At 41.5% G+C, this 124,358-nt stretch overlaps 9 protein-coding genes across 12 annotated transcripts in view; 4 read left to right on the top strand and 5 right to left on the bottom strand.

The window, feature by feature from the left end:
- The first annotated feature begins 9,735 nt into the window (after positions 1-9,735).
- atoh1b (atonal bHLH transcription factor 1b) lies at positions 9,736-11,088 on the top strand. The gene has a single exon (XM_008281345.1). The coding sequence runs from the start codon at positions 10,185-10,187 to the stop codon at positions 10,962-10,964; it is 780 nt and encodes a 259-aa protein (XP_008279567.1). The 5' UTR covers positions 9,736-10,184; the 3' UTR covers positions 10,965-11,088.
- Positions 11,089-11,550: 462 nt separating this feature from the next.
- dok3 (docking protein 3) lies at positions 11,551-17,638 on the bottom strand. The gene is made up of 5 exons (XM_008281344.1): positions 17,309-17,638; positions 14,508-14,810; positions 14,145-14,235; positions 13,030-13,217; positions 11,551-12,703 (listed from the first exon to the last, which is right to left on the bottom strand). Exons 1-5 carry the CDS (start codon positions 17,378-17,380, stop codon positions 11,867-11,869), a joined length of 1,491 nt encoding a protein of 496 aa, XP_008279566.1. The 5' UTR covers positions 17,381-17,638; the 3' UTR covers positions 11,551-11,866.
- Positions 17,639-17,716: 78 nt separating this feature from the next.
- Positions 17,717-26,474, bottom strand: ddx41 (DEAD (Asp-Glu-Ala-Asp) box polypeptide 41). Its single transcript, XM_008281343.1, has 17 exons — positions 26,310-26,474; positions 24,271-24,366; positions 23,737-23,887; positions 23,576-23,650; positions 23,391-23,451; positions 23,167-23,303; positions 22,976-23,048; positions 22,716-22,869; positions 22,079-22,215; positions 21,654-21,816; positions 20,444-20,575; positions 20,257-20,328; positions 20,074-20,170; positions 19,608-19,757; positions 19,419-19,490; positions 18,225-18,335; positions 17,717-18,112 (listed from the first exon to the last, which is right to left on the bottom strand). Exons 1-17 carry the CDS (start codon positions 26,334-26,336, stop codon positions 17,976-17,978), a joined length of 1,845 nt encoding a protein of 614 aa, XP_008279565.1. The 5' UTR covers positions 26,337-26,474; the 3' UTR covers positions 17,717-17,975.
- Positions 26,475-26,589: 115 nt separating this feature from the next.
- On the bottom strand, positions 26,590-38,405 carry fam193b (family with sequence similarity 193 member B). Its single transcript, XM_008281342.1, has 10 exons — positions 38,136-38,405; positions 36,282-36,560; positions 35,549-35,735; positions 31,991-32,209; positions 31,102-31,513; positions 30,792-30,975; positions 30,426-30,659; positions 28,663-29,722; positions 28,474-28,549; positions 26,590-28,345 (listed from the first exon to the last, which is right to left on the bottom strand). Exons 1-10 carry the CDS (start codon positions 38,292-38,294, stop codon positions 28,249-28,251), a joined length of 2,907 nt encoding a protein of 968 aa, XP_008279564.1. The 5' UTR covers positions 38,295-38,405; the 3' UTR covers positions 26,590-28,248.
- Positions 38,406-39,945: 1,540 nt separating this feature from the next.
- On the top strand, positions 39,946-44,968 carry mxd3 (MAX dimerization protein 3). The gene is made up of 6 exons (XM_008281341.1): positions 39,946-40,110; positions 40,771-40,870; positions 41,038-41,067; positions 41,163-41,277; positions 41,455-41,620; positions 43,655-44,968. Exons 1-6 carry the CDS (start codon positions 40,041-40,043, stop codon positions 43,771-43,773), a joined length of 600 nt encoding a protein of 199 aa, XP_008279563.1. The 5' UTR covers positions 39,946-40,040; the 3' UTR covers positions 43,774-44,968.
- Positions 44,969-45,167: 199 nt separating this feature from the next.
- On the bottom strand, positions 45,168-51,338 carry prelid1a (PRELI domain containing 1a). 2 transcript variants are annotated; one of them, XM_008281338.1, is made up of 6 exons: positions 51,238-51,338; positions 50,603-50,722; positions 48,291-48,516; positions 48,087-48,200; positions 47,686-47,764; positions 45,168-46,140 (listed from the first exon to the last, which is right to left on the bottom strand). In XM_008281338.1, exons 2-6 carry the CDS (start codon positions 50,692-50,694, stop codon positions 46,019-46,021), a joined length of 633 nt encoding a protein of 210 aa, XP_008279560.1. In that variant the 5' UTR covers positions 50,695-50,722; positions 51,238-51,338; the 3' UTR covers positions 45,168-46,018. The 2 variants fall into 2 exon arrangements, with proteins under 2 accessions (XP_008279560.1, XP_008279562.1); XM_008281340.1 differs by lacking the exon at positions 51,238-51,338 and adding an exon at positions 50,860-51,186.
- A 2,419-nt stretch (positions 51,339-53,757) lies between these two features.
- Positions 53,758-54,873, bottom strand: npy7r (neuropeptide Y receptor Y7). Its single transcript, XM_008281337.1, has one exon. It carries the CDS (start codon positions 54,871-54,873, stop codon positions 53,758-53,760), a length of 1,116 nt encoding a protein of 371 aa, XP_008279559.1.
- Positions 54,874-61,692: 6,819 nt separating this feature from the next.
- trim105 (tripartite motif containing 105) lies at positions 61,693-67,607 on the top strand. Of its 3 annotated transcripts, none has more exons than XM_008281335.1 (7): positions 61,693-61,778; positions 62,151-62,562; positions 64,225-64,320; positions 65,000-65,233; positions 65,775-65,788; positions 65,928-66,043; positions 66,282-67,607. In XM_008281335.1, the coding sequence occupies exons 2-7, from the start codon at positions 62,272-62,274 to the stop codon at positions 66,839-66,841; spliced, it is 1,311 nt and encodes a 436-aa protein (XP_008279557.1). In that variant the 5' UTR covers positions 61,693-61,778; positions 62,151-62,271; the 3' UTR covers positions 66,842-67,607. The 3 variants fall into 3 exon arrangements, with proteins under 3 accessions (XP_008279557.1, XP_008279556.1, XP_008279558.1); XM_008281334.1 differs by having other exon boundaries at positions 62,141-62,562; XM_008281336.1 differs by having other exon boundaries at positions 61,695-61,778; positions 62,154-62,562.
- A 5,885-nt stretch (positions 67,608-73,492) lies between these two features.
- flt4 (fms related receptor tyrosine kinase 4) overlaps positions 73,493-124,358 on the top strand; it is a 58,240-nt gene continuing 7,374 nt past the window's right edge. Inside the window, exons 1-27 of the mRNA XM_008281333.1 lie at positions 73,493-73,761; positions 95,480-95,576; positions 98,019-98,293; positions 100,140-100,270; positions 100,370-100,535; positions 101,489-101,628; positions 101,709-101,880; positions 103,946-104,063; positions 104,157-104,341; positions 106,637-106,802; positions 109,788-109,923; positions 110,532-110,640; positions 112,284-112,643; positions 113,205-113,351; positions 114,578-114,709; positions 115,223-115,329; positions 117,890-118,025; positions 118,526-118,630; positions 118,860-118,973; positions 119,641-119,729; positions 119,918-120,077; positions 120,206-120,300; positions 122,775-122,897; positions 123,096-123,207; positions 123,415-123,514; positions 123,756-123,861; positions 123,936-124,060. Coding sequence (XP_008279555.1) covers positions 73,704-73,761; positions 95,480-95,576; positions 98,019-98,293; positions 100,140-100,270; positions 100,370-100,535; positions 101,489-101,628; positions 101,709-101,880; positions 103,946-104,063; positions 104,157-104,341; positions 106,637-106,802; positions 109,788-109,923; positions 110,532-110,640; positions 112,284-112,643; positions 113,205-113,351; positions 114,578-114,709; positions 115,223-115,329; positions 117,890-118,025; positions 118,526-118,630; positions 118,860-118,973; positions 119,641-119,729; positions 119,918-120,077; positions 120,206-120,300; positions 122,775-122,897; positions 123,096-123,207; positions 123,415-123,514; positions 123,756-123,861; positions 123,936-124,060 — 3,764 coding nt within the window. The 5' untranslated portion in view covers positions 73,493-73,703. The remainder of the gene's footprint in view (positions 73,762-95,479; positions 95,577-98,018; positions 98,294-100,139; positions 100,271-100,369; positions 100,536-101,488; positions 101,629-101,708; positions 101,881-103,945; positions 104,064-104,156; positions 104,342-106,636; positions 106,803-109,787; positions 109,924-110,531; positions 110,641-112,283; positions 112,644-113,204; positions 113,352-114,577; positions 114,710-115,222; positions 115,330-117,889; positions 118,026-118,525; positions 118,631-118,859; positions 118,974-119,640; positions 119,730-119,917; positions 120,078-120,205; positions 120,301-122,774; positions 122,898-123,095; positions 123,208-123,414; positions 123,515-123,755; positions 123,862-123,935; positions 124,061-124,358) is intronic.

Here is a 124,358-nt window from a genome sequence, read left to right as displayed (position 1 = left end):
GGCTTAGTCCTGCAAGCTTTGCTCCGTCCAACAGTAATAATATTCCACCTACAAGTACCGTAAAGGATCACTAATGAGCAAGTTATATAAAACAGGCTTTCCAAAATGTCAAACTATTGAGCTAAAGCACTTGTCAGAAGTAGCCAATTTTACACTTTTCTTCAAATGTGTCTCGCAGAAGAAGAAGAAGAAGAAGAAGAAACCTAACAGTCGGCGTCATCAGAGAAACAGCATGCATGTACATCCGCTGCATTTTCAACATCCTCGTTTTGAGCTGTGCCAGAGAGAAAATACAGGAAATCAAATTCTGTCTCTGTTAGAAAGTTCAGTCGGCACAGAGACGCGTTAGTCAGCACTTAACACCAGCGTTGCCTGTCTGTCAGTTTACCTTCTATCTCCAGCTGAGTTAATCATACCCACTAAATTCGGTTTGTTATCTACCACAAAAATGTGAATGCAGCTGGACTCTGACTCAGAGATTCCCTTTTAAAGATGATTCAGAAAAAGAAATAAATAAACACAACTTTGCGGTCTCTCTGACAGCAAACCCACTCTAGAAAATGATCTGATTCACAGCTGATAAACGCTGTGGAGTGGGGGGGGGAGTTCGTGCTTGCAAATTATTGAGCTATCACGAGAATAACACATCCTTTAAAGCTCTCACCCTATACAACAGCTTGTACCTCCTCCCAGCTTCAACAAGTCTCCCCCTATTCCTCTCTAACTCACCCCTCTCACCTTTGCCTTGCCAGTCTCATCCATCTCCGCTCGCTGCTTTTCTGCAGCCCAGACACTCACCTATACGGCACTTTCCCCCCTGGTGCCTTCACCAGCACTTTGCAGACTGAGGATCACAACTGAAGGACAAGGTGCTAATGATTTCCATTCAGTTTAGCCTCTGGGGCTCAGGAATACACGTACCCGGATAAATCCCCAGATTTACGACACCAACATTTTATCTTCTTTTAAGTGCGGGACGTTCACGAAGAGGGGGCATTGGGGATGGACAGGGAGTGCCATGCAGGAACCATGACCACCTTCACTAATCCTCTGGCACCCCCACCAGCTCACATTACAGATGGAAATCACTGAAGGATTATAACAGAAAATCAGCTCTGCTCGCTTCACGCTCCAACCCTTTCTTTACCTCCCCACATTCCTTTTCATTCCCACCCCCCAACCCCCCCCTCTCCTGCCATCTCACTGAAGGTCGTGCTTTTAAAGGAGAGATCACACCAATCTGGAGTGTCAGCATGGGAACAATTAGTAGGCAAGTGCAGAAAATTGCTCTTTTCTTAATGAAGGTTATTTATACATGCCCCCTCGTAGAGCTTGGACGGACACGCCGCTTCATTGTTACCTAGGCTCAAGGTTCAAGGCTCCTTCGCTCACCACCTCTCGCTCCATTCATTCCCTTTTGCCTTTTTGCACACATCCACGGATAAACGCTGGCAGACAACCGTGATTCAAAGCCGCAAATGCAAACATAAAGGCTGTCGCTGCGAAATCTGACAACCGCTCAGATGTCAATTCAGACTGAGACATCAGTGATTTTCAATCCAATTACATTAATCGACCATAGAAAATCCATACTGAAGGTTGATGAACAATCTTTACTGCCAAATTACAGGGATCGCATGATTATAATTGAAGTCGGTTGTGGCTGTCAGTATTTGTCTAATGAAATAATCTTGTTGAACTAACCCCTCTGACCGTGATCATGACAGACATAATTATCAATTTTTTTTTTTTTCCACCCAAACATCGAGGCTAACTCCTCACATCGTCCCACTCTCTTGTCAGCACGGAGGCTGTCAGTAAAATATGAGAGTCTCACTTTGTTTCCCAACACTTCCGCCTATAATAGACAAAAGAGGAGGAGATCCGAGTCAAAGTGGGCGACGGGGAAGACGTGAGCAGCGCGCCGCCAGACGTTAAAGACACTGAAGGTCGTGCACTTTGAAAGGATCACTAATTGAAAACAGCCTGGCATGATGTGGCGATGTCCACATGACTTCATAACAGCGCTCACTTTGTGCAGCAAGTTTAATTCAGTCTGCAAGGTCAAAGAGGTGAGTGGACAAAGTGTTGCTCATTTTAACTGACTAGCAGCCACATGCTGCTCGGCTGGGCCCTGAACGCAGAGCGCTACTGCTCTCTACTGACAGCCGCGTGTCACATCCTCATCGAGAGTCCCTAATAATTAGAAAGGACAAGAAAACATGGTGATTCCTTTTTTATTTTTTTTGCACGCTGGAGAAAGTTTTGGAGGATCTTTTTTTCTTTTTTGATACTCCCCTCCCCATGAGATTAGCATCTGGTGTGCTGGGGATATGATCACATTTTGTCATGGCTCGTATCATGACGGATGTAATCCCCAGTGAACTGTGCAGGGCCTTATTATTGTAGGATACACATCTTTATCCTCACAGTAAATAGCTTTCTGATTGCTGACCGTGGCTGAAGCCTCCAGAGATATCCCCCCCCTCCTCAGACTACTGTCTGTCTCCTGCAGGATTTATGTCTGCTGGTGAATCTGCAGTGAAAAAAAAAAATCAGTCAGCCCTTTTGAGTATTTTATGGCTTTTAAATAGTAATCATGTTTGTTTCTCTGACTAAAGAATGAACCTCCCTTATTTGATTTTCTAATGACTGATGGTGGCAAATTGTATAGTGTTGTCTCCATCTGGTGGTATCTGGTGATGTTACACTATTTTTTAAAAGCCGCCTTTTTAAAATCAATCCAGGCACTCGGAGATTCTTCATATTGATATTGCCTGGTGATGTTTACTCCTGCTGTACTCTACACCTAAAGTTAAAGCCTTCTGTTCGTGTTTGCAACCAGAACTCAGCGAGACATATTCAGGATGATTCAAATCCCATAAAATAAATAAAGCAAGCAGGGGAGACATCTGCGACCACAACGGTTATTCTTTTTTATTTTTATTTTTTTAAAAACCGCAGCATTATGTGATACATATTTCAACCGTTTCCTAGAAATGTGCAATGAAAAATTCAAGTTCCCGAGTGAGCGGAAAAACAAAAACATTTGAGTGATGTAATGTGATGCAACGCAAGAGCCCCACGGTAAATAACAGCCTCCCTAAAAATCTAAAGTTTCTACTAAAACTATTGATTAACTAGTGTCTGTGTTGTCTGGTAACTTTATAAGCTGTATTTTTTTTGTTGTTGTTGTTGAGATGGTATCATATTGGATGTGGAATTTCTAATAATTTCTAACACTTGAAGGCAGAGACATTTTGGAAACACCTTCGAGTGTCATCTTTTCCACGAGCAGCTTCAAAAATCACCAGGTGGCATCATCACAAACTAGAAATAAGTTCTACAAAAGTGCTGTGTTATATTCTAGCTGCACAGTTTATATATCATTTTATCTACAGCATGCTGTAAAATGTAAAATCTCCAGCCCAAGTTTTTGTAACTGCTTGATAGAAATGGATCGGGACTGTAGATGTTTTAGTTTACTCGTGTTCTTGTCTGTGCATCAAAACCCCATATAGCCTAATGGTGTTATTACAAGCACAATAGCCTGAGCATCCATTACACACTGTAAGTGTCTATCCACCGCTGACAGCTCTAAGAGTCCCTGATGCTCAAGTGTCTGGAAGCCTTTCTTCTTCTTTTGATGGACTGGGTCTTTACAGCCTACTCCACGCCTGCCTATCTGCCATATGGTGCGCTGCTACATAAAAAGACTCAAAACTGCCTTTTTCGCCTGTCGTACATGAAGTAAAACCTATGGATGGTCCATTAAAACACCACATTTTATTTGATTTTTTTTTTTGCAAAGATTGATTAAGCACTCTGGAAGTTTACTAGATGGCTACACCGCTGATGAGCTGTGAACTTGTTTTACCCCAAGGAGACAAAAACAGAAAAACATGTTTTTGCAGAAGGACACTACAGCCTGAATGCACTCCTGTAAGAAGGATTCAGATCATAAGTATAAATATCACAGTGTAAATGGACACGGTTTCCAGTAAAAGCCTTGAATTCACAAGTGTTATCGGTGTAATGCATTATCTATTACGGCATTAATCGATTATTATTACGGTTGCTTGAGGTGTAAACAGTGTTTTTTTTAATGTTCCTACTTTATATATCATGGGGCAGTTTAGCAAATAATTATATTTTAGAGGCAAATAGTATAAACTGTAAATAAATATAGTGCAGTAAAAAGTATAATGTTTGCATTAGAAATGTAGTGAAGCAGAAATATAGATCTGTGAGTAACTACAGGCACCTTTAAAATGGTTCAAGCGTCCATATGCTGGAAGACACATAATGAGCAAAATAAGCACATATATTGCTCTGTTAGTCCGGCATTACAGCGTGTCATCGGGTGAGACAGTGAAGTTTAACTGTGTTTGAGCAGAGCTGGAGGTGAGCTAACGTCCTCAAGCTGCAGGGAGTTTGTGCAGAGGCTCGAGGAAGCAACAGTGGAGAGCTGCAAGGCTGAGGTAGAAACATGTGGATTATCATGCAGTATGGTTTTTGTAAGTGTAATGGAGTACTATGTGCATTGAAGTTAGTTTAGAGTAATCACACTACATTTTCTCACACTGTGCCGGTTCGCGTCCCGGTGGGGGCACCGGAATCTTATCTGTGTGGAGTCTCCATGTTCTCCCCGTGCAGCGTGGGTTCTCTCCGGGTTCTCCAACTTCTTCCCACAAGTCCAAAAACATGTTGAGGTTAACTGGTGATTCTAAATTGTCCGTAGGTGTGAATGTGAGTGTGCTTGGTTGTCTGTCTCTAAGTGTAGGCTGTGATAGACTGGTGACCTGTCCAGGGTGTACCCTGCCTTCGCCCAAAGTCAGCTGCTATTTAGAAAGGCAGTTTTATGTAGAGTTTTTAAATGATCACTGTTCTTCTTGTGAGTTTACCAATTATTGTCTGTAATTTACCAAGACATGCATAAAACAAACAAAACTATTATAAAAAAATATTTATCTTTTTCAGTCTTTGTTTTTTTCTTTCAAATTACAGCAAATATATGTAAAACAATATTTTCTGAAAATGTTAATAAAGGAAAAATTTCAATTAATATTTACATGTATATATATTTTTGTAACTTCAATAATTATCTATAATTTAGAAAAACAGAGAAAACAGTGACAGAAAAAATATGTTTAAAAACCGTGTAACACTGTAAAGTTCACAAACCGTAAAGAAAAAGCTGTAAATAATGTAAATTTCTTTACTAAATGTACATGTTTTTCTTTCAAATACAGCAAATATTTGTAAAATATACAGCAAGGGTGCCAGAAAAAATTATATTGTAATATTTAAAGACTGTAAAATGTTTACAGTTTTTTACTTTATTTTTTTTGTTGTTGTTGTTGGGGTTTTTTTTGTTTTTGTTTTGTTTTTGTTTTTTTAGGGGGGGGGGGATTGTTTAAAGTTTTCCTGTTTTTATTTCTTTGGTTGTTTTTAAGGTTTTTTAAGGTTAATGTGTAAATAAATACTTTTTTTTCTCTGCAAATACTGTAACGTTAAAAAAAAAAGTAAAAATAACAACAACAACAACAACAACAACAACAATAATAATAATTATAATAATAATAATAACAAATACTGCAAATGCTGGTAAAATAATGAGAGTATGACAGCTGTTCTTGCTCTTTCTGGGGTTGTTGTGTCTTTTTTTCTGTATACTTAACATCCCTCCTTGAGGCGCGTGTCTCAGAGCTGTGAGGGGACACTGTGATCTGACCTGTGATCAGTGGAGCAGCGTGGACTCTGAAACCTGCTTTGTTGTCCTCTGGATGCTGCTGAGTAAACCGCAGACACAGTCCGTGACTTCAGACCCTGCGGGCTCCGTCTATCCCCTGCATCGCTGCTTCAAACGACCCCCTGCAGAGAGCTTCTGTCAGGGCATCGCGATATTTCCTCAACGGCTCCGGTATTCTCGCGATGACTGCGGCGTCCGGCGCAGAGCAAATTAACTGGTTTGCAAATTCAGCATAAAGTCCACTGCGGGGAGAAAAAGTCATCTTCTCTTATCAGCGTCCTTCTCGGAGTTCATCAATTAGCCTTTTTGCCACAGACAACATTGACTTAATGAAGCGTTTCTTTAACTAGAATATTACTTCCCTTCTCCCAAATTAATGAGGCCGCTAATTGTCCTAATTTGCGCCTGAAACCCGGCCATTGAGATTTGTCTCTTTGCTCACTAGAAGCACCTCCGTAGCTCCGGGTGTGAGGAGGATAATTAGAGACTAGACTGCTCCCAACATCAAGAGCTTCAGTGTTCCTGGTGCAGGACTGTGTGGAAAAAACAAAACATGGAAAGCCTCTATTGTTAGGAAATTAAAGAGTCTTTAATTAAAACTCAAGGCTCACTGTATAAAAACCCTGGACCAGGCTGTGAGGAAGGAAAAAGTGTGTTTAAGAAGAGTTTACTCAAGTTTGCATTTAACAAACCTGATAAACAATAGAGTAATTTATGGTGGAAGTGCAGGAGGTGGACGCTGCATGCATTAGAAAAGCTATAAAGTGAAGCTTATGTTACTTTCTGAAATCTGATTTAGCTATTTATTCATATATTAAGACTGTATAGAGTCTGTTAAGGCTTTACAGGTCCATCATTTCAGAAATAATTCTAGAGAAAAACCCATGTAATATAGATTATTAGTTATTTCTAAAGTAAACAAGAGGGTCAGCAGGTCAGGTGAACTTTGACTTCCCTGTAAATTGTGCATGGTTCAGTTCTATTCGTCCAATTTTCCCATAATTAGCACCAAATTACTCATTTCTTTCCAGAGAACTTCCATCAAAATGATTACAAAACTGGTCACCTGTAAAATAGGCAGTAAAATCTGAAGCTGGATTAGTCTGGATGTATTTGTTATGTGGTGTTTTAAAGGAAACACAACAGAAACCCAACGCTTTGAACCTAAATCTCATCATGGAGCTGAATTCATTATAGATTATTTGGGGCCACGGTTCCCCAGAGACAGCTGGAGAGGTTAGAAGGAGAATTCATTTCACTATCAGGACCGACTGATGTTCTAGAAATCACACAATCATACGATGTATTATTATTGGAATTACACTCAGTATCTCCATAATCAGCCCACGGGTCACACAAACAAAAAAAAAGCCCCTCAGTGTTCACAGTCAAGGATCAGGATGAAGCGCTGGACCGACGCCAGCTTCCATCACCAAACTCTGGAGGCAGCTGCAGTCGTCTCTGCTTCTCTGGCTGCCAAGTGAGTGACACGTTGTGAAACCATCGGCTGGAGTTGAGAAGCTGCTGAGGCAATTTATGCAAACTGGTATCAAGATCTCTTATTGTGTTGCAATAATGTTGAATGAATGTACCTGCTTGGAGTAAATTTGCTGTTATTAGTGGGGCTGGGTGTCTTTTACAAGCAGTGGGGGTATAATTGCTTTTCCACTGGGAAAATTAAATTTAAATCTTTTTTTTAATTATGCAGGTTGTTTTTAACAGATGTTTTTTTTCCCCTGTATTTTAAAATTACACAAAATATAAATGCAGATTTAAAAAAAGAAAAAAAAGACTTTTCTTTTCTAAATAACTGCAAATAATCTTTTTTTTTTTTTTTTTTTTTAAGGAAATTGAAATAAATATCCTAACTGAAAATTCTCCAAATGTCTTGTAATTTCACAAATATTTCCTCTTTTTTATAACTGTAACTAAAGTTAGATACAATTAGTGAGAATTTTCAGAAGAGAACATGTTTGATTTGTAATTTTACATGGATTTGTTTGTTAAATGTGACATTTGTTGGATATTTACAAAAGTTTTCACGACAACAACATTGAATGAATGCATTTCCATAATCTATCAAAACACTGTTTTTTAATAATTAGATATCAAGAAGCACCTCATCCTATTGTCTTTACACATTAATATCCTTCATTAAACATTAAAAAGTAAAACCAAAAAATTGCTCACATGTAACATTAAGGCTAGAAAGTGTCCTTTAACTTGGGACAAGTTTGTTATCTGTTACTTTACAGTTTCTTTTCAGCCAGAAAAGGTGTGGTTTTTTTTACACAGCTGATGAGTTATCAGGAAGCATTTTGAGTTTTTGGCCTTTAATTGTACACCATAGCTGTGATGAATGACCTCCATCCCTCATCCTAACCTGAACCATTTCACGAGTGACTTAAATGTTGTAAAAAATGACCGAAAAAGTGGAGAAATGATGAATGAAATGTGCCAGAAGAAGATACAACTCCATGATGTTGTGTTAATCTCATTGGTGCTACAGCTACCAGATTATTAGTATAAAGGGGTTTATTTGCCTTGTAGGTGAAATGATGAAGCAAAACTGGAGATAAGACAGGAGGTGGGAGGTTAATGTGTGAAATGTGCAAATCAACTGTGACATATTTGAAGTTGTTGCTTTTTGTTGGCTGCAGTTTCTTTGGCTCCATTTTGCAGCTTCATTAGAAAAAAATAAAAGTCTAGTGACTGCAGCTGAAGTCCATCAGCAGAGCTTCCTGGGATGCTGTTGCTCACTGCATCACTTTTGTACAACTTCAGGTAGGCTACACTTACTCCAGCATCACACTATAAAGGATAAACTAAGCCTTCCTCTGCGCCTTTTGCAGAAGGTCAGCTCAAGTTGACCTCAGAAATGTTCCTCACACCTCCTCGGCCTCCTCCTCCTCCTCCTCCTCCAGCTCCTCCCGCACCAGATGGGAAGTGTAGCCGCATTTTTTAAAGCCTGAACGCAGGGTTACAGGCTGTTGCGCTGGCAGTGGGGCTGAAGGAATGAAATATTCATGTAGCCCAAAAAAAAAAAAGAAAGAAAGGAAAAAATGAATGGACACCCCGGGACGAAGAACGTGCCGATTTATTCAACTAAGACCAGGCCTCATTAAACTGCTGGCGGCGAGGCAGGTCACGGTGATTTTCTTTACCAGCGCTCGACCCCGACTGTCACACCAACACAGAAAGAGAGGAGAGAGAGAGGAGCAAGGAGGGGAGAGAGGGGCTGCAAAATTTGTCCAAGTTACCATCACTGGGCTCTGACATGTCAGATCTCCCGGCGGACGCGTCCGAAGCTGCTCCTGCGCAGTAATTGATGGTCTAATGAGTGATTAGCTCCCGTGTCAGAGTCAGGGAGTGTCGGTGTGGAAGCTCCGGGCCCAGCAGCATATGGGAGATGGGTGACACTGCCTGTAACTGAGGTGGTGTGGAGCTGCTGCGTGGTGCCAAGGGACACCAGCTGATACGCACGGGGCAGGAGCCACATAACTGGAACCAAGAGAAAAAAAAAAGGAAAAAAAAGCCTAATTTATCTTCCTTCATTTGGTCTCAATTAGAAAACAAAATTATCTTGTAAAGGAAAACAAAAGGTGCAACAGTAAGAATAATAAATAACGAGGACGGCGTTTTGCGCACACTGCATGTTGTCATCCTCGCTAAATGATTCATAAATCGCCTTGAGACAACTTATCGGTTATCATGTCTGCGCTATAGACAGGTGTGTCTCCAGCCTTGTCTCCCACCTGTTCGTTTTATTATTCCTCGGCAAATAATGCAGCAAAGATTGGCCATCTTTTTACAGTTTGTTTGAGAACAAACTTGTTTGTTGCCAGATCTCTCAGGAACCAATCAAGGAGTCAGTTACTTTGCTCGTGATAAAGATTGGGAGCAGTGATGATGATGATGGTGATGATGATGATGATGATGGTGATCTAGGCTTGAATGTTTGCTTTTTACGCACAACAATCCATAAATTACAATTGCAAATAAGTCAATTTAAGGAAAGAGAATCTCTCTCAGTCCACAAGTTGCCACAAAATGAGAACTGTTTTGACACGTCCGCTTGTTAAGCAAGGTCTACTTTATTTATTTATGGTATTTTTTATCAATAAGTAATAATGCAGCCCACAGCTTCAGATCATTAGATCATTTACACCTTCTTCTCTCCTCTTCTAAAACGCCTTTCACACACTGCACGCTCCTAAATGATTAATACTTCAGGCTCCCCTCTATGTGAGGATAACAACAAGGTCGTGATTGAGTTACAATGCACAATAGGAGAAAAAAAAAGTCGAGCTTTGTCTAATTGTTCTTTGACAGGGTCAGAGGGGACTGTGCGATTGGCTGCTGCCTCCTGAGGCTGCAGGCCTGTCAGAGCTGCAGGGAGTGACACCAAGGTGACTGAGGGGAGGCTGTATAAATGCTTGGCGCAGTGCAAACCACTCCAGAGAGGAGAAGTCTTCTTATGCGACCTTCCCCCTGCCGTGCCACACGACCACAGGCCACCACAGTGATGGCCGCAAAAGCAGAGCTCTCAAACTGGCCAGAATACCCGGAGGATTTCTCCCTGCTGCAGCAGCGCAATTTGGCGCACATCAGCTCCAAAACGTGGATTTCTTCAAACTCAATCCGTGCGTTCTCGAGGAGGGACGCAGCCGCAGACGCAGGCATCTCGCTGGAGAAACTTGTGCCAATGAGTAAACTCCCTGACTGCGTGTCTGCAGCAGGCATGGCAGACGCAGACGCCGGCCAGGCGGCGGATGGAGGCAAGGCGACCCACTTCGGCCCTCAGAGACACAGACGCGTCGCAGCCAACGCCAGGGAGAGGAGGAGAATGCACGGCCTCAACAAAGCGTTTGACGAGCTGAGGAGCGTCATCCCCTCCCTGGAAAACGAGAAGAAGTTATCCAAGTATGACACCCTTCAAATGGCGCAGATTTACATCACGGAGCTGTCTGAGCTGCTGGCCGGCGTGGTTCATCCGGAGTGCAGGAGTCCGCGTCAGGGCGCAGCGGACAAGACCTCCATGAGGAGCCTGATCCACTCCATCCGGCCGACAGCCAGTGCGCAGACCCCGAACCCGCTGACCGGAGAGCAACGAGACCCCTCTATCGGGCACCTGTTTATACTGGGACCTTCATCTGACTTGGAGTCCTGCAAATCAGGAACTACATCCAACAGCAGTGAGGATGAATGTTAGACTGTCACGGAGGAAGATCAGGGTTGGAGACAGTAACAGGGAACCGCTGACTTTTGACTGTTATCCAGACGTTTGTGTGGCAGTAAAGGACCGTAGACATGATGACCATATGAGACAGTACTCCTGCTTATCATCATTCATAGCTTAGATGTTGCACTGCCTAATTAAAAAACCACAGGAAAAACTCTAAAACATCCACTGAGATGGCCACGACGGACTCCAACAGGGCCTTTTTTATGCACTTTATATGTCCTGAACCACTGATATTTCCAGTTTGTCTAATTGAGAACAAGTATTTTTCTATTTATGTACAGCTAAGGGGTATTTTATGAGGGCTGTTTTGCTACAATAAAGATTTAATAAGATATGTCTGTGCATGTTAAGTTATTTCTGTATGCATCACTGTCAGCAGTACATGCAGCGCTCATACCAACAAACAATGTGGGTTTTTGCTCTTTCATTTATGCTGCAATCTGTTGATAACACAAGAAACTAATTCCAAAGATCCAGTGTGCCCTCACTGAACAAGGAGACATCCTTTTTTTTTCCTCTCCAAAGCTTTTCCATAATAAAAACAATCAGCCACTTGCATGTTCGTCCAGCTTATCAGCCAGCATCACATTTAAGATATTGTAGCACATCTGATACAAACAAAACAAAATAAATCTTCTTTTTTTTTTGCAATTACAATCCACACGGGGGAAAAACAAATAAAAAATCATTCCAGATGCATTTTTCATACAACAAGCTACTAGAAAAACATACAAACATCTGCCAGCCAAAGTGCCTAACTGCGTGTTCCCAGTGGAAGGGGTTTTATAGAAGTAAAGGAACTAATTAAGCTTTATGACGATTTATCATGATTAAAATTGCTCCTTCTAGTCTGTCTGTTAACTAATAGCCTACTGAGAAAATGTGGGGCTGGTTGCTCCGTAGGGAAGAGGTGGCTGGAACTTTGCCAGGTCCTTAGAAATGATTTCTGCCAGCCTGTGTTTAAAACTGCCGGGGGCCTCTGTGGGGGCAACGTGGGCAGAGGAGCTGATGGCCTCCTCCGTCTCCTTCATGTCATCCACCTCCTGTGTACCGCAGCCTGTCTGGGTGTAGTTACTCACAGGGGGGAGATGCTGGCTGCGGGGCTTGGGTGGGGCATAGGGAGAGGATTTGGCGAGGGAGTAGGCAGTTATGGGAGAGGAGGGAGGCTGAGGCTGGAGATTTGAAGGAGGTTTTCTCACATCCGAGTAGATGCACTCTGGATCGTATCCTTCAGCTTTTCGAACCAGAGGAGGCGTGGCTCTCCTCAGGTTGTAATAAATGCTCTCCTCCACGGTGTTATCCAGGTTTAGCGAATCCAGGGAGCGACACCGTTCTTCCTTGTCCTCCTCTCCCACAGCCTCCCTGCTGCTTGGTTTTGCAAGCTGTTTTACATTCTCTACGTGAGCGTTATTAATGGTGGAGTAGTGGCTGTCAGGCTCGTCCTCTGTGTCAGCAGAAACATCTGCAGGATGGCAGAGAGGGAGAGGAGGAGGAGGAGGAGGCGGAGGAGGAGGCGGAGGTTGGGAGGCAAGAGACACGTCAGAAAGTGATCTTCTGTGGACACTGAGAGGTTGGACCCACGACTGCTTCTCCATGGCACACTGCTGGGATATAGACTGGAAGATCTGTGGACCGTACTGGGTCAGGAAGGTGAACACTCCTTGTCCTGAGTCACAGCGGCGGCCCGCCTCAATGCTGAATCCTCCCTGCAATCACATCCAATAATCTTTGACATTTGGTACAATACGCTCACTTACACTTGAGCTGTGGCGCAGAATAAACAAATGAGTTAATTAGCGAGCTTCAGACGCGCTGGGAAGCAGATTTTGTCGCCTTTGGACAATGCCAGACTTGCTGTTTTTCTGTGTTTCCAGGCCAACCGGCTGCTGTCTGTTGCTTCACATTTGAACATTAGAGTGGTTTTAATTTTCTCTCATAACTCTTGGCAAGCAAAGGAATGGGTGCATTTCCAAAACTAGTCCTTTAAGAAACTGTGAATAATCTGAGCAGAATGTCAGCTTTTTTTTTTTACCTCAACCTGTCCAAACTTGCGCAGGAGCCTGTACGGCCAGCGGTAGATGATATGACCACTGCTGACGTCCAGCAGAATCACAGCCTCTCTGTCTGGAGACACCAGGTACTCCCCAGATAACCGGCACCGCTTGGACGCCTCTGTGCTCTGGACAGTCACTTTGTAGTGGTTGGGAGGAAGAGTCAGATCTAAACACGAGGAAACATCACAGCGCACTGAGGTCAACGCAGGCAAACTCCACATGAAAGGCTTCGTTTCTCTATAAGAGGCCTGAGCAGCAATGTGTCAGCAAAGGAAATAAAATTACACCAAATACATTTTCATATTGAAAAAGGGGCTGATTTAAAAAATGCTTGCATTCCACTAATCCCTCCATGTGACCGGGCTGCCTGGATTGTTCAGAAGTGTAATCCATTAGGAAATAAAAAGAAATGCATTTGTATAAGCCACAGCTTGCTGACGCTAATACATTCTGGCTTTCATGTGTGAATAAATTAGCGGCTGTAGCTGCAGCTCACATACGCTGAAAGTTTCTGCTGATGTCTTGAATTTATGCTGCAATGACATCTCTTCCTTTTTCATATAATATATTCACCAATTTATTCTTAGTAATGAGTAATTTATAGTCGATAACAATAATAATAGCTCTAATGTTTCATTTTTCATGCGTTCCTTTGACCTTTTTCCTGACTGAAAACCAACCTGCCTCACATTTAAAACGGCACAGCTTTTTAAATTGTGTATCCCACTTTAAAGTTTTATGCGATAACTGAAATTCTCATGTGTGCCACCACAGATTAATAAAACCGATCCAAGTGCACATTTTTTGGCCCAGGGGGAAAGGCAGTTTTCTCCTTGATTGAACTATTTAAAACTTTTAAGCACATTGCAAATGAAGGCTGAAATTAAATAGTCAAAGAAAATAGCTAAGTGGAAAATAAAAATCAGTTAAGAACCACTGCTCTGTGACTAATTCAGCCACTTAGCAATGGCTCAGCAGCTACCTTTATGTTATGGGACAGAAGTGACAAACAATAGAAACAAAAACAACATTTTAAAAGTTATTTATTTGTGATTGACTGAACAGTGGCTGTCTGCAGATGAACACGCATTACCTCTTTTCCAGGATGAGTAAAGGTCATTGTCTTCCATGGTCAGACCGTTTCCTCCCTCGAAATCCCCTTTGTCTGGTCCTCCAGGATCCCTCTGTGAACACAGTGGCATTGTAAACATTACCTGAAGTGTACACCTCCCCTCTTATCACCGCTTTATGACTTCAAAGGTAAGATGCAAGAAGCAACACGGCTTGTGCAAGCACAAGAATTAGAGAAGTGAAGTGGCAGAAGTTACAGATACCGCATCAACTTCCTCATTGTGCTATCTGGCTTTGAGTATGGTTAAGGTTTGTTTTCACCTTTCCCAAATTTAAACACTGATATGAAAGCAAAGAGGGATGTGTGTGTGTGTGTGTGTGGTACCTGGAAGGCCAGGAGACAGAGGGCGCTCAGCCAGTCCTGGCTGGTGGTGGAGGCTAAAGTGTAGGTGCACTGTGTGGTCGTGAGGTAAAAGGCCGAGCACCCAGCGGGGCAGGACTCCTTCGGCGCATCGGTGACACTGAGGCAGTCGCTCAGACGCACAACTTTTCTCTCTGCTGTTTTCTGCCGACCAGCCTTCTTCTGGTCAGTGACAGAGCTGCTGTCAGCTACAGCGTGGAGCTCCAGCCGACCAACCCCTGTGGAGCTGGCTTTAAAAAGCACCGACCATATTTTCCGCCACGTTCTCTGTCGGAGGGAGAGTGAAACAAGGGACTGTTAATAAGCGGGTTCTTTCCTTCTTATAAAACAAAAGACAACTTTGATGTGATAATAGCGTGCCCAAGCGATCAGTGTTTGACCCCATTCTCTTCTGTCTGTGCTGATAATTAGCGAGTATAGAACCTGTTTCTGTTGTCACTCACATGCAGCTCTGTATTTATGCTTTCAATAATCATCTACATCCTGTTGACAGTGCTGAATTGAACAATTATGACTCAGAATTTTCTAAGTAACTCAAAGTTCAAGAAAGAGAGAACTTCATTGTATATCTCACCGCCTGTTCTCTACACTGCATCACTGGCTGGGCCAATTTCAGATGGTGAATTTAATTTAAAGTGCACATTCAAAGCATCACTGTGCCCTGCACCATTTAATGAGCGTCCAAGGTCAAACCACTTCTCTCACAGGTGACAAATTAAAGGAAAAGCCAACATAAAGTGCCGGAATATCTTCAGTGTGCTTTGGCGTGAGTTGACAGAAGTGCAGTTCGTGCTATCAGATAGGCAGCAATTTTGTGCAAACATCAAGACAGGATGCAACTTGTGAAATCAAGCAGTAAACCAAAATAATAAAAAAAAAAAGAAAGCGTCAGATACTAAAACAGGCCAACGAGGACGGCACCTTGTAAGGACAATTTCTAAGATAAAAAATAAAGATGAAATATTAAGAGTATTAAGAGGAGCTAGAAGCCATTAAAAACATGTCCATCATGTACATGCTCCCTCATGTGGTGTTTCACTGTCTCACATGTCAGAACGAAATCAGCCAGAGTTGTTCAAATGCACTGAGATCTGGTGACTGTTAAGGATCTGCATCATTTTCATATTCGTCTAACCATTCAGTGACCCCTTGAGCTCTATAGTTGAGGGCAGTGTCGTCTTGGAAGAGATCACTCCCACGAAGACGGAAATGTTTCATCACAATATAACGCTGATCACTCAGAACAACAGTCATGACTCTAGAATGACAAGAGGACCGAAATCATGCCTGTAAAATCCCCCATATGGAACAAAGTCGTCCTAATTTTAGTGTTGTTTGTACTTTGTTAATTTGTCATTTGTTTTCATGTGAAAATCATATTAAAGGTTAAAGACTAATTTATCATCAGCGTACATGAAAATACAGTGAAATTCTGTTGCAATCTCTTACAGTAGCAGTGTGAGTCGTAGTGGTCATTGTTGGTAAATGTAATAGTATAAAGTAACACACACACACACAGACACATATATATATACACACACACACATACATAAATAAAATCTCGTACTGAAGCAGTCATCATGTTGCTAAAATCTCCCAACTGTCTTTAAATTATTTTTTTGTTCGCACCTGTTTACTGTTGATTTCACATTTTGCATTAAGCTCATCTTTATTTATAATACACGCCATTTACAAAACTATTTATTTGAATAGGTTGGTATTCTATCTTTGTCTGTCAAAGCACTTTGTAACCCCCCTCTTTTTTTCTCTCTTTTTTTAAATGCGATACAAATGAAGCTATTATCAGTTTGTTCTCTGACAACAAATAGTCCACTGGGTAAATATGGACCTCTGTGCAACTGAATCATACTGTTAGTTTATGCAAAAGATGTTTCTGTGAAAGAGCGTTTGAGGTCAGATTGTCTTCCCACTACGTGAAAAACTGGCCTGCATCAAGCCACAGTTCAATTTGAAGTTTATGACGTGGCAGAAAAACGCCCCTTTAGAGGCTCTGTGCAAACCACAACCTGTAAACCTGAAATAGCCACCCAGTTCCAGTGACACTGACAAACACATGTATGATCGACCCTAGTTACTACAATTATGGGCAAGTCATTGTCAGATTTTTAACTGTACATTCATGTATGTATGTGTGACGGTTAGGGGCTTATTCTGGGTTGCTCCCTGATATAAACTGGTGTGAAAGATGAATCATTTTCAGGTCAGTTCTCCTGTATGACGAGGCATCGAGAAGCATTTACAAACATAATACAGTTCAATTCAATAAGGCCACTGTCTTGTCTACTCTATGTCTTGAGTAATAAAACTTCATAAGTCCTGCAAACCTTAAGAAAAAAACTATAACTAATCACAAACACATAGTGAAGTGGGTTAAATTGTAGGAATTTTAAACTTTCTGTAAGAAAGAAGAAAGAAAATTAGAATTATGTTGACTCAATGTTTAGCGGATACTGTTTCAGAAGCATCATTCAGCTCAACATGTACATTAGATTGCAGACAGTCTTGTTATCACACATTTGAACTGCGCTGCAAAACAAGCGGGTGTAAAGTGAACAATGTAAAAGTTATTATCGGTCTTCGCATGCAGTGACTGAATACAAGCTGAACTGCAGCTTGAGACTTTTAACCTCCGATAAACAACGAAGCACTTCATGAAGCAAAAAGAACATTTTTGACCGGCTTCTGTACCTAAAAACCAAACAAGTTATTAATTTAACAACCCGCTAAATGAGCATGAAACTTACTTTTCCAAACTTGACAGCCTGAAGGTACAACATCCCCTCCTTGAAGATGACATCCATTCTCGTGAGCTCCATCTGAAAATCTTTTACTCTAATGCAGTGTTGAGCAGTTGTTGCTCTGTGGTCGGCATGCAAATACCGAAGAAGTCAAAATTAGGCTTCCTATACCTCCACAGTTACTGTTTCCATTACGTCAGCAGCAGCTTCAATGTGTTGTCTGTGTCTAACAGCACCTAAAGTCAACATATCTCTGATCTGAAACCTAACTGTTGCAAAAGAAAGGGCACACAAGTTGTGTGTTGCTGTTTTCTTGTGTCAAACTTCCCTTGGTTTAGCAACTTCCTCACCAGACAAAAATTATGCCACACCTTTCCTTTTTTTTTTCTTTTCCAGAGGATAACAACACAAAGCTATAACAAATATACTGGTTTTATTTACAACTAGAGCTTCAAAAATGTATGTTACAAAGACATCATAACAAGTACGAAGAAAAACTAGGGGAAAAGATGTAAGCAACAAATCATTTCACCTAACGGATCTGAAAACTGTGAGGTGATGATAAAATACACTTCCTCAGTGCAGTGACATGACATTAAGCTGTGCAGTTTCCACAGAAAAGTTTCTTAGTTCCTTTAAACATGTGAGAATCGTCCCCTCTGATGGCAAGTTCTTAGAAGTCCATCGAGCTATGAGCCAGGTAGTCTTTGCGCCCGATGTTGGTGACCTGCTTGGTCTGCATGGCCTCCAACTTGGGACAGTCTGTAATACGATGGCCAAGACCACCGCAGAAGGTGCAGCCCCTCTCTCCTGTGAAAACACAAGAATCAGACGTGTTAGAAACAGTCAACGCTGTAGTTCTGAGACAAGAACATAGGCCCTGAAAGCAGATACAAAGAGGAATCAGTATGAAATAGCTCACCTCCGATGTCCAGCATGGTCTCGTCTCCTGTCTGGAGCACCTGGAGGACTGGTGGAACCTTCTGCTTGGCTTCAACGAGCAGAGCTTTCAGATCCATCAATACGGACTCATCTGTGGGTAAAGACATACATTTAGTTATTTTACAGTCAAGCTAACTCGTACATTGCAAAGAAATAGCCAGAGATTCTCAACATAAAAGATGGATGCAGCCTCTAGGTACGAACAGTAAAGTAAGTGGCTTAAAACTAGCATTACTTCTAACAGCCAGCAGGGGGCGACTCTAAGTTTAATTGTCCAAAAGTGTATGAGAAGAAAAAAAAACGGTACTTCTCACTTAATTTATTATCTCAGTAAACATTTTCCCCACAAGTTTATGGTCTCAATCACTATTTTCAGGTCTTCTTTAACAAAGCATGGTGTCCATTTTGTAAATGATGGACACTTTTCGAGTAAAACAGACGATAAAGCAGGGTATGTTTACGGGCATGACGACCTGGGATTGAATACGTCAAATTCCAAAGTCGAGGCTTCAAAATGAAAACCCATAAATCAACGGGTAATGTCACTGTGGCTACGTCCATCTTTTATATAAAGTCTATGGATGTAGCACAAACATTCGGTCCCCTAACCCATTTAATGCATCCATTGTCAGCATGAATAAGTTAAATAAGCTGCAAACTGACACATCAGTAGCGGCGTTTTAAAGACATTTAAGAAAGTTGGAACAATCTTGGTATACCACAGGCCTCTCAACACACTATAACTACTCAGGCTGGACAATTTGGGGAAAATATCCAAATGTTATTTTTCTGACGAATGTTGCAATTTAATTTGCAACATAATTTTTCAAAGTCAAGTTCAACAAACACTGTAACAGATTTATAGCATGTGATGGAGTATTACCACGTGGGTTATCATCAAAAGAAGAACACACAAGAAGAAACGGAATTTGTATAACTACTGACAACAAATGAAACCCTGGGTCAAGGTGTGACTACTGAATAATGAGTCTGAGCTTATGCTAGTCAAAGTATATGTGATGAGCCACGCTGTCACTGGGCAACATAAACAACCTCTGAAAGTTTCAGTCTGCTTGAGTTAAACACTGAATTCCAGCATTCCACCCAATGCCTTGCACTGTTAGTGCTCGGACCCTACTGACTCAGATTTCTGTCTTGACTTCTGTTTTCTTACCACAGCCTTTATTGATGAACGTTGTGGCAATACCAGTCTTGCCTGATCGTCCAGTTCTTCCAATTCTATGGACTGAAAACAGAACATTTGAACAAATCAGCTTGAGGACTTAAAAACAACTGATGAATAAATAATGCAACGATTTTCAGACGACAAAGCCATACAACAATTATATATTCATCCTCTTACCATAGTTTTCTATCTCTTCAGGCATGTCATAGTTCACCACATGCTGAATAGCTGGGAAATCCAGACCCTTGGAGGCGACATCTGTGGCAACTAAGACGTCTTTCTTTCCTTCTTTGAATGCTTCTATGGCTTTTGTTCTTTCCTCCTGATCTGAAAAAACAATCAATAAATATCACTGAAGCAAAACTGTACTTTCCTTCAAATTACAAGCTTCTGCCTCACAACAGAAATTCATCAGAAACTACGAGGCAGAAACTGTGACATCTGCCAGCAGGATGGCATCTGGTGGTAATGATGAGCAACTGCAAGAAATCTGAAGAGTTAAGCTGTGCACATATACAGTAAGTACTGAGCTGAGCATGAAGCTGGATTGGACATTTCTCCAAATACAGTAATCCTCTGCATGTGCTATTACTGTATACCGACTGCTTTAACCATTTACTGAATAGAATAGAGCTGTGCATACCTTTTCCACCATGTATGGCCACTGCCTCTACTCCTTTCAGCAGCAGGTACTCATGGATGGCATCGACATCAGCCTTCTTCTCAGCAAATATCAGCACCTGTCAAAATGAAGGATGACTTGTGTGACATGTTTCACTGAATGTATTATCGGTATGTCAGTGTCATAAGATGTGGAAGTACTGACTGGAGGTGGTGTTTTCTGGAGACACTCTAGAAGGTACACCATCTTGGCCTCCTCTTTGACGTATTCCACTTCCTGCACACATGCAAAAATATTTAGTTCATGAAATTTTGTGATTTGAATATAATTTATACTTCTGACTGAGACAACAACAACAACAAAAAACACATTTTCAGTAAAAATAACATACCTGGATGACATCCAAGCTGGCAGCTCCAGCTCTGCCCACATTAATAGTGACCGGTTTGACCAGGGCACTCTTTGCAAAGTTCTGGATCTTCTTGGGCATAGTGGCACTGAAAAGCAGTGTTTGTCTTTGTCCCTAGATAAGAAAACCAAAAAAAAGTTAAGGTCATTGTTTTTGTAAGATTTTGGTCTGGGGAAAAAAATCCAGTATCAATTGAGTGAGCGCCACAGCTAAAAGATTTCTCGGCCAACTATAGGTAGTTACGCAAGTGAGGGGAAATTTGGTATTTGTTAAACCATTAGGACACTGTAAAAACCCAATGCCTCTAAATACACTGGAACATTAAGAGTGAAAAATCGAAAGAAAAGGCAACAAAAGTCCAGTAAGGTGTGAAAATGTCAAACCAGATAGAGAAAGAATTTAAATTGTTTGAGTGTAACAAAAGACTGTAAATCATCCGGTGTGCATCCTACTCGAATTGTTGGCTTATATTGTCCTGCTTGGCCTTTGTAAAGCTACTTGTCTGGTCAGGACTGTATCAGTAAACCACAAAACAACGGATGGCAAAAACTGCTGCAATGGTGATATGATTACCAGGGTTCCAGACTAACTTTTTCACTGGCAGCACTGGTGTGACCAACTTTCTTATTTGATTGCACCTCCCACCTTGTCACAGGCAAAACACATCACTTGATGAACATCTGCTTATTGGTAGACGTGACAGTTTAGCAAACACCCCACACTGCAGGCTGCTGTAGATGCTGCTCGGTATCTGTGGTGTGCTCAGAAAGGTGTGCGACCGAAAAATACTTTGAAAAGAGTAAACCAGGGCGTTCTAACATCAGATTTGTCCCAGACAAAACCGAGCGATTTTTTTTCTACAATGCAAAGCGCATCTACACGCGCTGTTCCGCTTATAGAAAACAGCGAATGCAGGTGCACTCTGCATTTCACGAGTAGACCACATTTAAAAGTATAAATACCACAGTCTACCCAGGTTATAAAAGTGCTACTTCCACCACTGTGGTTACCACTGTAGCTGTCTGCACCGGTTGCAGAGATGCTATTACAGCCTAATGACCATGCACTCACACCAATGCGACCACTTGAAATTTCAACTCGCCCACTCAAAAAATAGTTGCATGTGCGACCAAAACAGTCGTAGTCTGGAGCTCTGATTACTGAAAGTTAATCCCACAAATGAGGGTCTGACCTTGAAATAGGAGAAGATGGTCCTGATGTCCTCTTCAAAACCCATGTCAATCATCCTGTCAGCTTCATCCAGGGCCAGGTAGCGGCATATGTCAAGACTCACCATCTTCTTCTGCAGCAAGTCCATCAATCTTCCAGGGGTGGCAACCATCATGTGGACGCCACTGTAACCAAGAAAACCAAAAACATGACTTACCTTGGGATTTGTAACATACAGTATTATTACCTTGGTCCTCTGGTAATAATGTAGATTTTTTACTGTTATGGATGATATGTGTAAAGCATTATGACAGGAACTTTTTTCATCTTTGCCCATTTTGTTCCTTTCTGAAGGATGTAGCTGAATCAGGCAGTTTTTGCTTAACACTGATATACAATTCTGGATGAAATCCAGGTTTTGTCACTCACCCCATCAATCTTACTTACTGTTTTACTACCTCCATCTGCTCCTTGACAGACATGCCTCCAATGCAGAGGGCAGAGCGCAGCTGAGGAGCTCCTTCCTCCTCCAGTAGCTTGCAGTAATACTCTATGATGCCATGTGTCTGCCTCGCCAACTCTCGCTGGAATAAAAGAGGTGGTAATGAAATCACATGGACTTAGGGAGTCATGAAAATACACTTCTCACACATAACGTCCTCATGTCTGAAGGGCAATATGTGAGGAACTTAATTCCATGTCTTTAATGAGCCTCCTCAGGTTTAAACGTGACTTGATAATTCTGCAGGGAGTTACATTAAGTCAAAACCTAAAAGGTCACTTTTGATGACATTTTATACTCTATCAACTCATACAGGTATTATTTGCTTATATTTACACAGATTTTGAGGTGCCCACCTCTGTGATGCCACCCTTAACCTCAGTACAATGCAGGTGTTTGGGTTTTTGTTGTTAGATTTTAAAAATTGAGTTCATATTACTGTAGTGTAAAACATTTTCCTACAAAAACACGTACACCTACAGCAGACTTTGCGACTGGATAGTTGCCAGACACTAAAGTCACACTTTGTAATGCAATCCAAGCTGTGCAGTCAATGAAACAGGTTGTTCTTGTATTTCTTACTGAAGGGCAGATGATAAGTCCATATGGTCCCTCTCTCTTAAAGAAAGGCAGCCTTTTCTCCTGCTCCAGGGAGAACATGATGATGGGCAAAGTGAAGACCAAAGTCTTTCCAGATCCAGTGAAGGCGATGCCAATCATGTCTCTACCAGACAGACTAAAGACAAACGGTGTCAGTTTATCAACAGTGTACATGTACTTTTCTGAAAAACAAATTACATCCTATTTATTACAGTGTTTGTATTCTAGTCCCATATACTTACACTGTAGGGATTCCTTGAATTTGAATTGGTGTTGGGTGCACGATTCCCTTCTTTTTCAAGCCTTTCAGAATTGCTGCAAACATGACAAACAGAGGTTTGTTGCCGGTTGTTAATCACGTGCTACCACTACAGACTTCAAACAAAAAAGATAAAGCTGTGTTTTTCATGTGTGAGACAGAGTGTAGCGTCACCTGGTGGAAACTTCATCTCCCTGAAGCTTTTGATTGGAGCAGGAATGCCATCTCCATCGACCAGGATGTGAAATTTCTTCCTGACGCGTTCATGTCTGGTGTCTGGCATATTCAGGATGTAGCGTGGTGCCTTCCAGCTAGAAAAAAAAAATTCAGGTTAACTTAACTTTAAAAAAACAGATCCACATATAAAATTTTACTAAATTCATTGATCAAGGGCTCACCTTGTTTTGATAGGATCATCATATATGATACCTTTGGCCATTTCCTTCACAGACATCAGAGCTGAAAGAAAGTCAGCAGAATTAGTTTTGCAAATTTAAACATTTTGGCCAAATTGTTTTGATGTCTCACAGTTTATGTAACTTGAACGTAGCTTCACAAGAATGTGGCAGCATTATTATTTTACCTCTGCCCTCTGCCACACTCTCAAGAATCTTCTCTTCCTCCTTCAGCTGCTTCTCCTTGGCCGACTCCTTACGGGCTGCAGACACATTCACATAAAGCAGGTGAGGGAGTGTGAACAGAATTAAACAGGTAACTAAAGCAGGTGTAGTTTGAACTGGATACCTTCGGCTTTTTCCTTGAGGTGCTGATGCTGGTCCAGGAGACTAACATTGGAGCGTGGACCAAGACCCTCGTCCTCATCCCTTTGCTCCTCCCCACTGTCCTTCTGCTCCTCATCCACTGCCTTCCCTCGCAGCCGTAACATCTTCTGTAGCTGTGAGGTGAAAGTATTCAGTTTTGATATTTGCTAACAGGATGTAATGCTAATATACTTTAGAATATCATAGGTTTACCTTATTACACAGTATACACCTAATTAGGGATGCACCAATCACATATTTTCTCCACTGATATCTCCACTTAGGGTTTCTGCTGATAAAGATTTCTAGTCCATTGTCAGTGCTATTTAGTTCCTAGATTTAAAAGTAGTATGACATTAGTGTAGAAACGCTTTTTCATTTGAATTGCCCACATTTAGCTAATACTTCTGATCTGCCTAATAAGGTCAGTAATAGCCACACATCTAAACAGATGGATTGGATTTTCGATGCCTTCCCCTTTCTAAAGTGTAACACAGAACAATGCACAATATCTTACCATTTGTTGCTTTCTGATCTTGACCGGAACATAAGGAACATAATCGTCATCCTCCGATCCTTCTGAGCCAGACCTCTCATCCTCCCCATGGGCTCTCTGTACAAACACATGATCAGTAGTATTACTTCCTCAGAGTGTCTTTTGTTTGTTTTCTCTCCATAGAGAGATTAGAGCTCAGCATTCAGCCAAAATGGCCTCCAGATAAAACCAGATCTTTGAAGGAAATTTGACCACACAGCATACTATGCAGCAAAACAGAGCTGCTACAAAAGAAAATTCTATCGCATTGGTTTTCAGGCGTTTACATGCAGATCATATATTAAATAAATAACGACTATAGGGAAACTGAGATTTTACACGTATATGTTACAGATTCACACAAAACACTTTTTAGCTCGACTGATATATTGGTTTAGCTGATATTAACTGCCTGATATTGGCATGTACATTGTCCGATATGCACTTATGTGAAGTGTGTTTTAACAGAAAAAGATGCTTATATTAATTTAGAAATGGGTCCATCACATAGTTTGTCCAGCAGAGCAGCTCCAACTTCATTGCTTACAGTACTTTCAGGTCTGTCTGCAGCACATGTAGCAGAGTGCTAGCTGAGCAGATGGTGGTGATGAGTAAAGCCGTAATTTTATGTTGAGCTGCTAAGTGGTTTATGTAATAAATTGCTTAAAAATGAATAACCAATGACCTCATTATTTCCATTTTCAACTCCTTCAACTATAACTGCAGTCTCACATAATCAGACATCGTTCTGTGTAGAATGATGTGACTGCACCTAATAATCATTCTGCTATAGAGAGAAAAAGATTGCATCTGCTTCTTTAAACCAATTGCAACTGTCTTGAGCAGCGCTACGAACAGGATGCTGCCACAGTACTCACTCAAAATAATGTCAGTGACAGTGTTCTGGCGAAACATTTGCACGCAGTGAGTCGATCACTGCAATTAAAATGAATGAATCCCCTTGAAAAACAGCAGGGCTGCTTTATTGCACAACCCAAACTTTCAGCAAAACTTGAAATTGTGAGCATGTAAGTTGCTGCCTGAAGGTTGTTGCTGCTACTTCCTGAAGTAAGGGGAATTTCCAAAACATTAACATGTAGACAACAGAAAAATATATAGATACATATATATAAGAAGAATATTGGTCGGTACATAGATACAGGTCTAATTGTTACTCTCTAAACAATCCAGTATCACTCGGGGTCTAGTTTTAGCTAATCACAACATCATATGTGTTTATGTCATAAACATTTCTGTAAGAGGCTGTTGAATTATAAACGTCTCAGTGAGCTGAAAGGACTGCACTATATGGCACCTTTACATGGGTTAGCTGTCATTATAGGCTTGCTTTTAACACAGTTTTGGAAATGGGTATATCTCTTAACTTTTAAACCTCCTGTAATTAACTATTAGCTTAATCATTATTACAGGTGGTAATAGTAGCTTTTCTTGCCCATACCTGTTCCTGCCTGTCTGTTCTTTAAAAAAAACAAGATCCCTGTAAACAGTCGCTTTAAATGACTCCATTAACTTTACCTTTATTACAAAAAGCATTAGCTCCATAATGACATTACAGACAACTGAAAAGCAAACGTGCCCTTTCCAGATTTTTGCCTTCACATAAGCACATTAGTCATGAACTGCAAACTCATTCCTGAACTCTTATGCGACTCTATTGACTCTAAAACAAAAGCTGGCCATGATATTCAGATGTGTAATAACTTGTGTTTCTATAAACGTCACAATCGCGTATTTAGCATTGATGCTGTAGCACTGCAAAATGGCTAACGGTAATCCTAAAGGTTTACCAAACACCTTTCACACTTATATACAGTATTAAACTGAACCTCCCTTTTATTCAAATACTTTGTTTCAAGGTTGTCCATCGGCCCGTGCTTTTAAACATGTAATACATTAGACCTTGTAAGCTGGATGGACACTAGCTGAAGCTTTAGCAGCTAGCTAACGTTAGCTAGCAATAGCTAGCCTATAGCAGGAACGATAACATGTGCTAAACTTACCTTTTTGAGCCGATTTTCTATCTCCATTTTATCTGTGAGTACACTAAACCTCTGTGTACGTTATCAACGAGTTCTTCACCAAACACTTGCCACACAATTAAACGAGTTAAACACGCCGCATATTTACTTTCCAGAGGAAGCTGTGGTCGTGTACGGAACGCCGGAAGGGTCAAACCTCATCGAGCCGCTGCGTCCAAACATTTCAAAATCTGACGTTGTGGGTTGTGCAGATGCAGTATCTTAAATACCAAACTAAAAAGATAAAAAACACCACACCTTATTTTTTGTCAAAACTGTATTGTTTTTAATCTTTCCGAACGAAAGATTTTTTCACAGTATCAAAAGTGAATTAAAAAAAAGAAACAAGCCAACATACACTTGGCTATTATTGGTATAGTATAAATCTACATTCGAAACATTAAGATAATCTTCTCTAACTGAATATAACCTGGAAAGCATCAGAGATGTTATATTAAAACAAAATCTCAGCACAGATTCAGGAAAAAAAATCATCCATTTCAATGAAAGCCATCAGCTAAAACATTGATACTGGTGTAAAAAACCCAAGGCCCGTGTCCCAAAGGTCTCTTCTGGGATATTTGTCATCAAAAGACAATCAAGACTTAGGCTTCAGATAAGTTAGCTGAGGTGGGGGGTGCCACCAAGGTCACAGTACAGGGAAAAGGAGTAGTATGGTTGAAAATGTACCTCACACACACACACGCAACCCTCAGAAACGCATGACAAAGGCTCAAAAGGGCCAAAAATATTCACTCAGTATGTACAAGCATTGAAAGTAACTGCGTCAAAACAAGGTGTCATCGTTCCAACGACAAAATGAACATTGCACACTGGTGTAACTGTCACTGCTGGGACGTACGGATTAAAATAAGAGCTAAAGAGTGAGAAAATTGTGGTAAAGGACTTTCTTCTACAGATGGCAAGAGTGTATACTGGGTATCACTATAAGAGATAATTGCTCAAGACTAACACCAAAGGAGGTTCGACACTGAAGAAACAGACACATTTCCCAATATAGTAAGGGGACAGTGTTTAGATTTTCTGACCCACACATCATGCATGGGGACATCTTTGCAGGGGATACTTGATTGTTTTTTAAGATGCATCCTGTGGGGAAAAGTGCTCTATTACTGTGTGTTATCAGCGTATAATGTACTGTCAAACATTCACGTTTTGTTTTTTTAAAAATATAAGTCCACAACATACAGCAGATAGGTGAAGCCATTTCTTCTTTCCTTTTCTTTTTTAAAAAAAACTCATAGATTCCTAAATAATTTGTTGATCACCATGGAATTTGAGACAAATATTCCAATTCAAAACCATGAACCACCACCAGCTGCACTACGGGCCACTTGGGAGTAAAATCAATGTAATCGTTGTCACCATTGCTCCCTGCAGAAGAGGACTCGCATGTTTTTTCTTTAAATAGGTCAAAATATTGTCTTGTGCTCGTTCAGTGCATACAGTGGAAGTCTCAGCAGCGTCTAGTGAGACCGGTTTGGTGGGTCAGAAAGAATATAAGAGATGATGAGCACCAAATTGAATTGATTGGAATTCAACGTTAAATGTCTCAGATTTGTGATAAAAACATTTATTTCATGTAAGGTAATTGTTTACATACTACATACGTAAGCACATGGCTGCAGTTGATTCAACAGACTGTTTTCCATTTTTGCATCTCTCATTTAGTGAACATTGCAATAATAGCAAAGGGTAGAGTTGGCCTTGAGAATGATCCCTGGCTTGTTAGCCACAAGTTATGTTTCAGTCTTCTGAATGGAGAGTATGTTTTGAACCAGGGTCCCTTGGCTTAGTAAGGAAGAGAAGAAAACTGGGAATGAGAGAAGGCCTCAGGCCAAATGGGGCTCTACTGAAAGAGTTTGTGGTGTGAAGTTTTTTTCTCTGGCACTCGTCCAAGTTATTGAGCTGCATTGGAAGGAACCTTTTTGAGGCTGAAGTTGGACCAATTCACTGCTACCTTCTGGCGCGTTTGTTTCGCAGAATCGAGGCAAAACCTACAGGGAACAGAGACAGACAAAAGGAAAAAAGGAGAGTAAACAGATGCCAGTTTCAGTGAAGCAGTTAATGGAAATCTAACAGTTCGGCACAAAGTGTGTTGAAAACACTGCAGTGTTGAGCTTACCTTTTGAAGTATTCCACTTCCCGATCAATCTCATCCATTTCTGTTGGATCCACGTCTTTAGGGAGAAATACATCATCTAAAGAATGAAAATAAAGATTAGAATGCAGATGAACCGATCAAAAATGTAGAAATAATAAGTATGGAGTGTGAGTGCTAATGAGTGCTGTAAATACAGATTTTCTCTCATACCAAGAGCACTGCTGGATTTTTCACCCTTGTTCTTGTTCTTCTTGTTTTTCCCCTTGGATTGCTGCTGTTGCTGCCCGTTTGCTGGAATGGTGGGGTGAGCTTTGCTTTCTGATTCCTGCTCCGACCGACCTCCTCGTGTGTCACAGTCACCTTTCCCCCTTTGTGCACTTAAGGGGCCACCATTTGCTCCATTTGTTGCATGTTTGGATGATCTGCTCTCCTCAGCTTTCTTAGGCCCATTTCGCTGGCTGTCCACAGAGTGCTGAGGGGGTTTGTTTCCAGACTTTGAGCCGTTAGCTGCCATTTCTTTAGGCTCGCTGACTTTCTGTGCTTCATTCCCAGAGGCAGCTTTGGTTGTTTTGTTGGAATTCTGCTCCGACACAGACTGCTCCTGTTTTTGCTGCTGCTTTTTATTCTTTTTTGACTTTGCACCGCCGTTCCCGACTGTCGCGTTCTTGGGATCGGGGGTGTCCTCTTTCGATTTAGCCGTTGCTTGGGCTGGCACCTGTGGCAAATGGTCAGACCCGGCGGAAGTGCATCTTTCTGGGGAACGAACTCTTATAAGCTTTGAGAGACTGGGGGTAGTGTGCAACCGCTGGATGTCCTTTGAAGCAGCACTTACTGCTGACGCAGTGGTGGTGGTGTTTGGAGACGAGACGACGGTCGTATCTTCCCATCCGTTAACCAGGTCCAGGTGGCTTTTAAAGGTTCCCAGTGAAAGAGGAGAGAGGTCAAGGTCTATCTGCTGCAAGTCAGAGGAACCGTTGAGATGGGACAGTAAATGATTTCCCTCCAACGTGGCTGCCTTCTTTGGGAAGTCATTGACATCCAGATTGAGGTCGTACATGCTAAATGAGGCCCGGATTGAGTCTTTGATGGTGTTTTTAATCTCTTCTAGCCGACTTGTGAGAAAACTGTTCACGCGTTCGAGTTCCAGCTGAGGCCAGTCCAGCAACCGACTGGCTTCTGAACCGTCTTGGATGGGCTCGTCCACAGGCTCAGATGAGCTGGAGTGGGGGTCACTGCCTGCAGCGCCCAAGGTGCCCTGTTGAGCTTTTTCCTACAACAGACATGGTACAGATATGAAAGCAAAATAGGTGACACACAAAAAAGATAAATAAAAAGATTTTTTTAGATATTAAATCTGTAATTCTATACATTAAACTATATATAAAGTTTTGTTCTATATTGTGAAAACATTTTAGATAGTGACCAAAACATGTCTGTAGCCCTGAGTATCAAAAAGTACCAAAAGTTTAGTTCTTGATTTTAACTTGTACTCCTAAAAACATAAAAATCAAACCTTGTATAACAGGCATTTCTTAGTAACAGGCATTCAATAAATTTACATTTTTGTTTTACCACTTATAATGCTGTTGTTATTTGGGACAGAGTCTACCAGTCCTCCCACACAGAATTCAAAATGCCTCCCAACCCACGAGGGATTCACAGAAATCGATGCTTGCATCTAATCCATCTAATCTGATTTCCTCCTGCTGCTGCTTTTGACTGAACTTGACCACCATGTTTAGTTATTGTTGAGCTGCTCGCAACGTCGAGCTTTAGCTAATGACAACTTCTTTAGTAAAGTGAAAAATGCAAAACTAAGAAGGGTGTTGACAAAACTATACTCGTGTTTCTCCATAAAATATTAAACAAAATCTCCAAGACCTAATGCATTGTGTAATAAATATAAAAACAAACAAACAAAAGACAAAACAAACGGAAACAACACACACACATGCTTTATACAGTTACCACACCTTCTTCTTCTGTTTGTGTCGAGCCCTTTTGGCAGCCTTGGCACTGTTGACAGGTTTGGGCTCAGAACTGTTTATGAAGTCTAGCAGCTCGTCCACGTCCCGGTTGTCAATGGCACCGGCCACTGTCAGTTCTGAATCCTGACGCTGAGGCAGCTCTTCTTTACGCCGGGTCAGGCGCGAGCGAAGTTTCTCTCGGATCTCAGCGTAGTTTCGGCTAGTCGGTGCAGCTGGAGGCTGTGACCAAATAAAATACAGCAATATTGGGATCTTTTCACCACAGCAGCTTTTAGAAAATGATTTACAAGTGTGTAATAGGAAATGGCACTTCTACTTCAAAAGACTCGACAACAAAAAGTTTCAAAGTACCGCATTGTGTCCAAAGAACTCGCAGTAGCAGCAATCGCAGTACTTCCCATCCTTCTGGTTGGTGGAAGAGGAGGCACAGGAGCTCCTCTCAGAGCTGCTGTCCTCATCCTCTCCCTCCTCCAGCTCAGACGAAGGGTGGCACAATGTCCCATTCGTCACTTTGTGCCCCTTACACGCTTGATCCCTGCAAAAAAAGAAAGAATTGATATGAACCTCTCAGAATGCATTGGTATTACAATTTGTATTTGCCATAGAAGTGATTTCTCAGTTTCACATTTTCAAAAAGCAAAGTTGAGACGTCAACACTAACCTGCAGGCCCCAGCTGTTAAGTGGCCTACATTGGAGTTGGCCACTGTTCCCGGACTGTGTCCATTACACGAGTGGTTACAGCCCATTATAGATGTGCCCAGTTTGCTGTGTTGTGTGTTCACAGCGGGAATGTGGGAGTTTTTGCATGGACTGGGCTTGTGGACAGATGTTGGGCTATCTGGACTGGGAGAATTGAGTTTGGCTGTAGGGCCGTGGAGGTTTGGTACCAGCGGGGAGAAGGGAGCGTGGGCGGCCACACCAGTGCCACAGGAGGAGGTTACATGGCCATGCTGCCCAGAGTTCGGCTTTGGAGGGAGGAGAGAGGAATGCTGGGACGACAGGCCGGTGGGACTGTTAGGGGGTACCGACAAGTCTGTGTGTTGATGGTGGTCACTGGGATGGAAGGCTTCACCTGGACAATGGAAAACATCAATACAAGTCACTCATAGGTCACACACTGAATCATTTCTTGACAAAGTGCATCACCACATATTCAGTTCAGCAGTTTGAATCATGACAGTTTTTATTCTTTGTGTCTGTACAGATTACTGTTGTTCCAAAGTCCAATTACTGCTAATATAATTATTACTAATGTCTTAACTGTTTGCTAAAAGGATCCATTTATCTACAGATTAACAAAGGTTTTGCTGGTTTCTTATTTATTTTGGGACGTTTGTGCTCAAGTAAAAGGACACTTTTACAAAAATTATACATTAAAATAACTGAAAATCAGGTTGAACACAACTCGATAGTGTTCATTAAAATGTGTCAGATACATATTGATTTCTTATTCCTTATATAGATTTTAAAGAAGAAAAATGAAGCATTCAGATTTATTGTCACATCACACAATACTACTGAGTCTGAAGAGATGAAAATAAATAATTACCTGGCGGCGTTGGTCGACGGCACACGGTCTTGAAGTGCTTGGGAGTGGTCTTACAAAGGTCTGCTGAGGTAGACAGAGGGTTCCCAGCAGAAGATCCACTGGAATTCTGGGATGACGGGTGACTGTAGGGACACACTTTGGTCCCTGACGTTTTAGCAGATTTCCCAGGCGCTTCATGAAGTCCTCTTTTCTCATGACAGACTGATCCTGCTGTTACACCTGCAGATGAAAAACACTTTTAAAAAGGAATGTACTGCGGATTTAAAGCAACATGACAATTGCAACAAGAAAGGGAACGACTTCTTTAGATGGCAGTCTTAACTTTCGTTGACTGACTGTCCTACTAACTGTAGTTACTGTTGTATTTGTGGGCACCTAATGGTTAAAATGTTATAGTTACAGATTTTTAGGGTCCTCACCCTGAGGGAAAGGACCCTTTCTAGCTGAAGCAAGAAGGGGTCCTTGCCCCTATTGTTCCTGTATCGTTTCTTTTTCTTATTATTATTTGCCGAGCGAACGTGAAAACCTTAATTAGACCCCTAAACACGCTCAAAAACTCACCAAAATTGGCACGCACCTCTGACACGCCCCAAAATTTGATAAAACGAAAAAAAATAACCCCCAGCAGTCCAAAATGGGCTCTCTAGTGCCCCCTAAGCACACAAAAAACACACTAAAACGGCCCGAGCAGCCAGTAGGAATGTCATAGAGAGATCAAACTAACACCAAAACGTTTGTCTCAATATCTCCCATAAATCTCGTGCTGACACCCCTAACCTATCTTAAACAGGAAGTCCACAATTGGCTTTTCAAAACAAAAAAAGGACAAAATCATCCTATGAACTTAAAGCTACATATCTCTAAAATGGTAGCAGATAGCAACACTATGAAAATTGCCTATTAGTAGGTCAAAGTCTAGTGAAGGGGAATAAATTGTCAAAATGGAGGTCAGACGGGCATGAGGTTGCAATACAGAGCGAGGACCCGACCAATGCTGCTTGCAGCATTATTATTTTTTGAGTCCATATCACAAAATAAGTCCCTTGTCTCGGGGAGTTTGACAGCTTTCGATCAATGCTCTTTACTAAAACAATTTCCAGATGCTGAGACTTTGGTTACTACACACTCACTTTTTGGATTGTCTATGTTTTGTGAAAGTTTTTTTTGGAGGCATGTTTAGGCGTGTCCTGCTCACGGACAGTGATCTTTCCTCTGCCAAGGCATGAGTATGTAATCAGTGCCATTTGTTTCTCTTGTTTGCCTTGAAGATTACGCAAAAACTACAGAGCTGAAGCTTATGAAACTTAATAGAGAGATCAAGCAAGGATACAGGATAAGCCAATAAAATGTTGGTATGGATGCAAACATTTTGGGTAAAACTGCAGGATGCACGCTCCAAGTGGCTTTCTAGTTTATTACTGTTATAAGAAAAACAGCAGCATTGGATTGTATTTATTGACTGTGAAGGATAAAATCCATTTCTGCTAATTAAAATAAAGACAATGAGGGAGAACTACAACACTTGAATTATTTACCATGCTGTTTCCTGTTGGGCAAAAGTAACTGTACCTCTTACCGGCTATCACACACTCTTGTCAGCAGAAGTTGATGCAAGTCACTGTAACTTAATGCCCACTTAAACATTTGCTGTGGTAATGAAGTACCCCAAGATGCTCTGTTCCGTCCACCTGAAGACCAACATTTGTTTGATGTCACTTCAAGCATAATCACCTGCCCCTTTTTTTGTTTTTGCTTTTTTTGTCTTGGTAAATTAAATTAAGCAAAACATGCCACTTTAAATGTGACTTTGCCTCCTGAAGATGGGCATGAACGCCTTCACAGTGCACACATGCATCACTTGACTACTTTCACTTACGCTTGTTTAAATACAATTTGGCACCGTGACCCATTTTGAATATTTGCAAAACTAAAAACAAAACCTGAGCTAGGCGTCGGGTAAACTCGGCAATGTGGTTTGCTGAGAGCCAAGAAACGGGGAGAAAACAGACAAAGGCAGAGTCATCATAGATGTCTGCTTCGCTTCACATCGGTAAACACCTGCCTTCTGGAGGTAGAAGACAAACATGTCTCACTTTCACATTCATTTCTTCTCTAATGGCACATCCGTAAGTTGTTATGGTTAGAAAATGTTCGAGCTACGTGGTGCGCCTGACTTACTTTGTGTTACTGTACTACTACACAACAGATTACGGAGGCAGACTTTAAACAATTTTCTGTTTGTCTTATCTGTAATGTTGTAGGAGTAGAAAAACGTGGTGCTGATACATCCCAAGTTCTTCAAATTCGAAAGAAAGTCATGAAATTAGCTTCTGTTTTCATTTATCAACCGTAATATATATCTAATTTAGCCAAATGTGACCATGATCCTATGTTGAGAAGGACATGAGTGATGTTTTTTATCTTTTCTGGAGTGTATAGAAGCTGCGACACTTGTGCTGCGTCCTGTGATTTTGCATGTTAGTTGTCCTTACATAAATATATTTGGCTCTGCCTGACAGAGCTTGTACACTGCAGAGCTGAGATTCATCTCCACTACTTTTCGCACCTTATTTATATTAAGTGTGTGGGTAACTGTTAATTCGAGAAAGCAAAAGAGAGTTGAGGGGAGGAAAAAAAAAAGTCTTTTGTTCTCCAAATACAGTAACTTCTATGTTTACATCACACATGGCACATTTGTTACTCACATGGTACAGTCCAGTTCACAGCATTAAACTGCTTGTCCATTGTTAGTTGTTCTTTTACATCTTTAACACTGCAGTAAGATTATTTGTGCTGTGCAGTTGTGAGGGTAAACAGGTACAACAAAAAACACAAATCTACAATTCTATCTGGAAAAAAAGCATTAATAAAAAAACAGTTCAAGAATTACAATGCATGCTCTCACTCTGCATCACACCTATGAATATATTAAGTGAGTTTAATGCATGTAATAAATGCTTAGTTCTGTAGTTTCCTGTGGCTCTGAATAATTTGGTGTAATTGATTGAAATGATGGGCTGCAAGGTGGATCGGTGGTTAGCACCGCTGCCTCGCAGCAAGAGGGTCACTGGTTCGGGTCCCGGTGAGGACACCCGGGATCTTTCTGTGTGGAGTTTGCATGTTCTCCCTGTGCAGCGTGGGTTCTCTCCGGGTTCTCCGGCTTCCTCCCACAAGGTCTAAAAACATGCTGAGGTTAACTGGTGAGTCTAAATTGTCCGTAGGTGTGACTGTGGGTGTGCTTGGTTGTCTGTCACTTACTTTTCTTGTTAATACGATATAAATGGGGATCATCATTGAAATTTCTTAAAAATAGTTTCTTCAAAACTTTATTCCACCTTCCATATTACTGAGCTCAGAAAGAAAGGCACCATTGGTTCTAACTTGTTCGTACATTTATTGCTAATAAGAAAGCTAACAAGCGCTGATTCTAACAAAAATGCTGTGTCTATTAAAGAACACTGAAACTCGCAACACAGCGTAAAATTTAGGTTTGTGATGTTTTCAGCGATTACCGTCAGAGTCATTTAAAATATCTGGTTTTACAGCGTGTTGACAGACCTTGTTGTGAGTGCGACGAAGTGTTGTGGTTGCAGTGTTCCCCTCCGTTGGTGTGGGCCGAGTTCCAGAGACCTGACAGTTTGTGGGCTGACAGGAAGGAACTCGGGTCCCAATCCACAGTACTTTGCTCCGGGTAACCGTTCCCACAGCTCTGAGACTTACAGGAGGAAGAGTGTGACAATGGCACCTGAATTTCAAGAGGGGAAAAAAAAAAGCAAAAAAACCCAGCACCCAATTAGTTAATCATCCGGCTGTCTGCACAGGCTTACATTCTGGCAGTCGTGGCACCAAACTAGAGTGTTACGCGACGAGGGAAAACATTTTAAAGATGCATTAATATATCTTAAATGTGGCACTCTGCACTGTTCAGCAATTCTACCCTCTTCAGTCTGTTTAATATTTTTAACATTTGAGCCAAATATCAACAAAACATCTTAAACACCATGTTTGCCTGCAGTCTACTTTAAGTGTGATGATACAGCAAGTCTTCAAAATTCATGCAAAGTAATTATGTAAAAACAACTAAGAAAGTAAAAGTAAGGGATGACTCTGCTTGGCAAAAAGCAGAATATATAGAGACGGATTTATTTAGTAATGCAAATGAAACGCTCGACACGATGACTAAAGCTGACAGAGTCTCAGCGGCCGACGCAAACATAGTTCAACTAAATAGTAAACAGAAGTTGTGAAAAGCATCCAGACATCTGACCCAAATCAGTCCCTCTTTATTTACCGGTGTTGGCTGCTCCTGTGTGCTCCGCCTCTCCTCCTCTTCCACACTCTTGCAGCAGCTCTGACAGATCCACAGAGGCACCTCTCCCAGCAGGGACTGAGACAGCGAGGGCACCGCGTCAGCAAGCTTACGCCCTGGCGCCTCCCGCAATAAGGCCTGGGAGAGCGCAGGCACGGCGTCGGCCAGCTTCGTCCCATGGCCCCCAGGAAGTCCGTTCACAGAGCTTGCTCCCCAGTCCTTAAATTCACGATGGCACAGAAGGCAGCATGTGTGCATGGGCTAAGTAGAAAGAGAGAGAGCATAAAGGGGTTCAGCGTGAGACTGTAATTACCATTTAAACTGGGATCTGTAGCACATAATTTTGTTGGGTAATTAGCACCACGATAGAAAGCGAGGGTCTAAGTGGTTAACTGTCTTAGAATATTTCCTTCAGTGATTAAAAATGCCAACTGCGTATGGCAGGCAATCAAACAGGTGATTTTTGATACAAGTCAAAGCTATATTCACAGAGCTCATTAGCACATATTTGCATTAAAAATCTCAGCAATATGTCGCATATGACACCCTCTGTCCTACAACAGCTGATCCAGGTGGAAATAAAAAAAGAGTTTAACAAGACAACACAAGGGAAAAACTTGAGGAAGATCAAATGGGGATGAATTCCCCTTCAGACATGCAAAAGATGCTGCATACACAAAGGAACAACATAGCATAATAACAACAGAGACACGTGAAATAGGGAACATAAACATCTGATGAATGTAATCCAAAAGTCATCAGGCCACTTCCAGGTGTCATCTAACAACAGCTAATCATTGCATGCGTGCATATAAACAGTTTATAAGGTTTACTTTGCTAAATCTAATACAAAAGTGATGCAAAACAATGTGCAATTCAAAAAGGTCTATTTAAAAGGATGAATGAACACATCTGCACTACAGTTTAAATAAAAATGGAACACTGCAGCGTTCACAGGAGTAAGATTTCGTGCAGGGCTGTGACAAAAACAGACAGATATGTAATGCAATCAATTCGTCCAAGCAACTGTCAGTCAGGTTGTAAGTGGTGGCTGAGAGGTCAAGTGCAGCGTCGTGGTTACCCTCAACTTAGACAGCCAACGTTACTGTCCGTTACTGTCTCCGATTTAGCTAGACATCATTAGCTGACAAGTTAACAGCTTGCACGCAAACTTTTTGACATCAGCTCCTGCTATTCTGCTACAGCAGAGTATAGTGCGGCTGAAAATGTCAGTAATGTGACACAGTGGAATAATACAAACCACGTCTGAGAGTTAGCCCCCCTAATTATTACCCCGTTATCCCTTCTAGCTAACTAACTAGCTGATTAGCTAGTAGCAGGTTAGCCGCTGCTGCCTGAGTGGTTCCTATGGATGCGATCAAGTGTAGGCAGCAAGCACGTTTGCAGCACGCTAGCTGAAGATGATAGCCCGGCTAGCATGCTGGCTAACGCTAGCTGGGCGGATGAAGAGTTGTAAACGCTGGAAATGGGACGACCTGTCCGAGGCACAATGTCACCTGTCCGGTGGGAGAGATGGACTGCAACGCTAGCCTCACTGCCTGAAAGCCGCCTGTTGGGGGGACGATTCTGCTCGCTAAGTTGAGCTCATTATTTATTTAATTACACATCAAACGACGTAAAGCTCTACATTCACGACTTCTACATTAAAACTACAATCGCTTCCCACCAACCAGCGGATGCACACAACTTCACCTCTGCAGGGTTTCGCCACAAGAAATAAAAGCACAATGGAGGATGCTTAGATTAGCAGAGTGGTGCTAGCACAGCGGCTAGCTAGTCTGTTTTAAAGGCAGCGATTGGCTTGCTGCTAGCTACCTGATTCGCCCTGGTGGCGGCCAGCCTATCCAGCCCAGCATCTCCGCCGCCACCGCCAGCTGCATCGCCGGGAGAGACTGGGCTCTTCGGTACGGTCTGCTGTCCAGGCACAAGCTCCTTCTGGGCGATCCCCTGCTGCTTGCTTTTCTTCCTTGCCATCACGACGGTGTTTATAATACGCTTTGGCCAAGTTTGCACCAGTTTCGATGATTTTAAGAGCACACTTTCGTTTCTTCTCGGACCTCAAAATGTTCTCTATCTCCTCCAGTCAAGACAACAGTCAATATGGCGGAGGACTGGCACACTCAGGAGTTCAAAGGTTAAAGATACTGCTGGCAAAGAGGCTTCACTGCCATACGGAGAACACAGCTGTAACCGTATCCTGGCGGTGAAGCCACGCGCCGCCATATTCAGTGAGGGCAGGCCTCCCCTCCCACTTTCTCCGGTATGTGAAAAAACGATTTGAACTGGTCCTCACGTTAACACCAGCTACTCAAACAACTGCTAGTGAGTTTGGACATATTTGTTGAGCATATTATTATATATTATATTATCATATTCTGCTTCCCATATTTAATGATGTGAGAGAATAGATAGACATATAGAGAGAAAATTAGGTGTTGTGAAGGCTTGGGTTGAGGTAAAGATGCAGGTTTTTCAGACGTCGAGGATGGCAAGAGTAAGAATTACCACATTTAAGGTTAACAATGACACATGCAATATGTAACAATACAACCTTGTAAAAATTACCAGCTCATGTACAGTGTTAATATTACTATTAACACATAATAATAATAATAATAATAATAATAATAATAATAATTAGGGTGCATGAGGGAGAGGTTGAGGCTTTACAATGACGTTTCCGTTGTCTCTGACGCCTTCACTTGCTTTTGGAAATATTAAAATTGGAGCGTTAATACTGGACTGAAAGCAAAACAAACATTTTTGAAACAGTGTTTACATTAGTGAAGTAGTAGTCATTTCTTAACGTGCCTTTAATATAGTATATGCATTTTTTTTTACACAAAATAGTAGGTTCTGTGAGGTAGTTGAACTGTCTAAATTGTAGGAAGAATAAATGATTTATTTCTTTTTTTAACCACCCAACAGATGCATAAATGTAATTAACATGATGTACCATGATGTAACATGATTGACGGCAATGTATGCGATGGAATGCTGTTTTATTCCATGTAACAAAAAAAATGTAATAATAATGATAAAATATAATAATAATAATAATAATAATAATAATAATAATAATAATAATAATAATAATAATGACAATAATAATAATAATAATAGCAATAATAATATGTCCATAGAACCTTTCAAAGCTGGAGATACAGAGTGTTGTAAAAAAAAATAAAAAAATAAAATCAAAATACACAAAACATTAGACAAAATATTAGAACAAAAAAACATCGGTGCAACTTTTCAAAGGACAATTACAGAGCATCAGGGAAATAATATGAATAAATATATTCCTGTGAAACAAATTGAATGAATCCTAAAATAAGTAAATGAGGCAAGAGATATACAAATAAATGTATTGATTCAATAAATAGGTTTATGTTCGACAACTTGTATTTCTTCAATATGCCTCCCTTATTTATTTCAGAATTTAGTTCAAAGCAATATTTATGAATTTAATAGGAAAATGTATTTATCTATGTATTTTTTTTTGGCACTACGCCTGTTAAAAAGTAATTTCCATGAAGTGAACTGGGATTTCCGAGCTTCCACTGGGCCCTTGAATGCAGCACCGGTGTTGAGGTCTGTGGATTGAGGACGTAGCACAGACTCAGCTCCATCCACTTCTGGCTGCCGACGCTTCTACCACAGTAGCTTTTCCCCCTTTTTAATCTGCGGTCGTTTCATTTTAACCAAAAATTAATCACAATGGAAGGAAACGTTTGCAACATTCAGGTGCTGCTGCGGGCTGCAGAGTTTCTGGAGAGAAGAGAAAGAGGTGAGTGTTTAATGACAACTGTCAGCCTGGAGGGGAGTTGGTAGGTTGGTTATTGTTGAAACAACAAAATGCACCAGAAAGCCACGATTACTGTGCATGCAGAGGATAATGCGCAGACACGGGACTGTGCCGCGGTTTGACATCCCATCGAGATTCTCGGTAGACGGTTATTTTAGGCGATCTGTGCCATTTGACTCAGTGACCTACATATCGGTCGCATCATTGTACTCAAAGGCGCCAATCTGGGCTCGTTTAAAAAATGAATCCGGGCGGTGCTGAGCGGATCTAACAGTGAAGGAAAGTGAGGCTGCAAACAAACACAAATACTGCAAGTTTCATTCAGCGATCGAGCACCACAGACACGGTGTTGGCTGTTTTTACCCGAGAGGCTGCAAAACCGGTTTCATAATAGCGGAGAGCCGGTAGCTTGATGGCGCCAAAACCAAAAAACAAAACGTCCAGCTGATGACAGCAGGACAGCTTGTGTCCCAGTCTTTTCACTGCAACGCTGATCTCATCTCACAGCTTAGGGATTCACACAGCGATGCATTTACAGCACAGGGATTCACACTTTGCACAATTAGAGAACTTTGTCTTTACCAACTGCTGCCTTTGTGCACAGCCCTTCACTCTTTTGTCTGCTGTGTGTTTCCTGCACAGAGGCAGAACATGGATATGCTTCGGTCCTGCCTCTCAGCCCAGGTCAGTTGGATAAGAGAAGCAAACAGAAGAACAAGAAGATATCTGGTGGTGGCAATAGGTGAGTATTTTTACATAACAGGCAACTGACAGGAGGGTGTGGCTGTCAGTCTGAGTTTCAGTTTTGACAGAGCACCCTGCTAGACTTGAACACCGAACACTCACACAGTCACTGCAAAGAATTGTCACATACAACTCTAACTGAATTATCTTTTTCTGTAACTGCAGGTCAGTTCACAATGAGCTGGAAAAAAACAGGTGATTCTTATTTTCCTGCAAAATCAGCAAAAATGAAAAGCAAATGGCTGTTTTTCAGTTTTCTAAAGTTGTTGCATATTTTTTGTGTTTCCTAGACGAGCCCAGCTGAAGCACTGCCTGGAGCAGCTCAAGAAGCAGGTTCCCCTGTCGTCAGACTCCATGAGGAACACCACGCTCAACCTGCTGAGACGAGCCCAGCTCCACATAAAGGTACCACCTCAAAATCCTGCAAGCTCAGAGCAAAAAGAACACAGCCTTTACCAGACTCCAGAGCCCTGTGATTTTTTGCTTCTCTCAGCCTTCGGTCTCTGCTGTGTCTGAGCTTTGGTCTGCTGCTGCTGCTGCTGCTGCTCACTTTGATTTTGCCTCTCTGTCGATTCATTTCAGAAGCTGCAGGAGCAGGACGAGCGTGCAGAGCAGGTGAAGGGACGCCTGCGCTGGGAGCAGAGGGAGCTGAGGGTCCGGCTGGAGCAGCTGCAGAGAGGAGGCGAGAGGTCGAGGAACGACAGCCAGGGGTCCACCATGTCCTCAGAGAGGTCGGACTCCGACAGAGGTGGGTTACGTCTCTGTGTTTGTTCTTTTATTTTATATACTTTCAATTTACTAGCAGTGTTTCCTCAAGTATGTTCTTTTACTCAGCAGTGCTTTAGTGTGTGAGTTGCTATTTTGTTGGTTCTGGTTCTGTTAGTTAACATTTCTGGGTCTTTTATCCAACTCAGTCCATTGTGATATTTTTAAGTGTGCATCTGTTTTGTTATATTTTTGATCAGTTAAAGCTGCTTCTTTATCTGATTTGAAATTTTAAAATGTTTATCTGGATGGTATCTATATTTTCCCATCATAAATTTAGAGCATTTCTTTTATTTGAGCTGATTTATTATTGTCTCTTTTTGTGGGGATTTTATGGTTTATGCAGTTATAGATTCACAAATAGGATGTTTGCTATATTACATTGGCTTGCAATCACGTTTTGCAGAGTGGAAAACAGTACAATCTGAGTTAAATTGGTACTTTAAAACTATTTCAGCCATTAAAAAACAACTGGATTGGCTATAATGTGTGCTAAGGAATGCTGTTATATCCAGTGTTAAAATAATAACAATAATTAACTTAATTTTTATAGCACCTTACAAAGTGTTTTATAAAACATTACAATATCCTTAAACAGTGCAAACTTAAAAAGAGCAATGGCAGAACATCAGTGAAACAATATAAATCCATAAATAAGTAAATATTCCTGTGAAGTAAATAATTGGATATGAAATGAATCCTGAAATAAGTAAAGAAGACGTACAGTTGGAACCAGAAGTTTACATATGCTGTATAAAAAGACACAAAACCTTTTTTTTCTCACTGTCTGACATGAAATGTAACTAAACCTTTCCTGTCAGTGAGGATTAACAAAATTATTTCTATTTGCTAAATGCCATGATAATGAGAGAGAGAATTTTTTCGTAATGTGCGTAACAACCCCAGAACAAAAGCAAAAGACTTTGTGAAGATGCTGTTGAAGCTGCTAAGAGAGTCATTATCCACAGTGGAACCAGTCCTGTACCGACATGGACTGAAAGGCTGCTCAGAGAGGAAGAAGACATTACTACATAGCAACATAAAACATTGTTTCATTTGGAGGAAAAAGGGGGAAGCTTGCAAGCCTGAGAATAGCATCCCAACTGTGAAGCACGGGGGTGGCAGCATCATGTTGTGGGGGTGTTTAGCTGCAGGAGGGACTGATGCACTTCACAAAATAGATGGCATCATGAGGGAAGAACATTCTGTGGAAATATCAAAGCAACAACTCAAGACATCAGCCAGGAAGTAAAAGCTTGGGTGCAGACCACTAAATTAGTTACAAAGTGGCTTCAGGACAACAAAGTCAGTGTTCTGAAGTGGCCATCACAAAGCCCTGATGTCAATCCTGTAGAAAATTTGAGGGCAGAGCTTAAAAGGTGTGTTACAAACCTGACTCAGTTCCACCAGTTCTGCCAGGAGGAACGGACCAGAATTATATCAAACTATTGTGAGAAGCTAGTGGAAGGAAACCTAAAACGTTTGATCCATGTCATACAGTTTAAAGGCAAAGCTACCAAATACTAAGGAAATGTATGTAAAGTTCTGACTTTGAAGAAAGCAAGAAAAAAAAATCAAAAATATTTTCTCTCATTATTCTGGCGTTTAGCAAATAGAAATAATTTTGGTAATTCTAACTGACCTGAAACAGGAAAAACGTAGTCACATTTAATGTCAGACAGTGAGAAAAAAAGATTATATGTCTTTTTATATGTTAAGTCGCTGTGAAGGCTGTAAGAAAACTTCATCCTAACAGCTCTCCATGTGTCCTGATTTGTAGTTGACACATTTTTCTTGCTAACTTGTGATGCTCTCTCATCATTTGAGGAAATTAGTTATTTACACCTCGGTGAAGTCTTGCGTATCTGCCGTAATTAATAATATTGTTACACAGTTACCTGCATTGAACATTAATTTGTTTTTTTTCATTTTTATGACCCAGCCCTAGTTTGTAAGTCCTATGCCAGATGTGAATTTTCTCATATTTCCTTCTGCTAATGGATGTGATCTGTTGCAGAGGACGTGGAGGTTGACGTGGAAAGCATCGTGTTTGACTGCGTGGACTCTGACGGACTGAGCATTGCACACACCGGTGCAGATCACTGTTACTCCAGCATGGACAAGGCCTGGCTATGACAGCAGTCAAACCTACGGTAACTTGTTTATTGTCACCTGGTGGACGGACGAAGGAGAAAACATTCCAAAAAAAAAACAACAAAGGAGGAAGAAAAAAGGAGGAAAATGTTACTTTTTTTTTTTATGTCACAGAAGGACTACCATTTGTCGGACTACAAGCTAAACTTTGGTTATGAGTGAGACGTGTCCATTTGCACTGAATAGCAGTTAAAATCACTGGGCTGGGATGGACGCTACATTACGCATATACTGTATATTTTCCGACAACAAACATTAGAGTGGCATTTTTTTTTCTTTATAAGCCATGATGTGTCGAGCAGTCATTCTTCTTTATCGGCTTTGTAAACTCAAAATAAGGGCTTTTTTTTTTTTTTTTAATTCCAAACTTTACTACAGTATGTCTGTACTGAATTCTGCCTTAAATCTGATTCAGTCTTGTATTCTATACAGCTTTTCCTTAGCACTAAGTTCATATTTCAGTAATGTCATGTTTAGCATGCACTTCAACATTAATTATGTGCTATGTTTTGTCCTTTTATATAAGTTCAGTCATTTATTTCGCTCTTCTTATTCTGTTGCACATAACGTCCACACGTTGCACTTGTTGTGTCTCAAAAAGATTTTTCGGGTGTATCAAAACGACAATAACTAACCGGTCATATTTGCACAAAGATATCTGGCCGTTAAGTAACACTGCCGAATATCAATTTGATGTACTGGTGCGCAATTCAGCGTGTAATTTACGTGCAAGGATTTCGATGCCTGTGTTTAAGAGAAATTGAAAGCATTAAGGGGCTCCTTGCGCAGGTCTAATGACAGTCAGTTTTGTTCACTGCTAATATATTAACTGATGTGTTTCTTAGAGGTGTCCGCCGTCAGAGCTGTACACTTCATCGCTTGTGCATTTGTCAGTTACGATGCTAATTACAGCAAATTCACCAGTCAGACAGGCAATGTCCACTTGTAATGATTATGCAATTTATGCTGTATTACAAGTATCATATTCATTTCTATATATTTAAAAAAAAAACTGAAGGTGCTTTTTTCCTTCACTTTTGTATATGCAAGATGCCTTATTACTTTTTTTTTTCTATTTTTTTAATTTGTCTCTCCGCCCAGTAATATTATGTAGCATTTTTGTACTGGTGTAAGCTTTTTTTTTTTTTTTTAATGAATAAATATTTTCTATATTTAAGTGCCGTTTGCAGTCTTTTCTATTTGTTCCCAAATGAGAGGGATTTATGTTCCTTGGTGTATTTTTAAGGGGGGGGGGATTATGTTATTATTCATGCTAATTATTCAGCAACCCCCCAGATTTGCCCTGTTGTTCCCATCTTAATGAATCAGGACTAGTGAACAAAAACACAGTTCATGTCAAAGACACCACAGCATTATGATTAGAAAGAAAATGTCCATTTATTGACAATTCTATTGATGGAATGAGAATACATTGCTGCATCACCAGGCCTAAGCTCAATGTACAATGCAAGCATTCTTTATGCCTTTTTAATCACTTTCAGTTGAGATAAAAACTCTTATCCACTGCAGCCTGCTCTTACCGCTGTAACAAGAGAAGCCAAGTGAATATTTTTAATAAGGCTATGACTGCCAATAAAATAAACTCTTTCCCTGTCTATGTGCTTCTACTCGAAGCAATGAGATGATCAGTCTTAGTTGAAGGTTTAAGGTACCATTGAGTGAACAAACAAAGACAACGTGATTGTATGCGAGATTAACACAACTGAAACAAATCACAAACAAGAAAGCGCTAATCAGAAATTCTGTAGAAGTGCTGACAAGACAAGAAGCTGTAAAGAATCACAAAATGCCGAGGCGAACTCAAAGGAACAGAGTAGAAAGCAGACATTGGTGATGGGCACAGAGGTTGAGTAAAGGTCTGAAGAACAGTTTCAGAGTTGGCCATCATCATCATTTTATGGCACTCGAAGCCACGCTCAGCCATTCCCTTCTAAGATCTCTATCTCTGGTGAACACTGAAATGATGCAGATGTATAGTATACTCAGAGTGACATGAACAGGGAGGCTGGAACAGGCTCTTGAACCCAGCTCAGGCCTTTTATGGTCCACCCACCACTTTCAGTTGGGACGTGTCCTCACAGAGGTGTCCAACCGTGACTGGGACCAATTAGTCTTACCCCAGTGCTTGACTGAACAATGAGAGAGGGGGTAAATATAAATCTGTCCCAGTGTCAGCGGCTGCAGAAGCAGTGGTTCGTGTAGCTCGTCACACATATTGTTTCTTCTGAGCATGTGAGGCGAGGTCTTTGGCTTTCTCTTTAGCTGCCAGTGCTGTTTCTCTTGCCCGCTCTGTGGCAGTTTCTGCTAAGGTTCTGGATGGAGTCTCGCCTACAAAAGAACAAAATTCAGACCATAATTGAGTGTTTATGTAGTTCAGGAAACCCAGTGATGTTCCATAACAGATGTGAACTGTCACTGGCACTTGCAATCATCAGTATAATCTGCACTGGCTTTCAGCTTATCTGTTTCCCAGCAACATTAAAAGAAGAAAAAAAAATCATTACAGAGCTTTTAGCCTCAGTCAGCAGGGTTTCAACAGGATACAGGTGGAGGTGGATGCTCTCAAAATACCAAACAAGTAGATTTTACGCATATAATTAACACCTTTGCTTTGTTTAGATTCAGCTATCACAACAGTGGCTGAAAACTGACAACACATTTTACATTGTTAGACTTTAACACACATTAAACTGTCCTATTAAAAGATGATTGTACCTTGGATGGTAAGTATAGTCGAATAAGCCGGGTTGTTACAGACAAAAGACTAAACCTCTTTTGTGAAATTGATAATGAACGTCTCATTATTGAGCAATTACTATAGAAGTAATTACTAGTTGTAGCTTTCACTGCGATTAAACAGTTGACAGGCAAACTTTATAGCAGATTAATTAGTGCTGAGCTAAATCTTAATTTTCTTGTCAGCCTCAGTGAACCTCTTCTTCTTTATCTTTCCTTTATCATAGCGCAAACTTTGACTTTTCATAATTGCAGATATTACAAATAAGATAAACTATGCATTCATTCCAGCAATTAATGTAATCCAGTGCACTAACAACTACCAGGGAAGTTTTTTATGCCTCTGATCCATTTGAAGTACTGTAGTATTTAGTGTCTGCCAATACGGAGTCTCATTCCAATACCATTTTCCTAGATGCAAACACTTCAAGTACATTAGAGTTATTAAAATGAAGTTGATCTATACAACTGAAGAGCTCTGCAATGCAATGAGTTAAAATGGTGTTTTTCCATCCAAGCTGTCATGAACCTTGCTGTAAAGCTCCTGTAGGTCCCTGACTGAAATGTATTGTCAATAAGGTAGGGGATCCAGTGGCTCCAAAAGACCCATATTCTCTGCAGGTCAGAAAATGTACCGCAGATTAACTGTATTAAATGGCTGTGCCAGCAGGTGGAGCCTCTTACTGTTTGATACTGTACCAGCCAGAGGAGGCGGTCACTTAGTCTAGACAGTGTCCCAGTAACAAATATAACAGAGCAGCTTTTGCCGACCATACTACATGTCTGTTGAATAAATATATATTAGCCCAGAACAAATGTCCTCCGTGCTCCATTTGTGTTATCAATAAATTCATTATGGATTGACATGGCTGGAGATTACTGCTTTAAAAACCAGTTTAAATGTGCATCCTACCACAAGTTGTGGTCTCCCTTTATGATATGGGACAGCAGACGTAAGCAAAGAATTAGGCTTAGGATCATGTTGACACCAATTAGCTAAAAAAAAAAGCCTTCATCTGTCCTCATTCTGATCGTTGAGATAACAACAGGACATCCCCAATTACTGATGGTATCACACACTGTTAATTAAATATAAACACAGTTGCACACATAATGATTAATTTAATGAGGACCTACCTTGCATTTTGGCGAGAACATATTCAAAGCTCTTCATGGTCTTTGTAACACTTGTCTTGAACCGTGCAAGTCCAAATTCCTAGAAAGAGAAGAGACAATGTCACCCAAGACAGAAAAAGATTGTTGGAATATATAATGACATATAACTCATGTCGTCACATGTTCACTGTTGATCCGGAGCTTGGCAACAATACAGGAACTCTCTGATTCACTGTCACAAATCATTCAGTAATTCACACCTTGGCAGACAGTTTGAACTGCTCAGCTGTTCTATCTTAACACTGTGTATTATGTTACTAATTACAGAATGAAGGATAGGTGGGTGAGCCTGCCTCTTGGCTGCCCCACACCACTTTCCCCGGGCTGTTACATAGTGTGGCGCTCCACTTTACTCTACTGACCTGAATTGCTCTTGAGAGCCCATAGACATTGGAAGAGATCCAAGCTTCCCTTTTAATCTCAGTCCAGCTGCCATTCTCGTGGTTAATTCCGTATTCACATCGCTCCTCCACGGACTGGGACAAACAGCAAAAAACACACCAACATGAGACCACGTTATAGTTCTGCACAAGGTTGAGTGCTTATAGAGGCAAACATTGAAGTACCATGAGGCGAGCGTGGCTGATGTTCCATGTTAGTGTGGTCATGGTTCTTTTCTGAGGGTCCACAATGGAGTCCTCGATGATGTACGCCGAGCTGGCCATGTGCTTGGGAAGATACCGCTCCATCCATCGGGGCGCACGGCTAGTTTTGGTCAACAGACGTCTGGAAATGAGGCAGTTGGTTGGAGTGACCTCTCGGAAAATGATATCCTCAGTCAAGACATGGTTACTAGAAAAGAAGGAAAAGGTACAGATTAAAACGATACAAAATGTCTGTGAAGGGCTACAGCTAATGATTATGTTTATTATAAATACTTCTGTATGTTATCTGCTTCAATTAAAACGATCTGATGCACATTTTATCAACTGCACTGAGAAAGCACAGATCAAAAAAAGCAGAATTTGGTTGCATGAACAAACCCCAAGCATGCTCTCTCCCTGGCTCATGAACAGCCCATCATATCCTTTAATGATGGGCTCCTTTTGCTTGTCCACAGCTACCTGGACCTCTCATCACTGGGACCAGTTGTTGCCTTTAAAAGATGGGCTTTGCACTATAAAAACACCAATATTTTAAATTACCCTGCCCCCCACCACTTGCACCTAAGCGACACATTCCCCGCTCTGAGGGCTGACGGACTTGACGTCAGGGTGCACATGGAGGCCGGTGTAGGGTTCCCGTCCAGTGACACTCAGTCCTAGCCAGCCTCGCCTTGGTTACCCTCCATACGCCTCTGGGTTTTACTTTCTCTCCGTAATTAATGCGTATCAAAGTGAGACTACTAATTTTTCTTATTTATGTGTGTGAATGTGTTTTTCACATTGTTATCAACATTATTAATGGTGCACCTTGAGAAATAGTCTGAAGTGGTTGAATTCAAAACAATTAAAAAGAAGCCTTTTTTCCTGCCAGTCCTCACTACAAATACATTATAAAACGTGATCAATAGTTATCGACACAGACTGAAATGCAAAGTGTTATTGTGATAAACTTTTCAGCTTAATCGCCCAGCCCTATTGTTCAGTCGATTGAGGAAAAAAAATGTTTTGTGCAGCCAACAGTTGATATAAAACAACACATACTCACATGTGAGAAACAGTAAGTAGCACTTAGAAGTAATTGTTTTGCATTTTAGCTTGATAAGACTTTGGAATAAATAAAAGAAAATAATAATTAACCAACCTATCAATTTGATCATTTTAGTTAAAGCTCTAAGAAACTCTAAAAGCTCTAGAAAAACACTTGCACAGAATGTCTTCTATGTGAAGGATGACATCATTAGATGAGGGTGGTTCACATGTTTTAATGTTTGGTATGTGGTTAATGTGTTTGAATAATTCTGCAAGGGATGAGTCATGTCAATGACCAAATAAAACCTTTATTTATTAACTAACCTGCAATACCCCAAAATATATTGGAAGAAAGAATCATCAGATTTTTAACTACGTGCCGATCCTTGAATTAATTACTTACGTGTTATTTAAGTGCAAATCCACTGGGAAAATTAACCAAATCTAGCTTAAAGTTGTGATACTTGATTTAAACCACTATCTCCACATACCTCATTCAAAAAAATTGCAAAAAACAAATTGTTTGCATTCACCATATCCTGTAAAAATCAAGAAGTCAATAGTGACTAAGCTTTGACCAACAGTCACGTCACAACAATTCAAGGATTTTCAACTGAACTGGATTGAACTGCATGCTGTGTTTGCACAAAGCAGATAAGAGACAAGGACACCGATTCAAAATCTACATAAGAAAACATATATAGGACAAAGAGGTAGTATTTTTTTCTCAGTATCTGTTTTTCTATTTATTGTGTTACCAAAAAAATGGCAGAAATTAAACTTTAGATTTTCTTTTGTGATGATTAAAGGCATTACAACTTAATCAGAGGACATTTTTAGGTTCTCTATACTTCTGCCCATGGTTGTGCTGTTTCCATAGAGGTGCAAGACTTTATATTGCAGTGAAAATGAGCCCACAGTGAGTGGAAATGTGACAGAAGCAAGGAAATGTTAGAAACTGTTGGGAGTTCAGAGGGTTAAATCAGTAGTTAAATGCTTAAAGGTTTGGACAGTAAAATGACAAAAAGGTAAGGAACAGCAGACTTATTCAGATTATTTGTTTAGGCTGACTAACAGTCCAGAATCATGTAATAGTAACACTAGTACCAGTATGTCAGTACTGTTTACTGCTTGAGAAAAAGTCACTTCCACCACTGTTTAACCCTCTCAGTAAACACATGTTAATGCATAATCCAAACTTGTCCCAAAGGTCTGCAAACGGGGTAAAGAAGTCGTAGTTTTACCTGTAAGGGTTGGGATATCGTTGCCAGAAAGCAACACAAACTTGGTCCCAGGTGTTTTTTAGCAAATCTGCGCAGCAGAAGTATTTCACCATTGTTCCCTTCGTTTACTTTGACGCAACCCTGAAACGGAACAAACAACAACGTGTCAGTTTGCCTGGTTTGTGCGAGAAGCTTTAAACAGACAGAGTTGGATGAAATGTCGAGAAGTGTGTCAATAATCAAGTAATTTACAAAAATGACCGTATATTCTGACATACACTATGACCGTTAGCACAGACAGCTTTTCCTGATCTTTCTGGCTAACGGTACTTGACAGCTGTCAGTCAAACACACGTAAAACACGCTCACAGCTTCACTAATATCACACTAAGTCTCTTGCTGTGACTGACAACAAACTATTCATCTGTTATTACGACTACAAGCTAATAAATTCTTCGACAGTGAGGGGCTACCATGAGATAAAACAGTCACATTCGTCACGTCCGCACTCCCTTAGCTTCCTCGTTAGCATGAGCTAGCCTAGCATGAGGCTACCCGCATGAATGAATGACTCACTGCGAGCTGCGGGGAAATTTCTCCCACACGCGTCAAACACGGTACATTTGCGAGGTTATTTCAGAGACAGAGACGTTTACCTGTTCGGCGACAGCGTTTAAAGGCTCAGAATTTGCATTTCCAGACTCCAGCGGAGATGAAGTTCATCGTGCAGCCACCGACAAATCATGTGAAGCGGAGTTGGGGGAAGGTCAAACATCCACGACACATCCGGGCTGCTGCAGGCTGCGGTGCCTGGTCGGAACACTAGGGGGCAGCAGAGGATCGCAAAATCCCCCACTGCTTCCTCTGAAAGCTTTTTTTTTTTGTTTTTTGTTTTTTTAAATAAAATTTAGGGTCAAATGCCTGATAAAATTGTCAAAACAGCTAAGACAGGTTCTTTAAAACATAATGCAGTAATTTATCTTCTGATTAGTTTTGTGAATCTGACCTTGGCATGCAATTTTTATTCTGTTTTTACACAACCACTCTAATGCCTACTGGGTCTCATGCCATGGATCCAAGATTAATGTGGTCCTGATAAAGGCACAGCGCTTCTATAATAACCTACAGCGCATGGAGGAATATAGAGAACAGTGGTGTGGGTGTCAAGAGCCACACATGGGTATTTTCTCTGCTGTAAAATGAATCACACTACGTAGGCCACATTTGTCTTCTTGATAATTACACGCTTTTTGGATTAACTTCGACCCACTTTTTTTTTTTTTTCAAAATTAAAAGTGTATGTCTACTTTGATAAAGCTCTGATTTATTTAATTCTATTCCTCTTTTTTTTTCTTTTTAATGCTCAGATGGATTTTCCAGCCGTCACATTCAGACAGTTAAAACGTATGTTTGCTGTACAGTGTAAGTACACAGTGTATGTGTGTGGTGTTCGACACATTTTCACATTATGCCAATATTTTCAGTTTTGCAATGCACTCAGAAGGATCTAACAGGCATTTATTCTTCTTTCATCGTACCTAAAGATGTACTGGACAAGAATACAAATGCAGCATGTAATATTTTATTAAATTCTACTTTTCATTCTTCTTAAATTAGAGGATTGTGGATTTGTGGTTCCAACACAAGGCATCTCTATGACAGAATGGATGTCATGAAGCGACAGAGCGCGCTACTATATTGGAGATGATGATGGAAAGATGGAGAATGGGGTCATAGACTAAAAAGTCAATAACAAGTCACACATCTGCGATGCATGGAGTTAATGAAGATGTCGATGCTGATTTTTGCAGAATGACGCCCCGCTATGTGTGAAGGGCTTAATAAAGCTGGCAGACATGATCACGTTGTCAGACACATCCATCCAGAGCTGTCTGAAGCAATTTTTTAGCTCACAAATGATGGAGTTGCTGACATTCAAGTGTCTGTTTACGGTCCTAACTGGCATCCAAGCATGTCAACAGCCCGTTCTCATCTTTGTTGCCATCTGTGGCATCGAGTCATTTGAATAAAGCTGCATTTTAAGTTGGCCTTTTGTAGTCACTGGTCACACTATCTGATCATTGTCCTTAAAAGCCACACCTGACCGGAGTATTGATTAACTCACCGGTTGAGAATCTGTCACCATTTGAAGAGCTCGATTTTTTCCGCACCGTTGCCTAAATTTAACGAAAGAAATTTGATTTTTGAACTTTTTTCCAAAGTCAGAAGAGAAACCCTTTTGCATGCTGCGTCTATATCTTTAGTTCCATTTACCTATCCAAGCCAAGGTCTCTTTTTTTTGACATGGAGGCATAAAAGCATCAAATCTCTACTGATGGTCTAAATCAGACCTTGGATTTGTGTTCCCAGAGGCCCTGCGATTGATTAATGTTCCTGTGTTCATTTAAAACCCATCAACAGAGGACACTTAAGCAGCAGGGTGATGAATGTAGAACTGCACATCCAATGCCCTCCATTTCACATGTCCCTAAAAGCAGCTGCCCCCGTTCTGCGACGACAATATCAATAACTTGTTGCTCTCTCTTCACACAGGTCACTGGTTTTCAGTGTGATTCTTCAGGAGTCCTGCTGCTCCATTAAATCAGGAACATCTGGTTGCCAGGTGAACACAATTAAATTCCTGTCTGGGCAGAAAATTAGCGATTCCCCTTGTTTTGAATCTCTTGGACGAAGACTGAATGCAAATGTGCGAGAACACTGCAATTAATCCAAAACACACCATTTGGATTAATTAGCTGAAAATCATCCAAATATTTTGAAAAGCAAGTGTGAAAAATTTAAAAACTCTCACAGTCACCAATAATCATAATCACCATGTTCCCTTCAGTAAGTATAATAAATTAGACATAACTTACCAACAAGAGCTTCTGCATTTACAGGAAAACACATTACACACTGAAGCAAGTTAAATAACATCTACATAAACATCGTAAACACATTTTGAAATAGGTTTGACAAATGTATATCACTAGAACCATTCACAAAGGAAAGAAGAGCCTACAGAAAGCGATTTGCATGCAAAGCTTTGGGCCCTCTCCAGTGACAAAGATACTCAGGATCAGACCGTTCAAGTCAAATTCTGAATCACGAGCACCATGAAGCAGAGGTGCGCATTATGTGTTCATATTCTACAGGCATTTGAAATTGTCTACACCTCATACAGCGGTGGGAGGCTGTCCACCATTACGACCATTAAGAGTCAGCCGTCTTAAGGAGCGTGTCCTGAACGAGCCCTCTGGGTGGAAAGATTCCGGCTTATCCTCGCAACGGAAAACCATGAGGAAGCCATTTCTGTAGTTCTTATTCATCCACCCGTACAGGAGAGGATTGGCAAAAGTGGAACACATAGCCACGATATGGAACACAGTGTATATCAGTTTATACTCCTTGAACCGGAGCACCAAGTCCAGGTCGCTGGCCAACTGAAACACATGAAACGGCAGCCAGCAGATCGCAAACACCACCACCACCAGTGCCAGCATCTTTGTGGTTTTTTTGCGGCGATTGATGCTGTCGTTGCGGTTTGATGGGCTGACGTGATTCTTCAGTTTGACCCAGATGCAAATGTAAGCGTAGCTGATGATGGCTAAAGGAATAATGTACTGTAGGAGCAGCATTGAGAGGCTGTAGATGACTCCGTCCCTGTTGGTCCCGTGAGGCCATTTCTCAGAGCACACGGCTATACGCAGGTTGATGGAGGGGATCTCTTCGTTGCGGTACTCTCTGAAGATGGCAAGGGGAGCCGCCAGGATGGCAGACACTGTCCAGGTGAACGCCATGATGAGGAAGCTGGAGTGCCACGTGAGGCGTCGACCGAGGTGGAAGACGATGCAGCGGTAGCGTTCCAGAGCGATAACAGTCAGAGTCAGGATGGACACGTGCACACTCAGGGCCTGGGCAAAGGGCACCATGTGGCACAGCACGGCCCCAAACTTCCACTCGTCCAGCAGAGTGTAAACCAGAGTGAAAGGCAAGCAGAGGGTGTTCACGAGAAGGTCTGCCAGGGCCAGGTTAGCTATGAAGAAGTTGGTCACCGTTCGCATGTTTCTGTAGCGAATGATCATGTAGATGACGAGAGCGTTCCCCAGCAGGCCCAGCAGGATGATCAGGGAATAGGCTGTGATCAGGGTGATCTGGACCCCGAGGTGCTTGGTGATGTCGGTGTGAAAACCCGGCGGGCGTAAACCCATGCTGTCGTTGAGCAGAGCCGAGGGATCGGTGTCACCAGCCTCCCCTTCTCCTGTGCTGTTGGACATGTCTGGAGGGCTCATTTTAGCAGGAGATGCTCAAAGGATGTGCCAACACCTGAGCAGAGGAAGAATAAAATGAAAACAGCTCTTCGAGACAAGTCGGAGAGAAGACGATTTCCAACAAATGACAGTGATTTAGTCAAAGTGTTTATTTATTTATTTAGCACTTTTCTCTCCAATTTGCACCGCTGATTTGCTTTTCTAGTCACTTGAGCGATGCAACACGGATCAGTCTTCCTGTCCTTTTCTAAACACCGTGATAAAACAGTGAAATTAATCGTGCTGTTAAGGGGGCACGATCCCTCACTGGCTTCCCATTGTCAAATATTACCAGTTGTGCTGGAAATCTGATCTCTTTGGACGTGGGTCAGTGCTTGAACCACTTTTATTACACCCTTTAACCCTTTTGCGCCCCTTTCATGGACCACAAATTACCCTCCATCATAGACATGAGCTGTAGATGTTCCCACCAGCATGTTAAGATAGACAACTTAGCAGCATTACTGTTTCGATTATTATGTACAGGAAACCATGTCATATATTTTCAGGGTCATTGCCTCATCAGCAAAACTGCAAGAGCTCTGACTAAAATTTCAACTTTGTAATGGACTTGAACAGAAAAGAGCTGATACACAAGAGTTTCATTAATCACTTTACACCACCCTGACTGAGTAGCTTGCATGCAAATGTTACACTGATATTAAAACTGTCAAGTATTTAGCTAGAAAAGCAATGAAACATTGCAATTTAGAAGATAAGAGAGTTCTCTCATGCATGCAGCCTAATTATCTGAACAACTGTCCACGATTGCATTGAGGAGGTGGATGTTCTGAAAAGGTCAAGAAAATGAAATTTCATCATCAGTAACAGATGATGATCAATAGAAAATCAGCTCTCTTTTCACAGATTTGTTCCAACCTCTATTTAAAAACTTCTTTATCCATGATCTACAGGTAGCATTCTTGGTTGTTTTTGCACCTTTTCCAAGAGATGTGATCACCTGTGTCATTATACTGGTGAAAGGAAAATGACGGTGGAAGCGATGCGACCAGGAGGAGTCAGCAAGTTCATTCTACATCATTAGAGCTGCAGAGTGTTGGTATGCACAGTCTGGATCTCATAAAGGGGACATTGTGTCATATGCTTTGTATGAAACAACACTATTTCAATGTGAAAAGAAATTTGGTGGTTCATTCCATTGTAGTTTTTGCCTATTTGTCAATGGAACACTGAGAGCTCCCGCCGAACCGAGAAAGTACGTTTGGTCATGGCATGGATAACAACCACTGCCACTGTTTGACTCTTGAATAATGGCAAAGTCTCTGCATTCTTGTTAAGCAGCTGAATTCTAATTGCATCGAGCGCCATTAAACCCAGCGAGATGCTTTCAGCATATCCACGGCATTGTGATTTTAAGGGATTTACTTTTTCGTAATAAAAACTGGACACTTGTGGCTTCCTCACTGGCTTGAACTGACAGTGCACATTTTTGTGACTTTGCACTTTTTCTTTATGGGATCACTGAGACAAACCAGGACACCGTTAAGTGAGAGGTCATCTCTTTGGTGACAGACACTCTTTGGTTGCTCTGGGGATCCAGCCCATTTCTTGACAAACCACTGGAAAGACTATAGCTTGCTGGCGTCATTGCTTTTCAAGGATCTTGCTCAGATTGAACTTGTGGAGTGCAGCAGAATGTGCAGTGATGTTATAATTAAACTGCATAGGCACTGGATCGCAGCAAAAGCAGATCTCCTGCTGACCTAGAGCCAGAACAACAAGTGTGCAAATGTGTGTGTGTGGCCTCTAAGTTACTGCGCAATCCCCTGAACATAAAAAAAAAAAAAAAAACACTTTGGGTAGAGGATGAAAAATATCAGGTGTGAGGCCTAAAAGAGAGGAAAGAATGAAGGACACTGAACACACTGTGTGCCAAGAGGATTATTATAATCTATAGGGACCACAGAAAATGTGTTCATGACAGCTAAAGTGTAGCAGTGCCAATAACACAAAAAGCATGTACACTCTCTCTGGAGCCTCTGTCACCAGATCACACAGCTGCACAGGAGCACGCAGCGTGGATTCATCAGGCAGGCTGCAGGCGACATTTGTACTTTACAAAACATCAGCAATTTGTCAGGGCACCTTTTTTCTTTTGATCAGCGATCGCAGGCTGATCAATTTGCACCATACACCTCCAAGAAAAAATAATTAAATCCACAATTAATCCGGATTCTAGCGAGCGAGAGAGAGAGTGAGAAAAAAAACGCACTGCCATCAGATTATGATGAGACAACTCACTGCTAATCAACTATGCATTGATGCGTAATTTGTGCCCATTTGTTCAACTTACTCAGCATTCAAATATCTCCAAATGCGCTTTCACAGCTTCCTCAACCGACCAGACAGGTGCAAAAATCGTTTGTCTCCATCATAAATATCCCCCTGTAATTTGGACACTTCTTCGCCCTGGTTCTTTACAGGTTTTTTCCAAATTACGCACCTATAACACTTATAATAACTACAGGTTACGCTCTCCACTAAAGAACAGATCATTTCTTCTTCTGCACCTCAGGGATACATTTTATTTTTTTGTCATTAAAAAAAATAAAAAAACACCCTCGCAATATTGATTTAAAGTACAAATGAGCGCTAATGGACTTACCTTTTCCCCGTATCTCTTTCTGCAAACCAGTCTTCACCCGAGAGTGGCATGAAACAAGTGGGAAAAATCCCGAAGCTCCTCCCAGCCTGTAGCGCCTAGTGCGCATCTTGTGGCTCGACTGTGCGTTCAGGTTTACAGGATTCAGTGCGAGCGTCCACATCTGTGCCAGGGACCGTCACTGGAGATGTGCGCAGGGACTCCGCTTTGAAGATCACTTTTTTTTTTTTTTTTTTTTAAAGTGGGGCATCTGTGTTTTTTCATTTCAACTGCGTTACACAGTGAAGAGATGTAGCTGGGTATCACAGAATGTCCTTTCAAAGTGCCACGGCAGACTGAGTTGATTGCATTTTGCAGTTTGATTTGCATTTATGGTTCACCTTCTCTCAAGGAAAGCATTGCACATTCTTCCTCTGAGTTGTTTTTTCCCCTCAACTTATTTACGTGTACAAATTGAAATGGACTTTGGAACGATGCAGGGCTGTAAAGCAAATCCTTATATTGCTTTATTCGATTCTCCACATCCCTATCGCTAATTTCTGCTCTCAAATGAACAACAAAAGTGCCCTGTGACATATACAATTTCATTATGGAGCAAGCCAGTGTTTGTTAAACTGCATGAAATCGCATTTAGTTGATTTCCCCGGAAAACAATAAAGACACAAACCTCTGATAATCTCATCTGTGTGAGCTCCCATGACTTGTTTAGACAGATGAAAGCTGTTATTGAATGTTATTTTTAGCTGAAAACTGCGCCCATGCAGGCACAAGTGTGAGATGTATTGAATTGTACTACATTTGAATAGTTTGGTGAGGAATTTCAATCAATATTTTAGTATTCAGAGTGTGTCGTTCACCTGAATAAATTCAATTCTTGTGTGGTTCGAATGAACGGGGTCATATTGTTGTGTGCCTGCAGCCATTTCTCTTTCATGTAATGTAACAATGCTAGAAGGGGTTTCTGAAAAGAATGCTGGATGTCATGAAATTTCTCAGGGCTGATTCTACTATGTTGTTAACAATATGCACTTTGCATTAAAGACGACCTCCGAGGAAAGTGAAGTAAATTTACCTTGGAGGAAATGCGATTCACAGCCTTGAAATATATTGAACTAATAGAAGAACTTGCAGCACTTGACTGTTTGAAATGAGGCAGCCTGACCAGATGCAATGACATTTAACAAAGCAGCCTATAAGTCAAGTTGAAGACCTTTTCCATCCACCAGGAGAGTGTCATGTACGTCTTCCCTTGTGACTTATTTCTGTATTTCCTCGGGAGCTGCTGAGAGTTGCTTTCAGACCAAATTTAGTGTCCAGGCAGCAGCAGCACTGTACGAGATCCTTGAATCTTTTCAGCGGGACTTTATTTGATCATGGAATAATTGGTGCCTTGATTGCCTCAGAAACAGAGATTAGCCTTATTGATTTGAGGCAAGCTACCTCTCCGCCTCAATTTATTCTTTCAATTATGAGAGCCGTCCCCCGGCCTCCACATGCACTGGGTCGCTCTGCAGTCAAGGTTGACAATTCTCTCGGTGAGCCTGACTTGTTTGCATCACTAATGACAAACTCTCTAATCTCTAACAGCTTACAGAAAAGTGGGGAGGAAGTTTCGCAGTGTGGTTGAGCAGCAAATTCTCATTTAGCTTCACTGTGTACCTCCTTGTTTCATGAGTGTCTTTGCTGCTGCTGCGTCTTTAACCTACCTGGACTCGTGTCAATCTTCATGTTCCCTGTTTGTGAGCTCTTTAGGATTCACCTCCACACGGCTGAGGTTGCTGCACTTACTGCCCTCCATCTGATGGCCTGCCTCTGTCCAGCTCCTCTGAGAGCTCTGGTGCCACTGATCTGATGACACAATCACAGACTGTGGCGTCCTCACGTCGCACAGCGTGTGTTGTTCCTGCATCTGTCCGCCTGTCTTTCCGTGCAGACACTGTGAATTTATGAATGTGGAAGTTAAGGTCACGCAGTCGGAGAAAATCTCATTCCAGTCAGTTTCCTTTTGCGCTGGCTGTTTCTCACGGTGGTTACACTTCATGGTTGTGTAATGCAAATAACGGCTTTTAATTCCCCAGTGATAAAAAATATTGATTTGTAATGATGGAGAGTCTGTGAAGTTTGTAAATTGGATTCCGATGGTAAACATTTACGCGGGAGGTTCTCATTATACCTCCCGGTGAACTTGGCTTTTATGCTAAGACTTGGTCAATATGTGAAGGATGGTGAAGCCGTTCCTGTTTCTCTCTCTTTCTCAAGGCAACATTTCTGTATCCAGCCCATTAAACCAGCATTTAAATCTCACATTATTTGTATTCATAGCATATGTCGCCACAAGGTATTTCACATAGTCAGGTGAAGCCCCTAGAAATTGTAGATTAGTTCAATACATCTCCTGCAGAACCAGGTCGAGGGCAGCTGCCTGCCTCAACCAGTTGGGATGAGGGTGAATGGGTGAGAGAAAAGAATAGCAAATAGAAATTAGACAAAAAAAAGAAAAAGAAAAACAGAGGCCAGTAAGCACAGATTAGAGATGTGCAGCTTTTACCACACCAAGATGAACTCCTCTGTATTGTTTCAAAACTTCAGAGCGAATGTACATTCTGCAGTTACTGTAGAAACAAGTGTAGAAAAACATCATTTTAATCCACTGATCAAGTGAACATCAAGTTCACTCGTAACAGAAAGCACCTACCTAGCCTGTGACATCCATTGTATGAAGTCTTCTGAAGCTTTAAAGATGTCTTTCAAAAGTCTGAAAAAATGACCCTGAGCATGGTTCTCTTGCTTTGAGCTTGGAAAATGTTCAGCAATCTGTTCAGCAAATTGTTACAGTGTGGGCATGTAAGATGTGATCGTATCCTTGATTGGGGGCACAGCGCTTTTACTGGTCTGTAAAAAAGAAAAAAGAAAAATCTCATAGTGGATAAAAAAAAACAAAAAACAAGCAAAATGAATTTAAAGCAAGACTGTAACGTGTTAATGAAGTGTGAATAGTGCAACATGCCGCAGACCGTGTTCATCGTTGATGCTGAATTCTAACAGGAGGATGTCGATAAAGCACGAGCTAAAGTCACCCTGGTAACATTTTAAAAAGGAAAATAGGGCAAAAGGTTAAGTCATAAACCTTTGCACAGTTTCTTGACATTCTGAATTATTTAATCATCTCGGGCGCGTGACTGAGTTTGCAGCTGGTAGACAGTTTCACATGAAGAGAAGTTAACAGAATGAAAAGGCGGAATCACTGCCCACCTGCTGCTTTTAGAGCTTGTATATTAAACCTATTCATCACCGTTGGGAGACTGTTCCATATATTTAATTTATGTAACTTTAATTAAACAGTGCGATGGCTGAAATGTTCCTACACGAGTGTGTTACTGTAGGTAGATCACTGTTGTTTTTCTGATGACTGCTTGTACGAGGTTTTAGGGACTCTAAAGGAACCGTTCAGTCAGTTTTATTAACATAGTCACTAAGTTAAAAGTGGTACAGTTGTATTTATACAGAATAACATTTATACTACTACAATAATAATAATTAGAGTGGTTAATGGGTGATATATAACCGAGTAAAAGGGGGTCAAACCAACCCAGCATGTGTTCTATTTTTATTTATTTATTCATTTTTTTAACCCAGCAGTTTTTGAAGTGTAGTCTCACTGCTTTATTATTCAAAAAGAAAAGAAAGAAGACTCTGGTAAATATGCCAACTTTATGAAAGTACTGCATAAATTACTGGAGAATGCTGGCAACCCAATGTAATCATTTTATGTTAAGGGATTACAAGGGATTGAGCGTGTCTTTGCCAGAATTACATCATTATAACAAGAATTTGAAGACATGGCCTGGAAGCTGCAGTATTGTATTGTAGCAAATGTATTATTTAGAATAAGAAAAAAAATGTGGTGGCAATTTCCCTAAGGAGTGAGGTTTGGACTTGATATCTTATTCAAATTTCCCTGCTTGTGGAAAAACACAAAGAACAAAGTGAAGAGGCCTGAATGATAATTAGCGCCAATTTTCAACTGTGCAGAAGATGAAAAGTGAAACAGTGAACAAGTGGAGGACACCAAGATGTCATGTGTGTTTACAAGCTGCTGTTTGTGGTGAAACACGAGGACCAATCACAGGTGGGGACTGCAGTCTGCACATGCGCAGAGCACTCGTACGTCCTGTTCCCAAACAGCGGCAGCCAGAGAGGGATCAGAGAGCAGCGGGAGCAACTTTCAAGTGTTTGCCTTCAATTTTCCAACACAACAGACGACGTAAGTTCATCAAACAGCTCCCCAAGTGTTTATTATAGTTAATTAGTTGGTAAAATTAGCTGTTTGTGTTGTGTAGCCGTTCGCAGCTAAACGCTAGCAAGCTTCAGGCAGTGTTGAAAAAAAACAACAACAACAAACAAACCACAACGCCCACCAGCAGCTAGCTTACAGCCCCGTGATCCGTCAGCTGATGTCCACTGTTGGTCACCGCGATTTGCAATGTGGTTATAACAAGTAGGTTCAGACATGACTGCAGCTTTTAGCACCTTTGTGTTATCAGTGTTGGAGATCAAAGTGCAGCTGGGTCTAAATTTAGACACTGAAGAGCTAATTTAAAGTGAATGTATTTCTTTGTTCTTTAGTGTGTTTCAGCAGCTGACTGAACAAGCAGATCCAGCAAGAAAGGGAGAACATCCCTCCCTGTTTCACTCCAGAGGTCTTGCTTTCACTTCCTCAGTGTGGACGGACTTCAAGGAAACCACAAGCCTGCATCATGGCTGCTGCTGCTGCTGTTTCTGCTCCATCCACCAAAGGCAGCCTGAGAGAGGACCTGACGTGTGCCATATGCTGCGACCTGTTCAGGGAGCCCGTCATGTTGGCCTGCATGCATCATTTCTGCAGACCTTGCATCTCCAGGTACTGGAGAGGAACGCAGGGGCCTGTAACCTGCCCGCAGTGCCGCAAGGAGTTCAGCTCCAAGCAGTTTCAGACTAACTACCTCGTGGCAGCCATGGTGGAGAAGGTCCGGGCCACCACCTCGGACACTTACATCAAGAGCCTAGAGGTGAGTTCACTGATTTTTATCTCACTTCGGCTGTATATGTAACCAATATCCTGCTGGCTGTCTTCCATGCATGTACTCTGGGTCATCATTAGCTGTTTGGTAATCTTATACAAATAATAATTATGCTCTAAAGTAAATCGATCGATTGCTTATGAGCACTCTGTGACATTTATATAGCTTCAGTGCAGTTGTAGTCAATGTTTCGCTTCACATCTGTGTTTCTGTCACCGTGGCTCCACGCTGGCCTGCTTGAATTGCTCGGGCCAAAGTTCTCTCTCCACTCCCTTTTATGTCGCTTTGTATGACAGGATATTAAGCCTAAGCACAGCAGGGGCACCAACGTGGACTCCAGAATAATTAAACCACCTTCATGTTATTAAATATGTTGAAGAAATTTTACTCATAGTCCTCATGTGAAGTTTGCTGTAGTGGGTGTTTATTAGTATTCCGGTATACGGTGGACTCACCAACACAGAGCATGAGTCTGTGAAGGTGGACCGACCTTGAACATATGCAGAGTCACACATTTATAGGGTAAGTCAGACGGCCTGTATGTAAATACAGAAGTGAATAGAGGTAAATTAACATACAGCTGCTAATCAAATGACCGGACGTTAGGGGGGACAATGAATCAGAGGTGATGGAATCGGAGTTCTGATAGCATACAGTTGTTAATCAAATGACCGGAGGTAAGGGGGACAATGAACAACAGGGGGTGGAATCGGGTGTCTGTGACAGGAGGTGGGAAAAAACATGACAAAAGGTGATGGGAAAACACATGGCAACAGTGGTGTGTGACCATCAAAATAAAAGACAATGACATTCTTCATCAAAGACAATCCAAAGTAGCTGTAATAAACTATAACTCTGTCATGCTTGTGCTGTATAATTGTTTTGTTTTTTTATATACTGGGAAATACGCTTATCTGCTTTCTTGCTAAAAGTTAGATAAGAAAAGCAATATCTCCAGGAAGTAAGAGGTCAGCAGCTTGCTAGCATAACATAGCATGAAGACCAGAAACAGTCTGATGAGCTCTCTGATTATGAAACCCACCTACCTATAAAGATTGTTTATAACTTTCTGCATCTTTTTTTCATTTAATTGGTGCAAAAGCTGAAGAAGTTCAACAGCAAGCTGCAGTGCTATAGGGGCGTATGTACTGGACTAGTTCTTGGAAGGGCACAGTGACTTCCTGCACTCTGCGCTGGTTGCCTGGCAACCTCATGGTCACTACAAAACACATCAGGAAGGCACACGCACGCAAAACAACACGCTTATTATAATGTTCCTTCAATATTCCTTCAAGGCTGTATTTTGTGCTGCGAGATTGCATTAGATTATAAGCCACTGTAGACATTTTTCCCCCTCCAAGTGTTTGCATAACTTGCATAAAATATCAGAAATACCTTTTGAATTTAGTGCAGTTTAATTAAGCAACACAACAAAGTGCGCCCTCAGAACGTCAGAGTCAACACACAAACAGGGACAATATAAGTGAAAACAGAACACTTCAAGGCGGTCGCTGTTGCTTCAGGGCTGTTTTTTTTCTGGTCTTTCAGGGTTACACACTTCTCCAGTTGTTAATGAGTTCTTTGACTCTCGGCACAGTTTCCCTTTGTTCTAATGTTTCTCACTGATTTGATTTCCCTACTGCTTTACAGAAACAACTGAAAGAGACGTTGGAGAGCCATCTTCTGAGGAAAGAGGACTTCAACAACAGCATTCGCAGAGACAAAGAAAAAATGAATATCATAAAGGTACACTCATGTGGAGATGCAAAGGGATGGCAGCACTTAGAAGACCAGAATACCCATGTGCCTCCCTAATGGCTGTTTGCAGTATATCACTGTGCTTATTTAGTGCTGTTTGCTGTTGTGGTAAGTGACAGTTTGCGCTTTGATAGGTAAAGCGTAATGGCCTTGCACTTGGAGGCACGAACGCCTTTCAAAGCTGATTTAATTGTATATCAAATATACATCGTAAGTCTTTGCGCCAATGTAATCTCATTCTTTCAACAACTCCTCTATATGTGCCTCAGTGGACAGATGCATTAAACTACGTGACAAACTGTGCTCTGGCAGAGGCGACAGAAACAAAAACACATTTAAAGTGCACGAGACAGATGGGAGATAAGAGCTTGTCTTTAGCTGTTCACGCTGGGCTGAGATGATGAAAAGGAAATCGTTGCCTGCTTAAACACTCTGTACACTCTCCTGTTTGACACATAGACCTTTGATGCTAATTGTAGCTTCATTACCCAAGTTTGTCTCTCTCTAGATGTGTGTGCTTTTGCAAGTTCGTCGCAGGTTTCATGGAAACGAGTCACTTGGCAACCTAAGTAACTCTTAGAGATGGGTCAATAAAATCGTGGCGCTACATAGAAAATACTGCGCTGTGTCCTCCGTCCGTAACGTGAACTCTTCCTGCTCGCCTTAGAGAGTCGGGGCAGATCTGCAGGCTCGTGTCAAAGGGGATTTCAGAGCCCTCCATCAGATCCTGCATGATGAGGAAACCTGCATGCTGGAGCAGCTGAGGAGAGAGCAGGAGGAGGAGCTGGAGAAGGTCCAGCGCCACCTAGAGGCCGTGGAGGTGGCCCAAAGGGAGCTGGAGGACAATTTGAAGGCGCTGCAGCAGGCCAGCGCCGCCACCGAGGACATTGTGCTGACCGAGGTGAGGGCAGAGTGAAAATTCAGCCGCTGTGTTTTCAATGGCATTGGTGCCAATTAGACATCTTTTGTAAGCTCAGGGCCTCATGATACAAACCACACAACTGATTGTATCATACCGCAGCTATAATAGCGGCAGCAGCTGGAGTAGTTACTTACTTTGAAATGAGAGTGCGTACATAACAAAACGATAGTTTCTTACATCTGTGTAGACTGAGTCATTCAGGTCATGGTAAAGTGCTTCATTAGTAGCCTCTCATCTTTACTGTCTTCTATGGAGGCACAAACACGTTGAATCACTCTGTGCTGCACTCTGAGTCCGACAAACAAAGTGCTTCGAAGCTTTTCTTGAGGAAAAATGGAGGTGAATGTTAAGTGGTTTGATGAGAATTTGCCTCAAAGTAGCTGTTAGTTTGACAATATGTGCACTACATGTAAACCTGAAGTAAAACCCAGAGTGTAATCTAATTTGTGACTTTTATATCTATTTTAAACAAGCTGTTAATGATATTTTTCTTTGATTTTTTTCCCTCCCTTCTCACCAGCTCCCACAGCTGAGGTAAGTGTTCATTTCAGTGATAAGACTAATTAATTGCTTGTAGCATCGTTGCACCTGTCATTTGCTTTGTGATTCCTACTTCATTTATTTAACCAAACACATTTTTGCTCTTTATTTTTTTTTTTTTTTTTTTGCACAGACCATGCGTGCAGGTGGATATCGCTCCAGAGTTTGACATAAATGCCTTCAGCAACAAATACATGGCCCCGTTACAGTACATCGCATGGAGGAGGATGTTCAAATCTTTGAAGCCAGGTAATTTCCCCTCCGATGTGCTTCATTAGACACATAAAGACTCGCGCAGGAAAATGCTTCTGCCTCAACAATGGCAGTAATTACGGGAAAATGAAGGGAGTGATGAATAAAGACGTTGAAGTGGCAACACAATGACAGAGTGACACCACTGCTCCTCTGAAAGGATGTATTTTATTTTAAAAGCTGAACTTTATTACCGCCGACGTTATCATTTAATGAATGGTTTTCCCCCCTAAAGGTCCTTCCCCATTAACATTTGATGTCGACACGGCGCACCCGAGCATCCACGTCTCCAGGGACAAAAGCTTGGCGGTCGAATGCGACGTCATGAACCACCATCTGAACCACGGCAAGCGCTTCACTCAGTGCGTCAACATTCTGGCCTCGCAGAGCTTCCAGTCGGGTCGGCACTACTGGGAGGTGGACGTGGGCTACAACCCCAAGTGGGACCTGGGCGTCGCCTCCGAGGCAGTGGACCGGCACGCCCGGATCAAGCTGAGCCCCGAAACCGGCTACTGGACTCTGCGGCTGCGCAACGGGAACGATTACTCCGCCGGGACGCAACCGTGGACGAGGCTGCAGCTCGGATCGTCCCCGCAGAGGATCGGCGTTTTCTTAGACTGCGACGAGAGGAAGGTGTCCTTCTACAACGCAGACGACATGAGTCTGCTGTACTCCTTCGCCAGCGGGCCGAGGGGGAAGGCGTTCCCCTTCTTCAGCCCCTGCATTAGTGACAGCAGCCACAAACCGCAGCCTTTAAAACTCCTCCACTATCCTCCTGTCGCACTTTCTGGCTAAAATGGCTGCAATCAGTGCTTTCCATTCATATATTGACCAAAGATTGTTGCCATGTAAAAGGCTGCACTTCCATTGTGTGCCATATCATAAAAGTTTAAATCACGAGTCTCTTCTCATATCTTCTGTATATCTACAACTAGATGCTTTTCTATTTTCTATCTGGAATTAATCTTACAAGCCTTGAAATGAGCCCATTCAGTTCTTCCAATCATTCTACAGAGGCTCATTCAGCGTGCAGGACCAATCAGCCGAAATACATTACAACACCATTTTCCATTTTATGATTTTTGAGTGCATCAACAAATATCTGTAATAGATGGAGATAGTCGACATCTCAAGTGACTAAATGAATAATTATCTCTCATCTAGTGAGACTGTCCTGCAGCTCACTTGTAAGTTGAAGGTTTTTTTTTTTAATCAGCAATAAAGAAATTGCACACTTCACTGTGAGATTTGACACTTGATTAAATGGTTCTTTATGTTTTATACACGACTCTCAAAAGTTTCACCTGTTTCTTTGTGATTTCTGATTATGGATCTATCAGACGTAACTTTTTGATTTTGTCTCTGTTTTTCTTTTGATCAGTTAAATGTGCCTGATTTTTTTTGTTTCAGTAGCCTTCGATCTATGCAGTACATTTCACATTGTTGTCGTTGCATGATGTAGATTTAGTCACATAATTTTTAAATCACTTCCTGATATAAAAAAAACCCTGTAAAACCTGCTGATGCAAACAATAAACTGTATCAGATTTTCATTCTTAAACAAACGCTGTCTTTGATTTTTTTTCTCCCTGCAGCTGTGACACTGCAGACTTCAATGACTTGTGCAGCTTTAAAGTCGACCCTACTTGAAATTATCAAGGATGTTATTAAGCATCATCAAAGCCGAACAGACAACTGTGAGCGCTCCGGTTGATGGGAGTCCAAAAGCCATTTAACAGGAGAGGCAGCGGAGGGTTGTTGACTCCTGCTGCACCTGGACTGGGACTTTTTGAATGCATGAGCCATCTCTGACACTTAAACGGCAAGAATAGGCGGCTGCTCGGTTATCTTCACAAACACACAAGAGCACTGACGTCCTGTTTCCTCCCGCCAGGTGAAAGGTCAGATAAACAGAGTGACAGTGGGGTTGCCTCTGGGCTTTTTGACAGGTCTCAGGGGCAGGCTAAGGCAGGATGCGGCTGCCTGCTCTTCTGATTGGAAAAGTGGCACAATGAACCGCACCAGTGGGGGATCAGGGCTTTTCCTGCACATGGGATGGGTGCATTCACAAGACACTTACCCAACACTACACAAATTGTCCTAAACATGCAGATTTAGAGATTCTGATATGCAGTATATCTGAAGTAATGATAGGGTTAGCCTCCATGTTTACAGCCAAGTATCGCTGTTTTAATATCCTCAACCGGAGGCTCTTTTTAGTCCTCTCTACAAAGCTGTTTATGCCCTTTTGTTATGTGCTGCAACACAGTTTTTAGCTCAAATTTTTAGGATCCGAGGACCCCTACTTGCTGCAGCTATTTTGATATAATAACTAGCAAAATCACAGAAAACAAACAAATAATGAAATTGCATTTTAAGTGTAAAAACAGGGCGAAGCTGTTTAAAAATGTCCACATCAAAAATCAGTATTTTTACAAATAGTAATTCATTCTTTCATAGAGTTTGATTGTAAAATGACATTTTTTTTTGTTTTTTTTTAAATACTGTATTTAGCCAAAAACGTGATTATTTTACTGATATGAAAATAATTTTTAAATCTGGTGGTCAAATTCCCAGAATTTATTTGTTTTTTTAAAAATTTAACATTTTGACTGTAAAAAAAAAAATAAAAAAAATACCAAAAACTGCATCACTTTTTTTTTTTTTTTTTTACAATGGCTGACTGTAAAATTATACTGCTTTGCTGTATTTAAATCAGCTAAAAATGTCCTAATTTTTCAGATTTTTTATGTTGTTGTTATCGTCACTGTTTAATATTTAATATGCAATTCAAAAAAAAAAAAATCCAGCCATTCTTGCTGACAGATTTTCACAGTTTTGTCTAAATTTTTTTTAATTAGTATTGTTATTTTAAACAGGGTGATATGCATCTGTAAATCATAACTGTCTTTCTTTCTGTAATTAAATTGCAGTAGGGAAAGTCCCAGAGGCAAAAATGTCTCATATGAAAGAGCTTATTTAAAGTGATAAATGCTGTGACTTAAAGCTGCACTAATTACTTTTTTTTTTTTAATCAACAATGAGAAAAAAGACTTTAATGTGAAAAGAGTTGCTTATTGTGAAAAACTCTGGCACTGCAAAGGTTGTCAGACCCTTACATTTCCAACTTAGGTAGGTACAGTGTTTTATACGTCTGTGTTTTGGCATCCTGTGGAAATGTTTGACTTGTTCAACATATTGATCATCTTTGAAACAGTGCTGACAGATAAAGGTGGTATACACAAAACAAACGGCATGTTAAATTTATATTTGTAGTCATTTTTAATCACAATTTCAAATAAATAAATGAATAAAAAAACATCAGTCACATGGAAAAAGTAGATTTACTGTTCAAGTCCATAAAGCTAGAATTAGGATTTCCAGATTAGGTGCCAGGTTTCTTAGGAGGAGACAGATGGAACCTGTATTATTCAGACCTTTCACAGCAAGGGTCTGGTGTTCTCCTTGCTACTGAAGTGTCTTTTGTCACGGCCTTCAGAGAAAAGAAGGTTGTGAGTGTCTGTGAGTCTGGCAAAGGATTTAAAAAGGTCTCCAATCTATCTGAAAATAAGAAAAAAATCATCCCACTGCAAGGAAAATCCTCTACAAGTGGTGTAGATTTCGAACGACTGCCAATTTGTCCAGGACTGTCCGCCCCAGCAAGTTCAGTCCAAGAGCAGATCGTTTAAAACAAGATGACGCTTCCAAGAACCCCAAAATGTCCTCACAGGATCCGCAGGTAACTCTGAAAGTGTTGTAATGCTGTGTGCTATAATCAGAAAGAGATTACTCAAATCTGCCCCTCATCAGAAGTGAGCCAGGAAAAAGGATTTTTTTGTCCAAACGAGAAAATTAGAGCAAAACAGTTTGCAACAGTTTGCCAATGAACATATAGGCAAAGAACAGGACTTCTGGAATAATGAGCTCTGGACAGAAAACTCAAAGACAGAGCTGTTTGACCAGTACCAGCAGACATTTTTGTGCCGACCAAAGACAGCTTCTCAGGAGAAGAGCCAGCTGTGAAGGATGGTGGTGGAAAAGCCGGAGGGACCGAGCAGCGTGCAGTCATTGATTCCACTGGGAATTCTGCTTCATATCAAGGAGTGCTTGGAGATAATGTGAGGCCATCTGTCTGAAGGTTGAAGTTGAGGCAGACGCCCAGTTTTAAATCCCGCTGAAATGTCATGAGGGTATTTGAAATGGGCAGTGCATGCAAGAAAACCTTCAAACATCTTACAACTGAAGGAATTTCGCCTCAAGGAGAGTTCAAAAAATTTCAAAGATGTCAGAAATGGGGAACAATTATGCAAAAACGCCTACGAGAAATTGTTTCTCACACAATAGCTTCCAAGGCCAAGTTTCTTTTTCCACAGAAAAAGATATTACATTTAATTTTCTTTGTGCTGTTTTTAAAGCATATGACGTTTATCCTTCGGGAATGTACCAAAATGAATCAAGTTCTCATTACATCTTCTTACTTTTTAATGTCTTGGTGCAGTTTAACTACCTTCATCAGCATCGTTTTTAGTGGCAAGCTGCTGTTTCTATCATTGCGGTACCTGACCCCTCCTATCTCCCAGCTAATCCAAAAATAAAAAATAAAAGAGCCAAGAGCTAGAGTGGAGCTGAGGTGCAAAGCAGCAACCCAATGAATTAGCCCCAACTTTATGCCTTAATACAATCTGAACAGGTGAGTTATAGAAAAACGCATCTCCTGTGCAGATGTCATAAATGGGAAAATTATCGGCAGAGACCAAAACTGTTTCTGTACCAGGGTGTAAACATGTTTATTTGTGCTATAAAGTTAGACATTTTAACATGGGAGTCTGTGGGGATTGACTCACTTTTGAAGCCAGCCTCTAGTGGCCATTTGTGGAACTGCATTTCTTTTGCGCCTTTGTTTTGTCTTACTTTTTCAGCTCCAGTCTCTGTTTCTACTAAAGAAAAACTCTAATACACTCACTGCATGCTTCCTGTCCAGCCTCAAACAGCAGACAAAGTTAGCAACTAGATTGTAAAGAGCAAAGTACAGCGAGACTTCAGGATATGACAGTGACAGTAACATGAATTCCAATGTGGCCTTCTTTGTATGCTGAACGCATAAAAAGGCAACTGCTGTAATTCATTTATCTAATTGCTTACTATGGCGATGATAAATCATTGTCAGCTAGTTGCATTGTCCTCATTTGCCATAGAATCAGTTCAAACAAAGGACTCAGAGGGACACGGCACGCAAATTCACATTGTCCCGCTTCAGTCGGCCCAGTCATTAGCTTCATGGCTAATTAGCTGTTGAATCATTTCTGTGCGCGCGTTCTGCTCATATAGTCTGGGTGGTCTGCCATAAACTACTGAATAATAGCGGACATGACCTACAACTGATGAGAAATTTTGGCTGCCACAATCAAAACAAAACAAAAAAGAACTCTGCTGAACAGCGACAAGTACTTCAAAGTAGCCGGGCAAAGTGCAGCGTAGTACACAGACCCACGGGCATGAACCTCGGCGAGAGAGTGAGTGGGCTGCATGCGCTCTCCACATCCTTCCTATGATAGTAGCCGTGGAGCTGTAATCTGTTTCCTGACCTGAGGATGGGCCGGATGGAGTGCTGGCACTTCAAGGACGGGTCCTTGAGCCCACAGTGGTCCCTCAGGAGCCAGCGGGATTATAAACTCAAACATTTTTTTTTCATGTGACACAGCAGAGGCGCTCCTGGCTGTTGTTGCATCCCTGTTGTCCCAAAAGCTCATGTGTGCAGTTTATTATCGCAAAAATTGGCCACTCAAGTGTTTTCATGCATTTCTGACATTATCTGTTTTATATTCGTAATGAGATTTGATAACTCCCCGGACGAAGCTCTGCTGGACTATCAACGCGATTTAGTGTGTTTATTTTCCTCTGAAGCCGAGGGGCGCTGAGGGGCCGGAACCAGGGGAACATTTTAATTACAACCATTCAATCACAACATTGTGTTTTAAGGTCAGAGAGGTGGATTGCCGTAAGGGATCTGGGGGGAAACACATGCCCACAATAACACTCCGTGATCCTTTTGACTCCCTCTTCGTCCACGCACTCCTCGCCTCCTTCACAGCTCGGGAATAACTGAGAATAACAACATGGTCTCATTGAGGAAAAATATTTCGTTTCTCACGTCTTATCGACAGCTGCTGCTTGATGGATGGACTGGTGTTGAAGGCGCAGTTAGGAGGCAGTCCGGAGTCAGCTGTGGCACCGCCGTAATGTATTTCCAGGTGGAGATATAGCAAATTATTGATTTTACAGCACACTCCTGGTGCTGGAAAGTAAAACTGTCTGGGATTGATTAGAGTGCCTTGAATTAGCATGCTGGTTCTTGTGCTGCTCCAAAAGAAGCTTTACTGGCCCTCAAAGCTGCTGCTACTACGTCTAACTGTGAACACATAGGCTGAAGTGCATGCCCCATGAATCGTCTTTCTATTTCTGAGCGGATATGGTACACAGGTTTTCAATTTTCTACAATCCCTCCCTGTAAAATATAACAGGACTGATAGCAGCTCAGTGTGGGCATGTTTTGCTCTTTCGACATCATTTTCATTCACACTCTGACGACTCCCTCAGGGGGATGGTTAACAGGATTTGGATGAACCTGGAGGAGCTCAGTTAAGATTCACCGAAGGCATCGCTACATCTGACCCCTCGCATGAATAATTACTTAATGGAATCCCGAAGCTCAGCTCGGCTTTTTTTTATTTGTTTGAGGAAGAATTTGTCTTGATAAGCGCATCAAATTAATGGCAAACCTTTGAACCGAACAGATGAAATAGTTATTGACATTTTTGGTGTCAGGAGAGTTTCGAATTACGCATTTTGCTGGATTAAAGGCAGCTGACCAAATTGGAAAACATCATGTAATATGCCTCCTAATATTCTTCCAGAGGCTTTGCTCTGTCTGGTACACTTCACGCGGTGTCACTGCAGTTCGCCTGTGGTGGCCTTGAAAGAATTTCTGATGGTATTTGGATTCCCCGCTGAGCTATTAAGGTGTTGGGATGCCTTTAAAATGCTTTGAAAAAAAAAATCCAGCGAATGAAAACTAGTTTTGAACTAAATGGAAACCCACTGATCCAAAACTGCACCTATAGTGTTCCAATTGCACTCTCTATCATCTGCCGTCCACCACACTGTGTTTTATCACATTTGTAACACAGAGGATCTTGCAGGAGGGGAAACTTGTCATGGTTGTTAGGGAGATCCCCCCCTCACCCACCAACTCTCACCCCCTCTCCTCTACAGGCTTGTTTTATGAACTGGTGGGTGTGTGTGTGTGCGCTCCAGTCACGAGCAAAGGAAAGGGAAATCATTGTAAATCCCATTCACTGCCTGATGCATCCTTTTGACAAAACGCTTTTTTTTTTTTTTTTTGCTCTTCCTCCTCTCCTGGGCTGCCTGTCCTCTCTGTGCAGAGCAGCCTGCAAACAAGCATCGATTGGCGGACGATCACCTGAGTTTCTCTCCCCCCTTTCACGGACCTTCATTCAAACCAGCGTCTCAGCAGCATTAAAACCAACGAGATCTCTATTATTTTCTTTTTCTTTCTTTTTTTGTTCTTTCTTTTTTGTTTTGTTTTTAAGTAACATCGCTCAAGCTTCTGCACTTATTCTGGACCGGAGATCTGGAGATGAAGACAGATTTTACGCTTTTCTGTCGGACTTGGATTGGAATTGCGTATGCCTCAGGTGAGGAGACTTCTTCATGAGTTTTGGAAGTTTTGGAAGTTGTTTTTTTTTTTTTAAATCATGAAAAAAAGTCGAGGTGACTGTTCACGCCTGCTTTCACATTGATCCGAGGTTTATTTCTTCCGAAGATTAAAAGTTTTATTCATGTTTAAAGTGCGCATTTCTGTGCGCCAACTACTTTTTGTGGTGCGTAAAGTGGAATATTTCTGCACTATGTTAAAACTAACGCGCCATATTCACTTTGAAACATGAAATTCCTCATGTTTTTTTCTGTTTGGAGTTTGCAGTATATGTGAATTTTCTACATATTTTCTTAATGGAAACATCATTTCCCACTCATAAATGAGTCAAAGTTTGCCTCCCAGCGTGGGGCTGAATTAATAGGGAACCCGGTCTGTGGCAGCCTCCAAGTCTACATGCAGATAGGCACTAGGGGGAGGCATGCTGTTGTTGTGATTGAATAAGATGCAGCTCTTAATTGATGATGCTACAAACTCAGGTGGATAAGAAACTGCAGATTCTGTCCTATTGAGTTTCAGTGACTTTAGGTTTATGTAGGTCACATTTTGGAGGCAGAGTGGGAGACGGGATGTGGATGCAGGAGTGGGTGTCCGGATCCTTTCCTATCTCCCAAATTGGTCTTTTTGTGTAATCTCAATTTCTTGCAAAAGCAAAAAAAAAAAAAAAAAAGGCAGTCTGATCAGCCTTTTTATGTGCTCTGTCACCCGTCTCTCCAACTGACTAATCTAACGCACGCTGTTTACTCTGCACTATTTAAGTCTGACTCCTCTGAGTGACTTTGCTGCCTGATAGTAGAGAGTTTTCACTCAGCGACTGTTTGTTTGAGTTGTTCATCACTGATTGCTGTGGAGCAGCTGTTCATAAAGAGCAGGGAATAACTTCAGTGAGGGGGGGCAGTCGACATATGGCTCCCCCAAATCCTAACTCTGGGGTGGAGGGATGACGCCGTTCATAAATATCTGTGCTGGGTGGGTCATGTACATCCAGAACAGATAAACAAGATGAATCACAATCCTTAGCAACAGCAAAAAAAATTAAGACTCTCAGTGATTTTATTGTGTGATAATGTGCTTTTTTTCCCCCACATGTTCTTTTGAGGCGTCGTCCAAACTTTTGCAGGTCACGTACACACAAATTTAATAGCAAAGTTTAAATGCACATAAACTGTTATGGATTCACAATTTGTACTTGTTCGCCTGACATTTGTGTCATCACACAAACCTAATGAGCTGTGCTGGACGGGTCATATACATTCAGAGCTGATAAACAGAAAATTGCAATGCTTAGCAACAAAGAAAGTTATGCCAAGCTAATTGCTCCAAGCTTTTGTAGGTCAGACAAATTTAACAGTTTAAATACACATACATTTTCATTAATGCAAAATTTGTCCGCCTGGCATTTGTGTTATCACTCGAACCTAATGAGCCTATTTGTGGCGTTATCTGTTGACAGACTTATTTGCATGCTGATTGTTCGACCGTACACGGCTCTCCTCTTCCCCCCCACACCATTTTTCTCAACTGATGCTGAAAAGCGTAAAATAGAAAAACAACTCAGGTATCCTCAAAACATCCTGAGGGCAGAAAGCTTCATATTGCTCAATCACATTTTTCAAGCACGTCACAGTAGGAGCCCGTGAGATTGAGCACAACATCAGAGGTGAGAGAAAAACCAGCGTGATCTCAGTGTTGCTACTTTTTGAAATCACCTCAGAGTGAAGTGAACTTAGAATATGTGTTCCAGTGATGTTTTGGGATAGGAAAGGTGTTCTTGGTATACTGGAGATGCACAGTTCATGCAAAAGGTTTCTTGCCTTTCCCCCCTCCTTTATGAATTCAGAGCAATCTGAAGCAGCTCCAAGATAAAAAGGTGCGACTTTGAGCAAATTTGCCGCTTGCCTGTGGGTTTCTAAATCTCTCACTGAATAACTCAGACAACAAGCCTTGTTTGAGATGATTAAATGCAATCTTAAATTCTCTGATTTGTCTGAAGGATTCTCTTAACCGCCTAAAACCTCCCAAATTTCTTTCAGCGACAGAACAAACGTGTGAGGTTCAGAAGACACCTCTGAAGCTGATGCAAGGATGATGAGAGCGCTGGCTTCCCCATTTTTATGATCAGAGGGGAAAGATTGAGGGAGAGTAAACCTGCCAGCCCAGAAGTCATTGTCATTTTAGGCAGGGAGAAGATATAATTTACGGAGCAGCTGCATTTATAAAGCTCCAGGATTTCACCCCCGAGCCATTTTCTACCATCTTCCTGTCACGCTCTGTCTCTGGTTTGAATTACGATGGTTCCAAAACATTTATCTCACAGCTACAGAAATTTTATCGTATTTAAGAAAGACATCGTGGTGCAACTTTGCTGCTGAGGGATACTATTGAGACGAATTGTGAGTCACTGATTGATTCGCCTCTTCATAATTTCCTTGTTTTTGTTGCTGCATAATTATCTATTGAAAACCTTCCCAGTCAAGAAAAGCGACGTATGAAAGCAGGGATTTTTTTTTTATTTTTTTTTTTTAGCAGAGCTCTAGAGCCAAATGATCTTTGGCTTGCTCTGTGTCTTGGGTGCATAGTGTTGATATTTCTTTTAGCGGAGTGTTTTCTGTACGCATACCTCTGCTTGATCAGATCATCCCAGAAATCTGACTCTCAACTCTGGGTATTATTCTAGTTGTCCACTTATAGAGGTTGAGTTGTTTTAGCCAACAATAGCCCCCTTTTCTCAGCGCTGATCTGAGGAATCGACCTCAGGACTCTGAGGAGCGGGTCCGCGGTGCCTGTCCTTGAATATCTTGTTCTATCGGTTGGAGAGCAGCTCAGATTAAAGAGGAATTCTGCTTCTGCTGCTGCTCCGTGTGGGGAGGCCTCTGCAGTAAAGTCCAAATAAATAGGGAGTCCAGTGCCTCACTCATCACTGGCATGGAGCTGCGAGGCCCCGTGGGCATTTAAATGTCTGGTCACTCAGTTTCTCATCATGCTAAAGCAACACCTCGAAAATGACGAAGAGCCGAGAGATAAGCTCTTTCAACACCAGGAATCTGCAGCACAAGCCAAAAATGTGTCAAAGTTGGTGTTAGATAGTTGATGAAAACCATCTGCTGTATTTGTGTTTTCAGATTTCTGACCCCTCCGTGTTTTCTATACCCAGTTGTTAGCTGTGCTAGTTGCATGACTTTGTAAAGGAATGGTTGGCCCAACAACAGATGGAAACATCTCAGAAATTGTTTGACTGCAATTAATGCTTGTATAGATTTTTTTCCACACTGTTGGCTGTCCCTGAACTTTTCCTCTACATTTTTTGACATTTAGTTACGAGTTTTGACAGCTACTCGATCAGTTGCCATATTACTCATGGTGTAGAGAAGATCAATCCTAAGACCTTCAGTGATCTCATGACTTTTTATCCAGCACCACTCTGAAACTGACATTTGTGCTTTTAAGTGAAATTTCTCACTCACAATCAGATGGGTTGAGATTTGAAGACGTTCATGTCTCCTTTTGGATATATTGTAGCAACTTTAGTGTGCCCATGACTTTTCATTTAACCACAAAATACTGTATTCCAAATATTGTGTTCTTTCGCTATATCCAGCTTGAAAAACCTGAACATCTTTAGTGGTTCCAGCTGGATTGTTTTTAGTGCTGAAAAGCAAACATTAGAATGTTAACATGTTCAACAAATGTGGATTCTACCTGCTGAACCCTTGCATGGTGGTGCAGAAGGGACTTTATAATGTTTTTAAAATGTTTTTGGTTTTGCACTGGTAAATGCTGCCTCCAGGTAATAGACATGACCAAAGCTTCTGCCATCCCAGCTCTTGTATATTACCCAACCAGCAGAGTGCCAACCAAATGGAAGCATCTAAATATTATTACATACTGACTTGAGGACTGTGTGAAACTTGCTTCAAGCAAGAAGCAACCTCCAGGGCTGAAGAATGAAGTCAGTGCTGAAGTGTTAAATCTGCAGCTCCTCTAATGGCCACTTGAGGCTGACTCCACAAGTGAATCAATCCCCGTGGGGGGGCTGGAGCCTATCCCAGCTGACTCAGGGTGAAAGCAGGGGCAGGTCTCCAATCTGTCGCAGGGCTACACTTAGACAGACAACCAAGCACACTCACATTCGCACCTACAGACAATCTAGAATCACCCGGGTAGACCCGGACTGCACGGGGAGAACATGCAAACTCCACACAGAAAGATTTCAGGCGTCCTGACCGGGACGTGAACTGGGGATCTTCTAGCTGCAAGGCGACGATGCTAATCCACTGATCCACCTTGTAGCCCACATTCTATACATATTGGCTTATATTCATGATTCATTTTACATAACTCATCCATATAAGTTGTACTAAGGCTTAAAGTTATGCCCCTTTGAGTGACGTAGGACCGTCTGTGGTCCAGAGAACTTTACATGGCCCAACTCAGCTCCATCTCTTGGCTCATGTTTGGATTAGCAGGTAATTAGGAGGAGTCAGACACTGCCAAGATAGTGATGGCTTGAGCCACCACAATGAGGGTGCGTTCCAATACATATACCGTCATACTGTATAGTATGCCAGCAAAAGATTAGATATGTCCAAATACAGTATATAGTATGTCAAATACAGGCAGCCAAAAGTACCTGAATGTCCTGTTATATCCAAGCCAGCATGCTTTTCTGACTATTCTGAGCCTCACAGGCCTCTGTCACGTATTTCGTGGTGTGTTGCGTGAAAGCAAACAAGTCGAGCCGCTAAGTGTGCACAAAAAGATGAGGAAACTGCAATATTGTGAAGAAGAAGCCTGCCCTGTGTGCATATCACATGAAACAGTGTGTGCTGTGCAAGATCAGCTCTGGTACGTACTGAAAGTAAAAAGTATTATTTTTAAATGCAGCCTGAGCTTCAAACCCGCCTTCATGAAACCTTTGTGGGTCCTGAAGTGTTCGTCCCCCTTTAAATACAGTCTGTGTTGGAAACAGCTGCTCTTCTCTGGAGCTAATATCGCCCCCTTTAACAAAAATAACTTCCTGTAGGCGTTTTGTATAATTGGCCACCAGTCTTTGACATCACCTTACGAACATTTTTGGCCACTTATCCAGGCAACATTCTTTCTTTTGCTGGAGGATTGAGAGTTTTCTTATTTGTATTTCCTGTTTTAAATTCCCTTCGCAGCATTGCCCTTGCCTCAGCTCCACTCGTGCTCCCTGTCTTTGGTCATTTTTGAATTATCTGGGTGTTAGAAGAGGTCAGGCGCTGCCGAGCTGTATGCTGAGACCATTCACTACTACAAACCTGTATACTGGACTCTTCTGATCCTGATAGCAGCTCTCATAAATACTCGTTGCCCCTGACATTTCCTTTAAAGCTGCAGCCTGTTTGCTGAAGAATACCAAACAGGTTGCTCATGACTTGCTGCTGCAGTTTGATTTATAGTATGGCAATTTCTAGTTCTTGTCAGCGTTCTGCCTTTTGATTTAAAGGCTATTTATGACTTCTTCAACTCTAATTATGCAACAAACTAGAAATGAAAGTTAGTAGACGTTAATTTACTATAAAAATGCATAAAATGTGCACAGTTATCACAGTACGGTGAGTATAAACTCCACCTCATTCATCTAGAGGCTGATCCGGAGATCCAGACCCAGCATACCAGGGTAAAATAACACTCAAATGTCCCAGCACAACCGGTATGCATGACGTGTTTTATCCGGCCACTTTAGATATCAAAATTCATGGCTGTTAACTGGGCATATATGTTGTTGCTCTTGGATGTTCACATCAGAAGTGACAGGAATAGTTACATCAGGGGCGAGAAAAAAGAGAAAACTTTGGCTCTTGTGTGACAATCGCAGTGTAAAGTGGATACAGGATTCCTGAAGTCATCCTACATGCAATGACGCCTATTGGCAGCTTTGATCTTGTTTCGATGACTCTCTGAACAGTCCTGGCCGCCACAACAACGGATAATCAGGTGTTTGTCCACTTATTGCCCCTGATTGCAGCACATAACTTCTCAGTCCCTTCAGAATCAATAGGACTGCTGTTGTTCCGCCACAAAACGTCCAACTTGCCCGTTTAGCTGCGAGTTCCACAAAGACAGTGATTTACACGTTTTAAAGTCCATTCAGAACCGTCCCTTCATGGTCATTTTCAGTGTCCCCACTGTGCAAATGAAATGTTAGTCGCAGCAGGCTCCTGTTTTGCTCTTTTTTTCCTTTGCATTTTTGAAACCTTCTCCCACACTCGGAATAATTACCATGCAGAGGAGGTTTAACCTATTGATTTTCTTCTTGTCTTTCACGCTCTCTCTGGTCCTTTCAATCACATTCACAGGTGCCTGAGTTTCACATTACAGTCAGCACAAAGACAGTATTTTAGTGATGTTTTCCTCGCCGAGCACTTGAACTATGACTCCTGAGTGTATAAAACCACCCATGAATGGGTATGAGTGTGCACAATTATACATATAATTGCTCTTAACGAGCAGGTGAAATAAATTCTATGTTGCTGCTCGTGTTGCTGCAGAGATTAGAAAAGGATCATGAGGACTGCTGCATGTTTTTCTGCTCAGTTTAAATCTTGGCCAGCTATTTTTAGTTGGATTTCATTTGATAGAAAGACAGGCTGATCTATAGATAAGTATGTCCAGGATAATTAGAGGGGTTTTTAATTCACAGCTACAAATGTGTTGACTTTTCAAATTCTCCTGCATTGCTAATGTAAAGCCAATTGCACGCATTGAGATTCAGCTCTGACGAGAAGCAGCAAAAAGACATTTAATCTAGTATTGTTCGACACTGTAGGAAAACTGCTTAGTGACATCTATTGCCTGATCACTCTGCAGGTAGAAACTAGATCCTGGGACCGGCGGCTGTAATACAGTTACTACAACACCCTAAAGTGCCCCTGTTGCTTAGAAACAAGCATCATTTAGAGCACTTATCAGTTTAACTAGAGCCGCCGTTATTACTTTCATTTCGCTGCTCAGTCTCAGGCAGCTGTGTGTGTACAGGGTGGTGACTTGGAAGTCCCTGTGGCATATATCACCGGCCGCTCATACCTCTTGCTGCACTTCGGAGGTCACTTGAGGTTCATGGGAACGAGGCCATTGGCAAAGCCCGAGGAAATTGCCAGCTTCCCTCCCTTTAGGCAATCGGCACCATAATTTCTGACCCAGCACTCCCTACTTTGCCCTTGTTTTCTACGGCATCTTAAGCTGCCGCGGTGATTTAGCTCTCTGGGAGATCTGACGCAGCAGAGACTTGTTTACGACCTGAATCACCAGGAATTAGGTAACAAGCGCAGTAATGGGGCTCCTCAAAGTTTGGCCTCTGAACAGTCGCAGCGTGAGTTTTAGGAGCACACAGCAGGCCGGGATTGTGCTAGTCTTTGGCACTTGGTTGTAAAAAGATATTTAAGATGTTTCCCAATAGAAATACCATTGCCAGGAGCCAGGACGGTGCATTTACCAGAATCTTCTTGGAGCCCTTCCTCAGCAGGGGAAGCCATTTCTCAGTGATAAAAATGATGACATGCAAAAAAAAGACACAAACTGGACTGCCACAGAGGAAGAGCTGGAGCTGTCCGGTGTGCCTGTGTGGCAGGTACAGGAAGGTTTAGTCAGGGACAGCAGTTTTTAAACATAGGAAGCTGGCCCAGATGGCTTGTTGCCGCATCCTTAAATTTGCACCCCTCCTCTGGCAGGATGTTGGAAAGGCCTGTCCCCCCCCCAATAGTGGAGAGGACAGGGACGTGGTGGATGTCATCCACCTCCGTAGTAACAATGAAATCAAAGCCAGGGCTGCCAGTCAGTCCGTCGCCTGGCTTTGGCCGTCCTTGTATCCAGATGACAGAGGAAGTGGACTTTATTTCTTTCAGAGAGGGAGAGAGAGAGTATATTGTGGCCTGAGGCTGGCTGACTCCACATCCAAAGAGCAGGTCTGCTCCGTGGCCTCCTTGGCCTCCCGTCCCTCTCCAGATATACAGGGCTATTTCAGAGTGCTCCAGTTTTGGCCCTTCGCCAGACACTGTGTCACTGAAGTAACTGTGTGGCTGTACTGCCACTTGCTCTTTGCTCTTTAACCCCCTCGAGAAAATCCACTTATTACATTTGCTATTTCATTTAACCCCGTGTGATTTTTATTTGAAGGAAAGTCCCAGCTGTAAAATCTAAAATTCTAATGACTATCCAGGCACTTTCTTCATTCATGTAGCAGCTCCTATACCTTATCATAATCACTGTATGTGTTCAAACCCACGTCTTTATTTCTGAACGACTCCCCCGTCGCATCCTTTGTGCCAAACTGAGACTCTGAGAAAAGCTTTATTTGTTTACACAAAGTTCCTCTTTTCCCGTTCCTGTCATGTGACTGATCAGAGACAAAACTACAGAGGAGCGCGGAAAACACTGACGGCAAAATCGTCCTTACCGTCCATGAAAAAGGGAAATGGGAGAAGCGCGAACATGATAAAGAAAACAGGAAATTTGCTCGCGATGAAAAACACCGCTCTGTTTTTTTCACACGCTTTCATGCGGCCCCGTGTCGTTGGCATGTGGGGAGAGGCGCTCTCATCTGCATGCTTACCTTTAATGCGCCACAACTCCTGCCTGCCTTGTCAAAGAAGCTTTGCATTTTTTACTGGCTTAGAGTTCCTTATGGCATCTCGGCTCCTTCCCCTCTGCGCGTGTGATTTATCTCGTCAGCAGGTGTCCTTCATGGGCTCGGAAGTCCAGCTTCAGCGCTGCCTGGATGTGACGAAACCACCGGAATGAGCCATGAAGAGAGCTCTGCGAAGGATAATGCGAGTGCACATACGCAGTGGCATTTAAATGGGTTAAAGATCTGATGTATTATCGTAGTCCCACTGACTTGAGCAATTTTGTTGTTCATTTTTCCGCAGCTCCTTGCATAACAAGCACAATTGAATAGCAGCGCCCCTGTAACTATGCAGAACTAGTTTTACTTCCATTTTTTTCTTTCTATTTCTGGAATCTTGTTTACCGCAACGGAAAGATAAAGCCACACTTTCTGCTCACGTCCAGCCATCAGCAGGGTCAGGAGGAGTGGAAACGAGTGATTCGAAACACGCAGTTGTTTGATTCATGCATTTCTACTGTGATTTGGAAACTGTGGGCTGCTTTTGCATTTTTTTCCCCTTTTTTTATCACTGTGTAGGAATTTGGTCTTTGCATATTTTATAGGACGCAGCAGAGAATCAGACAGGAGATGTGAGGGCAGAGAAAGATAGTGTGACAGGAGACAAATCTTCCTGTGTGAATCTGAGTGCTGGAAATTTCATGATTTACATCTCTGAAGTTCCACTGCAAATCAATAGGCATGGCAGAAAGCCATAATCAGCTTCAGTGTGGACCTACAGCTGCCAAAAATACAAGGTTTTTTATTAGCATTATTGATTTCACATTTTTTAAATATCTCTCAGAACTAAATTGGTGCAAAACACTTGAAGGCAACAGTCTTTTGCACCTTTTTGGTATTCTAACCCTAATATCTACTGTTAAGCCTAAAGTTCTTCTTACGAATCACCAACTTTAGATTTATGGAGAATTTTTATCTGACCAGTAGTTTTCTACGTGATATTAACAAAAAACAATGAAACATTGTGTTATTTTCTTTTACTTCTTTGCTAGAAATGTCTTGTCTAAAGTTATTTATATCCCTTGAATCTATCGCAGATTCTGAGAAAATGCAGCCTTTATGCGATTTCAAATGGTCCTTGTAATTACCATAAATTGACTATGAATTGAGAACAGCTGATGCAGCAGTTCTCTAGTCAGTTAGTAGACAATTTAAAGTCATGGAAGAAAAAAGTCAAAGAGCTTACTGAGCTGCTATTAGAGATCATCAATGAGAGAAAGGCTATAAAGCCGTATTCGATTCTCTTCAAGTGCCAGCGTCCTCGGTGCAAAGCAGAATCAAGTAAAGGTAGCTCCACACTGTGCAAAATGTCAAAGGTCACATAGGTAGCAAAAGGTTAACTCTGTACTGGCAAAAATGATGAATGTAAGGATCACCAACAAGGTCACCCTGATGAATTTGAGCAATTCTGGTAAAAACATCTTAAAACAGAATCTTCAGCAGATACAGAGCAAAGCTGCAATTTTCATGGAGAACAACTAAGGCTCACAAAAGGTCACCTGGGCAAAAAAGAAAGTCTGTGGTCATCAATTCTGCAGTCAGATGAAATGAAAATACACTTGTTTGGAAATAGGCCCTCGTTCTGTGAATGAAAGGAAAAACACTGGAACCGAAGAACACCGTCTCTACGTCAAGCGCGATGGTGAGAATGCGATGCTTTGAGGGTGTTTTTCAGCCGATGGGCCAGACAGCCTTGTCGAAGTAAACAACATCATGAGAAAAGAGGGTGAGATTAAGATTCTGGAGGAAAACATCAGGCTGTCTGCACACAACCTTGTCCTTGGATAGCATCAGACCTTCCAGCAAAACAATGATCCGAAACATGCGGCCGAAATGGAAAAGTAATGGTGAAAACATCGACATTTTGGAGCAGCGGGGTCAGAGTTTAGACCAGTGGCGGCTGATAAAAATGTTTGGTGGTCGAGGGGTACAAACTCAAAACACACAACATGAATAATGAAAAAAACACTACTCAGGGCTCCAGACTAACTTTTTAGCACCAGTACGACCCACTTTCTCATTTTGTTACACCTCCCACCTGGTCAAAGGCAAAACATATGATTTTCTGAACATTTTCTTATCGATAGACACTACAATTTACTGATGCTCCCTGAACGCCTCACATAGCAGGTAGATGCTAGTGGTGGCTGTTGTGTGCTCTGACAGGTGTGTGACCAAAAATGACTTCATACTTTATATATTTTATGACTTTCTGTTTTATTTTATACTATAAACTACGGCGACGTACATGTATTCTACACGTGGTCTTTTCTATGTGAGGACAAACAGCGAATGCTCTGTTTTTCACAAGAAGACCTCATTTTTAAGCCTAAGTACTGCAGTACACCAAAGTTATAGAAGTACTACTACTGTGGTCCACACAGCAGCTTCCTGTGCCGGTTACAGCGACACTAACACAGCGTCATGATCACCATGCTCATCAGTTCACACACTGTCAAAAGAAAAGATCGCAAATGCAATCTGGAGCCGTACTATTTGAACAAAAAATAGCCTCTTCTCTCTTTCTGCTCAGCAAACTTCTCTATTTGTTTTTGGTTGAAGTCAATCATCTCTGTGAGCAGCCTTTTCTCCATTGACAGCACGGCCGATGCATTAAGTCATCACGACAGTAGTTGTGATCTAGTAGAAGAGGAGGGGAGAGGCCGTGTGATGCTGTCAGATACGTATTTAAAGCGTAGTCGTAAGAACGACAAAGGACAGTTTTCATATCCAACCACAGAAGACAAACGCAAATAAAGACTAAATTAATTGGCTTACAGCAAAAGTGGACGGGTCCACCGAGCTACGTCCTGTGAGAAAGTCTGCAGCTGCCAATCAGAGCCCGGGCTGAGGTCACATGATCACGAAAAGTCTTTCAACGTACATACACACTCCTGTAGCCGCGCCCCACATCCAGGAAGTGTAAAATTAGTAAACACGCAGTAAGGACTAATTTTAAATCAGTTGATAATACAAATATTGTTAATATGGCAAAAGAATATGAACAGTGTTATTAATTGTATTTAATATTTTGTTATAATTCATTCAAATTTAATGTTGTGTTTGAGAACTACGTTTTATCTGGTCATTAGTAGTGGGGCGCCCCGTATTAACCAGCTGGTTTAGACCTGAAGCAAATCGAGAATCAGAGAACTAAAGACCAAAGTATTGGCGAGAACCAACCTTAAGGACCTGGAGGACAAAATCCCAGTGAGGACTTGAAGAACGATTGTTAGCAATCACACAAAGCACTTGATTGCTGTGGCGGCATGTAAGGGATTTCTCATTGATCACTAAGAAAGAGGAAGATGGATTTTTAAATGAAGATGTAAAAACAACAAATGCAGTTTTAATGTCTTTTTGTGACTCATTTCCATTCATAAGAAGCCCCTTAGTCAAATATACATTCACATGGGTATGAGTAATTCTGGACTTAAAGCAGCCACTGAAGACGTTCCTCCGCTGTTTACACATTTCAACTGACAAGCACGAAGTCGCACATGTTTCCTCGCTGTCAGCTCAGGTATGTGAGGTTGACACATCAAAGTGCCTCCCGATGGTCCGGCTGTGTGAGCAATCACAATTGTCCTTGAAGAATCCTGACTTCTGGCACTTAGCTCAGATATATACAGTACGTCTGGCACTTCCATCACCGCCGAGGCATGCAGGCTCGGCCGGGAAAGCAGCTGTGGGAGCTCACGCGTTTAATGCAGCCACCTCTGTGTGATCTCTGCCACGTTGTTGGCATGTTTGAGACCCGAACGGAAATGTTTTCGCCGCCTTGTCTAAATTGCGTTTTACCTACGAAAGCGCTTATCAGTTCCCTTCTTTAGCTTTTAACAAATGCTCTGCAGTTCTTCTTGGTGCTTGCTTGGCGGAGACAGCTGGCTCCAGTGCCGGCTACATACATTACTCCCACAGTGAGCATAAGGTTTTCTCAACAACGGAGATAATTACATTTCTTAAGGGCAATGTCAAATTGTTGTTGTCTTTCCAAGGACGCAATCCGTTAATTGTCTCTCTGATACAACGGCGTCTCAACGAAGAGCTCCTTTTTCAATTTTTTGACGATCCCTGGTGAGTCTCAGACGCCGCGCTGAATCACAAAGTCTGTAAAGTCGTTGGTGTCATTTCAAGTGCCTCAAGTGTAGAAAATTAGACAGAATTAATACTTTACTGGCAGCTAACGCAACATTTATCTGTCTGAAGTATTTAGCACATCTCAGCTCGTGTGTGTTTATATCCCGTGTAATCGTGGGATAACAGAAGGAGTAAGTCAACTTGGAATTATTGTGCTTTTTTATCTTTTTAGGTTACACTGTGATGCTGCTTTTTGTTGGCGGAGTAATCGCCCAAAGCTGCTGCTTATCTCTGCACCAGCAGCTGGAATGCATGGGAAAACAGAGGAACCAGGCTCAGATATGTTTTTGGCTCACTGCCCGTGTTCACATTTGCCAATCACCGTCCATTTGGATCTTTCTGTTTTTTTAAAGGCCAAGGAGTCATTCTAAACAGATAAATGTTGTTTCTGTCTGATGCTATTAGCCACAGCAAACTATCTGAAACGCTCATATTTTCAGCTCAGCAAATAACTTTACATACGACACACATACTTTACTAACAGAGCGTGTTGTTGGAGTCTGTTTTTCTGAACTTCCAGCCAACCATTAGTTCTAATGAAGTCCTGTTAAGTTTGGAAATATATCAGTTGAATTAGTGTAATCTATGAAAGCAGCAGTCACTGTTTTACTACTGTATTGTCATGCAAGCATTTTTTGGGGAGCCAAGAGGAGTTTGGCTCCTCTTAATTAGACATAAAAACATAATTAGTGAAATTTTAGGGGTGTGTGTGTGTTATTCTTGCAATGCATTTCTGTTTTTCTGTACCTTCACCATCATGGATCATGTGCAAAATTAAGTTATTATTGATGTTTGATTAATGAGGGTGACATGTCTATAAATCACATTATTATTACTTGCATCATGCTGTCAATACTGGACCATTGAAAGATTAAAAAAGCAAAACTTGAAGATCATACAAAGAGAAAGAAAAACTTGTTGCCAACCACTGTAAAATAACAGGAAAGAACAAATCAAACCCCCGGTGGTGCTGAGAGCAGGAAGCACTTGTCATCTGTTTAATATTCATGTTATTATCAGTAGGATTAATAAAAATATGAGCTCAATGCAGTGCTTCATAAATGTTACAGCTGTTGTTTGTGACCATGAAAAGTAAAAATAGTGACTGTTTCCAAAAGTCATGTAAAAAATCAACAGTTTTTAACAGCTTTCAACTTTTTTTTTCTAACAATCTACAGTTTATTATCATTTTAAACATCCCAGAAGAGGTATTAATTCACATGTCCACAGCTGTTAATGTCCACATTTAAAGCCTGTATTTGTAAAAATGATCATTTGTTCTTTTACAACATTTGACGGTAAAATACACTGTAATTAAATTAGCAAAAGATTTTAGAGGCATCTGCTATTGTTTAAAAGAAAAGAAAATGTTTATATTAAGGATTAATAAATAGAAATAATTTGAAATTATTATTTTGCACTTTCCCCACATCTGTTAAATTCTAGATGATGGCTAAGATCACATAAAACATATTATTTTTAGTTTCAACCCTCACCTCACAAAGTTTTTAAATATATATATATATACTCACATTTTAGACATGAAAAAACAGGCCAAAACTGTGTATTATATCCAGAATTAAAATCAAGATTTTTATAAATTAACAATAATAAAAAAAGATTTTAAAATAAATAAAAAAAGATTTTTTTAATGTTACAATATTCCATCTTTCCTGCCACATTTTCACACTTTTTGTAACATTTTCTTTGTTTCTTTTTTTTTTTTTTACAGTGTAGTTCTTAGATGATAAGAATTAATTAAAAAAACTAAATTAACTAACCTAGCTAAAATGAAATTCACTGACTCAATGTAATGTCTCAGAAACTAACAGAGGCTGTATGTTGGAAAAATACGTTTCACCAAAGTGCAGTTTCAGAAATGGTTTTCAGCAAAGTAAACTTGACATTAATTACAGCTCAATCCTTATCGCTTGTGTTGTAAACGACAGAAAAGTAAGTCACAGTTTGAAGTCAAACAGTCATTTCTCTTGTCAAAGCAACGTCCATGTGTACAGTCGGGCTGCAGCTGCACCTCGGTTCACCCACCGCCCACCTACATCGCTGTGTTTGCCGACTGTCCTCCGGCCGAAACCGTTGTTCGTGGACGGAGCTCGCACAATATACGGCTGTTAACCTTTTTGTACTTCAAAATTTAATGCGTATTAAGATAAATGAGCTGACTGAGTGATAACAGTCACAACAATCTGGCAGGAAAAGCCGCATGAAAGGTCACAGCAGGAAAATGTGTTTATTATCGCGACAAGATACGCTATCAGACCTCTGAGCATTAATGTGCTTTGTTTTCCTTGGTTTCATGAGACCGTTCAACTGGAGCAAAGGGTGCTTTTGATTGTATTTGACAGTGTTGCAAACAATTACTAATGGGATTGTATATTTTCCTAAACCATTTTGACTGGCTGACAGGCCTCCGTATGCTGTGTTGGTAAATGCAGGGCGGTGCATGCATTATGCAGGGCATCCATATGGCACATATTGACATCTGGCACAGGAGATTTCCATCACTGTGAAACAGAGGGTGAGAGGATGAGCAGCTCCTGGAGCATCACGCATGCGAGTCACCTACAGAATATAAGGCATAAAGTAATGCCCCCTTCCCTGCAATCTCATCAGTCTGGAGTGTCAAACTGCAGAGAGGCGGGTGGCTGTTTTGGCTGGCAGTCATGTGAAACCCAGCACTCTGTAAGTTATGACTTTATAGCACTTCCTTCAGCACTGATGATGAGGGAGCCACTTAGGATGACAAGTGATCTATAAGAGCCCGAAAGTCCTGACTTGAAGTAACGTGGAGCCAGTTATCCTCAAACTCACCCTGGAAATAGACCGTGTCAGAAGTGCTGAGCTTATGTTTGTCATGAAATCTATCACTGTGAATGACCTGTGCGGATGCCTTTCGGTTTGGATAGCGTGATAGACACATCCACTGTATGTTGGAGCGTTTTCAACTCAAACAGACCAAAGTGAAGTCTTCCCTGTGTGTGTTTCTCGTCCTGATTTGCCCCCCCAAGATGCAGCTCCAACATCTTGCTAGTTTTATCTTTCAGAGCATGCCAGTCAGTCATGACATTTCAAAAAGATTTACAATTTGCATCCTGTCTGTCAGTGTGCGATCTCTCAGCAGATTGCAAGGGAAGCATCCATCACTGAGACTCGGCTACAATGGGGATTTGGCTCATCACTCAGGCTGTGCATAGAGCACAACTCGTGTCTCAGCCTGTGCACAGTTTTTGTATATTTTCCCTTGATTTCCTGCATTTTTTTCCTCATTTACCGTTGAATATGTTCTTCATATAAATGCGCAGTGATTTGCTTGTTTTGCACTTGATCCTTTATCCTGGAATGCGCTTTAAACCACAGTGTGCACGTTTTCCTGATGACAATAGGGATGTCCACTCGGTCTGTTAATGTTTGAACCCATCATTTGGCAGAAGCAGAAAGTCAGATCTGTGTGGGCAGCGGTCTGGTTGCTGTCTCTGACCGTGTCTTCTTTGACATTATCACAGTTGGAGGGCTCCACATGGCGGCTTTGAAGCAAAAGGTGCTTCTGTCAAAACAACAGAACAAGCAATTTGTCCACACATGAGCGATTTTTCGATGGCTCCCCCACATGATGTGATTAGTGTTTTTGTTTTGACGTCCAAATCTATGACAAATATTGTTCCACCAAGAGGGACACATTCATGTAAAGGATTTTTCTGCCACTGAGACACAGTTAAAAAAAAAGTTGTTTTAATTGTTTCTGTCAGTTCTGTCTTTCCATTGCATGTAAATCTAGTATTCGTTTGACTTTTAGCTCCATTTTGGTCTCCACCGACTCCTGAGATTCGTATCTGCAGCAGCGTGATGTTCTTGGGCTCTTTGTGAAGCTCGTCAGTCTGCTGTTTGGTGCTGAGCAGGTAGCAAATAGCGAGCTTATTAAAGCGTGTATCACTGACAAACTGCAGAAATGAACACCTGAGGTAGCTTACAAAAGTCGTGAGAGTGAAACTAATTACTAACGTTGCAGGTCACAAAACCAAAACAATAAGCTAAAAATGTAAAAATGCTCCACAAAGCTGAAAGGAACTGACCCATATCACAGCCCATATTGTCGAAGTATACATTATTAATCTTATATCAATTAGAAAATATTGATTAGTGCAGCTTTAACGATGTCAGTGTGGAAAAGTTGATTTGAGTCACACTGAAAAAAGAGAATTGTTGGACCAACTTTAATCACTTGCTTCAGTTGAATTATGTTTATCCAAATTAAGTTAGCAAGTAATACGAATGGCATCCTTTCCAGTTATATGTTCTGGAATAATTTGATTCTTCTCAAATGACCGGTTTGCATTTCATTTAATTAAATTTAACAAAAAATCAACTTGAATTTTTCAGTATTCCAACTCAATTATTTGCTCAACAGAAAATATAAAACGTGATGGCGTAATTGGATTCTTTGTTTTTCTTAACTCTTTAGAAAACTTTATAAAATAGTTGGTGAGTTGCAGCATAAATTTTGACGAAACGTGAATGTCATGACGTCAGACACAAACCTAATTTTCACACTTCTGATGTAATTAAAATGCCTCTTTAAGGGGACAAAAAGTAGTTTCAAGTTGATAAAATCCACTAAATTAAACAAGTGAGATTTACGCAAAACAGCACTTCAACTAAACCCAGTGCAGTTGAAGTTTTACACTGTGAGGTACGACATGGCAGAGTTTGCCATATGCTCTGCATCAAGCTCTGCTGTGGGCAACAGGAGGCACTGAGATCTTAATGGAAAGGTGTGGGAGGTCCAGGGCTCATCTATCTGCTGCCCTTGAAGACCGAGCCAGGGCTCAAGGAGACCATCCCTCTCGTTCGCCTCCCTTGGTGTCAGCGAAGGAAATCTGCTCTTCCTAAAATAGTAAAAAAAAAACGTCCTGACAGGAATTTCCTTTCACACTTTCCCCTTCGCCCTCAGCTCTTGGGGGGGCCCGGCGTTGGCTCCCCATCGCATGTCTCTTCTGACACAGTTTGGCTTCTCGACATCTCGAGGTGTGAGGAAGGCTGGACAAAGGCGTGCTGTGCTGCTGCGGGGTGGTGATGGGACCGAAGCCGGCGGCGGGTTCACATCAGAGCCGAGACAATATGTTGGGGGGGGAACTTTGCTGGTCCTCTGAGGCCGAGTTAAAGATCTCTGAAGGAGCAGGGAAGGAATAACCTGCTGGGAGCCAAGCTGGGAATGATTTCATGGTCTGACACCACTTCCCACTTCGGTTTGTTTTCTGCAATATTAGCTTTCACACTTTACATTCGTGCGTTTAAATCATTAAATCAGTTTTTTGTGTGTGTGTGCTTGATTTAGGTGGATCTATTTGGCAAAAATGGGAATTTATTCATCATCACTATATTTCCCTCAGTGCATAATGACCTTTAGCGATGAGTCACTGTGTTTGTGTTAGACTAGAATGGTGTCTTCTCTCTACAGTAGCCCAGAAGGGACAAACCAAACATTGGATCTAGAAAGGAACTTTTGTATTTTTTACATTAAAGTGAGGCCACCACAGATTCTCCTACATACTTGAAAAAAAGGGGTCTGCAACCTCCTTTAAATGCCACTAAATCCTAAATCTTACACACTAGTTCCTTTAATATCTGCACCCAGACAGAAACAGATATGACGAACACGGATATTTCAAATGTCAAGCAATATTTATCTTTTTTTTTCATTAGGAAAGCAAGAGTGCGCGCTGTCCGTAGGAGGATTTCACCCTTTTAAGAAAGATGCTTATTTGAGTTAAGTGAGAATATTGATGGCGCTCTCTCATCTGTACAGCAAAGAGGAAGCAAAACAGCTGCGCATCTTAACATAAAGACCCAGTCCAGAGGTAACCAAACACCACCTGTAAAGCTGGCTGTAAATACATTCAAATGCAGAAACCCTGAACATGACAACGGAAAAGCAGCTGTTTCCAGAGGGCACTGAAAAGGAGGCGAACCCACCTGGATATGACTTTACTGTTTGGCCTGTTGTTGCCATGGTTTGTGACCCATGAGATTATAGGAGATTCATGGAAAATTATAATAAAGATGTTATTGCAGACATCTCCTGCATTGTTTCAGTGTTTAGTTGTGCTTTCAGGGCCACTATTGGTTGTAGCTTTATATTTAGCATCCAGATATGCGAGTGATTTTCTTCTCTTCTTGAAGCAAAAGTTTCTAATTCACTTCAGGTTCAAGCCATGAAGTTAAGGGGATCTTCTGTCTTAGAAGGAGCCCGGTCCGATCAGTCTCCTTCCACCGGGATCAGCCTTTACTGTAAACACGATTAGCAAAATATTTACACGAGAATAACTTTGCTCCATTGTGCTCCCCGGGCAGCAGGATGTGTTGGAAAGGCTGGGGTTTGTCTACAAAATTCGCAGCTGTCCAGAGCTCTTGGTTTTGACTGGCACCAGGTCGCGACTGTGAAACATTTTTACCGCTTTCTCCCCGCTGGCGTCTGGTCGGTGTTCCGCACATTTTAAGATGCATGAGTCAGTTATTTAAAAATGTGCACATGCTGCTCTTTTATACCCCTGTGTATGAAATTTGCTTAACCCCCTTGAACTCGCTGTTTTGTGCTGCTCTCTCGTTTTCACTCATTTTCTCATTTTCTCCGGCAACACAACCTCTATGGAAGCAGCACGATCATGGCTAGAAGTAGAAAAGAACCCAAAGATGTCTTCTGTGCAGCACTTATAATGCCATAAATCAATCAGATAAAAAAAAAAAAGGTTGAAGTTACGTAATTAGAAGTTTTGCAAAAATCTAAAACTTGTGGAATCAGCAAGTACAACATTTCCCCAAGTGCCCATAAGTGCTACTAATTTACATACTGCAGATGTTTAGGTACAGTCGTGACTTGATAGTCCAACCCTTAACAATCTGAAAACCTTGCTGTCTGACAGGTTTTTCGGAAAAAACGAACGGAACCCATAAAAAATAGGCTTAACGTACCGACAGCCTTGGATTCTGACTCCGACATGAAAGTTTATCTCGCAAATAAGGATAACGGTGTATTATCTGACTTAACAATCCGACAGATTTACTTACCTTTGATGTTTGTAGAAGCCAATAACGTAATAACAGCCAACAACGTAATAACTGGCCAATAATGTAATAAAAGTCCTGAACCGATAATGTAATAACTTTTTGGCCAATAATGTAATAACTTCTTACATTATTGGCTGGTTGTCACATTTGCAAAGAATTTTTTTTTTTACCAGACCAATAACGTAATAACTTACTACATTATTGGCCAGTTATTACGAAAGGTAAGCAAATCTGTCGGATTGTTAAGTCAGATAATACGCCGTTACCCTTATTTGAGAGATAAACTTTCATGTCGGAGTTGGAATTCAAGGCTGTCGGTATGTTAACGCTATTTTTTATGGGTTCCGTTCGTATTTCCGAAAAACCTGTCGGCTAGCAAGGTTTTCGGATTGTTAAGGGTTATAACTTATTACGTTATTGGCCAAAAGATATTATCAGTTAAGGACTTTTATTACGTTATTGGCCTATTACATTTTAAGAAGTGCAAATTTATTGTCGGCCGTTGTTACGTAATCGACTGTTATTACATTATTGGCTTCTACAGATGTCAACCGATGGGCTTGTGCACAATTAGGTGTGAAATCCAGCGATGCGTAGTGTTCTAACAATACACTAGTTATTATAACAACTATAAACAACAAACATTAACAACAAATTACCCTTCAAGCATCAAGCCCTCCTCGTATCTCGACATCTGTTTTGACAATCCCACAGCCTTGCTATCCGACATAAAAGAAGCTTTTACATTTAGTGTTGGATTATCAAATCACGACTGTACTTAAATTTTAATTTATTTTAATTTCTGTGTGAACACTGCCTGCAGTTAAGCTGAAAACTCAGAATTCATCCCATGTTCTTGTTGCTTGTCGCTGATTCAATAACGGCTTCACAGTTGCGCGAAAGAGTGCAGGCATTTTATTTATTGGTGTCATTTTAAATAAGACAAATAGAATAAAGTGATGATGAAATAACACAGTGTTGACCTTGGAATCGGTTCGTTTTGCTGAAATGTTCAAGCACAGACGATCGATGACTCTTTCTGTTTTTACAGTTTCTAGTGATCTGTAATCAAGAAAGGAATTTAGCTCTTTGTTTTGTTTGTTTTTTTAAAGCTGACTTGCCATTCCAATGCGCCGGTGAGTTTCGGTATTCAGAGATTCAAGACGCCGCTCTGCTCGTCCTTGAAGCGGCTGGTAAAAGCCGAGCCGGCAAAGTGCAAACAAACAGTACATTAGCTCCTACACACATCACAAATACAGAGACGGGTGTGACAAATGGTTATCATTTGTTTTGCAAATGCACATAAATCCTTCGCCGCTACCAAATAGTCAGTCTCTGCTCCGTCGCTCTGTGTGTGTTTTCATCTGTAATGTCATCCAGGTGGGACATAAGTCACGGTGACACTTTTATATATGATAGACTGTAGGTGTAGAGTCTGACTAAGCACTAATAGCACCCTGAGGAGACTGTGAGACGGTAATGACATTCTAGACGGCCATATTAACCGAGCACAAATCAGTGAATGCATTGGTAATGAATCAAGGGTAAATGGTCTTTGTGGCTTTTCCAGCGGAGGAGGAGGAGGATGAGGAGGAGGAGGAGGAGGAGGCAGCGTTGCCTCATGAGTGGGCCGTGATTTCTGGGTGACCGAGTGCTTTAGCCGCAGATTGCCTTACAGCTTGTAAATGTAATAACCAATGTGTCGGGTTTCAGATTCCTGATGTGTGTCGGAGATTTGACGGCCGACCAGCAGCTCCGTCAAAACCACACAAGGTCCTGGGCGACCTGTGTAACATGAATCTAATGTAGTTGCCGTGTTTCGCTCCCACAGGTCTGGTGATAGGCTTTTCTATGACTCCGCCCATCCTCGACAGCTCCACAGACGACCTCGTGATTCCCGTCCACAAAACACTCACTATTACATGCAGGTATGTGTGTGTGTGGTTTGGGACTATGGATGTGAGCTTGGGCATGATTCACTGTTTGTTCTTTTAGTCAGTCAAAAAAAGAAAATCTACATTAATGAAAAGACAAAAAAAAAAAAAAGTACAACATACAGATTTACGAAAGGTATCTGTACCCTTTAGTTTTGTTTCTACAGATATTTACTGTAAATTAATACAGATTATTTTCAGCATTTTTCATATTAGGAGAACATATTGGTAAAAATACAGGATTTATTTTTTTTATTTTTTTATTTTTTTTAATGTAAACAAATCTGCATTACAAAATTTTTACCATCATTTTATCCCACAATATATACATTTTGCACATTTTAAAACTTAATTTAGTAAAACAAGACACCAAACAAAAAAAAGGGAAATTAAAAAAAAAAAAATTAACAGTTAAAAAAAAAAAAAAAGTAGAATACTGTCAAATTCAAATACTCTAAAAAACCAAATGTGCCACAGACACAATATCTGGCTGTTATTTAGCAGTAAGAGTTCTTCTCTGTTACTTCAGTTGGTAGTAATTTAAGGAAAACATTAAAGGAAAAACATTAAAAATATCCCGTACAGTAGATTTAAAAGACAGTAACCTGAGTGTTAATTTACATTTTTGTAATTTTTCTTACAGAAATGTGTACATTGACAGGTCTCTATTGATAACTGATGAAATAATTATATTAAATATGCTGTTTTTAAAAAAAAGATATTAACATTTATATTGTGCACTTTAAATGCACTTTTGTTTTATTAAATAGATTTTATCATATTTGAGAGCTTTTTTTTTTTTTTTTTTTTTTTTAACAATGACCATTTATAATTCTACCTGTACAATTACAGGGGAAAATCTGTAATTTAAATCTTTTTTGAATTATATCTCCTAATTTATTTTAACTTCATGGCATCTTTATCGCAACTTTGCTGCCGTTGACTTTACCGTATTTTTTTACAGTGTGGTTTGCTTAACAAGTGAACTTTTGATGCCACTTTATGTTTTTAATCCACTCCAGAGAGAAATAATAACACTTCTTGTTCCACAGTTTTTAACAGATGTAGATAGTGATTACTTTTACAAAGAGTTTGAATACAAAGTGTCAAATTAGATAGGGTGCACTGTTATTAAATGAATCAGCCAACAGAATATAAAATTAGAGCCTTTTTCATGCAACACTTCGTGGTTCCCAAGTAGGACAATTTGCTGCTTTTTCTCTAAAAAAAAAAAAAGAAGAAGCTTTTTAATGTCTCAGTAATAAACATTAGATAGTATAAAAGTAAAAAACTAACAGGGGCTGTTTTTCTGCATTTACTACTTTAACTTTTCATAATAAATGTGAATGTTTTTCACAATGCTTTTGCTAACATTTTGAATGTCAGAGGTTTATTCATAATAGGATGTTTTTTTAACAGGCTGCTATTATTGTTTATTTAAAAAAAAGAATCCGACCACGTCCTCCACCGCTGCTGTTGTTGAACGTTTTTCAGTGCACAGTATTTTGTACGCCGCCTGTTTTTAATGGCAACTAGTCAAGTCAATTTTATTTATGAATCCCCAAATTACAGGTTGTTCTCAGGGGATTTACTAACATACTCTGTGTGAGATTAGATCCTCGGTTCGACTGAGAAAAATGTCCACACACATTAAGCCCTTTTTCTACATGATCTAAATCATACAAACAACGGGCTGCGTCCTGTAAGACACACAGAGATTTCTTGTTCTAAAGCGCAGCCAGCACTGGTTTAAACTGAGCCTATGTGAGATATGAATTCAGTCATAATAACCATCCTTTATCCTTATGAAATCTCAGCTGCGCTCTCAGCTGCCAAGCTCCATTAAACATTTTGTTTCTGTGCTGTCTTTGGAAGGCTGGTGGTAATGTTGGCCTTTTTCCAACTCGGACCTTAAATAGTTGTTTGGAGGTAAACTCCACTTGACCACACCGCCGAGTGGAGATCTTCATTTTAGTCTCTACAGTGTGCACTTTTCTAGAATCTAGATAGACAGACATTACTCACAAGAGCTGGAAAATAACCCGCCGGTACTTCCACTGCCCTCAGTCATTTTTATGTGATTTCCAGCCATCACATTTTGGCACCGTCTGCAAATGTGGACGATTGTATTCGGCGGAGGCAGGTGGTGAAAGCGTAGCTATTGGTTTTCAGACAGCCATTATGATTCCTCTCAATCTCGCTCGTAAGGCCTCCGGGTTAACATAACCGAATTTATGTGACAAAGCACAAAGGAAACAGATATGTGTGGATGCGGAGAGGAATTTGTAGCATCGTTACAAACCCAACCAGACACACACACACACACACGACTCATTGTTGAATAAATCTGGCTTGAAACTATTTCATTTCAGGTTTTTTTGTCCCTGTTAATTACTGTCTAATCTGTTCTGTTTCCTCTGATCGGTGTCTCCTCAGGGGACAACGCACTCTGGCCTGGGCCTGGCCTGATCAGACTCTGGTCGGCCAGGAGCTGAGCGACCGTCAGGCCCAGCTTCCGAGCACCGGGGCCCCCGGGCAGACGGTCGCGTTAGTCAGCGAGTGCGCCGGGCAGCCGGGGAGGCCGTACTGCAAGAGGCTGGTCCTGAACGGGGCGCAGGGCAAAGACACGGGCTACTACCGCTGCTATTATAAGGATGTCAAGGCCATCATTGACGGCACCACTGCCGTCAGCGTTTATGTTTTTGTGAGGGGTGAGTCACACTCCCACAGCCCTGCACACACATTAACACACACACACACACACACGCTCACTTGAAAACGAAAATTGAAAACAATTAAATGACTTGTTAACCTCACTGGCTCAGCGTAAAATATTCATTAAAAGGGACTGTTTTAGTGTTTTTGTCTTTTCTTTTAGAGTTAATTGCCCGACTGTGGAACACATCAGTTGTGGAAATTAAATTGTCAGTTTTAAACAAACATGTTCTATCCGACCATGAGTTTTCTTTTATATTTAGAGTTGTGTGTGTGTGTGCATGTGTGTGCGTTTGCTGTTGCTTTTAAAGAGAACATGTTTCATCTTCTCGCCAGCCTGAACTGGTCTGCAGCTCTGAGGCTCCTTGGCTGTGTGGAACCTTTAATCTTTACTTCTGTTTGCCTTGGGAGTTTCACATGAAAACCACAGCTGTCCTCCTGAAACAGATCCCCTGTTTGAATATTGCTTCAATATCAAAGCGGGCCGCAGCATTATTAGAATTGGAAGTTGATGAGTTGGCCTCGGTAACACCGTGGAAGCTGGCAGGATTAATGTTTCGGAAATTAGAGATGCAAAGCTTTTGATAAAGACAGGCTCATTCGCTCTTCCTAATTAGAGAAAGAATCTGCTGCTAATTTCCAAAATATTGAAATAAAACTGTCTTTTAATTCATCCTTTTTTATGAGGTTATTCATGTGTTTTATGAGGGTGTCAAATCTGATAAGTGGTGTGATCTTGGCACGTGATAATGCCGCTTTCACAGCCAACTTTTAGGCCTCGGAGTTTGGCCTCTGTACTGTTTCTGTGGGACACACATCAGGGTAGGCAGAGAGACGGATGACTGTCATGTAGGGGAATCCTGCTGACCAGTCCACTCGTGTGAAACGCCTGCTTATCCCCTCTGACAAGGTGCCAAAACAGTTTCCACAGATGTAACCGGGGGGCTGATCAGAAGCAGATGAAACTGCGGCCCATAAATTAGAGCCGGCGTTTGGTGGGATGAGAGGGGACACATGTGGATTCAATTAGACGGGCAGATGTCGACCCTTTACCCCGTCTGATCTGTCCTCTAAACACTCAATGTGGCCCCAATGTTAGCGTACAGCTGGAGGCTTGCGCGCACAACAGCAAAGCACATTTAAAATGCTCCTCTTTCCAAACTGATTGCACTCTAATACCTGCAGAGATTTATTGATGAGAACTTCAACAGCGAGGAGTTGTGTATTATTTCTGCCACTCGTGTGCATTTAGACCTGCGGCGGGGCCGAAATATGAGCCTCTTGATTGGCCCCCTTTGTTGGGCCTTTGCAGCGGTGCACGACAAACTGTGAAAATAACAGGAGGCTTAATTTTGAAGAGAAACAAGACAAGAAGCGAGCGCGCTGTTATCGTCTTCGGCAAAAGCATTTTTAGAATAGTTTTCCCTCCCTTGCTGTGGAAATATGAGGTTTTGTGCGATGAGACACAATCGGCGCCACGTCCCGCGAAACCCTGCGAGGCAGACAATAAAAAGGGGAACCATCAAGGTGTTAGTGATGAAACAGAGCAGAGATATTATCCTCCAGCTCGCTGTGAAATTGTAACACTGTTCAGAGGAGGATTGTCTGTCTCTCGGCCGACGCGTAATAGCAGCTCCTAATGCTATTTGCGAGGTGGGGACACATTGAGCTGTTGCTAATCATGATAAACTCCACATAAAGGGACGTCCTGTGGGTCATTATCAGGCTGTGAGAGATCAGGCTGTCTGTTCATGAAGTTACCCCCGGTAATAGCTGCCATTACCACCTAGCTGCTATCAGGGTCATCCTTTAACGTCCCCCCTTGTTTCTGTCTGCGTCCAGACCCCGAGCATCCCTTCCTCCGGAGAGCTGGCGACAGCAACCTGGAGACCATTTTAATCACACGCTTCTCCACGCAAGTCGTAGTGCCGTGTCTGGTCACGGTGCCCGATCTGAACGTCACTCTCCACGCGGTTCGTGCCCCCATCACACTGCTTTCCTGTAATTGAAGCTGTCAAGTGATGCTTCAGATCGATGAGCTGAATTATTCTTTTTTTTGTGTGTCATCTCAGTACCCCGCGCCTCTGGAGAGGAATGGCATGACGTGGGACAACAAGCGAGGCCTGTCCATCCCCAGGCACATCATAGACAGTGTGCCGATGCTCATTGGAGTTTCGTGTATGGCCACGCTGGGAGGCAAAGAGTACCAATCTGCCGACTACCTGATCCACCCCACAGGTAAAAACACTGCGTGTGTGTTCGCTCCAAAGGGTTTTCGAGTTTCAGCTCGAAGCGCAGCAGAGCTTCAACAGTTACACAAACACTCCGGAGCCAGCACAAATATTTAAATTAGATTTGAGACTCCGCTCTTGTTGAAAGAGAAATTAGCTGGGAAATCAAAGTTGGTGCAAGACTGACTGCCTTGTCACCATAATTCTTCATGGCAGCAATTATCCCTCAGTTTCAGAGACTTTTTATTGAATTATGTCATTTCCGCAAAATCAACTCCCCTTTTCTTTAAAGAAAAAATAAAAAAGTGAGCCATTACGGCAGCGTAATTAAAAGAAAAGAAAGAGAAAGAGGAAGGCATAATTTAATTTTAAGGAAAGTAAGGCGAGACTTAATGTTGAGGTTTCCGATGTGAACTCCGACAGACCCCGGTTGTGTGAGATCATTCACCTCGCTCTTCAGAGGGCGAAGGGAAACTCATACCCACCGCTGCCGGCCAAAAGTAATAGCCGCATCAGTCAGAGGAGAAACTCGTAGCGAGTCTTCTCTCTGAACGCTAATGGAGTGTTTAAACAATCCGGCAATCACGGGCTCTTTTTTTTTTTAATGCTGCGTCATTTCCAGTGACCGCAGCTCGAATATCAGGTTCACTGGCCACTGTCCAAAGGGTTTCTTGCCTTTTTCTCTCTTATCTTTAATTGAGGCTTCACTGCATTCCAATGCAATTTCCTGCAGCGATGTAGCTTGGCACATGAATGGAAACAGTGTGAGGTTGTGACGGACAGCTTCTTTATAGTACGATGGCTCCTCTGCTCCAAAGGAAAGTCATTTCCTCTGGTCCTGTGAGGAAGGAAAAAACTGCTGACAGTGTCACTGTGACCTCTCTCACTGTCTCCCTCCCCCGTCCCACTACATCTCCCCCCCTTTCCACCTCTTTTTTTTTTTTCTTTTTTCCCGGATAGGAAGTCAGGTTTACGATGTCAAGCTGTTTCCTGAAGACCCGGTGGAGCTGATAGTGGGGGAGGCCCTCACCCTGAACTGCACGGCGCTGGTGGAGTTCAACGCTGGGGTGGACATTCAGTGGTCGTACCCTGGCAAACAGGTACGGATGGTCCTACGTTGCATCTAAAACAAACCCTGAATTTCAGATGGTGATACTCACAGTCAGTCTCTCCTCATCAGACCAACAGTTGGGTGGACACGAAGCCCCATCGTGAGGCTCTGTCTCACGCCACGGAGGCCGTCAGCATCCTGACCATCCACAGCGTTAACGTCACGGACACCGGCCCGTACATCTGCAACGTCACCAGCATTGACACGACACAAACCCAACAGACTCAGGTCATAATTCATGGTAAGCAGTAGGGCAGGACATTCTGCCTCTCTTTATCTCAGTACATCAATCTCCTTAACCCTTTGTAGGGCAGTCCTTGAAATACTTGAAAATGTCAACCCTAGGGTGTTATTAAAGGATATGTCAAGATATTTTTACTTTTGCAAATCAAGATGAATAAAGTTACCATATATGGTAACTTGTCCGGTTGAAAAAAGGGTGAATTTATAATAAATCAAAGAAAAAGTAACAAACTGCAAAAAACATTTATCTAGAAACATTTTAGTTTGAGGTACACAACCAGTAACAAAGTATTTATAAAGTGCTTGGCAAGTTCATCTAGTGACATGTTTCTTGTGGTGGTGGTGTTAGTGGCACTAATCTCAAAAAATAAATCAAAGTGCAGTTCAATGTAAACCAGTAACAAAGCGTTTATAAAGAACATTTGTTTAGTGACATTTTTCCTAAGGTAGGGACATTGGAACTAATATAAAAACTGAATCAAAGTGCACACTGTTCTCTCAAGGAGAGGCACAGGGTGAACATATTGAACGTCCAGGAAAGTCAGCAAATATGGTCACTTGCCCCATAAAGGGTTCAAATCCACATTCACCACAAGTTTCTGCAGACAAGAATCTACAACCATGCTAGGCTGAACGTACATGTTTTCATGGATCAGCATGCTAGCATTAGGCATTGAGCCAGTTGCATACCCTGCTGAGAGCATCATGCATATTATTCATACGCATATGCTGTGTGCTGATGCTCAGCTTTATGGTCCTTAGAAGTCTCAATAATGCTTCCGCAGTAGCTGCATGCACAATCACAACTCGCTAAGTGGATGTGGCGCTCCTCTCTCGGGCCCAATTATTAAACCAAGCAAACCCAACAAACTTTCAAAATATTTCAGCCATTAGGTTATTTTTTGAGTCAAAAGCACTGGAGTTGATCAGCCAGAGGCGTCTAGAGGACTGTAAGCCCCAGGTTGCAGCTATGGGAGCGGAGGTGGACCAACAGAGTCAGTAATCAACACTTGGGCTGCCAAGTTATGTTATGAATCTATTCTGCTTGTTGCACTTAGTCACATTGCGATGTCATCTCTCCTGGTAGGATTGCTTTTCTTGCACTTTTCTTTTCTTAGTCTCTATCAGATTTCAATGGTTTGTCCAACTTTTTTAAACAAACAAGTCCTCGTCCAAAGCCTTGGACAAGCTTGAGATTAATGGCACTAGAGGAAAGTATCAGATCGCTGTTGTTAGATTCAGTCCACTTGTTAGGTGTTGTATATTATAGTATATTACTAAAAGCCACAACTGTTTGGGGTCATTTATCTGTGGGTGTCTTCCTGAATTTGTGTCAGTTTCTCGAATAGCTGTTGAGATATTCAGTCTGGACCGAAGTGACGGACCGGCTGACGTCTAAAGAGTCCAAAGCAGAACTACGTTACAGAGATACCACTGATTGTTCAGATTTAGTGTGACAGTTTCACAGTGTTGTAAGAGCCAGTGGCTGACTCGGTAATGTCCATCATGAGGCATCAGTGCAGATCTACTTTGCCACCATTAGTTCAGATAAGTCACCATTAGCTACTAAACCAATAACTGGGGGGAAAAAACCCTTAGGCTTTTAATTTAAGCAGTGATGCGTTTTATTACTTACAGATTTAAATTTACATTTATAAGACAAAGTCGTTTCTTATTCAGATAGAGTTATACAGTATGTTTTAAATGAGTACACAATCACAACACTTTTTATTTTCAGTGCTGTAGGCTGTGAAGTCGGTGCAGTGAGCCACAGAAAGGAAATGTGTTTGAACTTCTCAACCACGTCTTGCGCAGGAGGCGATTTATTGGTACAAACATTCTGAGCGTACATATTTCATCGGAAGTTTGTAATGTTTTCATGCCGTAACTCTGCAGCCATTTGAAGCCACAGTAAGTATGATTTCACAGCTGCCACCCTCTGCAAAAGAGATATGTACAACGTTTATTTAGAGCCACCTGTCAAGATGACAGCGGGCGAGTGTTACTCAAACTTCACGCTTTTGAAGCAATTTATGTGAATGATCGAATGCTCCTAATTCCAGAAAGGCCATTTATCAACCTCGACTACAGAAACGGACCCGTGGTGGAAGTAACAGCTGGCCAGAAGTCCTTTAAATTACAAGTGAACGTCTCTGCCTTCCCCACACCGGAAACGCAATGGTAAGATGAGACTGTGTTCATCAAACATAGCGGGACATAATTAGGCCTCACACGTCTGTTTAATGCTGCTATGGCTGTGTGTGTCGTGTCCAGGTATAAAGACGGAAAGCTGATAAACCAGCGCCCAGAGTTTAAGATGAAGAGGATGAGGATGCACCTTAACCACGCTTTGGAGATTAAGGATGTTTGTCAGGAGGATTCTGGGTTGTACACGGTGGCGCTGAAAAACGGTGCCGCTGGACTGGAGAGGAGGCTCAACATCTCGCTGGTTGTCAACGGTATGTTGGTTTGCAGAGCCTCAGTGGAAATCGCAGCAGATGTTTTGTGCGTGAAACAGTGGATGTGCAACAGTTGACAGTCCTGAAACAAAACTATGGAGATTTACAGCTTGCCTGCTCAAGGAACATAAAATGTATGTCTTATATGATGGCTGGACCGAACCATTAAGCTCTTGTTTGACATGCATTTTTTCTCTTCAATTAAAAATAAATTTTAAAAAAAATATAAAGAAAATAAAAATATATTTAAAAAAGTAGATATATATGTAAAGATTTAGAAAAAAAAAAAATATATATATATAAAATAAAATCATAACAATAATAAAATAATAATAATATTAAAAATACAAAAAATTAGCAACTGTGGTTACATAGCCCAAAATGTGATGTCCATTCATGTGGATGCCAGGTCTTAAGAGGTTAAGGTATTAGGAAACAAAACTGTGTAATATTTGACTGAGTATATGTGGAGCTATATTTCTTACTTTCAGAATTTAGAAATTTAGAAAAAAGCAGCAAGTTTTCATTAAAAAAAATTGCATCAATGAAAAAGCGATGCATATATATTTGATTTCTGCCTTTAATTCTTCATTTTCTCTTTATAATTGGATGCAGCATCATCTTGAATCCAAACTACAAAGAAAGATCAGTTACAAATCAGGGGAGTTGTAATATGCCTAAAATTATGAAAGGGTCATGAAATAATTATACTTTTTAATTTATTTTTTTAACCACTTTAGAATACAAGATTAAGTGTGTGTGATTTTTATTTTTTTATTTTTTTACTATTAATAGTACATGCAAAACTGTGTTGCATAGCTTTCTGTGTGATGCTTTGCAGTTCTTTATTTAATTCACACCATCAAAATTAAACAAATGAAAAATGGATTTAAAACTTTCATTATTTTTTTTATTTTTTTTTAATACTACACAAATAGATAATTGTCTTTCTGATTAATTTTTAGTTGTTCACATGTGCGTTGTCACTTTAGTAAATAGATTTCTGTACAAAAACATTTTTAAAAAAAAGAAAGACTCAATATTTTAAATTCTAATTTATGACTGTTTTGTGGACTGCACCATTAGCATCTGGTGCATCAGCTGTACTGTTTTGGGAGTAGTTGGAAGAAGTATGTGAACTCATAGACAGAAGTCAGTACACTCTTATTGCTGTTAAATACCCTTTTGAAGGTGACTTTTCCCCTGCAGCTGCCCCAGAGGGTGTGTGCTGCAGTGTGTACGTGATTATTTAAATCCTTTAATGTAGCCTGGAGGGTAATAAGTTAACTAATTAAAAAATAAATTAATGGATAAACTGAATAAAAAGTTACAGCAACATGAAATAATAACGCCATAGACATTATATTGTCAGGATTAACACACAGTGTAGCTAATAGGTTGTTGTTTGGTCAGATACACTATAAAATACACAATGTGGTGTGACTGAAGACTCCCCCGTGTGTGCTAGTGGTACAGTCCAGCCACAAGCAATACACAGAGTTGGAAAATGAGTTTATTGATTCTTTTTCTTTGTATATTTTTGGTTTAATTGTGAAGTAGCTGAAAAGATGAATATTTAAAGTTTCAAACCCAACATGTTCGATTCATTTTGATGGATGACAAACTTCATTTCCATAGCAACTTTTAAAAACTGGAGTTACAAGATCATTTAAATACAAAACGCATTGGAAAAACCACAATAAAATATTAAAAGAACACAATGAAACATTAGTAAAGACCTTGAAAAAGAGCAATAACAAAGCAGCAGGGAAAGAATAAAATGTTACACAGGTGTGCTTTTAAAAGCTTTTTGAGCTAATACCGAGCTGTTCTGGCCGTCAGAGGGATGCTGCAGCTGTAATAGTTTGTTTTAAGCCTGGAATAGAACAGAAGAGCTGCAAAGCGTGACAGGGACCAAGACTAAAAATATACACAACATTATAATACATGATTGTATCGTTGGAGTTTGAGGCAGAAATCACACAGAAGTGCATTCGTACTTTCTTCCCTCAGACTGAAGTTAAGATTCTCCTCGTGTCCACCTCGCCAGGCTGCCCTCTGTGCTTTCTAATGTTCTTGTTTTGTTCTACTAACATTCCTCCCACACTTTCCTCCCACGGCTCGAAAAAAAAAAACATTTAAACCTACATTTCTCAAAACTCCAAAAGGGAGTGAAAGTTTGATTTTCTCTCTATTTGTGTGAGCCGCGAGGGACTGGCAGCTAGTCTGGGGTGTTCCTTTGTTCTACCTGGTAAATCATAACCTGACTGACTGGCTCCTCTTCCTCCTCCTCAGTTCCGCCGCAGATTCACGAGAAAGAAGTGGCAGACCCGTCCAACCCGTACCCGAGTGGCAGCAGCCAGACGCTGACGTGCACCGCCTATGGTTTGCCCGCTCCCAACATCAGCTGGCAGTGGAGGGCCTGGGGTCCCTGCGTCCTCAACAGCACCCAAAGCAGACTGTAAGAAAAAACTTGCGTCCCAGAGGAATTCCTGCACCGCACTGATATTCTTTCCAAATTGTGTGTAACCGGTGTGGGAGAAGATAAGGTTTTGATTGAGCGGGACAGAAAGGAGGAGAGTCGTGGGATGCAGTGCGTGAAGCGTTATGTGAAACCAAATAGCAAGAGGAGGTCAGTGTGAAATTATCTGAGGGGAGGAAGATGAGGGAAAAAAAAGAAAAAGAGGAGGTAGATGAAACGACTAGAGATAAAGAGGAAAGTGGCCAAGGAGAAGTAAACAGAAGAGACGGGAGACGGAACGAAAATGTCAGTTAGATGTCCGACCGGCTTCCTCCTCCGGGGAGCAATAATGTGGCCGCCTGATCCTCAGCGATCCGGCTCTCAGGCAGCGGCGGCGTCGCTTTCGGACGTTCATAAGCAAACACACAAACACCCTCGCTTGCTCATTCATGTGTCACATACACCACCTCCAGTATAGGTGTGTATGAAGCCCAGCAGGATGTTGTACGTTCCACACACACACTTGATCGCACACCTAAGCACACACATTTATTACCAGGCATCGCCCCGGGCTTTTTCTCTCTTTCTACGTCTCTTGTGAAGCCCACACCATGATATAATGGATTCTCTGGATAGCCCATATATTATTTCTTTAAGCCCCGGTGCCGCGGCTGTTTCTGCAGAATACATTTCTAATATTCACCAACTGCACCATCTTCCTCCGAGGCTTAATTTTTTGAAGGTATTGCTGTTCTGACCTTTCCTTGTGGGCATGCATCATGAGTGCAGACGTAAGAGTCGGGCCTCTTTTAAAGGCAGGTTAGGCCTGACTTTTTGCTCGAGCTGCATGTTCTGTCTCTTGCGCGTCTAATATAACATTTCATGGGCGCAGAATGATGCGTGGCAGTTTTGACCTTTGGTGGCAGATCAGAATTAAATTTCCTCTCGCAATCTGATGGTCAAACATATAGAGCGACACTTTCAATTAAATCTGTCTTGAGTCACACGAGCCTGTGAAGTTGCAGCAGCACGACGTGGATTCATTGCGGAGCGTACTTGATGAAAAATATAATTTCAGAATATCAGACTGTTGCAATCTTAGTTGTGTACATCTTTCCTCAGAGCTCGAGAAATTACTTTCGGAGGAGTGAATAGTCTCGCATGATAAGAACCATGCGCCTGTCACTGCCGTGGACATAAATCTGCTCACACAGTCGCATTGTGGCGGCTCTCCTACCTTTTGGTGACAAAAGAAGCAGTTCCATACAAAAAGCAGGTCTCCACAAAAGATTCAAACTTTTTAGGGAAAGTAGTTAAAGGAGCAGTTAGATGCTGTTGGAATAAAGATTACAAATTATGGGGGGAATCTAATCAAACTATCCAAACGTAAAGAAAAATCCACCTTCTAACATGACATTTCTTCTTATCTGGGATCAATGACTCACAGGAGACTTTTTCCTTTTTTTTTTACAGATTAGTCAAATTAGATTTAGTGTTTACATTTGTGAGCTTTACAGATTGTAAGAAGAGGATTTGTACGTATTAAGCAGCTAGAACCACGTTAGCTTTATCTGCCCACAACAATACTCTAAGTGCATTCTTTACTTTGCCAGTTTATAGTTAGAAATATGGTGGTGTACTGTTCCTTTTATTTTATTTTATTTCATAGCTGTGTGAAAAAAAGTGGATATATTCCAGTTCGCACAAGAGTTTCCTCCTCTTTAAGGTTGTATTTAGCACGGCAGTGATTTGAGCTAAATGCCCACGTACTGACATGGTCACAATTAAAATATAACTTTTTGACTTTTATTCAATTCCTCATCCTGGGTGTGTGGTTCTGTCAGCAAAACTAACCAAGCCCAAACTTAAAATCATAGTATTTTAGCAACAATCACATCATTCTGCGTGTCTTAAATAAAAACGTGAAACAAAAAAAACTTTACAGCCCCAGCGCAAATTTAAATCAACCAAATCTACAATCAAGTGGCAAAAAATTCAAGATTTTTTTTAACTAAACTGGGCTGAACTGCAGGCTGTGTTTACATGGTGCAGCTGGGGGATAACCAGAAGCAAATTAAAATGCAAGTAATAAAACATCTATCGTATGTAGAGTCACTATTTTACACCTGTGGGCACTTAGAAACAGTTTGTACTTGTTGATTCCAAGTTTTATTTATTGTCTTTTGAATCTTTGAAAAATTAATGAAATTTAGCTTTTGATTAAATTCTTTTTAAAAAAATGTTTTCTTAGGAATTATGTCTTTACAGCTGATTCGTGCTGCACAAAAGACATTTTCAAGCTCTGTCTTCTTTGAGTCATTGTTATGCTGTTTCCATGGAAGTGCAGGAGTTTTTATTGCAAAGAAAAAAGAACCCACAAGAAGTGAAAATGTGACCGGAGCAAAATACACCCAGAAACTGTTTGGGGTTCATAGGGTTAAAATGCTTAAACTGATTTTGAACATGTGTTATTTATCCAAAAGTAAGTCCATAGCATTGGACATATTTGGCCTGACAATAGCTCTGGAGGACGTTTAGTGGTGTTTGCTGACAGTGAAATATTCTAAGGGAATGAAAACACACATGTGATAGATATGATTATTTATCAAGTGTGTATAGTGTTTTTAGATAACATATGAGGTGCAACTGGCACTGATTACCTTCTGCAGAAAAGAAGAGTAGGTGTCTTTAGGAGAAAGTGCTAAATAAAATTCCATTTCATGATTCATTAGAGCTGCTATGATGTTCACACTGAGGGTCGTCGTAATAGAAATTGATACTGTAGTTTTTCCATTAGTTGCTAGGACACTTAGCATAATTGCGTTGGTTTTGGTATGCAAGCTGATCTGAAATGCAATCCAGTGTGTTGCAAAAAAAAAAAAAAAAAAAAAATCTCCCTGCTTCTGAATTCTTGCCCGCAGCCGACACTCTGCTGTACATGTCAATGAGGGGAGATGTCATGAATGTGTCTGTGCTCCTCTCCAGGGTCCGACGAGACAGGAAGAGCCGGAGTGACAGGATCGCAGACTGTCAGAACTGGCAGGGCATTAACTCGGAAAATGCCATGAATGAAATCGAAGCTATTGAAACCACTGTCGAAGTGGTGGACGGACGACAGAAGGTTCATCCCGCCTTGTTGCCATTTTGGCTGCTGCCTCTCTGTGGATTAGCCCACCTGTTTACACATTCTAAAACGCATAAGATCATAATGTGATTATGTGATTGTAGGACTAAATAAAAAACAGAATATGATTAGGACACAAGCCAGAAAAGGAGACATTTATGTAAGTGGACTTATCCATGAACTGTAATGTTTTTATGTAAGTGTCCCAAATTCTGAGCTCCGTAACATAATTTGTCAATCAAGAACCATTTCCACAGTAGAAATATTTAGAACAGCCTTCCTCTGCAGACTTCCTGTAAGGGCTGGTTATAAACACATCCAGACGCACACTCAGGGGGGCACATGTGCGTGTACGCTCGCCTCTGCATTTATAAATCACAGCCATAAGAGGAAATTATCACACCAACACATGCTCACTCACGCAAACGTCCCATTTTTTAAAATCCGCACCTGAGTGAGTTCGCCTCTTATTAGCGCGTCAGCAGAAAATCTGCTTTGTGTCAGCTCACACTGAATTACATGACAGAGGACTGCACTTCCTTTCAAAATATGTGTGTTTCCTCCTGATGAATTCAAGTTTGATTCTCCTTTTTCTCACCTCACAGATAGTCAGCAGGCTCCAGATTCGCAACGCCAGTGTTTCCGTCATGTACAAGTGCTCTGCTGAAAACAAAGTGGGCAAAGATGAGCGACTGATCTACTTCTATGTGACCAGTAAGTATGTCCAGTTAGACTGCACACTGGTTTTCAGAAAATCATCACCAGCCAGATGATTTGAGATTCATTTGTCAAGAATTTGAGATGTTTCGGGTCAATAATAAGCCCGTTGTCTTGTATAGTTAGACCATTCTGTGCAGCGTGGTCTGGCTGCACCTCATAATCATTCTGCTGTCTTGGAAAAAGCACCAAACGCTCTGGCTTGTTAGTATTCCTTTAAAACCACAGCGGTCTCATTAGGCAGAGTTAAGTGACAGATGCAACAACGGTGCACCCTCAAAATAATGAAGGGGGAATGGTTTTGGTGGAATATTTGCATGACTGCAGGAGAAGACTGTCATTAAAATGGCTAATTGACCAGATAATTAGGAACTAGCAGGTCTGCCTTAATGCCAATCCCAAAACCTGAATCCAACAGTGTGGTAGGTTGCTGCCCAGGGGTTGTTGTTGTTGTTGTTACCGGCAGTGTTTGAAGGGCAAATTATCTTTTTCAAAAATTGCCAAAATTGCACCATTTATCGAACCAAAAAGTGTAAAAACAGAAGTAATTAACTTTTTTAAAGCCGTTGAACTATTCATCTGGAACGTGATGTTCCGACAGGTAAATTAACCAAATCTAAGTTTATAATCAAGACATTTAATCACAAACACTTCAATCTACACGTGTTTGATTTAAAAACATATTAAAAAATACCGTTTGCTCTAACCATCCCATCCGACTCAGGGTGGACAGGTCGTCAGTCTAACGCAGGGCCACACAGAGAGACAGAGAACCAAACACACTCACATTCACACCTACGGACAATTTATAATTAACCTCAACATGTTTTTGGACTGTGGAAGGAGGTCAGAGAACCCGAAGAGAACTCACGTTGCACAGGGAGAACATGCAAACTCCACACAGACAGATCCCAGGTGTCCTAACCGGGACACCAACCGGGGACCTTCTAGCTGCGAGGCAACAGTGCTAACCCTAACCACTGAGCCACTGGGCAGCCCCTACTCTAACCAGATTCTGTTAAAAAAAAAAAAACAGAAATGACCAACGGTTACGTGATAAAAATTCTGAGACTTTCCAGATGAGGCTGTGTTTACACAAAGCTGATAGGAGACAAATGTGGCAACAAATTAAAAATGTAAGTTGCAAAATATCGACATGGCATGTAGAGCTACCATTTTTACCCAGAATCTGAAATACCTGTGTGGTAGGTAGCTGCCCAGAGGTTGTTGTTGTTTCCTTTAGTGAAAGCGGTAACATGTTGACAGCTGAAGGCAGGAAAAAGCCACATGAAATGGGCAACCACAGGCAGACTTATACTCTCAATCTATACCCAGTTCTGTTCAATTTGAACTGTCTGCTCCAATGTGCTTCAGTGGATATTGACAGAGCTCAGTACTATTACTAAAGTCCAGATTGTGATTGTTTTAACCCTGATTCTTTCAAACTGAGTCTGATGTATCCTTATAACAAAAACAGGCATTGTTCTGGGTGACTTATACATATCTGTGCCCAAAGAAATAGCTGAAGTTTCATTGGGATGCATTCTATTGTTACATTGAAGTGAGAAAATGTGCCCCTGTTATGTCAAGCTCTCTCTTGCAATACTGCCACACCACTGTACCTGTCCTCAACTTCATAGCCATCCCTGAGGGCTTCAGCGTAGATGTTCAGCCCCCTGAGAATCCCTTGGAGCAAGAGAAAGTGTCCCTGTGCTGCAGTGCCGACAATTACACCTACGAGCAGCTGCAGTGGTACCGCCTTGACCCCCAGGCCCTGCAGGACGAGCAGGGTAAGCCTCAGAAGCTGGACTGCAACAGCGTCCACCTCTATGCTGACGCGCTTCAAGGTCAGCTCTCCTTTCAGGAGCCCTCCAACAGCTGGGTCCTGGACTTCACCATTCACTCCATACAGCTGCAGGATGAGGGTTATTATGTGTGCGAGGCTCAGAGCAGACGCAGCGGAGAGAAACAGTGCCTGGTCAGATACATCTCAGTCAAAGGTGAGACATGAAAGAGAATGAAAGCTCCAGACACGGGTAAACACACATCACCTGGCATTGAAAATAACCACGGCTAATTATAGAGCAAAGCTCAACCCTTGACAGTGGAGACACACACACATGGGCTGCATTGGAGTTGGTGCTGAGATGCTGGAGGCTTAAAAATACACACACACACACACACACTCACAGAGAGGTGCCCACGCAGCCCGATACCCACATTCACACGTAATGGAGAAAGTACCTGGTCTTTGCACTAAATCAATATGTAATGACAGAAAACAGAGCTGAGAAGCTCCAGGGCTGAAATGCAAACAAACAAATTCATGCTTCATTCATGTCGTGGTGCTGTAACCTTGCATCAGTGCCTGCAGGACAGACGTACATACTAATGGGATTTTTTTTTCGTGTGCTTTCATCGCGTGGGACCATTTAGTAAATGCCATGTACATTTACAATTCTTTGGTTGATATTGCACTGCTCACATGAATGCAGTATGAAGTTCTACAAGTCAGATTGTTGATTCCACTTCCTGGTTTGTTATTTTGCCTCCCCTCATAGCCCTGGAGGCGCCTCGTTATAAACGCAGCCTCACCAACCAGACGGTGAATGTGACCGAGTCTCTGCGGATGGAGTGCGACGTGGAGGGCAGACCTCTTCCCAGTCTCTCCTGGTATAAAGACAACCAGCCTCTCCACCAGATGTCAGGTGCGTGAGTACACTTACACAGGTGACACACATGTTTACAGCACTCTGCAGCTGCCCGCCGCCAACCCAGCAGCCACACATGCACACACTGTACTCGGTCATACGCCAGCGCTGCTTTACTGAAACATAATCTCAGCTGCCAATTACATCTATTTGCTTACAACATGCTCTCTGTGCTACTTATACAGCCAAAATCCCAATAAAGCAGCCCTCATTTGCATATTTTTCTGTTTATGTTGTAATACAATGGAACAAACAGTGACTGAAAAGCAGCCCACTGAGACAACATGTTAACCAGCAGTCGCTTTTAGAGCCATTTCCAAGCTGCCGTTCCGCACTGCTGAACTACTGATTTTGTAGTCGCAGAGTCATCTGACAACAAGAGTTAAAATGATGGCTGCGCTGTGAATTTGCCAATATAAAATGAACATTCAGACGGAAAGTTAGAAGCAAAAGAACGTCCTTGTTGTTAATCGCAGACCCAGAGAGAGTCTTCTTCCTGAAGGAGGCGTGGACAGCAGCCTGAAACTAAAACCAGTCATGCTACAAACATATATTTTTGCAGTATTTTCAGCTAAAAGGCACATCCTGAGGATATATGAGAATTTTATGAATTTGCTGAAAAGTGGGATCTTCTAGTTCAGCTAAGGTTCCATTAAAATTCCAACTTGACATCAGATGAAAGAACATATTAATATTTACTCAGATATCAGCAACTTTTGGCAGATGTATTTGGGTTTTTTTTTTTTTCAATGTTGCCTTGTGATAAAAATGCCAGTCCAGCTATTAAAAGCCAACATGGGCATAGATGTACAACCACCTACGCTCTCATGCTGTTCAACAGATGTGCCAAACAGAGTAGTGACAAGAATACTTGTATGTATTTTGCTGCACACCCCCGCGCACACATGAAACCCTGCCGGCCAATAGACACGGCTCATTAGCTTTCTCACTGTGCATCTCCTTCTTAACATCTGAGGAAGATGAGTGGGTGGGGTGGGTCAATATGAGTGACAGCTGATACTCGAGGTCCGCTCAGACGGGCTGTGGGGACGTGTGGCTCGACACACAGGACGATGGAATAATAAATGAATGCCACAAGTACAGCCGTGTGACAGGAATTTCAAAAATGTTGGAGGGGTGGAGGGGGGGGTAAATGTCGCTGAATTTATGATGCGTGAGGTGAAGGACTGAAGTATCTGTGTCGCTTATCGTGCTCCCCGCAGGGATCCAGCTGCAGGATTCAAACCGCACGCTGAGTATCCAGCGGGTTAGAGAGGAGGATGCCGGTCTTTACACCTGCACCGCCTGCAACCAGCGTGGCTGCGTCCACTCCTCAGCCGCCGTCAGGGTCATCGGTGAGACACAAGCGCACAGAAACACCTGAATCTACTCTCACACTCTCATCGCTGATTTTTTTTTTCTTTCGAGTGCTCTCAGGCCCAAAATCACAGTTGCCCTCGAGCTCAGATCTTCACCCACATAGCGTACAGGTCTCAATTTTTTTCACCTCTCACACTCTCGCTGCAGCTGTAGCTTTTGTGCTTTCGTTGTGTGCAGCTTTCCACAATAAAAATCAAAGTTAGTGACCCACTGGCACATTCTGTATTCAGAATGAATAATGCAGTAGGCTTCCTGGAAGCGGTTTCATAATAAATGGATGGAATGAATAAGGTTTGCTTAGCACATTTATTTAACCTATAGATTTAATGTAAGGAACCCTCTTGGATTGCGAGGACAAATACTTTGTAATACAGCTCCCCCTATAGATGGTAAACAGTAAGACCTGGGACCGGATAGAGCGGTGCGCAATAGTGTTCAGAACATCTGCATTTTAAAGTGACTTTGTTTCTTCTTTTCTTTCTTTTAAGGTTCAAGCGACAAGGCCAATGTAGAGATTGTAATCCTCATCGGGACTGGAGTCATCGCTGTTTTCTTCTGGGCTTTGCTCATCCTCATCTTCTGCAATGTGAAACGGGTCAGAGGGCGCCACTTTTCACTGAGTTTATGTCTGCGCATTTGTGAGAGAAGCTGACAGACTGTGACAGAGGCACTCTGACCTCTGACTCAAAACATGTCTGTTTGCATCCGAGCACAATCTGTTTGCTTTTAGAGATAGTCTGTAATTTTACACCCTGAGACGGAGTTACTGATATTCGTTGGGAGCGAGTCCAATGAGTTGTTTACTGCCATTAGCCCCAACAGAAAAGCACGCTCATAATAAGACTCCAATTGCTTTTGGATTTTTTCTAACTTGGTCATTTCAGCTGCTCATTCACAATCTGTGTTCTCAATAACAAATTAATTGCCTTGTTTTTTTCCCCCTCACACACACAGTACCTCAATCATTTTCTCTCTTAACCCCTTGTCTGTCCGAACTTCTCTATGGTAGCAGATTTGGCAGAAATAGCATCCTAATGTTGTCTACATGCCCAGATGCAGGCAAATTAGTATGTGAAGTATGTGGACTTGTGCACTTGTACAACTTTTAACTCTGATCTCTCTGGGCTGTGGGTGATGAAATGGGCTCTTCTTTAAAAGGCACCAACATGGCAAGACAGTACACACTTCAGGTTAACCTCTGCAGCACATATTATTGTGCCCCTGTTACACTCACATTCTCCACTCTGTTAACAATGGCACTTACTCTCAGTCAAATGGTGTATATGTAGGTTGTAAAAGCTACTTCAATATCCATCAGTCCATTTGCTATACCTTCTTTATCCTATAGAGGGTCACGGGGGGGACTGGAGCAAGAGACAGCTAACCAGATCATCACGGGACAAACATAGAAACAGACAACCGTGCATGCTCACACTCACCTACAGTCAATTTAGAATCATCAGTCACGCTGTCGTGCATGTCTTTGGACTGTGGGAGGATCATGCAAACTCTCCACAAAAAAGCCCCAGCAAATTCCTTTTAAGCTCCCGGCAAATTCTAGGTGTGAGATGATGATGCCACCGCCGTGCTGCCCTACTCAAATGTTACACACATAAATATACATGTTAAATAATAAAATGCTGCAACTCAGAATTCAGTAATTAATTACATTTTAAACTCAACTGTGCAAAATGCAAAAACAATATTGCACGACTTAATATAGCCGCCTCCCACCCACGAAGAGCATCATTAAATACCCCACACAAGTGCTACAGGTCTGCCAAAACACACACCTCCAGGATTCAGAGGCAGTTTCTCCTCCAAGGCCATTGGCACAATAAACTCAAATAAGTGCAGAAAGACTTTCTTTTCTCTCCTTCAGTCCTTCTACACACTGTTAGAATCTTTTCACCTCGCTCTTTATTTATTCAAGTCAAATACCTATAGTTATTGATGTTTATTCAGTGCAATATCATTATTCATGTCGCCTCTTATTATAGTCAGCACTCTGGTGCAATAATGCAGTCGAACCTCTTACATCAATAGGATTTACATTCCTTTCATCCATTTGTGCCACGTCAAGTGTCTCATCTTCACAGTCGGCTTCATATTTAGTGTTGACATTATTATTTTTTAATATTTATCTTGCTTTTTCTTCACTGAATTTTCAGTGTTTTGATAATTGCCTTGGCTATGCAACCACAGAAGCGCTCCTAAATTCATTGTACGTAAACAGTGATTCTGAATGTGCAACATTAATCAGTATTGTTAAATGAATATAGTTTACGCTCCTTTCATCCATTTTTGTCAATGAAAATACGTTATCTCTGCAGTCGGGGTCATATTTAGTTTTGATATTTTAATTTTTTAAAATATTTATCTTGATGATTCTTAATTGAATTTTCAGCATTTTTGTGTTTTAATATTTGCCTTTGCTCTGCACCTGACGGAGGAGCTTACAGTGATTCTGAACATGCACCATAAATCAATCTTGTCAAATTTATGCCTAAGGTTACAAGCTATTTGAAACCCACGAACCCTGGATGAAACTTTCTTTGTTCTGGTCGGTGAAACTTGAATAAAATAAACAAACGTGCAGTAGTCTCTCATGTGCACCTTGACATGAATGACAGGCATACAGAAAAACAGAAACAACCTTATGGACTTTTTTTTTTTGGAGTGTCCACCTGTTCACTAGCAAAGTGGGCCACGAGGGTTTGTGCCAGTACTTCTGAAGGCCAGTACACTACTGGATCATAGAAGCTTCTACTGCCCTGCTCTGCTGCTCACACCTCCCATGTAGATGGTGTTAGAAGCATGATGTCTTCCCTTCAAGACGGCTGCTAACAACACACTGCCTGTCTGTCTGTCTGGGGTTTGTAAGCTGCAGCAGAGTTTGTTCCTCTTCTCTCAGCTTGCCAGCTCCTGTCAATCAAACTGAGACAGGCCCCTTCTGCCAGCTGAGGCAAGAAGGAGCTTTGATTTCCTCCCCCCATGATGGTATTGCAAACAATACCATGGTTGCACTCTGTCCTTCTAACCTTTTCTTATTTCATTAATTTTTAGTGTCTTTTGTGCTGCCTTTTCACTATATTCTCCTTCTTAGTTAGTTGATCTTTCGCCTTAAATGAGCTCCTTCTCTCTTTAAACCTCAGGTGAACCCGGCTGACATAAAGACGGGCTATCTATCAATCATCATGGACCCGGGGGAGGTGCCTCTGGATGAGCAGTGTGAATACCTGCCCTACGACTCGTCACAGTGGGAGATCTCCAGAGACCGACTCCGACTGGGTGAGCGGCAGAAAGATTGGGTGACAAGGATGGATGGAGGGATGATGAAGAAGCATGAGAGAGGGAGATGTGTGCGTGAGGACATATGCTGGCATGGATGAGAGCGAGCAGAGGGATGAAACTGAATTACTTTCCCATTTCCAGAATTCATAATGTCATGAGCTTGGATCGCTGCCAGCTGGGCAGAGCGCTGCCAAGTAAAGTGTTAATGTTACATATGTGCTCATTCCTACAACAGCTTCTTTGAAAAATGCCCAGAGGAAAAGCATCTGTTCCACGACAGCAACTTATGGGAACATGTTGTTTCCCAAATGCTGCAATTGATACTCTAATGCCTCCTCTTGGGCAGATTGCATTTACGTTTTGCAAATGCTTCCCACCACCACCACAACTGTTTGTGTATTCCAGAGAGACTGAAACCGAGTCAGCATAAATCAATGAGCATGAATATTTTGTTTATTTCTGTTCCGTTTTTTTCTTTTTCTTTTCTCCTGACACAGGAAAGGTTTTAGGTCATGGCGCCTTTGGAAAAGTAATTGAAGCTTCAATCTACGGCATCAGCAAGAGCAGCAGTTTGGACACCGTGGCTGTGAAGATGCTGAAGGGTGAGTTTTAGGCTTGTTAATGTGCTGTGTGTGTGTGTATGCTAAGTGTTGGTGGAAGCGTTCTAAGCCACTGAAGCAGTGATTTAAAGAGGCTCTTGATTGGACTTAGATGAATGGTTCTTCTAAAGGCGCGTGCAGTTCAGCGAGTGTAGCATATGATGTACGCAGAAACACACAATAAGATGTGATTTTATGTGTAATTTCTTTACTTTACATACACGTGTTTCAGACGGAGCCACAGCCAGCGAGCACAAAGCCTTGATGTCAGAGTTAAAGATACTGATTCACATCGGTAACCATCTGAACGTAGTGAACCTGTTGGGAGCCTGCACCAAACCGAATGGTGAGTACGCGAAAAGTAAACTTCACGCGTGAGTCGAATCGTGTTTTTCTAATGTAATACTCAGCGTCGGTTGAGAAATTTGATCAACAGAATGAACGAAGCACCTCATGAAAAGTGACTATTGCGTAATATCTACCTCCTCTTCAGTGCAGTTTGTGTTTTTCGATCAGTTGTCACGATTTTGGAGATATTTTAAAATATTCGTACATGCAGATTGACCTCATTTAAGCTCAAGTCAGTGTGAAATTCAAATCAGTCACATCATTTTATCCACCCCCCCTGCAGCTTTCAGTACTCTTCCAGCAAACCAAATAAGAAGTGCAACAGCTGCCTTTTCTTTCTTTCTTTTTTTAAAGCCATACATCAATTTGACCTATTGAGCACATTTTTGACGTGCGTACATCTGAGAATGTTTATCCTAAACAACAGCAGCCTGGCAGCTAATCTCAGGCAGGAACTGCTCCAGCTCAAATGCAGCTTCTCGCAGTATGGTGTGAGGGAGGGGAAAAAAAAAAAAGAGCCCCCAAGCAAGAGGGAGAAGTCATTTTTATGGTTTTTATCAAGTGTGAAAGCAATGTGCTAAAACATTTGTAGTCTTTGTCATACAATACTCTCATGAAAAAAAACAACAATGAAGGTGTAATATTTAAAATGTTTGTACCTACAGGTCCGCTGATGGTGATAGTGGAGTACTGCAAGTATGGGAATCTGTCCAACTTCCTACGAGCCAAGAGGGAATTCTTCCTCCCCTACAGGGTACAAAAACAAACAAGAAGCTTTTTCATTCTAACCTTTAGTTTGTGCAATATTTCTGTCTCTGCTTTGATTGTTGTATGTATTTTATGTTCCAAATTTAGTTAACTGTGACATGCGTTTCATAATTCTGTTTTTTTTTTTATATATCGATTTTGGAGATGATGCATTTGAACTATTTCCCCACTTAGGATCGCTCGCCGAAAACCCAAAGCCAAGTGAGGCGGATGATAGAAGCGGGTCAGATGGACCAAAGAGCTCGTCAGCCGCCTTCTCCATCCTCCGCCCCGCTCACCGGCCCCCAGAGCCCCGCATCCAACACGTCCAACCCGAATCCTGCTGTGGAGAAAAGTGAGTCATTTTTTTTAAATTAACAAGAGGAAAAAAAAAGTGTTACTCATTGTCCCACAATAAAACGCTGTGTGCTTTTCTCTCCATGCCTACCCTCACCTCCCTCTTGTCTTTGTGTCTCTCTCCAGTGGAGGATTTGTGGAAAACTCCTCTGACGATAGAAGATTTGATTTGTTACAGTTTTCAGGTGGCTCGAGGGATGGAGTTCCTGGCCTCCAGAAAGGTTAGCTGTCAGCACTACAATGTCCACAATTCTGGACTGTCTGGGTTGTTCATGCCTGGGCTCAGGCGTTTCAGCAGGTCGTCCATGAACCCTTGCATCCCCTGGAGCCTTGCGTGGCAGCTTTACCACCATTGGTTCTGTTTGTGTATATGTGAATGGGTGATTGAAAGGTGCATTGTGCAGCGTGTAGGAAAGGAACATATAGATGCTGCCGTTCAGTCCTTTGTGCTGCAGTTCCGTGACGCAAACTCATTCCGAGCAATTTACACAACCGAAATGACAAAATGAAATCACCAACAAAACTGAGAAGCTATTCACAACAGCGAAACATTAGAACAAATTGTGGATGACTAAGAAAAAAAAAAAAGTAATTTAACCTAATTAAACTGTCAGCAGGAGGAGGATGTCGTTTTTCACAATAAATGCATTATTTTCTGTTTGTCAAAAATAGCAAAGTGCACTAATGTCTTGAATACTAAATACAAAAACAGTACGGAATGGAAAATGTGTCTATTTTAGACAGTTAACAAAAGACACAACCTAAAATTGAGCCAGACAGCACCTCAGATATGTAGAAATCAATTAATCGATTCGTTGTTTAACTTCCAAAAGTAATTGCCAACTGTTTTAATATTTAATTCATTAGTTTGAGTGAGGGGCTGCAGGGTGGGACGGTGGTTAGCCCACAGCTAGAAGGTCGCCGGTTCGCTTCCCAGTGAGGACATATGGGATCTTCCTGCATGTTCTCCCGGTGCAGTGTGGGTTCTCTCCAGGTTCTCCGGCTTCCTCCCACAAGGTCCAAAAACGTGTTGAGGTTAATTGGTGATTCTAAATTGTCTGTAGGTGTGAATGTGAGTGTGCTTGGTTGTCTGTCTCTAAATGTAGCCCTGTGGTAGACTAGTGACCTGTCCAGGGTGTCCCCTGCCTTCACCCTGAGTCAGCTGGGATAGACTCCAGCCCCCCGTGACCCTAGTGAGGATGATGGATGGATGGATGGATGGATGGATCGTGTTTGAATGATATTTTAAAAAAAAAAAGTCTAAATTGTCTGATTCTAGCTTCTCAAATTTGAATATTTTCTGCTTCAGTTCTTTCCCTCCTCAATGACAGTTAACTATATTTCTGTTTTGTTTTTTTTTACATTTGAGGATGTCTTCTTGGGCTTTTGGGAAACACTGATCAACACTTTTGACAGTTTTCTTATGTTTTACAGATCAGTTATCAAGAGAATGATCAACAGATTAGTTGACAGTTAAACTTTTTGTTCTTTGACGCCCTAATGTGAGACACTTTTATATATTCTGTTGTGTTTTCCTTCATTATTATTACACGTGTAATACTGAGTAAGGGTGAGCAAGTGGTATAAAGTGCAATAAACTGGCAATATTCAACCTCAGTACGTAGGCACAGTGCGCAAGTAAATGTAATTTGTTACAGTGAGTCTAACCTGAGTGTATCTGGGGTTCATCACAAAGTGTCATAATGATTCTCACCATTAAGGCCTTTGAAGTTCCAGGCTTTGTCAAAAAGTTTCAGAGTAGCTTAGCAGAAGTCTGAATGATCAATTTACTCAATTTGTACAGTGGTTGGTTGAGCGATGGTCTGTCTGCATTAGTGAACATGAAATTAAATATTCATCTGTTCATAGTAACATGAAAAGGAACAAGACCAGAAAAACTGATCAGATTAAATGGATAATTCTAGAAGTTAAATCATATTCTGTAATAAAAATAAATAATGAAATTCCAATTAAGTCAAGTGAAATTAAAAATAAATGAGCACGGTTGGTATTAATTTGAGGAACAGTTCTCACGGACAGCTGAGATCTTTCAAGTTTATTAGCAAACAGTATGTGTGCAGAATAACTGTCATTTCTATTGTTATTACTATTGATTTGTTTCTTATTTACTCACCCTCACATCAAAATATGCTTATAAAAAATTCATTGTTGCGGTGTTCATTAAAACAAAATAAAAAAAAGCAGAAAACGCTGACACAGTCATGGTTATCGCCTGCCACAGTCCATCTCACACATGGCGGTTTGACTGGATGAATAATAAATTAAAATAGTGAGCAGCTGCAACAGATATTGGATATGAGGCAGACTGTCTGGCTTTAAATGCCCCCACCAAATCCACCCGGGACCCCAAAGGCACGTTTACTTGACAGCTTTGTGAATGCTGTTGGATCTCCTGCGGCGGTTCCGCAGAGCCCAGCTTGGCTGAGACATAGTCCAGTCGCAAAAACTGGCACCGACACACACACACACACACACACACACACACACACACACAGGCAGTAACACTTCCTCAGATTTTAAGGCCAAAAATTACAAAAATAGCCAAGTTGCTGTTTACTCACTCCAAATCATGTCACTCATCAGATAAAACATAAAGATTAACCAAAGAACTGTGCAGACACAAACACCTGCCTGCAGGGTTGTGATGTATGTGTTCTTCTTCGTGTATCTGCAGTGTATCCACAGAGACTTGGCTGCCCGGAACATTCTCCTGTCAGAGAACAACATCGTGAAGATCTGTGACTTCGGCCTGGCCAGAGACATATACAAAGACCCCGACTACGTCAGGAAAGGCAACGTACGTCATCCTCACGCGCGCTACGCTACGAGTTCTCTGTTTATGATCCATCTCCATCTACTGTGGGGAAACATCAAGCTACTTTTTTCCCCTTGTTTTTGTGTTCTTTTTAACCACCCACAATGCGATTGCGTTTTAATGGCAGGTGTCGTTTTTTTTTGTTTATGTGACTGTCTGCTGTTTTTAATGCTCTCTCAGGCTCGTCTGCCTTTAAAGTGGATGGCTCCAGAGAGCATCTTTGACAAGGTGTACACCAGTCAGAGTGATGTGTGGTCTTTTGGAGTTCTCCTCTGGGAAATCTTTTCACTCGGTAAGGCCCTGAATCACGGCGCTCATCTCTTAAGGAAGGCGGTCATTTGTGTAGAAATCAAAGGGACAGAGTTTCAGCGTAATCAGCAGAAGTGTGGAGTAGCTGTGCTCAGAAGAGTCAGTAAATTTCTGTTTTTGCCTCTGAACAGTGCCTGATATGTTAAATAGTGTGTTTACCTTTCTTTTTTTTTGGTTTTCCTCCAATTAGGTGCCTCTCCGTACCCGGGTGTACAGATCGATGAAGAGTTCTGCAAACGTTTGAAAGACGGCGTCAGGATGAGAGCACCAGAGACTGCCTCTCCTGAAATGTAAGCATTTATTCTCTCTCTCTCTCTCTCTCTCTCTCTCTCTCTCTCTCTCTCCACATTTTGAAGAGAAAACATGCTTCGTAGCTCAAAATCCCTTTAACTGATAAGGCCGCTGAGGAAATTTCCCTACGACCATCATTCAAGTGACTCCCACATTCATGAAACAAAAGAGAATGAAATGTATACTTCAATGACTCTAGTGCGTTGTTCTTGTTGTGACTGTGCTGCCCTCTGCTGGCAGATATGGCATCATGCTGGCCTGCTGGCAGGGCGAGCCCAAAGACCGACCCACCTTCCCCGCCCTGGTTCAGATCCTGGGAGACCTGCTGCAGGACAACAGCCTACCTGTACGTTACAACAAATGATCGTTCGGTCTTGAAAACAGCTTTCGGGTCTTGATCTTCCCTTTGTTCCCTTTCAGGACGGGAAGGACTACATCCCCCTGAACCACTCACAGAACTCAGAAGATGACGGTTTCTCACAGGTCTCATCTCGACCCGCGTCCGAGGAAGAACTGAGAATGGCCTGCAACACCCTTCCCACGAGGTACGAATGCATGGGAGTGATTTCCTACCACAACCAATGGAGGATCAAGTATTGTTTGTGTAGCCAAAGATAGAAATATCATTGTTCTTCAAAACAATCAAATGAAAACTGTCTCGCTTTATGACACATGCTATCATTTCCAGGAACTCACAATTTATTTATTTTTTTTATCAGTCACATACACTGTCCTCTAGCCAAAAAGCTGCAATGACGCCAATACACGAATGCACTGTTTTAAGTTTGGTTCTCATGAAACTACAGTTCCCAGGTGATTTTAGATCATTCTTTTTCTTGCTGG

The sequence above is a fragment of the Stegastes partitus genome, unplaced genomic scaffold (assembly GCF_000690725.1).
Source record: "Stegastes partitus isolate 25-593 unplaced genomic scaffold, Stegastes_partitus-1.0.2 Scaffold230, whole genome shotgun sequence".
In the NCBI taxonomy this organism is placed as follows: Eukaryota; Metazoa; Chordata; class Actinopteri; family Pomacentridae; genus Stegastes; species Stegastes partitus.
The sequence above is the reverse complement of the archived record's forward strand: the minus strand, read 5'-3'. Positions and strand labels throughout refer to the sequence as shown.

What these genes read in the sequence shown, in the direction of transcription:
- npy7r (XM_008281337.1), bottom strand. Translation starts at nt 54,873, where the DNA reads ATGAGCCCTCCAGACATGTCCAACAGCACAGGAGAAGGGGAGGCTGGT.
- fam193b (XM_008281342.1), bottom strand. Translation starts at nt 38,294, where the DNA reads ATGGCAAGGAAGAAAAGCAAGCAGCAGGGGATCGCCCAGAAGGAGCTT. An exon ending in TTAACAGCTGGGGCCTGCAG is followed by an intron (nt 30,976 to 31,101) that starts GTTAGTGTTGAC and finishes CTTTTTTTGCAG; the next exon opens with GGATCAAGCGTGTAAGGGGC. An exon ending in GACACAAACAGAAGAAGAAG is followed by an intron (nt 29,723 to 30,425) that starts GTGTGGTAACTG and finishes TGTCTGTTGTAG; the next exon opens with GAAAAAGCTCAACAGGGCAC.
- mxd3 (XM_008281341.1), top strand. Translation starts at nt 40,041, where the DNA reads ATGGAAGGAAACGTTTGCAACATTCAGGTGCTGCTGCGGGCTGCAGAG. An exon ending in TCTGGAGAGAAGAGAAAGAG is followed by an intron (nt 40,111 to 40,770) that starts GTGAGTGTTTAA and finishes TTTCCTGCACAG; the next exon opens with AGGCAGAACATGGATATGCT. An exon ending in GAGCCCAGCTCCACATAAAG is followed by an intron (nt 41,278 to 41,454) that starts GTACCACCTCAA and finishes GATTCATTTCAG; the next exon opens with AAGCTGCAGGAGCAGGACGA.
- ddx41 (XM_008281343.1), bottom strand. Translation starts at nt 26,336, where the DNA reads ATGGAGATAGAAAATCGGCTCAAAAAG. An exon ending in ATTCAAGGAATCCCTACAGT is followed by an intron (nt 22,870 to 22,975) that starts GTAAGTATATGG and finishes GTTTGTCTTTAG; the next exon opens with TCTGTCTGGTAGAGACATGA. An exon ending in GACCATGCTGGACATCGGAG is followed by an intron (nt 18,113 to 18,224) that starts GTGAGCTATTTC and finishes GTGTTTTCACAG; the next exon opens with GAGAGAGGGGCTGCACCTTC.
- prelid1a (XM_008281338.1), bottom strand. Translation starts at nt 50,694, where the DNA reads ATGGTGAAATACTTCTGCTGCGCAGATTTGCTAAAAAACACCTGGGAC. An exon ending in CGATATCCCAACCCTTACAG is followed by an intron (nt 48,517 to 50,602) that starts GTAAAACTACGA and finishes CTTCTTTTCTAG; the next exon opens with TAACCATGTCTTGACTGAGG. An exon ending in TCAGCCACGCTCGCCTCATG is followed by an intron (nt 48,201 to 48,290) that starts GTACTTCAATGT and finishes TGTTTGTCCCAG; the next exon opens with TCCGTGGAGGAGCGATGTGA.
- atoh1b (XM_008281345.1), top strand. Translation starts at nt 10,185, where the DNA reads ATGCTTGGCGCAGTGCAAACCACTCCAGAGAGGAGAAGTCTTCTTATG.
- dok3 (XM_008281344.1), bottom strand. Translation starts at nt 17,380, where the DNA reads ATGGAGCTCACGAGAATGGATGTCATCTTCAAGGAGGGGATGTTGTAC. An exon ending in TCTGTCTCCTGGCCTTCCAG is followed by an intron (nt 14,236 to 14,507) that starts GTACCACACACA and finishes CTGTGTTCACAG; the next exon opens with AGGGATCCTGGAGGACCAGA. An exon ending in TTACTCATCCTGGAAAAGAG is followed by an intron (nt 13,218 to 14,144) that starts GTAATGCGTGTT and finishes CCTCGTGTTTAG; the next exon opens with ATCTGACTCTTCCTCCCAAC.
- trim105 (XM_008281335.1), top strand. Translation starts at nt 62,272, where the DNA reads ATGGCTGCTGCTGCTGCTGTTTCTGCTCCATCCACCAAAGGCAGCCTG. An exon ending in CTTACATCAAGAGCCTAGAG is followed by an intron (nt 62,563 to 64,224) that starts GTGAGTTCACTG and finishes ACTGCTTTACAG; the next exon opens with AAACAACTGAAAGAGACGTT. An exon ending in AAAAAATGAATATCATAAAG is followed by an intron (nt 64,321 to 64,999) that starts GTACACTCATGT and finishes TGCTCGCCTTAG; the next exon opens with AGAGTCGGGGCAGATCTGCA.